We start from the raw sequence: 135,516 nt of genomic DNA, 5'->3' as shown, positions 1-135,516 counted from the left end.
TAAACAGCTTGGTATTTGTATAGGAACAGGCATATAGATCAATGGAATAGAATTAAGATTCCAGAAGCAAAACCTCAATTTCTCAACCAACTCATCTTCGACAAAGCCTCCACCACCTGCCACTGGGGAGAGGAGAACTTATTCAGTAAATGGTGCTGGAAAAACTGAATGATCACATGCAGAAGATTGAAACAGGACCCCTATCTTTCCCCATGCACAAAGGTTAACTCCAAATGGATCAGAGACCTAAATGTAAAACCTCAAACCATAAGAACCTTAGAAAATGAAGGACATACCCTCATGGAAATCGGAACTGGCCTCCAATTCTTGAACAAAACCCGAAACCCGCAGGTCATAAGAGAGAAGATAGACAAGTGGGACCTTATTAAACTGACAAGCTTCTGTAAAGCCAAAGAAATCATCAAGAGAGCAGGGAGACAGCCTACAGACTGGGAAAAAGTATTTGCCAACACTAGGTCAGACAAAGGCTTAACATCTTTGTTCTACAAGGAGCTCAAACATGCTGAAAAGAAAAAAACAAACAACCTCATTATAAAATGGGCAAAAGATATGAACAGACACTTCACAAAGGAAGACATCCAAGCAGCCAACAGACACATGAAGAAATGTTTAACCTCACTAATCATCAGGGAGATGCAAATCAAAACCACACTGAGATACCACCTAACTCCAGTCAGAATGGCAATTATCAACAACTCAAAAAATAACAGCTGCTGGAGAGGTTGTGGCGAAAAGGGAACACTTCTACACTGTTGGTGGGAGTGTAAACTAGTGCAACCTCTGTGGAAAGCATTATGGCAATTCCTAAAAGCTCTAAATATCAACCTCACATATGACCCCACAATCCCCCTACTGGGAATATATCCTGAAAAACTCAAATCACTCTATAAAAAAGGTACGTGCACACTTATGTTTATTGCAGCATTGTTCACAATAGCAAGAACATGAACGCAACCATGCTGCCCATCAAAAGAGGACTGGATTTAAAAAATGTGGTACATATACATGATGGAATACTACGCAGCCATAAAAAAGAACAAAATCATGAATTTCACAACAACCTGGATGGAACTAGAGTGTATAATACTGAGTGACCTCTCACAGAAACAAAGATCTGAGTATCACATGTCCTCATTCATATAATGGACCTTGAACATCCAATGTAATACTATAAGAAAATAACTGATGGTACTGGGAAACTATGGGGCGGGGAGGGAGATGGGATTAACAGTAGCAAATATATGTCTGGGGACGGGAAAACACCTCTTATCAATAGGGTGCCTGAATGAATCGTATTTGTATACCTAACCCTTAACTGTACCTCACAACATCATAATAAAAAATATTGATTAAAAAAAATAAAAAGTCATCATACTGCCAAGGTTCCTTTTAACATGTTTGTGCTAGTGATACAAGCTGATTCATTGACCCAGGCTTATTTTATCATAACAATAATAATATCAATAAAAAATACTTACAAAGAGCTTTTAAAAAAAAAGAAAATACAGGAGATATTCTTATGGAAATTGGAACTGGCAACCAATTCTTGATCAAAATCCCAAGTGCCCACGCCATAAGAGAAAAGATATATAAGTGGGACCTTATCAAACTGACAAGCTTCTGCAAAGTCAAAGAAACCATCCAGAGAGTAGGGAGACAGCCCACAGAGTGGGAAAAAATATTTGCCAACTCTATATCTAGCAAAGGCCTAACATCTAGGATCTACAATGAACTAAAAAATGCTGGGGGGAAAAAAAGCAGCCCCATTACAAAGTGGGCAAAAGATATGAATAGACAGTTCTCAAAAGAAGACATATGAGCAGCCAGCAGATACATGAAAAAAAGTTCAGTCTCACTAGTCATCAAAGAAATGCAAATTTAAACTTCACTGAGAGACCACCTAACTCCAGTCGGAATGGCCATCATCAATAACTCAAAAAGTAACAGATGCTGGAGAGGATGTGGTGGAAAGGGAATACTTCTATACTGTTGGTAGGAGTGTAAACTAGTACAGCCTCTGTGGAAAACAGTATGGTGATTCCTAAAAGTTCTAAAAATCCACCTTCCATATGACCCCACTCTCCTCCTACTGGAAATATACCTGGAAGAAATCAAATCACACTATGAAAAAGATTCCTGCACACGTATGTTTATCGCAGCATTGTTCCCAAGAGCAAGAACATGGAACCAACTGTGCTGCCCATCAAAAGAGAACTGGATAAAAACAATGTGGTACATGTGCACAGCCATAAAGAAGAACAAAATCATGAACTTCACAGCAACCTGGATGGACTTAGAGTCTATAATACTGAGTGATCTTTCATAGAACTGAGTATCACATGTTCTCATTCATAAGTGAAACTTGAACAACTATTGTAATACCATAAGAAAAGGAATGGCAGTATTGGGGAACTGTGGCTTGCGGGGGGTGGTGGGGGGGTGGGGGGGAGGCTGGATTGGCAGTAGTGGGAAACTGCCTGGGGAAGCGGGGACACATCATCAACAAGGGTACCTGCACAATGAGTATTATACCTAACCCTGAATTGTACCCCACAATTTTAAAATTAAAAAAATAGAAACAAAATACAACACAAGAGAAAACCAAAAATAACCAAAATACAGGAAAACTGAACACACACACATACACACCCTACACAATATGAAAGAAGAAGTAAAAAAAGGGGGGAATGCAAATCACACCTTCACAAGTACATTCACACACACATTAAAGTACAAAAAGAGAAGAACAGAACAAATAAACAAAAAAAGAAACTGAAAGATGATTATTCAATCATTCATGTAGACATATAAACAGAAAACAAAAAATGAGAGAAGAAAGAAAAATAAGAAGAAAACAAAATAGGAAGAAAAGAGAAAAGGGGAAGAAATTCATTTGAACCCTCACATACCTTTTCATACACACAAATTTTTTTAAAACTATTTTTTAAAAAAAATTTGAGTGCTATACGCCCTTTTGTGGCAGGCTCTATAATTCCTCCTCTCTGCCATTCACAGACAAGCCCCCTGTTGTTTCCTGCAAAGCTGTGGCCTCATTCACAATCTCACCAGTGCCTGGTCCGGGAAGAAGAAAAGGCGATGGGTGGGTGGGGCTTCAATCCTCCCCTTCCTCTCTCCTATGGTCGGGGGATTCCTTCTGGTGAGGTGGTGTGGGATTGTCTTCTCCCCAGGTACCAGGGGATGCACCCCAGCCAGGCTTTTCCTGGAGTAGAGTCCTCCTATCTTGACTACTGTCCTGGCTCCACCTGGATTCATCCCTCTCAGTTGTGCTCCTGCAGTGTGGGTCTGATGTTCAGAGGATTTCTGGAGAGGAGGGAGTTGGGTCAGTCCTAAACTCACAGCTGATGTCTTCGGGGGTCTTCCTCATCCTTTTCTGGTGGCACCCTTTGTCCCATAGCTGAATCAGGGTTGGGGCTTAGGTGCCTGAGACTCAGCACTCATCCTGTTCCTCCGATGTTTGTGTTTTCAGGATATTCCTTCTGAGACATATTGCCCCTGAGTAGTCAGTCTGTCAGTCACAGACATCGGGTCTATGACTCTGTGGTGAGCAGGTTGGAGCACTTCCTTGCCTAATTTTCAAGATGGTGGCATGGTGTCTGTTTTCCAGTGTGTCTCTGCCACTGACTCCTTCGTTGTTCTCCCTCTGCAGCCCTTGCTGTCAAGGACCAGTCAGGCACTGCATTGATGAGGCAGAGCCGGGAGCCTGCAATCACTCCTGGCAGTTTCTTCCCTGGAAAGGTTTTGCTAATTTTAAAAAATGGCACTTGGTTTCTGTGCTCTGGGAAGTGCTAGGGACTAGTCAGAGCAGCTGTGACACTAGCCACTTCATCAGAAGAGCGCTGGCCACTTGCTCCCGAGTCCCCACTCAATCAGCCACTCACATGCCCACTTATGGACACATACGTAAAATTGTCCATAAACTCACTAACTCACACAGAGACTTGCATAGTCCGACTTGCTCCACTGTCATCTTCCCTGAGCCTCTGAAAAATGCACATTTAAATCACATGGTATACCACATTCTACCCACCAGAATGGCTAAGAGGAAAAAAAAATAACTAACGATTCTAAGTGCTGACAAATATAACATGGAACAATATGGAATTCTTCATATACTACCAGTAGAAGTGTAAGTTAGTATAAGTATTTTGAAAAACATTTATCATCACCTATTAAAAGTGAAGACATGTAAGTTCTATGATCTCTTACTTTTACATCTCACTACATCCAAAACAAATATCTACATGTATCTACTAATAGACACTTGCAAGGATGTTCATAACAACATTATTTATTATTTATAAGAACTCTAAGCTGGGGACAACCCAATGTTCATCAAAAATAGAATGAAGAGAGAGGCATGCTCATATAATGAATGATTTTTCATCTGTAAAAATGTATAAATTACAGTTTTGTGTAATAACTTAGATGACTCTCAAAAACAAAATGTTGATATAATCTAAATACAAACAATTTCACAAAAAATACCAGGCAATACCAGGCAAGCTAAACTATGGCATTAAAGAATGAATACATGGGTGGTAAAACTACAAAACAAAGTAAGAAAGTGTACAAGTACAATTAAAAATAGTGGCTAACTTTGCAGTGAAGAGAGAAAAAGAATTGGGAAGGATGGAAGGAGAGCTTCTGAGGTACGGATGCTGCTATATGGCTTTATTTTTATCCTGGGTGACAATTAATTGGTTGTTGCCTTTTTATAAATGTATGTCATGCTTCCCAATTTAAAAAAAAGTATGTGTTTGAATATGTGTGTGACACCCATAAAGAGAGAGAGGGAGACAGGAGAGAGAGGAGGAAAGGGGGGAGGGGGGAGAGGGAGAATGGGATATGAAAAATTGTTTATGAACAGAACTTTATAATGAATTTTAGCTATAAAAAGAAAGAACAGCAATATGGCAGATATAAAGGGAATATGGGCATCAATGAACTATTTTTCCTTTTTTCAGATATGTGATATTAGATTATGTTTTTATGCTAATGGCACCTTAGCAGAAGAGAAAGGAACATCAATGAGGCTGAATCCAGATAAAACTACAAAAATGTTTAATTCTTGAAGATGATGGGAGAGAGCTGTAGGCCATGAATGAAGTGATTGGCCTTTAAAAGAAGGCTCTCCCCAGAGAAAGTATTCTTCAAGGAGGTCCATATGAGTGTAAGTGTGAAAGCGTTTGCAGGTAAGAGTGCTGGAAGCCATCTCTGTCCTCAGTGACGTGTGAATGTCAGCATACTCTTGGGTTCATCTCAGCCTCCAAGGCTTCTTTCTGTTCCTGCAGTGGATCAGAAGCACCTACTGAAGCACCTTTGCACATACTGTCTGCTGCACAACTATTATACTCTCAGGTTTTGTCATTCAGTTAACACCTGAAGATTTTATAAATCTCAATGGAATCACCAGACATGCAGGAAAACATACCTTGACTCCTCAGAACACATTCTCAGCTCCCAAAGCAACTTTCTCTCACAGCATGTACCCATGGTATAATTGCATATTCATTCCATTTAGGCTATCCTCCCACAAAACAGTTTGTGCCTATATATTCTGGAAGTATTTCTTTGAACCAACCTTTGGCATAGTGCCTAGTGTCTTGTAGGTGCCATGTTTTGAATGCATGAATGCATGAATAAATGAAGGCTGTACAGAAGTATTCTTAGAAATATTATTTGAATAAGTCAGAATTTGTTTGCAAAAATGCTTCTGCTCACTGATTAAATGCTCTAATGTATTTAACCCTATAAATCATATATTCATTTTATCAGCCACTCATTAATGAACACATATTTAGTAACAATATTATGCTAGGTACTGAGAAAAGGAGTGCCATGGGTTAGGGCATAGTTGCAGAAGTAATTTCAGGTTTTGTTGTGAGTAGAATAGTTCTTTGAAAAAAGCCTCTGGCTTTGGAGTTATAGTTTAAATTTGAATTCCAATTATTATTTTTTAAACAAATTTGTTGGCACTGGTCAAGTCCACTAAATTATTTGAGCTACTATCTCCTTAAGACGAAAATGAGACTCGTCATCCTTCTGTTAGAATATTTTGTGAAAATTGCATATGGTATCTTATATAGAGGTTTGTATGATGCCTGGTACAAACCCTTGATTAATATCTAAGTGACAAGCAAGGCAGAAATTTTTGGTCCTAAGTATATACAGATTCTGTATATTAATGGAGCTGAGGTCTTGGGTTGATTCTTAGATCATTAGATGAATACAGTGTCACAAGTGGAAAGAATTTAATATTCATGTGGTCAAAATAACTTTTTTATAGGTGAGGGCTCTAGGGCTCTGAGAGGAGAGGATTACTGCTGGTCCAGGGCTTCCTCTCAGAGCAGAGGGCCAACCTGTGTCTGAGAGACAACACATTCCTTCCCTTGCTGGTGGGAACTCTCAGCTGGGATGCTAACAGGCGAGCTATTTTGAGACAGGAGTTGTATAAAGAAAGGTTCACAGCGGTGCCCAGCCTTGGTCTTGCCGTTGTGCTGGCCTCCTGTGATGCCTCCCTCCTTACAAGGCACTGTGTGTCAGCAGGAATGTGAGGCAAGTTGTGAAATTCAATTAATTCTATAGCCAGCCCACATACCTCCCTCCAGGGCTGGCCCAACCAGGAAGAGGCAGCACGACTCTCTCTAAATATGAGACTTCCCGACCCACCCACTTCCCTTCTACCAGCTCTTTCTTAAGTCCTTCCTTGCTCTCCCTCCATGTCTTTATAGAAAAAGCTGTTGTATGGGGATATGTTTCTATATTAAAATGCTGTTGCATACCTAATTTTTATTGGGAATCTCTGAAGGCTTGAAATATAGAATTGCTTTTGTTGAAGTTTGGAGAGAGTGACTAAGATACCCGCTCTTTCTCTCTTGCATTCCAACAGAGTAAAAGCAAAAAGCACAGATAACTGACTAATATGTTACCAGGATGCACTTGTAATCCTGAAATAGAGGAGTTCCAGTTAACCAAAACCCAAACAGGTCCACCAGTTCTTTCTTCAAGGAAGAAGATGATAAAGGACAAAGATTTGCCCAAATTTTAATGTATGAGGTGAGAAAATACCTTAGACTACCCTTGTAATGTTAAAAAGTGAGAAAAGGGGAAATCTGGTTCCAGTTTTGTAGCCAATTAAGTGTTCCTTCAAACCTAGTGTGTGTCCTGGACTCTAAGTATGGAAAAACAAAAAGTAAGAGTACAGAGAGGAGCTGAAATTACTCACTCCAATATTTTATCCTGGGAAGCAAAAATAAAAGTCCCTTTTCTATGGACAAAGTGAACCTAGGGAAATATTGGATCTCCCCCGCCAATCTCCAAAATATATTTAAACTTGTTATGTTGAATTTGAGTATTAAGATCAAACAGGACTGCTGTTGTCTTTTTATAGGCTAAAGATCTATGGCTTTCTGGGACAATCATGCCTTTCTTTTCATGAAACTACTTTTCACTAGAGGTGCGGAGCTCAGATATGAATATTTTGCCCTCAGGAAACTGAAATGAGTTAGAATGGGCCATTAATTAAATTAAATTTTAAGGTCAATTTTCCCCCTTCTCAAATAGTTTACTTATGATTATGTTTCTCATCCCACATCAAGACCATCCATATTGCCCAACAGAGAACACCAGGAAACATGGTACAATGATCATTCTTTGATGCTAGCATACCCAAAGTTGAGCCGTTCATCTTTAAACCTCTTATTTGCCCCAAGTTTGTGAAAAGCCCACAAAACTACAAGAATAATAGTGTTTGTATGACAGCAACAAAACTTAAAGAGCACAAGGAAACCTCTAATTTCTTAATAAAATTTTGTTTCTGGAACACAGTACAGGTATAATCTAGATTCACATTGCTAATATCAATCGAAGAACATAGTGGAGACTTAATGCTATCTGAAGGCTCATAGAAAGAGGATAAACTTAAAAAAAGATAAAATATTCCAGTGTCAGTGTTAATAAAATGTCACTCCATGTAGTGTGTAGTGAGTACATTTAGTTGTACATGGTTTATGAACCATAAACTTTCCTGCAATGGAAGAATATTTCCAATAAGAGTTTAATTGTGGCTTAATTTGTTCTTCTATGTCTGGCTCCTTATAAAGTTAGTTAATTGTTTGAGATTTTCCTATGTTTTTAATGTGTTTATTGCTATAAATTTTCCTTTTAGTACTAATTTTGTTGCATCCCATATGTTTTAATATGCTGTGTTTTATTTCCTCTTGTCTTGAAGTATGAGGGAGGACCCAAACAAACTCAGAATTTATTTATAAAAAATTTTATATTTAGTCTTACATATTTAAACTTCAGTCATCTTCAAAGTTTTCTCCATTTGAGGCAATATACCTATCAAGATGCTTTTTCCACTGTTCAAAACAGTTTTTGAACTCATCAATTTTGATGACTTTTAGTGCTCCTGATGTTTTTCTGACCACAATAGAATGAAACTAGAAATTAATAACAGAAGGGAAACTGCAAAATTCACAAATAAGGAAACATAAACAACACACTCTTTTTTTTTTTTTTTTTGAGTTGGAGTCTCACTCTGTTGCCCAGACTGGGGTGCAGTGGCCGCTCCCGGCCACCGCAGCCTCGACCTGCTGGGCTCCGGCGATCCTTCCGCCTCAGCCTTCCAAGTAGCTGGAATTACAGGCATGTGCCACCACACCTGGCTGATTTTTTGATTTATTGTAGAGATGAGGTCTCGCTGCCCAGGTGGGTCTCAAACCCGCGGGCTCAGGCAATCCACTCACCTCAGCCTCCCAAAGGCATGGGATTACAGGCTGAGCCACTGAGTCCAGCTGACAACACACTCTTGAACAACAATTGAGTCAAAGAAGAAATCGAAAAGAAAGTTAGAAGATACGAGGGAGAACTCCAAAAGACCAGGAATTATTTTTGGAGGGTAGGCTTCTTGCAGTACAGGATTCTCTCCACTAGATAATTCTTCCACATTGGCTAAACTTTTCTTTTTTGAGGACTTTTTTCATCTGGTGAAACTTAAAAAAAGTTGCTTGGGGTGAGATTGTGTGAATAGGGAGGGTGGGGTACAGGGGCCATGCTATTTTTGATCAAAAAGTGCTGAACACTCAGTGCAGTGTGGACAGGTGCACTTGTAAGCCACCCATCATGAAATGGGAAAATGCATTGAGGGAGTCTCCAAAAAAAATTCACTGAAGCTGAACTCAGCCTTCACTACACTAGCTGGTAAACTAATATCAAGGGTTTCTAGAACACTTTTCTAGTGGAGAGAATCCTGTACTGCAAGGAGCCTACCCTCCAAAAATAATTCCTGGTCTTTTGGAGTTCTCCCTCGAATCTTCTAACTTTTCGATTTCTTCTTTGACTCAATTGTTCAAGCGGGTGGTGTTTGTGTTTCCTTATTTGTGAATTTTACAGTTTCCCTTCTGTTATTAATTTCTAGTTTCATTCTATTGTGGTCAGAAAAGATACTGGGTATGATTTAAATCTTCTCAAATTTATTAAGACTTCTTTTTGTGTCCTAACATGTGAACTTCCTAGAGAAAGATTTGTGTGCATCCCAGAAGAATGTGTATTCTGCTGCTACTGGGTAGAATGTTTTGTATATGTCTGTTAGGTCCATTTAGTCTATAGAGTTTTTTAAGTCCTCTATTTTCTTATTGATCTTCTGTCTGGATGGTCTTCCATTATTGAAAGATTTTAAAAATTTAACCTTTCTATCTTTTGATTGGGAGTTTTAACTATTTACATGTAAATCATTACTGATATACAACAATTTCCTTTTGCTATTTAGTGTGTTTTTCATTCTGCATGATAATTCTTTTTTTCAGTTTTGTTGAGGTAAGATTAACAAATAAAAATTGTATAAACATAGGATATACAGCATGATATTTTGATATACATATACATTGTAAAATATTATCACAATCAAGTTAATTAACATATCCATCAATTCACATAGTTATCACTTTTATAATTGTGGTGAGAATTCTTAATATCTATACTCTTAGCAAAGTTTAAGTATATGACATATTATTATTAATTATAGTCACCATGCTATAATTAGGTATCCAGTACTTAACGCATCTTGTAACTGAAAGTTTGTACCCTTTGACCAATATATTGCCTTTTCTCCCTTCCACAGCTCCTGATAACTACCATTCTACTCTGGTTTGGGTTTTGACAGTTTTATATTTTAGACTTTACATATGAATGAGATCATGTAGTACTTTTTCTTTATGCATCTGCTTATTTTACTTAGTATAATGTCATGTTGTTGCAAATGGCAGGATTTCTTTTCTTTTGAGGCTGAATAATGTTGCATTAAATATAGATAGACATATTAAATACTTTTAATCTATTATTTACTAATATTCAATATATATTAAATACTTGTTACCTGTTATTGGTAAGACTAATCCTAACAGGTATGAGATGATATTTCATTGGGGTTTTTATTTAATGTATTAATGATTAGTAATGTTGAATATTTTTCATATACTTGGCCCTTTGGCATGCTTTCTTTGGAAAAAAGGGAAATTCAGGTCCATTGGCCACTTTAAGTCTAATTATATACATATATATGTATGTGTGTGTGTTTTACTACTGAGTTGTGTAAATTTATTTTATTTTATTTTATTTTATTTTTTGAGTTGGAGTATCACTCTGTTGCCCAGACTGGAGTGCAGTGGCACGCTCCCGGCCACTGCAGCCTCGACCAGCTGGGCTCCGGCAATCCTTCAGCCTCAGCCTTCCAAGTAGCTGGAACTACAGGTGTGCGTTACCATGCCCGGCTAATTTTTTTAAAAAATTTATTATAGAGATGAGGTCTTGCCAAGTTGCCCAGGCAGGTCTCGAACCTGCGGGTTCAGGCAATTCACTCACCTCGGCCTCCCAAAGCATGGGATTATAGGCTGAGCCACCGAGCCCGGCCGTAAATTTCTTATATAGTTCCAATATTAACCCTTTATTAAAATATAGGTTACAAATATTTTCTCTTATTCCAATGAATCTTTTTCATTTCATTAATTATTTCATTTGCTGTACAAAAACTTTTTAGTTTGATGTAACCCCACTTGTTTGTTTGTGTTCCTGCTACTTATCTTTTTGGTATCAAATAAAAAATGTTTTGACAATACCCAGGTAAAGAAATTTTCCCATATTTTCTTCTAAGGGTTTTGAACTTTCAAATCTTTCACTTAAGTCTTTAATATGTTTTGAGTTGATTTTTGTGTGTGGTATAAAGTAAGGTCTAATTTTTCATTTTTTGCCTGTGGACATAGAGTTTTCCAACACTATTTATTGAAGAAACTATCTTTTCTCCATTTTGTATGCTTGGTATCTTTGTTGAAAATTAGTTGACTGTACCTAAGGGTCTATTTTTGGTATATCTGTTCTGTTCCATTGATCTATGTGTCTGTTTTTACACCAGAAACATATTGTTTTGACTATTATAGCTTTGTAACATATTTTGAAAATAGGATATGTAATGCCTCCTGCTCTTTTCTTCTTGATCAAGATTGTTTTGGATATTTGAGTTCTTTAGTGGTTACAAAAGACTTTTAGGATTTTTTTTTTATTTCTATGAAAAATGCCATTGGAATTTTGATAGAAATTGCATTGAATTTGTAGATTGCTTTGGGTGGTGTGGACATTTTAACAATATTACTTCTTCTAATCCAAGAACACAGGATACTTTTTCATTAAATTTCTTTCTATAATGTTACATATTTTTCAGTGTATAGCTCTTTCACCTCCAAGGTTATTCTTAAGGGTTTTATTACTGTTGATGCAATTGTTAATGACAATTGTTTTCTTAATTTCTTTTTGGGGGGTTCTTTGTTCTTAGTGTATAATAATGCAATAATTTTTGTTGGTTGACTTGTTACCTTGTAATTTTACTGCATTTATTTATTAGTTTTACAGTAACTTTGTTGTTGTTGGTTTTTTCCAAATATAAAATAATATCATTTGCTAACAGGGACCATTTTACTTCTTCCTTTCTGATTTGGATACCTTTTCTTTCTTTTTCTAGCCTAATTGCTCTAGCTTGAATTTCCAGCAAGAAAACATGTTATATACATACAATGGAATACTATTCAGCCTTAAACAAAGAAGGCAATTCTGCAATATGTGATAGCATGTATGAACCTTGAGGATATTAGGTTAAGTAAGCCAGTCACAGAAAGAGAAATACTGCTTAATTACATTTCTATGAGATATCTAAATTAATCAAATTCATTGAATTAAAGAATGGAATGGTGGCTACAGGTACCAAGAATTACTAATCAATGGGCATAAGGTTCCGATTAAGCATGATAAATAAGCTATAGAAAGCTGCTGCACAATCTTGTACCTATATTCAAAAACAAGGTTCAATTCACTTAAAATATTAATCAGGTGGGTGTCCTGTTAACTGCTCTTATTATGATAATTTTGAAAGTTTAATTTTAAAATAGTAGAAGAGAGTTTTCTTAGCATGAAAAATCAGCATGTTCATACTTTTCTTTAAAAGTATATATTTAAGATATCGTACTTTATGAATTATTTAGAAAATTGTTGTAATAACACTTTAAATTATTAGGTTTAATTCAACACTTATTTCTCCCCCTCACAGTCATTTAAAATTATTTTATTTTTATTTTATCCCTAGCATCTGAATAGGGACTTTGGTGACCCAATTTTTCTGTGTAATTATTTAATCCACTGTTTTTCAGCAAGAAACTTTCTGAATAAATTTCATTTCTTTATATTTCTCATAGTCCCAAACCTCTACTTTTAGCGCTATGATTCCTTATCCCCAATAAGATCTTAAAGAATTTTTTAAAATTCTATGTGAATTAATAAACTCTTGAGTCTTTATCTGTGAAACACAGTTTGAGAAATACTGATTAACCTAGTGAACGGCCATTTTGGTCCATTCCCATTTTGGTCCACAGTGGCTGTCATGTGCGTGGTATGCAGCTGTCAACAAATAAAGCGCAAGGGCACCAGTTAAGCAAATGAGAAAAATTCATTCATTCACAAGTATTTGTTGGGTATATTAGCCTGTTTTGTGTTACTATAATGGAAGACCTGAGGCTGGATACTTTTTAAAGAAAAGAGATTTATTTTGGTTTATAACTCTGCAGACTGTACAGGAAGCATAGTGGCCACATGTGCTTCTGGAGAGGCCTCAGGAAGATTTCAATCACAGCAGAAGACGAAGGAAGAGCAGACATGTCAGGTGGTGAGAAAGGAAGCAAGAAAGAGAGGAGGAGGGGCCAGACTCTTTTAAACATCCAGCTCTGGCATGAAGTAATAGAGCCAGAACTCACTCATTGTCATGAGAAAGGCACCAAGCACCTTTCACTAAGAGGCTCCACCGCTAACTTTGGGGATTAAATTTCAATATGACATTTTGTGGGGAGAACATCCAAACAGTATTATTGGGCAAATATAAAGTGGCAGGTCTGTTCTAGATGCTGGAAGTATATCAGCGATAAGAATGCCAAAATATCTTGCCCTCATTGAGGTTACATTCCAGTGATGGGGAGACGGAAAAATACCAAAAACAATCAAGTAAATGCCTACAATGTGTTAAGCTATAAATGTTACAAGGAAAAATGAATAAAAATAAAGGAGGTTAGAGATTGCTGGGTTGAAGTAAATTATCATTTTAAGTGTAGTCAGAGAAGGTATAACTGAGAAAGCAACATTTGAGAACAACTTTAGATAATATCAGGAGAGAAGGCTGAGAAATATGCACTCAAGCACAGACACTGTAAGCAGGTAGGGAAGGTGAGCAAAGGCCAGAAGCTAAGTTATCACAACTTGACATTGGGCAGTTGCAAAAGTGACCCTAAAGGCTACAATTAGGAGGTAAACATAAATCAAATTGGCAGAATGAGCACAACTACAAAGTAATAATAAATTATGGAGTGAAGAAGGAGGGCTATAGTGAATAAGGAAACTATCACTGAGAATATATTAGATATTTAATATGCTCAGACCTGTGCTACATACTTTACAAAGATATCTCATTTCATGCACTAATAACTTTTGAAGATGAATAGATTTACCCCCGTTTGGCAGTTTAGAAAATGAGACATAGAATGGTTAAGTGACTTGTCCAGTAGTTTCATAATATCCTTTGTGTAGCTGTTTCTCCAGTTTAATAATCTAATATTAAATGCATCTGTGTTTAATTGTCATGAATCTTTAGTCTCCTTTACTATGAAATAGTGCATCAGATTTTCATGCTTCTTGACCTTGATATTTTTTAAGAGTACAATCACAGTATAGAATACCCATCAATTTGTGTTTGTCTGATGTCTACTTATAATTACGTTGTTGTTGTTATTATTTGGCAGTTATGGGATAGGAGCAATGTTGTATCCTTCTCAGTGTATCATACCAAATATCAACTAACTCTAGATATCCCAATATTAGTGATAGTAACTGCAATCACTTAATTAACATAGTATTTATCAGACTTCTCAACTGCAAAATTACTATTTTTACCTTTTGTAAAAAATAATTTGTGGGAAGATACTTTGAGACTATATAGATATTATTTATGAAATGAGTGGATGAAACATGCATCCACTAGTTGTAGTGTCAGTGGAGATTTTCGAACTTTGTTATTTCTTCTGTATTTAGATGGCATGCTAATGGTTTCCCTTCTTATGCATCAGACCAAATCAATTACTTTCCTTGTACCTGTGAGCATGGGTGTGTGCACTCTGCACATATGTGCATGTGTATATGTATGCATGTATGTATGCACAATTGTAGTCAAGATGGTAGCTTGTGTACTTTAGAAGACTGTGCTTTGGTCTGTTTGTTGGGTGGCCGTGGATATCTGTTTATATCTGAGTTTTTGATTGTGTAAGGGGTTTGAAAGTTCTCATTTTATGAACTTATTGATTGAGATCTGATATAAGAAACATTCTCCACTTGGACAAGGATGTGATCAATGACTGAAATCCCATCAGTCCATCGTGTCTCCTAATCATTTTTTAAAAATTCATAACAAACTTGTCTCTCTGAATATGTGGAATGGATAAGATCTGTGTTACCATGGCTCCAGATGGTAGCTTGGAAATTGATTCCTGACTCCAGCAAGGCTCAGCTACCTGTAAGCCTGGTGTGTGTTTTCTACAAACTTATCTTATCAGCTAATGACAAAGACAAAGAATGATCAGACTAGTCAACAGGTAGCCTTTAAATGGAACATAGTCTTTTCTTTTTAAAAAATTTTTGCCTATAGCCTAGAGAGAATAGAAGCTGAGCTTTATAGTGAAACTGGGAGCATAAAGATTACGCCTCATGGGAAGATGTGCAACATGTTGCCTTATCTAGTGGCATCACCAAGCCTCTGATGGCTCATAGTTCATATTGGTGGTAAACAACTCTATCCAAAGCCTTTTGTAAAATTTTAAAACTAGCTAAAACTTCCTGTCTCATATCCCTGCAGCTCTTTATTTTATCAAAAATTGCACACCTCTTCTTAACCCCATGTTGTTTTAGAATACCTCTATTTCCAAAATCCACCTTCATGTTGTTGAACTTCTCTAGCTCTGGAGTGTTTAAGTAACTGCTGTATATTAAATCAGTACATGTTCATCATCAAGGTCCTCACTGAATCTTTCCTCTAGCTAATAAAACAAAGATTCCATATACCCTGCTGATACTAATTTATGGCAGTCTTTTTCAGAAGTTGTTTATTTCAAGGCAGGAATGCCTCAGTACCTCTTCCAAGTTACATCTCTACACCCAAATAAACCAGGACCCTCATTCAAGGCAGTGGTTAAGGGTGCACAACCAGGAATCAGATGGTCTAGATGAAAATGCTGCTTTACCACATACTGAACACTTATTTGATCTGCCTCTGTAGTGTTCATCTATAACTTAGGGAAAACAACAGTGTACACTCATAGTGACATTTTGAAGATTAAATTAATACATGCATCAGTGCCTGGCTCACAGAAAGCACTTTATAAATGTTAGCAGTTATGGTGGTTATTGACACTCATGATATCCAATTATAAAACTTTCTACTTCTCACTTTCTGCCACCTGTTTTGTCACTCACTTGTCACAATTTAAGCATCTTGGGCACCTAGTCTAGTCTTCTCTTCTACCCTATTATCTGATTTTACTCCAGGACACATGCAGAAATATCTCTTTAATCTTTCAACTCCTAGACTTTACTACTCTCTAAATTTAAAGTTCTATGCTTCCAACCATTCTAGATGTGTCATCTAATCCTTTTTTAAAATTAATACAGCAGACCCTCGCTTTTCTATATGTTCTCCTGTCTACCAATGTCTTCTCTGATTCACTTTTTTTCTCCATAAAATATTCTCATCATTCTCTCATCCTCTTCTCTTACTGCCCCTCCATGACACCATGAGTCTGGATAAATACAAATGTCTGCCTTTTTTCTTACATTTGGCCTACTTGATACACCTTCACTGGACAAACTTAAAATTTGGTGCTAATTTAGATTCATAGTCTGCAGCATATATTGAAGCATTAATACTTTCTAGTCTCTCTTTTATTTGCCCTTACCTTATTTCTATTTATCCTTCTACCTTCAGTTAAGAACATAGCATTCAAGAGAAATTTTCTATAATCCCAAGCTAGTTGAGTGTTTCTCCTTCATTCTTTTATAGCACACTAGCTTATCTTTCTCAAATCCCACATCAAACTGGGTGATAATTTATTCCTTAATTATCTCTGTCTACCACTAGACTGTGAACTCCTTAAGAATGACTTACAAGAAGGCCGTATGAAGACAGACACAGAGGGTTATATGACAAGGGAGACAAAGATTAGAGTGATGTATTTATAAGTTAAGGAATGTCAAAGACTGCTAGCAACCACCAGAAGCTAGGGGAGAGGCATGAAACGGGTTCTTCTTCAAAGTTTTCAAAGGAACAAATTCTGCTCACACCTTAATTTTGAATTTCTGACCCCAAAACTGTGAGAGATAAAGTTCCTTTGTTTTAAACAACCCAGTTTGCAATACTTTTTTTTTTTTTTTAAATACAAGCTGAGAAAACGAATACAAACAGAAACTGTGTCTCTTATATCCATGCACTTAGCTTCTAACTCAGAGTATGGCACAATGTGAGTTCTTAAGAAATGATTGTTGAATGTATGGTCAAAGGAAGAGGGAGATATTACATGCAAGCCTGGTACTAGGACAAGGGTTGATTATTAGAGGAAAGGACAGTTTTAGTCTAGTTTTCTGAGTATAGTGCAGATTGAGCCCCAAAGATTAGATTAGAGTACATGGTAGCTTTGCTTATGGCCTAATAAGTGCCTTCTGCTCAGGGAGGACCCTGGAGGATGGGAGAAGAGATTTCCCTGCTTTGATATCATGAAGAAAATGGGGTAGATGCACAAATATGAGACAAAAGAACTTGAGCATCACAGCTGGAAACTGGGAAGAAATGTGGTCAATGCCTATGGTTAGGAAAAGATTACAGAGTCATGGTGTCAAGAAAACAGCAGGATCATCCCCGATAGGGAGTGGGGATCCAGTATAAAGAGCAGAGGAGAAGGATGCCAATTAGCTGTAAGGTGAATATGTAGAACACAGCCAAAACAAGCATGGCAGGAACCTGTGGGAAGAGAGGAAAAACAATTTGTTACTGGATTTCCCATAATTCTGCTGATGGAAGAAAGTCTCTCCTATAATTAAAATGGTACCTTTATAAAATTAAATGCCATTTGTAATTTAATTACTTACATCCAGAGGCCCCTAGTAGTTGGTGTGTGGGTGAGATTTCACTTCTTGGCACCCAGGAAAACTTAAACTCTTTAATTTAGATGAGAATTTGGCTAAAATCACTTAGCCAAATTCTTGCTCAGTGAACCAAGTACAGTCATGCTATCCTGTGTTTGTTTCACTAAGTGTTATTAAAGGGAAATATTTGGTTAAAACTTCTGACCAATCATTATACTACTACTACTTTGGTTTACTTTGTCTTTTTGCAAATGCATCCCTGAGCTAGAAGCCATTCTTGATTCCTTTTTACTGGAATCCTAAATCCAAACATGTAAAGATGTTGTTTAGATAATCACACATGATGCCATCTCAGTAGTTAGTACAACCAGTATATTCAAGCCAAACAAGAGAACCTCTGGACTATAACCTGGGGGAAATGTTGGCAATGACAGCATCCATAAATCTGCTATTTTCTACCTAGGGACCAGTGGCAGTATACCTATCAGAGTTTCCCCTTGAGTCTTTGAAAATCTCATATGAAAATTTTGATTTATCTACATCATCTCCTATCTGTTGATAAACTGCACTTAGAAGTGCCCTTTCTGAGGGAACAGTTTTGGCAAATTGATCAGAGAAAAGACTTGGAATTGAGGTTTATTTGCCAAATAACAGGCTGTAATATGCAAAGATTAAGACAAAGTGTAATGAAAATATGGTAAGTGATACAAAGAAGAAAATGTAGTTAGTGAATTTCAGGCTGCTGGATAGCAGCAGCTATCAAGTTATTCAACACAAAGAACTTAGGGACATCAATGAGAACGGAAGGGAAATTGTAGATAGTAGAGAACACTAGTGAAGTAATATCTAGACCGAAAAGGTAAGATCAACAACACTTATGTTTTTACTGTGTCCCACACTGCTATAAATGTTCTGCATGTATTGACTCATTTGATTGTCATGACAAATTTAGAACTATTATTTTTACTTACAAATGAGAAAATGGAAGCAAGCTCCCATAGCTAGAGAGTAGTGATTCCGGGGTCACAGACCTTGAATGACTCCAGAATTCATTCTCTTAATCTCCAAGTTATATTTTTTTCATACTGTATGCATCTTTGTATTTGTTTAGTGGGTCTTGAAGATAACGTGGTGATCCATTTTTGTCACCTTATGATTGCTAGCTCCAGGTCAGGAATTGAGAGAAGTGATAGCTAGGCTGATCATATAATGTATTGAATTAAAATAAAAAAATATTTATATAATATTGAAATATAAAATATTTTAAAATATTTATATATTGATTAACAAGTTGGATTTATCATAGATGCGTAAAATGATTATTTTTAGACATCTTTTCCATCGTTTTTTCTAAGACAAAATAATCTTTTTTTGTGTATATTTTTATTTTTTTTCAGTAAGATTCTCACTCTGTTGCCCATTCTGAAGTGCACTGGCACAACCACAGCTCACTGCAGCCTCCAACTACTCAAGTGATCCTTCTGCCTCAGCCTCTTACATAGCTGTGACAACAGGCATATGACACCACACTGTGCTGTTTCTTCTTTTTTATGGAGACGATGTCTCCCTATGTTGTCCAGGCTGAGCCCCAAACCCTAAGCTCCAAGAAGCCTTCCGCCTCCGCCCCCCAAAGTGCTGGAAATACAAGCATGAGCCACCGCACCCAGCTCTCTTTTTGTGTATGCTCAAGCAAAATCAAACAAAGTTTATAATGATTACCTCAAATTTTTTTAAAAATTAAGCAAAATAACTTATTCTTGGTATAGACTTATGTGTTCTCATTGATTTTTGTAGCTCTTTTGTGTCACTATTATTTTCCAGAAGATTTTATTTTTAATATATACTTATTGATTATTTTAAAAATAAAATTGCTTGAAAGTTTTCAAAGTTGCATTTTAGGGGTAATAAATTTCAAACCGTTGACATTTTCAATCAATCCTTCTCTGTAGGCCATAATTTTTCTAAATGAAAAAGTACTCTCTTTACAAGTGCTGAGATAGCTTATAATTTCAGAGAAAATACTGCTAGATGGAGGTTACTCACAATTCTATTTTTTGTATAAACATTGGTATCTATTTTCAATCATTTATTTTTACAGGATTGTTATTTTGCCTCAGTCAAGTATATGCTTCTTTGAAAAATATTTTTACAATCAAAATTTCATCAAATGTGTTATCTGTAATTATAATTATTTTGACTGTTTCACCAAATGTAGGTGCTACAAAACTAAAGGCCATCTCAATTTCATTCTCATCTGTTGCTGAATGTCAGTTTATTGAAATAAAAATAGACTATTTATCAAAAAATTCTTCCCACAAGTTGAAATATTTAAGAGTAATTATAGAATTTAAAAATATTGAGCATTATTTAAATTCTTGTTCAATTTGTTCAGTTTCATTCTACTTTTCAAGAATCAAATTTAAATGTCTTTCTCTTTGCAAGGTTTGCTTTCAAGAGTCTCAATTTGCAAAAAGCTTAAAAGCTAATTTTTTTGTATTCCATTTGTTGAATATGTTGATGAAAGATTTACAGCTGGTTTTTAATAAAACACATGTCAAATTTAGAAAACTCATTTAAGCAATGTTCAATACTATTGAGGATATTTAAGTTAATTTACAAAATACTTCAAAGACTCAAACATTTCTGAGATTTGATGCCAAACAACAAAGAGTGAATGTGTGTGCTGCCAAGTCAAATTGTTGTAGTCAGCGTTTTGTTACACCAGTTGTCATTCAGTTTCACTTTTTGTGTATGAAAACATTTATGCATTTTTACTGTAGTTTTCATTTAAATCATTAGCATATTGATGTTTTCTCAAAAGCAACTAGGAATCATATGAATACCAAAAACAGTTCCAATTATATTTTTGTTATATAGGTCCCCTGATTTAGCAAAAAAATTCCTTTTGCTGAATGATATAAGGTTGTGATTTACTAAAATTTGTATTTGTATTTTTACTGCACAAGGAATTAATCTCAAAATTATTATTTGGCTGAATTTAAATTTGCATTGACAATAATATCATGTTTCCCCTATATTAAAATGAACTTCTGACCACTTTATTTAGATTCTCTAAAGGGACTGAAATTTGAACCCTTATTGGAACTATCTTTACTAATTTTCTGTTTGAAGCATGTGATATTATTTAAGTCTCACCTCATTGAAGTATTTGCAAAATCTTCCTTCTGATATTGTAAAAAACCTAGCAACTTTTCTTCACCATTTGTATGTTTATAAGACAATTTGGAAACAAATATAAATAAAATTAATTTAGAAAACTCAGTCATTTGATCTAAGTGAAAAGTCATGCTTTAATGTGTAAATGTAATTTCTGCAATAAATTCATCAAATCATCATCTACGGGTTCATTTTTTTAAATTGGTAACTTTTGAGATTGTTGCTGAAGTTTATTCTCACTTTTATGTGATCAGTGGTACCATTATAGTACCTACTGAATATAAATAAAGGCCAGAAAGCAGGAATCAAACAGAATGAAAACATAGAGACCTGACACACAATTAAAATTTTCAGAGATCCAGTGGTCTGTGGTCTGTTGCATTCTTTTCTTAATATTGAAGAATATGTTGCTCATTTTCACAGTTTGGACCATTTTGGGTTACGGAAGCCATATATATCATATTTGAGTATCTGTTTTTTGCCTTTTACTAACTAACCCATAAATCCACTGGTGTTTATAGGAACACAGAAAAAAATAAGTTTTGTAGCAGAGGTGGGCTCCTGTTTTTCCTTTTGTGTCTTACAATGTAGCAAATTAGATGAAACTTGAAATATTTTTGTTCCTTAAAGATGCTGTATAAAGATCTTGACAGACCATGTTAGGAAAATTATAGCACAAAATCATTAGGATTTCGGAGTAAAGACTTCTGTCTTCTATCGACAACAATTCTGAGGTAAAATTCACCATTTTAAAGTAAGTAATTCAGTGACATTTTGTACTTTCACAATTTTGTGAAACCACCACCTTTCTTAAGTCCAAAACATTTCCTTCATTCTAAAACAAAATCATTTACCCATTAAGTCATTTTTTCCCCTCATTCTTCTCCCCACAGTCATTGACAACCAGCTATTTACATTCTGCCTCTATGACTTTATTTATTAAAGAAATTTCATGTAAGTACAACCATACAATTTTCCAGAACTTTGGTGTCTGGCTTCTTCGCTTAGCATTACATTGTCAAGGTTCATCTATGTTGTAGCATGTATCATTATTTCATTACGTTTTTTTAATAGTGAAAAGATAAATATTTAGAATTAGTCAGCTGGAATCAGTTTAGATAATCCCAATTTTGTTGACAGTATATCCAAAGCATCATAATCAGAAACCAGTCAAACATATACCTTCTTCTCTTCATCAGGCCTAATCAGGGTGTTGACCTTGGCAGCATCAATGTCATGAAGCATCTTCCCAGACTGTTTGATCTGGTGCTTGTTACAGGCTTTAACATCCACAATGAACACAAATGTGTTGTTGTCTTCTATTTTCCTTCATGGCAAACTCAGTGGTCAGGGGAAACTTGATGATGGCATAGTGGTCAAACTTGTTTCTCTTGGTGAGAAATATCTTGAAGATATTTGGGCTGCCTCTGAAGTTGCAGAGTCTTGGGCCTCCAGAAAGTGGGTGATGTGCGGATCTTCTTCTTCTTCTTCTTCTTCTTCTTCTTTTTTTTGGTGGCTGTGGAAGCCTTTCAGCACTGCCTTCTTGACCTTTAGTGCCTTTGCTTTGGCTTTGGCTTTGACTTTAGGAGGGATAGGAGCAGGACGTGTGACAGGAGATTCCTTCTTGGCCTTTGGCACAGTCTTGTGAGAAGCTATTTCATGACTTTTTGCGATCAAATGATAGTCCACTGTAAGAACACATGATAATTTTTAAATTCCATTTATTCATTGAGGGACACATGAGCTGATTTCACCTTTGAGTGCTGCTATAAATATGCATGTACTTGTTTGAGTCCCTGTTTTTGATTCTTTGGGGAATATAACCAAGAGTAGAATTGGGAGTCATATAGTCATTCTATGTTTAACTTTTTATGTTTAACTGCCAAACTATTTTTATTTATATTTATTTATTTTTTATATATATTATTTATTTATGTATTTACATATTTTATGTATATTATATATAATTATTATATTTATCTATTTATATATTATATTATATTCATTTTATGTTTAACTGCCAAGTTATTTCCAACAGTGACTGAATCATTTTATATTTCCACCAACAACGTATGATGATTCTAGTATCTCTCACATTCTTGTCAAAACTTACTATTTTTTGTTTTTAAATTTTAGACAACCTAGTGGGTATGAAGTATTACTCCTTAAAGTTTTAGACTGCAGTTGCCTAAAGGATGGTGAGCATTCTTCCATGTGCTTATTTTGGCCATTTGTTTATCTTCTTTGGAGAAATAGCTATGTAAGTCCTCTGCCTTTTAAAAATTGGGTTGTCTTTTCATTTGTTGGGTGGTAGGATTTACTTATATATTCAGGATATTAAATTTTTATCAGATATATAATTGCAAATATTTACTGCTGTTCTGTAGGTTGCCTTTTTAAATTATGAATAATATATTTGATAAACAAAAATTTTAATTTTGATGAAGTAAAATTTATGCATTTTTCTATTGTTTCTCATGGTTCTGGTGTCATATGTAAGAATCTATTGCCAAATTCAAAGTAGTGAAGATTTATACATATACTTTCTTCTAAGAAGCTTATGGTTTTGGTTCTTACATTTAGGCTGTTAATCCTTTGCAAGTTAATTTTTGTAAATGGGGCAATGTTCTTTTTCATGTGGCAATTCAGTTTTCTCAGCACTATTCTTTGTAGACTTTCTTTCTCCTATTAAATGGTCTTAGGATCTGCATCAAAAATCAACTGGCCATAAATATGTGGTCTAAATTATGAATCATCATTCTATTCTGTTTTTCTGTTTGTGTATCCTGATGCTAATATCACACTGATTGATTTCTATAGCTTTGTAGTAAGTTTTTATATAAAGAAACATGAATCTTCCAACTTGGTTTTTTTCTTTTTTCAAAATTGTTTTGGCTGTTTGGAATCCTTTAAAATTTCATATGAATTTGAGAATTGGATTTCTCATTTCTGCAAAAATTGCTGTTGAAATTTTGATAGCGATTGCACTGAATCTGTAGGTCACTTTTGGTAATATTGAGATCATAGCAGTATTAACTCTTCTAATCTATAAAATAATATTTTTCACATATTCAGTTCTTCTTAATTTAAATAAAGTCATGCAGTTTTAAGTGGACAAGTCTTCTACTTTTTTGGTTAAATTTATTGATAAGTATTTTATGTTTTGAATGCTACTGCTGGTAGAATTTTCTTAATTTTTTTCTGCATTATTCATTGCTGATGTATAAAAATGTAAAAAGCTTTTTTTGTGTTGATCTTGTTCCCTCAATTTGTTTGATTATTATTTTTTTTGAGTCGGAGTCTCACTCTGTCACCCAGACTGGAGTGCAGTGGCCGCTCCTGGCCACCGCAGCCTCGACCTGTTGGGCTCCGGCGATCCTTCTGCCTCAACCTTCCGAGTAGCCTGAATTACAGGCACGCGCTACCACGCCCGGCTAATTTTTTGATTTTTTATTGTAGAGATGAGGTCTCGCCTGCCCAGGCGGGTCTTGAACCCACGGGCACAGGCAATCCACTCACCTCAGCCTCCCAGAGGTGCAGGATTACAGGCTGAGCCACCGAGCCCGGCTGATTATTTTTTAAAATTTGCATTAGTACTTTTTTGTGGTTTCTTTGAGATTTTCTGTATAAATAGGATTATGTCATCTGGAAGTAAAGATAACTTTATTTATTCCTTTACTTGTATATCATTAATTAATTATTTTATTTATTGCCTAATTCTTCTGCCTTGAGCTTCCAATACAATATTAAATAGCAGTAGTAAAAGTAAACACCTTTGACCTTTTTCCTAATCTTTGGGGGAAAGCTTTTTTGTCTTTCATCATTGAATACGTTAGTTGTATGTTTGCCATGAATGTCCTTTACCATATTATATTATAATTTTCTTCTACTCCTATTTTTCTGAGATTTTTTAAAAAGGATATTAGATCTCGTCAATTTTTTAAAGTTGAGATAACTATGTTTTATCTTTTTTCATTCTGTTAATGTGAGTATGACATTGATTAATTGTCTTATGTTCAACCATCATTGCATTCCTGGGATAACTTCCACTTGGTCATGCTGTGTAAAATCTTTTTGCTTGCTCTTCTATTTGGTTTGCTAGTATTTTAAAGAGGGCCTTTGCATCTATGTTTATGAGGAATGTTGGTCTCTTACTTCTTGTATTTTTTTTTTTAATTGAGTCGTGGTCTCATTCTGTTACCCAGGCTGAAATGCAATTGGCATGTCCATGGCTTGTTGTAACTTCAAACTTCTGGGCTCTAGCCATCCTCCCTCATCTGCCTCCCAAGTAGCTCTGATTACAGGTGCACACCACCATGCTTGCTTAATTTTTTGACTTTTTGTAGAGACAAAGTCTCGTTATGTTGTCCAGACTGGTTTTGAACTCCTTGGCCTTCTCAAGAGCCAGAATTATAGGCATGAGCCACCACTCCTAGCCCCTTATGCTGTTTTTAAACTGTCTTTGGTATCAGGGTGATGTTGAACTAGTTGAATGAGTTAGAAAGTGTTCCTTTCTCCTTAATTTTTTGAGATAATTTTTAAAAGATTGGTGCTAATTCTTTATAAATATTGGTAGAATTCCTCAATGAAGCCATCTACTCCTAAATTTTTCTTTGTTGAATTTTTCTTTGTTGAATCAAATCACTGATACAGTATCTTTAATTGTTATAGGTTTGTTTCTGTTTGGATTTTCTATTTCTTCTTGGAGTAGTGTTGGTAATTTTCATGTTTCTAGGAATTTTTCTATTTCATCTAGGTTATTTAATTTGTTGGATACAAGAATTTATAAAATTATCTTGAGTCCTTTTTTATTCCTACAAGATCTGTAGTAAAGTTGATTTTCATTTCTAATGTTGTGTATTGTCCCCTTTTTCTCTGTCAACACAGTTAAAGATATGTCAATTTCCTTGAGCTTTTAAAATAATAAACTTTAAAACCATTCAAAGTATCTTCTCCAAATGTGATAGAATGAAACTAGATATCAGTGAAAGAAGGAAAACTTTAAAAATCACAAATATGTGGAAATTAAACAGCACACTCTTAGACAAGCAATTACAGTTCACTAATTCTTTATACTGCTTTTATTTCTCTATTTCATCCATCTAATATTTTTCATTTTCTTTCTCTTTCTAGCTTTAGGTTTAGTTTTTGATTTTTTTTAGTTCTATCAAGTGTTAATTTAGTTGGTTAAATTGTAATCTTTATAAAATTTTCTCTGAGCACTGCCTTTGCTGCATCCCAGAAGTTTTGATATGTTGTTTTTCATTATCATTTATTTATATTTTCTGATTATCTTTATGATTTCTTCTGTGACTCATTGCTTGTTTAAGGGTATGTTGGCCAGGTATGGTGGCTCACACCTGAAATCCTAGCTCTTTGGGAGTTCAAGGCAAGAGGATAGCTTGAGCCCAGGAGTGAGACCAGCCTATGCAACATAGCAGACCTCAAATCTATTTTTTTTTTTTAAATAGCCAAGTGTGCTGACACATGCCTGTAGTCCTAGCTACTCCAGGATAAGGTAGAAGGCTCACCTGAGCCCAGGAATTGAGACTGTAATGAGTTGTGATTGTGCCACTGCACTCCAGCCTGAGTGATGGCATGAGACCCCAACTCAAAAAAGAGGGGATGTGTTTTTTTAGTTTCCACATATTTGTGATTTTTCAAGTGGTCTAACATATGGTCTATACTGTGCTCAATCTGTCCCTTAGAATGTATATTTTGTTGTTAAGTTGATTGTTCTATTTTTCTCTTGTATCTATTACATTTAGTTGGTTTAAAGTATTGTTAAAATCCTCTATTATCCTTGTTGATCTTCAGTCTAGATGTTCTATTCATTTTTGGAAGTGAGATAAGAAATTCTTCAACTATTACTGCAGTGCAATCTACTCTTGTCTTCATATTGTCAATATTTACTTCATATTTGTTGGGGATATTTTGTTTGGTATGTATATTTTGCAACTGTTATACCTTCTTGATGAATTTACCTTTTAAAAAGTATGTGTTGATCTTCATTGTGTCTTGTAAACTCTTTAACTTAAAGTTAACTTTTTATTATATTAGGATAGGCACTCTATCTCTCATTTGATTACCACTCATGTTAAATCTTTTTCTGTGATTTTACTTTCAACATGTTTATGTCTTAAATTAAAAAGTCATCTTTAAAACAATATAGCATTCAGTAATTTAAAAAAATCAATTCTGCCAAACTCTACACTCTGAGTGCAGAATTTAATCTATTTACATATAAGTTGTTAAGGAAAGACTTCTCATATTTTCCTATTTGCTTTCTGTATGTCGGATACTTTTTTGTTCCTAATTTCTTCCATTTATATCTTCTTTTGTGTTTTCTTGATCTTTGGTAGTGTACCAATTTGATTATCTCCTTATTTATTTTGTGTATACATTTGAGATACATTCCTAGTGGTTACCATGAATTGCAAACTGTAGTTTATATTAGCAGGTTACAACTAACATTCTAAATTTCTACAATGCATTTTGAATTAATATTAACTTAGCCTGAATAACATGTAAAATATCTCTCTCATCTAGCTCTGTCTCAGTTGAATCTCTTTGAGTTTATTCTACGTATATATTTTGTATTTAAATTTTATTGAGCTCAGATTTGTAGATTCATATCTTTCATTAAATATGTAAAGTTTTTGGCCATAATTTCTTCAAATTTTATTTCCTTTCCTTTCCCTCTCACTTCTATTTCTAGGATTCTCCTAACACATATCTTGGTCTTACTGAATGGTTTCCTACAGGTCCCTTCAGCAGCCTCTGTTAACTTTTCTTCACTCTTTTTGTGTTTATGCTCTTGAGACTGGTTAATGTCAATTCTACTATATTTGAGTTCATTGATTGTTTTTCTGGCTGTGGACTTCTACTAATAAACACTCCTAGTAAAATTTTTATTAGTTATTGTACGCTTTAGCTTTGGAATTATTTCCTTTGATTTTGTAATCTCTATCTCTTCACCGATATTCTTATTTTGTTCATTTATCATCTACATACAAAGAAATTTCATTTCTTTCATTTCTTTGTTTGTGGTTTCCTTCAGTTTTTGAATTTATTTAAGACAGATGTTTTAAAGTTTTGTCTAGTAAGTCCAATGTCTGGGCTTCCTCAGTGATGGTTTTTGTCAATCTTTCTTTCTTTCATTCCCTTTGAATGGGGGGGTATCCTTTACTAATTTTTTTTAATCCCTGTGATTTTGTTGTCATTGAAAACAAAATATTTAAGTATTAGAATGTGGCAATTCTGGAAATCAGTTTATCTTCCTTCTCTATTTTTGGTTCTATAAGGCTACAATTATCTATTTATTTAGTGACTTTTCCAAACTATTTTTGCACAGACTATGTTTTTTCTTGTATGTCATCCCTAAAGTATCTGATCATCCAGCTTATGTTCATGTGGTATCTTAACAGAGATCTCCTTGAATTCTGAAGCTAAATTAAAACAGCAGCAATAAAAACACACTACCAGTGTTGCTGTGAACACTTGAGACTAGATAATTTATTAAAAAACTAACTTTTTGTTCAGGTTTGCAGACTATATAAGAAGCATTGCATCAACAGCTGCTTCTGGAGAAAGCCTCAGACTCTTTTCATTTGTGCAAAATGAAGAGGAGCTTATGTGTGTAAAAATTACATGACAAGAAAGCAAGCAAGAAAGTGGAGGGCAATGACACAACTCTTTTTTTTTAACAGTCAGCTCTTGCAGGAAGTAACAAAACAATAACTCACTCACTCCCTCCACTCTCCTATTCATAGAGGATCTGTCCCCATGATCAAATCACCCCACATCCAACACTGGGAACCAAATTTTAACATGAGATTTTTGGGAAACAAACATCCAAACTGTAGCATTCTGACCCTGGCTCCCCAAATCTAATGTCCTTCTCACATCGCAAAATACAATCATTCCTTTTCAATAGTCCCCCAAAATCTTAATTTGTTTTAGCATTAACTGAAAAGTCCAAAGTCCAAAGGATCATCTGAGATTCAAAGTATGTTCTTTTCAGCTGTGAGCTTGTAAAATCAAAAACATTTACTTTTTTTTTTTTTTTTAAGTTGGAGTCTTACTCTGTCACCCATACTGGAGTGCAGTGGTCGCTCCTGGCCAACGCAGCCTCGACCTACTGGACTCTGGCGATCCTTTCGCCTCAACCTTCCGAGTAGCTGGAACTACAGGCGCGTGCTACCACACCTGGCTCATTTTGATTTATTGTTTCAAGATAAAATAATTGCCCAGGCATTGGGCAAACATTTCCATTCCAAAAGGAAAAAAAAAATGCAAAACAAAACAAAACAAAAACAAAAAACAGGCCTCACACAATCTCAAAAAACCAGCAGAGTAGATACTAAATTCTAAAGCCTCAAAATGACACCCTTTGATTTTTATGTCTTGCACCCTGGGCACACTGATGTGAGGGGCAGGTTCTCAATGCCTTGGATAGTCTTGTTCCTATGGTTTTGCTGGGTGAAGTTTACTTGGCTGCTCTCATGGAATGGAGTTGAATACCTATGGCTGTTCTAAGTTGAGGATGCATGCTGCCTGAGGTTCTACAATTCCGAATCTGGAGGGTGGCAGCCCTGCTTCCATGGCTCTACCAGGCACTATCCTAGTAGAAGCTTTCTATGGTGGCTCTGCCCCTGTGCCAGGCTGGTACTTGGGCACCAAGGCTTTTAAATACATCCTCTGAACTCTCATCAAAAATCACCAAGTCCTCCACTTTTGCATTCTGGGCACATGTAAGCTTAGTAGTATGTGGATGTTGCCAAGGCTTACTGCTTGAGCTCTCTAGAGAGGAAGGTTGAGCAGCACCTGGAATTATTTGAGTCTCAGCTGGAGCTAGAGTGCCAGGATTGGGGAGCGGGAGCAGCATTTCAAGGTAATGAAGGGCCATGGTGTCTTGGGACTGTTTCCCCAAGCCATTCTGTCCTCCTTGACCTTTATGCCTGTGATGTGAGGGTGGCCTCAAAGATTTCTGAATGCCATTGGGGCTTTCTTTCTTTTCTTTTCTTTTCTTTTTTTTCATTGTCTTGACTATTAGCACCTGGTCCCACTTATCCATGCTAATCTCTTTAGCAAATGGTTGCTCCACTGCACTTTTGAATTTTTCTCCTGAAAATGCTCTGTCCTTCTCTTCATCTGGCCAAACTGTAAATTTTTCACATTTTTACACTTTTTTCCTTTTAATTGTAAATTTTACCTTTAGGTAGTTTCTTTGCTGCTGTTTCTGATTGTACAAGCTATAAAAAGTAGCCGTACCACTACTTGAATGCTTTGCTGCTTAGAAATTTCTTCTGCCAGATACCTCAGGTTATCATTTTTAAGTTTCGTCTTCCATAAAGACCTAGGGCATGGACACAATGCAGCCAAGTTTTAGCTACAGTGTTGCATTGGTAACCTTAGTCTCAATTCCCAATAAGTTCTTCATTTCCATCTGAGACCTCATCAGCTGGGCCTTTACCATCTATATTACTATCAGATTTGTGCTCACAACCACTTAACCAATCTCTAAGAAGTTACAAACTTTCCTTTATCTTCTTTCTTATTTTGAGTCCTCCAAACAGTCAACTTCTGTCCATTACCCAGTTGCAAGTCTGTGTCCACATTTTCAGGTGTCGTTATAGCAATACCTTACTCCTCAGTACCAATTTTCTGTCCTAATCTATTTTGTGTTGCTATTGTAAACCAACCAACAAACAAAAATCACAAAAATCTTAACCCTCCTTAAACATCTAAATGGACCCCCTATGGGCTAAGGGAAACCTGAAAAACTAAATCCCAGGCCATGACAGAAAAGGTGGTTGAATATGCCTTCCTAGACTCCCTCCTTTCTGGAGTTTTAGGGAAAATTGACTACTAGTATCAACATTAAAATAGAGATATAAGACTGACAAAATAGACTGTGGCAATAATATTCTCTCTGAAGCCTTCCTCTTTAAAGCCTTCAACCACTTATCAAGAGTCTTGGTTTTCTTAAGCCCCCATTAGCTTTTCTTTTCTTTTTTTTTGTCCCATTATCTTAACTCAAGCATTTATTTTACTGATTTTAAATTCTTTAGACAGAGCAACAGAACTTAGTTCTTTCTACAACCTGCTAAATCAGAAAATCTTTGAACACACCTGTTACCTGCAAGTCCCCTCTTGGAGATGTCCTGCCTTTCCAGGACCAACCAATGTAAACCTCACATATATTGGTTTATGTCTTGTCTATAACTTCTGTCTCCTTAAAAATGTATAAACCAAGCTACAATTCTACTATTTGGGACATATGTTCTCAGTACATCTTGGGACTGTGCCATGGGCCTAGGTCACTCACATTTGGCTTAGAATAAACTTCTTCAAACATATTTTGGCAGAATCTGGATTTTTTTTCCACCATCACTATAAATGCACACTTAAAACTGAGTAACTTATAAATAAAAGTGATTTATTTGACCAAGCTGCAGACTGTACAAAAAGCATAGCACCAACACCTGCATCTGGTGAGGACTATAGCCTGCTTCTACTCATGATGGAAGATGAAGGGTATCTCACACATTCAGAGATCACATGGCAGGAAACAAAGTAAGAAAGAGCAAAGGAGGTACCAGGCTCTCTTGAACAACCAGCTCAAGGGCAAAAACTCATTTATTCCTTTCCCAGGAAGGGCATTAATCTATCCATGAGAGATCAAGCCTCATGACCCAAACACCTCCCCATTAAGCCCCACCTTCAACATTGGGGATCAAATTTCAACATAAAAGTTGGAGGAGCCAAACATCCAAGCTGTAGCATCACCTCTTTCAGTCTTTTCTTTGAACTTTTTTAACAATTTCTGTTTATTCATTTATTTGGAGATATAACCTTACTATGTTGCACAGGTTAGCCTTGAACTTCTAGGCTGAAGTGATCCTCCCATCTCAATCTCCCGAGTAGCCAGAAATACAGGCATGCATCACAACTTCCATTTCTCCTGGTTTTTTCGACTGACTTTGTTCTGGGAAACTCCTTTAGCACTATGTCAGTCTTCTTTATTTGAATCCAGAGATAAGTCAGTGGTGAAAGCTTTGGGTTTTCTCAGATGTTTTCTGAGCATGCACTCTACCCTGGGCATGTACATGGTGCTTTTGAATGTTCTAATTCCCTCTGTCCCCTCAAAATTCTCCCTCCCCAGCTTTCCCCTGAGTCATCTGTGTGTCTCAGTTTTAATCTTTTGTCCCAGATGACTGCAGATCTTTCATTCATCTTAGAAAATTTTCTAGCACTGCCTGCTGTTTTTCTACCCTGTATGAGTTCTGAGTTAGGCCAAACAGAAATAAGTGACTTGCTTACGCTCTTCAGGCACCAAATCTTTAAATGTTTTAGAATATACAAACACAGTAATTTGTGAAAAAATTTTCCTTGTTCACTCTGGAAGCAGGGATCAGGGTCCAATACTCACAATGCAGGCTGTTATCTTCAAGAACACCTCTATTCTGGGAGTGTGTAAAACAAATGTAAATAAAAATGCTATCATGTTTACCTACTATTTTGAAATTATCTTTTTTTAAAATTCAGCAATGTTTGATTATTTTTAGATTTTGCCTATTTTTCAGAGGTCTGACAAATTTAGATCTTACAGTTTCTGCTTGGTTCTCAATGTTTCTTTGGAAGTAAAGGAGGTTGCAGTTACCAGCTACCATTTTGCTCATATCACTCATCAATTATTTTCATTTGGAGAAATAGTTTCTGGTTTCTTATTAAAGCCTGGCAGCAATTGTAGATATGATAATGGGATTCTGTTGCTATATAATCCATCCCATTGTAATGCCTGTGATGTTCTGAAGTACTTCATTAGAACCTGCAAGTGGTTTTGTGAGTTCAGACTTAAGCAGATTCTAAAAAATATCCATTTGTGTTGCATTTGACACCTCTCTTTCCATTCACATTTTTCAAACTAATAAGGATTCCCTGTGACCAAATATTTTAGTCTTGATTTATAGATGGTTACAGAAATATGCTTATGTAAGCCAGTTTCATAGCCCCAATCAGGGTTAGCCAACAAGTGCAGTGGAGAAAGTATTTTTTAAGCATTGGGCAAGATTTTAGTCATTAAATGTGTTTGCCCACTTTGATCAAAAGAGGAAATAGTCAGAAGTATTGGTGTATAATGAATCATGGGCAATGACTAATGGTTATGTCTAATGGTCAGTAACTTAGAATGACAAGATTTGAGAATTAGTGACTAGGAGTTTTGAAAAAGAGATGTGTATGGGTGACTCTCTTAAAATGGGCCTTAATTTGAAGATGGTTGCTTCTTTGTGTAAATGCATACTACAGTAAACACACTATAGAGGAGTTTTTTAATAATTAGGTTAACAAAAAATAAAATTGTGACTGTAATCAATATCTTTTTCAGTTACTAAAGCAACTGTTTATAGAACTCAAGAGTTAAAGTGGTGACCAAAGCAGAAGAGATGAACAATATATATTGCGGGGGGCCAGCCCCTGCAAGTTTTGGGGAGTCTCTTGGAAGATGTGGTGGCGTCAGCGAATCTGTAGGGACAGATATTAAAAGAAAGAAAGAGAAAAAGGGGGAGAAAGAAAGAGACTAGACTCTGTCTATTGCAGAAGCCGATTCTGTAGTAGGGATAGATATTAAAAGAAAGAAAGAGAAAGAAAGAAAGTGGACAACTGTTCAGTGAAATGAGCAGAAGCCGTTTATTGAAAGTTACAGCAGGTATTTATCCCCAAATTTTACACAGACAGTGTCACAAGTCTTTCACGTGAACACAAAACCAGGTGCAGGAGGGGCATCCCTCACCCACCAGATACTTAGGTGTGAGGAGGGACAAATCCCAAGATTATCTTATTGTTCCCTTTGCTAGTTAATTCTCTTCAAAAGCAGTGCAACAATCCTTACTAGCTTAATGATGCTCTGATAATCAATAACTTCCAGAGCTCACACAAAACCCATGATGATTAACTTAAACTTTATTACCTTTCTATTCTATGTTAATACTACTTACACAATGCTACGGAAGCTCTTAGTTATAGCTTAAGTCAATTCCTAAAGAATGTGGCCCAGTCCAAAGATCACACTGGGCTCTACAGGATGTGGCCCAGTCCAAGGTTCAGGGTGGGCCACCTTTTGGAACAATAGACTACAATCTCTTAACAAAATGGCTATTCTAAAGTCCTATATATCTATCCTAATTTCTATGAAAGTTTCCAATTCCTAATTCTAATATATAAAGCTGATTAGCAGCAGCAAATCTTCTAAAAATAAAACCAAAATATAAACTGTAAATGTACTAAGGCCAAAACCACGATAGTAGAAAATGGAGACAATGAAATTTCTAAAGTTAACTATATTCTTATTAAACCTAAAAATATCATGATTGATTATGCTTGAACTAGCATGATTCCTTGACGTAGCATGACCTATTCTACAATACCTTCTATGAATAAAATAAATTCAATTTCTATAATAGGTAGAAAAAAGACCTTACACTAACTGTAGCTAAAGCCGGCCTAAAAGAATGCAGCCCAGTCCAAAGTACATGCTGGGCTCTCAGGAATGTGGCCCAGCCCAAACTCTGTGCTGGGCCACTCTTGATAATCATCTATACCATTGAAAAGCTGAGAACAGCTCTCCATAAGTGTATACTAATTCTACAAATATTCTTTTAAATCTTATAAAGAAGCTTGTACCATATAAAAGGCTCCCAAATGTGACCTGAATTTGAATTATATCTAATACCTAAGCCGAAACCACAGTTTATGGGAAACAAGAACAATGAGTTTCTAGAGTGAGCTATGCCTGTCACAGTCACAGAGCCTTCAGCTTAGACCAGCAGAGTTCCTTTAGGTTGTTTGTGCTACATGGCAAAAGGGGGAGGAAAATGGGGTCAACGACTCCCAAACACGTCCTAGCGGTCTCGGGGTCCATGGCCCTCCCTGATCCCTAATGCTCAGTAGGCCTCCATGGCCGGCTCCCAACAATATATAGGCTAAAAAAACAGGTTCTCCCTGGCCAACACCAACCTGGACATCTTTATTTGTGTGTGTCTACCTGTCAATGACAGAGACCAATGTTGAACCCCCAATACAGCAACAATCTACAGAGTAATGAGCCAGGTAGTTATTGGCAGGCTAATTACAAATGACTTCTTCCATCATGTGCCATGGATGTTTGTACTCAAGGAAAGCCTTTTGCCTTGGGTATGGATTTGCCTTAGTATCTTAATGCTTCTGCCAGCATCACCAGCCACAGATTTATGAAATGCATTATTCATTATCCTTTTGTCCCAAACAACATTGTTTCTGAATATGGGACTCATTTACACACTCTTTTCCAAAGTGGTTTTATCAATAAAACTCCCATTGCACGTAGGAAGATGAGAGTCTTCATGGCTTCACATCCTCACCAATACTGATTATTGTAATTCTGCTTATGGATAAACTGTCATTTTCTAGTGAAACTGAAAATGAGAATATCTTACAAGTTACCAATTTATTTCATCACCATATACCCTAAAATAATCTTGAGAAAGTTCACGATAAGATACTTACATAAATGTTCATAGCAGTATTATTCATGTAGTAAACAAATGGAAACAACCTATATGTACATAAACAGTAGAGCGGATAAATAAGTATTTATTTATTCATAAAATGCATCATTGAAAATAAATGAATTAAAGTTACACATTTCAGTGTGAATAAATCTCAAAAACATAATATTGGGCCAAGGAAGCAGCCATGGAAAAATATGTACACTGTTATTCTGTTTATATAAAGTTCAGTAACAGAAAATCTATACATATTTAAATATATATATATAGGCAAGCATTAGAATCTATAACAAAAAGAGGAAGGGAATAGTTAACATAAAATTTAATATAAAATTTTCCTATGAATGTGCAATGAAATGGATAAGGCACATATGGGCTTCTCTGATACTGTAGAAATCCATTTATCAAACTGAGTGGTAGGTATATGTATGTTAATTTTATTATTTTATTTAAGCAATGTTTCTTATAAAATATACCCTGTGCTTACCAAAACTTTTTTTTTCTTGCAGGATACATAGAATTCCACATTTCCTGGCCCCCTTGCTTTTAGGGGAACCAACAACATCAATTCTAGTCAATGAAATGTGAAGTGATGTGATGTGCTTCACTTCCAAACTGTGAAAGGAAAAACTGCCCCGTGACTTCTCTGTCATGTTTGCTGAGCCAGAATATGGAGCCAACCCAGACCCCTTGAGTCACTGCTGAAAGGGAATATGCTGGAGAACCTCTGGACCTGCAGGAAACATTGTGTGAGTAAAAACTATAATTTGTGTGCTAAGCAGTTGAGATGTAGGCATTTGTTATTGCAACATAAACTAGCTTTTCTTGTCTAATGCAATGAAATTAAATTATTTACTTACTCTTATGTACAAGGTAAATTTTCCAATGTAAAAAAGAGGACAAGGGCAGTGGCTCACGCCTGTAAATCCAGCACTTTGGAAGACTGAAGTGGGAGGATTGCATGAGCCCAAGAGTTCTATACCAGCCTGGGCAACACAGCAAGACCTCAACTCTACAAAAATTAAAAAAAAATTAGCTGGGTGTGGTGGCACATGCCTGTAGTTCCCAGTTACTCAGGAGGCTGAGGCAGAACAATTACTTGAGACCAGGAGGTTGAGGCTGTGGTGAACTGTGATTGTGACACTGCACTCCCGCCTGAGTAACAGAGTGAGATCTCAAATAAAAAGGAAGGAAGGAAGGAAGGAAGGAAGGAAGGAAGGAAGGAAGGAAGGAAGGAAAGAAAATTCATGCTTAGGAGATACACTGGTTCCAATTCCACTCCAAATGAGATTCTTTTTTAAGTATTAATTTGATGAATAAGTTTGTAGTGTTTGTTTTTATAATGGCAACACTGCAGTGTTGGGAGTTTGTTAATCATTTATCATTTGGAGTGACAATGTTGTGCTTCTGAATACACCTTGCATTTTGCAGATTTGAAAAAAGCTAGTTTTACTTGTGGACTAAAGATGGAGTGTCAGGTAGACACAAATGAACACTTCCAACATATTCTTCTGTTTGAGTTTAACAAAGAAGTAGAGGCAGTGGAGACAACTTGAAACATTTGTGCTGTGTATGGGGAGAATGCCACTGGGGAAAGCATGGCAAGAAAATGGTTTTGTTGTTTCAAAGAGGGCCACTTTGATGTGAGTGGCTCTCCATGTTCAGAAAGACCATCAGGCTTTAATGAAGATGAATTAAACACTTTAATCCATGATTATCCACATCAGTCAACCCAAGAATTGGCAAATGTGAGAACTTTGACCAGTTAACCATCATGCAACATTTGCATTCTGTGGGCAAGTGAAAAATGCTATGAACTTAAGCATCAACCCAACTCCACTTTGTGGAGCCTCAGTTACTTCATTTAAAAATAATTAAATAATAATGCCTGCCTTACCGTATTATCTGGGCATTACATGGAATAATGTGTGCCATTAGCTTAGTAAAGTGCCAAGTATATAGTGTATATATTAAATTCATGTTAATATGTTTTCTTCTTCTGAAAAAGTAAGAGTATAAGTAGAACAGGTAAAAGAATAGACGAAGTTACTTTAGTGTCTTGACTGAGATAAGACCAAAAGAACTATAGGGAGAAAGAACTTTAAAAAAAAAATTGTCAAAGGGAAAATCTAAGTAAGCCTCAGAGATGAGGTGGTCAGGATTTTTCACCTTCTATCACCTGGTTAATGCACTACTGGGAACATGAGGGGTATCACAAAGGATGATACTGTGATGACCCTTATGAGGGGGATCATGATTCACCTCCTCCCTCAAACTAGGACCACCTGAATGTCAAGAAATTCATGGTGATTTAGAAACAGGCTATCAGAGTGAACTCCTTTCTGGGGTCTTTCTGGGTAGACCTGTAACTAGTGAGCTTCAGGGTAAGGTCAGTTGGTTCTCAATCACTAATGACAATTATAATTCTTCACTAAATATCCTTCCTTCCTTAACTTTTCTCTTTGTTCATAGCAGGCATCTCCCAGAGTCCTGGTGGCTTTGCAAATAGCTAGGATTTCTAAACCAGTGGTTCTGAGTATACATAAATATCACTTGGAAGGCTTGCTGAAAACATGGATGGCTTCCTTCTCCTTTAGAACTTTGTATCCAGTAGGTTAGACTGGAACCCAAGAATGTGTATTTCTATCAAGTTCTCCACAGATTCTGATGTTATTTGTCTGAAAATCCCAATTTGAGAACCATCTTTGATTTTTTTCCAGTGCTCAGGAAGGTGGGAGAAAGCAGGGGTTCCCACTGTATTCGAGGGTAGGATTATTCAGGGGCATTAGCCACTTGGGCATGCATGTTGTTGGGTTCTGTGTTCTGGGGATGGTTGTCTGCTCTCACAACTCAGAAACGATCCTGGCACCTTTTTTAGGTGTTTCAAGTAAGTAACAGAAAGCAACATAATAAACCAGGGAAAGAGTCTGAAATTGGACTCCTTAAAATGGACTTTTTCTTTTTCTTTTTTTTGAGTTGGAGTCTTACTCTGTTGCCCAGACTGGAGTGCAGTGGCCACTCTCGGCCACCGCAGCCTCAACCTGCTGGGCTCTTGTGATCCTTCTGCCTCAGCCTTCCAAGTAGCTGGAAATACAGGCAGCGCTACCACGCCCGGCTGATTTTTTTGATTTATTGTAGAGATGAGGTCTTACCAAGTTGCCCAGGCGGGTCTTGAACCCGCGGGCTCAGGCAATCCACTCACCTCAGCCTCCCAAAGGCGTGGGATTACAGGCTGAGCCACCAAGCCTGGCAAAATGGACTTTTTCATGAAAAAAATCTGTTATTCACGAAGAAGCTGTTGCTGTAGGCTTGTTTTGGGAGCGACCCTTTTCAAGAAAGGAAAGGAAGCAGCTCTAGGCACCCTGTGGGACCTTCCCAGCTCTAATTTCTCTCATTGTGATGAAGACTGATGGATAATGGGATCAGCTTTTAGCCCAAGGGTCTGCATGTTTCTGTAGAAACACTTTCCCACTGTAACACATTTGGTCTGTGGGGAGGGAATGGATGCTGGAGGCAGCCTTGCTGACAGGAAGCCAAAGCCAGATTGGCCTCATATCATCTGATTCCTTGTGTACTTGGCTGGCCCACGGGAGCCTCACGTCTTCCTTTCTACTCAAGGTCACAAGGAACAGTGAAGGCTCATGGCTGTCCCCAGTTACAGTCCCTTGGGGCAGGCTCTGTGGGGGAATGTGATTCCATTAAAACAGAGCCATCCCCCTGGGGCAGCTGGAGACAATAATAATCTTTAGATCTAACCCTGAAGTTTTAAAGAAATTACTGAGAATGAAAACAGGTTAGCACACTTTGCAAAAACACTACACTGGGTTCCAAGCCAGTTAGGGAAGCTGGGATGAAGGAAAAAGCTGAGGCTTCTTGAATACTTTCTCAGCACCTGGTGATTTAAATACCTTCTCTAATTTGCACATTTAGGGCAATGCTGGAAACTAGAATTTATCTTAATTGTATGAGAATGCAAACTAGGACTGGAGAGGGTAATTGATTTACTGCAGTTTGGTAAGTGGCAGAGTGTGACTATGAAGTCCAAATTGGCCTGGGTTCTGAACTATGTCCTCTACCATAGGACCCTGCTTTCAGGAAATGTCAGACCCCATTTGCACCAGAATGAAGTAGGTAATTACGGAGCAAAATGTCTACATACACTGTCTTATGTCTTCCATTTTTTTATGAAGGGCCACACATTTGCCAAAGTCCACAATGCTGCAAGTGCCAGCTGGTTAGGTAGACCGGAGTCGCGGTTTGGTCAGAATTTACTAAAACAGGTATTAATTAGGAAAGGTGAATTTATTAAAGGGAAGATACATTGTGAAGGGCATAAATAGCCAAACAGCTGAGAATGTCTGCTGTCTGCAAAGAGGCAGGCGCTAGAAGGGTGTATTTATAAAACGGGTGTCAGGGTTTAGGTTTAGTGTGACAGGAATTATCTTTGAGGGTGGGGAGGAGTCTGCAAACAGAAATTTCCAGAAGCTTTTGAAGTGTCTAGTTGATGGTGGTGTTTTATTTCTTTAAGATAAGGTTAGTTAAAAGCAATAGCTAACTAGCAACAAATGGCTAACTATTTTTTTACTTTCAATGTTTTATAGTTGGCTGACCAGCTTTTACAGCTTTTGTTGTTATCAATACATTTCTTTGCAACATTTGTAAAATCTCATCCTGAGATTTTCTTCCTCAATATACCCAGTTAACCTAATTGCAACTGGCCTGAGTGGGCCTCCTATTCCTTCACACAGACTTTTTTTTTTTGGTGTAAATGAGATATTTATTCCTAATCTCACTTGGAGAATTCACCCAAATGCCAACTTATTCCTAATGGTTCCCCCTCTCCAACCCATGTTTCCTGGACTCTTGCCCTCTCAGCATTCCTGTATTATTACTGTATTTTACAACTCATTCATGAATGCATTCAATAGATAATTATTAAGAAGCATATTTTCTATGCCAGAATATATATATATATTTTGCTTTTGCTTTAGGGACACAGAAATGTACAAGATAAATCAAGTCTCTGCCTTCCTGGAAATTTATATTACAAAAAAAAAAAAAGACATTGTTTGAATTCAGCTAGTGAAAAGTGTTACAATGAAAGATTCACTAGAGTTAGGGATGCAAGAGTGTTTTGGGAGGAAGGAGCTAGTTTAGAAAGAGTGACTACCAAAAGGCTTACTGGAAAGATGACATATGATCAGACACTTAAAGCTATGGAGAAAGTGATGTGACATTATGGAGAGAAGAATATTCCAGGCAAAGCAAGCAGAAAAATATGAAGGTGCTATGATGGAAATGAGTGATGTGTTTGCAAGGCAGCATGCTGTCTAGTGTGGCTGGGCTGGAGTAAAATGTAGGAGATGATGGTTGATAACATGATGGTAAAAGCCAGATGATGAATGAGTCCTGGAAAGGTGCTATTTGAATTGCTTTCTAGATTACTATAAGTAGGACAAAATATACGCCTTGTGATAGGCAAAATTATGCTCCTTCCCCCCAAAAAATCTGCATTCTAATCCTAAGATCTTGTGAATATGTTACCTTACATAGCAAATGAGACTTAGCAGATGTGATTAAGTTAATGATATTGAGGTGGGGTGATAATCCTGGATCATCCAGTTAGGCTTAATAAAATCACAAGCATTCTTATTTGTGAAAGAAGGCGGCAAAAGTTTCAGAATCCGAAAGAGAACTAAAGATATTTGTCTGCTGACTTTGAAGATGGAGGGAAGGCGTCATGAGCCAAGGTAAGCCGGCAGCCCTTGCAGACTGGAAAAGCAAGGGAATGGATTATCCAGCAGAGCCTCCAGAGGGCCCCAACACTCATTTTAAATTTCTGAATTTCTGAAATTTTTCTGAAAGAAACTTATATTGTTTGGAGTCACTAAGTTTGTGGTAACATGTTACAGTAGCCATTGGAAACTAATAGATCCCAATAGAGGAAACCAGAGTTGGATGTAGAGAGGTGGGTCGACTCCAAACTGGAAAAGAGCTGACCCTCCAAGCACTTTATCCTGTAACTGGTACACACTCATTTATCTCTGCTTTTATCTCAGTGTTTTTCAACACTTTGCAAGTGATTCTGCTGAAACCCTGGTTACCTAGTTCTGAGCCCTCTCACCCCTGTAACACTCCTCCCTCTTTCCCCATCAACATGCATAATTGTATTCATCAGACAATCTGTAGAACCATTCCCAAACCAGAGCTGCTTTATATCAGACTTGACTCTAACTTCCTTGCCTCAATTTTCACCCTTTAAAAAAATTTCAGCCGGGTTTGGTGGCTCAACCTGTAATCCCGTGCCTTGGGAGGCCAAGGTGAGTGAATTGCCTGAGCCCGCGGGTTTGAGACCCACTTAGGCAACTTGGCGATACCTCGTCTCTACAATAAATAAAAAAAAATTAGTCGGGCATGGTAGTGCGTGCCTGTAGTTCCAGCTACTTAGAAGGCTGAGGCGGAAGTATCGCCTAAACCCAGCAGGTCGAGGCTGCGGTAGCCGGGAGTGTGCCACTGCACTCCAGTCTGGGCGATAGAGTGAGACTCCAGCTCAAAAAAACCCAAAAAACAAAAGAAACAACCCCCCCCAAAAAAACAAAAAAACCCTCATCATCTTATTGAAGTGTCCCACATTAGATCCATGCTCCCAGCTACCAAGTTTAGCATTTCAACTTGGGTATCCTATGGTAACTTACTTCTACAACTGAATTATCTCCCCATTTCATACCAAAAAATTATGATGAGTGGCATAAATAACTTCACAGAAAGATAGTCCAGAAATTTCAGAAACACAGTTCCTCACTCTGTCATTCAGACTGGAGGTACGGTGGCATGATTGGAGTTCACTGCAGCCTCGAACACCTGAGCTCCAGTTAACCTTCAGCCTCAGCTTCTTGAGTGGCTAGGACTCAGGCACATACCACCAGGCCTGGTTAATTTTTTTTTGGTAGAGATAGGTTTATACTATATGACCCTGGCTGGTCTCAAACTCCTGGTTTCAAGCAAATCCTCCTGCCCCAGCTTCCCAAAATGCTGTTATTACAGGTGTGAGTCACCGTACTCAGCCCCAAAACAAGTTTTATAGTTCTCCCTCTCCCATTGTCCATAGTCATTTTCCCTCTTTACTATTTGTCTCTTGACTAACATTTTTTTATATTTGACCTCAATGTCCTCCAATCTGCCTCACATTTGAGTTTCCTGGTGTGTTGATCCACAGCACATCTTGGAATGAACAAGTCACTCCCTGATCAAACAAAGTTTACCTTTCTTTGTCTGTCATTCCAAAATCTTCTCAATTTCTCACCAGTCTACTTTCTCATACAACTTTAATCACATTTCTCTCCCAGTGTATTGTGTGTGTGTGTGTGTGTGTGTGTGTGTGTGTGTTACACTGTTCCTGGCAATTCACCAATCCTTGAATATACCTTTGTTCTTCTGATTTCACATCTTTATTCAAACTATGTCTTATATGCTGTGGTCATTTTTAATTGAAGTGCTTCATCTTTCTTCCAGACTCAAAAAAAAAAAAAAAAAATTAATGCCATTCTGAACCCTTATGAGAGCTCTTGTTTATCTTCTTAATTAAGATGCATGTCTCCTGTTTTCTAACATTAAATATGGGAGTAGAACTCATAATACAATGAGAGTTTGAAGTCACGTCTCTTTCATTTGAAAGGGTATTAGGGTCGCTGAGTTGAGCAGCCATTTTTTTAGAGTCATTAGATTTTTTTTTATTGGCCACCTCACTCCATCCTCCCATCTGGCATTAGATGCCCTCCTCAAGGTTCCCTCCCTCTCAAATGTAGTTTTGGTCTTTGAGAAATGTGTTGGACAGCTTCCATTTGCTTCTCTAACTCTGTTCCTCATCCTCCTCAACCCTGCTTCATGTCCTGGAAGACTGAACTATATGGATGGCATTGATGGGTGCTTTTGCTGCCTGGCTTTGGTTTGTGTTTGACCAATGGAGAGCCCAAATAGGAGATTAGAGAGGAGAGAGTCATAGTTTCTGGCCTTTTTCTCTGGTGGCATCGTTGCAGGCTGGCTGCAACCTTTATCAAAACCTACCTCTTCTTTCAGACCCTCACCATCTCCTATCCACACCATCTTCACTGCATCATGACTATGGAAGCTAAAGGCTCATCCTACAGTTACTAACCAAGCAGTATACTGCACTGTCTTTTGTTTGGCTTTACCTAAGCTTTACCTATATCTTTGCAAGTGATTCTGTTATTAAGTTCTCCTAAAAGAGTTTTATTTGAGTGTGCCATCTCTTCTTTACCAGAATGCTGACAGATAGTGTCATGTTCTGTTATTCTGTGAGCTCCTGTTATTTCCTCTCCAGATCCCTACCACCTAGAGCAGAACCTGGCATATAGATTCCAACAAACATTTGTGATGAAAAGGGTAGGTGGGTTATGTGCAAGCACTTTCTGTTGCCATGGAGTCCTGCAGCAGTGATCATGTAAGGAATCATTTTTGTCATTCTTGTGAACTTCTGGGGCAACAGTTACTAGGTATCTCTGGGGTGCCACAGTTCTCAGACCACGGGAATTGCTCAGTAAAGGATGGTAGAATCAAGCTGAATCAAATCCACGGTTGAGTCTCTATTTTTCTATAGCTATTGAAATTCAGAAATGTCTACTACTAGTGACAGAATAATATACTTGGGTCATATAATCTAATTCTTGCCCAAACTTCACTGCTTTCCTATATGTGATAAAATTCCCTAAAGGCTATTCTGATTCTTTCTTGGATTGCAAGAGCATGGAGATATTTGATTGGCAGTTTAGAAAAGGCAGCTTCTCTGGGAAATAGGTCTAGAGGTTTTCGAGTGAGTAAAACAGATAGATCTCTGGGGATGTAGAACCCCAGCTCTTGGCTGAGACAGAATTGTGGATAAGCAACTCCCCAGGAAGAGCCCCTACTAATCTGGCACATAAAGCTACCCACTCCATTCCAGCTTCCCAGCCTTGCGGTATTTATAAGGAAGAAATAATCCATTGGGAGAGGTCCCAGGACGTGGCACTAGGGCAAGTAAGGAGCATTTCTGAAGAACTGGTACAATGGAAGGCCAATGTCTTTAGAAAGGAGCACAACAGAGCAAGTCTGAAATGGAGACAGATTAGCCCTGGGATGACTTTTATATCCAAAGTCTCATCCTGTAGCTACTGACCCAACAGGATACTGCACTATCCTTTTTTTTTTCTTTATCTAAGTTTTGCTTGCATCTTTGCAAATAGTCCTGTTATTACATTCTCTTAAAAAGTATCTGATTTGAGTGTAATCTCTTTTCTACCAGAACAATGACAGACAGTGCAATGTTCCGCGATTCTGTGAGCTCCTGTTCTTTCCTCTCCAGATTCCCAGTGCTTATTGCAGTGTGATGCTATCTGGAAGTGAGCTCCAACAGTGGTTTTCAAAGTGTGAACATGGACCAGCAGCATCAGGGTGACCTGCGAAACTTTAAGAGTTGCAAATTCTCAGGCCCAACCCTTATCTACGGAATTAGACTCTCTGAGGAAGGAGTCCAGCAATCTGGGTTTGAACAGGCCCACTCTTGATTCTGAGGTTTACTAATGTTTTAGAGCAACTGAGTTAGAAGAATCTGTTGGTATAGCTCCTACCGGTACCCAGAGTCTACTCGTGGGTGTTGCAGACCAGTGTGGAAGTCATGTAGTCCTCCACTGCCTCTTCAGGAAGGTAGTACAACACAAGGAGACTTGGCTTGATGTGGGAAATGGGGAAAGCATATATATAGCTCTGCCTTCTCTCTTTGAATTACAGTCTGGGACGGCTGGAGGGCTAGAGCTTCTTAGCAAGGATGGATAATAGTCCTGCAAGGACTCTAGGCCTGCATATGATATTAGCCCCCAAAGTTCTACCAGCCCCTTGACCCAAAGTTATACAGAGGACTCTAAGTCATACTTCATTTCTGAAACTGAAGATCTGAGAAACGCGCTATAGTTTTGATCTCCAGCTATTGCTGAGCAGAACAGAGTCGGGGGAGAAGCTCAGGCAAAGATAATCTCAATGCGTGAGTTGAGACACTGGCATCAAGAAGTGTCTCACAGCCCAGGAGCCATGACTAAGGGAAAGTAAATAAAAGACAAGAGGCCCAAGCACACATCATCAGTCAAATATTTCTGGCTCATGGGTCTCATTAGGTGGATGTGGCTCTGTTTCTATCGACTGATGTCTGACATGGTACAGATGACAATTATAGCAGAGACCAGGCAAAGTTCAATTCTACCTCCTTAGAATCCTCAGCTTGGTAGGTGGCCCTTTTATTGGGGATTTTGAATAGATGCGAAATGTTGATTATGTTATAGCTGGAACTATGCTGACTGTCAGGGTATTTGGAGATATCCAGCTGATATTCTGGTGATATTTGACAAGCGAATCCAGGAACAATCAAAATTTTCTGTAGATGCCATTGACAAGTCACCTTTCCTTGCAAGGGCCTCCAGGGAAATACATGTGCAAAGAACAAAACCAGGCAAAGCAGCACTTTATTTCCAACCCAGCTCTGATCAACCATAGTAAACAAGTACAGAATGCTTGCCTGGATCTATGAAGATCCTTGATGTCTGGCAGGTTACCTGCTTTAACTGCCTCTACCTGAAAACCTAACTTCCTGTCTTGTAACTTCATTCTATGGTCCTAGGAAGGTCATACATATAGGAAGGAGCATTGAGGAATATCAGAGGTGAGAAGCATTTGTCACAGGAGATAAATGCTAGCTAGGGAAAGGAGTTGGGAGGAAGAAGGAGAAGTACACTCTCCCATGGGACCCTCAAGAGGTTAAGAAATATCCATAATGCTTCCATTTTTGAGGCTCCTGATATATTAAAAACGCAAATAAATTAAAAATAGGGTCATATAAATTATAGCTATTACATGTTTATTTAAAGAAAATTAGTATTTTCAACAAAAATAGCACAGATACAATTGTACAATGTAATCCCAGAATTAAAACATAAAACAAAATCCTCATGTAGTAAATATTACAGGATGGTGATCCAGGAAAATAATCACATTTAGAGTTGTATGATGAGTGTCCTCTTCCTTCAAGCAGCAAAATTAGCCTTTCGATTATGTGTGTAATTGTGTAGAATATACATTCATGAGTCAAAAAGTGTGCATTGGCCCTTTTATTTGGGATTTTGAATAGATGCAAAATGTTGATCATGCTATGGCTGGCACTGTGCTGGCTGTCAGGGTATTTGGAGGTATCCAGCTGATATTCTGGTGATATTTGACAAGGGGATCCAGGAACAATCAAATTCACTGTAGCATCATTGACATGCACTAACTGAATGATGTTCCTGTTTTGCAAACTTCATTTGTGCACAGCGCTGTTCTAGTCATGTCCCTCCTTGCCGCATGGCAGAGAAATGGTATCTAACACAAAGACACACTTGTTTGTTATCCCTGAACTCAGCACATGACTGTACATACCAAGAAGACCTGGTCTACTAGCAGGTAGTAAATAATTCCCACCCGCACCCACCCAAGGGGGAAGAATGGAAAGCCAGAAGAGAAGCCTCCATTTTCTCCCCTAGAAGCAACAGAAGCCTCCCCTGAAAGCAACCTCACCTCATCCTCATTATCAGGGAAGTGAAGAGATGTGGCATTTTGTTCAAGGTCACAAAAGGAAAAGTAACGTGGCTGAAGTAGGGCTCCTTTGGCTTGTGGTTGTTCTGAGCAAGGATTAAATCACTGACATCCCTCTAAATAACACATTTCATTCCAACATCTTGACTTTACCTGGTGTTCAATGCACAGGCAACTTTTTGTTGGTTTGTTTCATGCAAGAATCCATTTACTGTGCCCCAGGTTCCTTTCTGCCTCCTTCAACAGCTCCATTCACTGTGGGCGTCACCTGAGAGGCAGAGAACCTGGCTGTTCCCTCCTTTCTTATCTGCCCAGTGCTCCTGGAGCCCGCTGAAACATCTGACTGCTTCCCAGAGCGTCTGAAGCTTTGCTGGCAGCCTCTTGGGAAGATATCTCCAAGAGAGGTGGGAGACAGGCGGGGTGAGCCTTCCTTGCTTCTGTGCATTTCAGCTCAGGTACTGGTCCATTTATCCACTGCAGTGAAGCTCTGCTAATGCAAAAGGAATAGATTCAGCACAGAGCGCCCTGGAGAGCGGTGGGGATAATAATGCCACTATTCATTATTTTAAAACAAACACAATTTGCAGTGTGGATCTATCTGGAAGTGTGAAATTGGTTCCTCTTAAAGAGCAACTGGCAAGGGAAGAGCACGTGACTAGCCCAAGGACAGAAGATTCCACCTGGGGCCAGCAGCACAGTGTCTCTGACTCCAGGCTGGCCTTGCTGCCTCAGATGCAATCACAGTGGATGCTGGAATATCGCAAGAGATCCCTATCATGCATTGAGAGCCCACTGGGTGCTTTATATGCTCATTCTTATTGAATCCTCACAATTATCTTGTGCAATGGATAGTGTTTTTCCCATTTTCTGAAGGAAGAAAATGAAGATCAGAGAAGTTAAGTTATTTATCCAAGGTCACATACTCAGCCCTGGCAGAGAAGAATTCATACCACAGTGATCTGACTTCAAAGCCAGGCTCTTTCCACAATACTTCACTATAGGTATTAGAATCACATCTGAACTATGAGGCAAGGCACTCTAAACTTGATCCAGAACCAAGAAACTATGAGAATGTAAGCCATGCAAAAGCAAAGAAACCCTCCTCACTGGCAAGTCAAACTAGACCTGGCTCCCAGCATGGCCCAGTGCAGGCACCAAAAATTGGCATAACCTTGGGTAGGTTTTTAGTCAGTTCTGCCCCAATTCTTTCATCTGTGAAATGGAGATTTGAGTGGAATAAAAGATATTCTCTTCAAGCTTCCTTTGCAAAATCTTATGCCAGCAAGAATATTATTCATTGATTCAGCCAGGCACTTATGGGTTCCTGAAGGGCCTCAAACAAGTGGGAACCCAATCTAGTGCCTCAGGGTTGGAGGAGAGCTTTAAGGAGAACACTGTCTGTTAAGACCCCTTCTCACTGTGGGGTTTCAATCACAGAAGCTTCAAAAGAAAATCTGCACAAAAATCAAAACAAATTCTTTGTTTCCTGGGAGACCTTTTCTTTCACTCCTTTGGAATTTTCTGCCCCTGCTTGAAGGAAGGGGTTGAATTGAATTTACAATGCAGTTCTTAGAAAGTTGTTTCAAACTTTATATGACTGCATGGGGGTGGCCTGCTCGGACCTTAGGGATTGATGTGATCCTACCCTGAGGTCCCACACCACTGTGATGGTGATCACTGTTATGAGGTAGAAAAAAACACAGCTTGCAATAACTCTGGGCTCAAATTTATCCCACCATATGTGTCTATCCTGGGCAACCTGTTCAACTCCTTGGAGCTTTGGTTCCTTTGTCTGTAAACTGGGGAAACTAAAGCAGTCTTGCAGCTTAATGGAGGAAACTGCATTAGACACTGTGTATGTAGTAACTGACATGGTGCCAGGCCCAGGGACAGTGTTCTTTCCTTTCTTCACTTCATGTCTCTTCAGTGGAAAGATTCCTCTCCTGAAAGGTGGTTCAGGAGTCTGGGTGACATCTGGCACACAATGAGGCTGTAAGAACTCTCCCTGTTAAAGCTATTTGGAGCCATAGGTCCTTTTGAGAACAAAATAAAATTTGTTAACGCTTTCCCCAGAAAAGAATCACACTGAGCCATAAACGCTGGTGCACACTTTTAGAAATCTTCTCTCTGGAATCCCAGTCAGGCAACTCAGAGACATCCCTCCTCTCAGAGCTGCCTGTGATTCAGTCCACAGGAGACAGGAAAACCTCTCCCAGACCCTGGGAAGGCACTTAGAGAAGAGCTTGAAGGTCAGATGGATTGCCTGCTGGCCTTTCCTAATTGCTTTTCTTGTTCGTGTGTGTGGATGTGCCCTTGTTAACCTGTGCTTCCTGAGCCCCATGGCCCTGGCACCTCCTCTATGATCTGTGACACCAGCAAGGTCACAATTAGGAAGAACAAAAGCTATGAGGTGCGTAGACTTGGCTCTGATCTCACTATGCCCAGATGTTTGGGACTGGTCGTTTTCATGTTGCTTCCCGGAACACCCTGGAAACTGCTGGTTGTTTCTCTCCAAGGCAGTCCCTGGTCCCCTGAGGTGGCTGCGCTCCTCTGTGTTCAGTTATCCCATGCAGTTACAATCATCTGTCCTCAGGCACTTCACTCACACCAAAGCCAGAGATGCCCATTTTATGAGATCAATGCTCCTTTATTTATGACATGAAAGGAGAACAGAATAGACGCTGCACTTTAATGTGAGAAGGGCCTTTTGGTTCCTGGTTAGTGCCATGCATGTGAAACCTGGCAACTCAGACAGTAGCATCTGTGAATGTAGGGGACGGCTGCAGTCGGCAGCTTGCCCAAAGGGCACCCCCTCCAAGAAGAGGTACCTCCAATTTGGCCAATCATCTGGCTCTTTTTTTCCCTTGTGTCCAGAACCTCTATACCTGGGTCACCCTTGATGACACCCAGAAGATTCTAACATAATACCCATCAATTGTTGAGCTCCTTCTTGGTGCCAGGACACATCGCTTTGTCCTTCCCCCACACTATCCTGCTTGTGTGTCCTTGTCACATGTACACAAGATATGAATTACAAGCATTTTTATCTCTCCACTAGCCACATGCCCCCCACCTTCTGAGTGATCCTCTTTCTCTAACCTTCTCTATCTCACTATCCTATAATATTTTATCTGTAGATCTTACCATTCTCCAAAGCTCTATTACTTATTTATACCTTTACCTGTTTATTATCTATCTGTCTTGCTAAAGGATAAGATTGTGAGAGCAGGGCCCTTGTCTATCTGGTTCATGTTCTATCCCTAGGGTAAGCAGTAAGCGCACAAAATCAGTTCTGTTGAATCAAGAGTTTGTGGGAAATGCAGTGATATATTATTATATGGATTCAAAACTTTCCCCTGAGTCTTGTTTTACCAGGAAATTTATTCATCCTAGAGAAAAGGATTCAGAAAGCTTTGCAGACTGAGGGACTGAGATTAGTTGTATCTCTAAGATAACATGTGATGCCACAAGAGTGGACTACAATTACAGACACTGGAGGTTTGCAAAATTGTCTTGGTTTCCCTGTGTCTGAGCACCCAGATCTACTTGCTGATACCTGCTTGCTCCTCTCACTTCTTAAATTCACCTTCCCTCATGGACATGGGATTTCTGAATCCCTAGGTATTACTCTCTGTGCATTATTGTGCAATCAAATGACCCACCATTGCTACGTAGCTATGCTCATGTCTAACACTGTGGTCACAGTCTTGTGGGCAGTTGCTTGGAGCATGAACACTTCCTTTATAGAGGTGTGGTACATGAAGCCATGGAGGTTAATGCTGTTCTCTGACCAGTTGCTAGGAGAATCTGGGCCAATTCTGACCATAGTCTGCAATGGTAATGATGAACAAGATGATGATGCTGATTGATAAAATGCATAGAACACTTGCTCTTTGGCAGGCTCTCTGCTAAATGCTCTACATATCATCACATTTAGCAATCACAACAACTGAATGAGGTAGGACTAGTGATTATCCTTACTTTGCTGTTAGGAAAACCCAAAGAATGAAATACCTAGGACTTGGGTGACTGTGAAGCCTATACCTTTAACCATTGTGTGTCCTAGGGCTTTGGTTCTCATTGAGTTATGGAGAATAGAGGGAGCATGCCTGCATATGGAGAGGCTGGTTAAGAGGTTCACACCCATTCAAGTGGGAGTTTCTTAGAGCTGTGGCTGAGCAAGAGCATTGTGTGGTTTCCCTAGAGTATTACTCTTCACCCAAGGAGCAGAAGCAAGGAGAAAAAGTTACAGTGAGAGAGCAAAATATGCAGAAAAGAATGGAAAAATGTCCTACATGTGAGGCCAAGGAAATGAAGGTGATTCAGGCCAAGAGAGCTTGTGTACTCCAGCATAATGGCGGTGAGAGAACCAAGCCCTGAGTCTAGGAGGGGCTAGACCATTCCACAGAAACCAGAAAAAAGCAGTGGGCTGTGGTGGTGCTGCATATTGGGCAGGAGAGGCAGGGTCACAGGGCTGAGCAGACCCAGTGACAGCTGGGAAATGATTCCGAGTAGCTTCTGCCTCATGCCACTGTGAAAGATGCCAATTGGAGACACCTGTTGTGGGATTCAGAGAAGGTAAGATGATTTCCAGATGGTTGGTTGGAGATACCAAGATTGGAAACCAGTTTCCAAGCTGTTACCAAGTGTGCCTTCAGAAGATTTTTCAGAAAAGGATTTTTCTCTTTACTTGTGCTCTTGTGGCACTTCCTTAACATAGATATTTCTTAATCTTCTGAGGGGTTGTGAACACAAAGGAGAATACTTAGTTTTGTTCACTTCTTATACAAATACATATGACCTTTCATCAATTAATTATCAGAGCAAATTGTTTTATAGAAAGTAGAGGCAAAAGTTATCCCAAAACATGTATTCAGGACACTGTTCTGGTATGCTTACAACATATGACCATAATCTGTTGACTCCAACAGTTCACCTTTTCCTAAACAAACAGGAGAGGAGCCATTTAGATATGGCTCTGCTTTTTCTTGAGTACTAAAAGGAAAACATTCTCTAGTGCCCTTGCAATTAGGTGGAATCCAATGACTACTTATAGCCAATAGAATAAGAATGGAAATAATCTGTGTCACATCTGAGCTGAGTTATTAATGGGCATTTTTTCTCTTCCTGCAGACCTGTCTGGTGACACTGGAGGCCATCCATTCAGCCAAGGTCCCTTAGTCACTTTGTGGAGCAAAATCTATGCTCCCAACCCCATCCCAGACTGTCATTGGAGATATAAGTAAACTGATATACATTTTTGTTTTGTTAAGACCCTGACATTTTAGAGTTACAATTACTAATACATAAGCTATCCACTTGCATGCTCTTTCCTTTGTCTCCCTTTTCTTTTCTGCATGGCAAACAGCTATAATTTTAAAATACCAAGCTTTCATATCACCACCTTGTGGGAAATTTCCTTTACATTTAGGTACACTTATTTGCTCTTTTTACACCCTGCAGCACTATGCAAATACCTTCTTGTTACTTTGTGTTGCAATTATCTTCCTTTTATGAGGCCGTGAACTCCACCATAAGCTCTTTGGAGAGTAGGACCAAGTGTTATTATCCATCTTTTTACCCCTAGCACCTGCACAGGCCTAACTTTGGGAAGGAAGTCACACAACAATATTTGGATGATTGAACTTGGACAACCTCTGGCATGTCTCTAAGAAAATTCATTTAAACTTTTCCTTAAGTTACTCTCAGTTGTATTTATTTATATTCTTGCTCTCAGAGTTATCACGGCCAGTCACTCACACAGTCATATTAGAGTCTCTGGATATTTTGGAAACGACTCCTGAGGGTGGGTTGTTCCTTTCTTCTTTGTGATTAGCATCCTCATTTTATTATTACATGGTCGAGTCTTAGAACATGTACAGGTCTAGTTTTGACTAAACCACACTGGATTATTAAAGCACAAGTTTTGGGACTAGATTTGGCTCCTGACTTTACTTCCTATCATTATCGACTTGCTCGAGTCATATCTTCTCTCAGTCTCCAAGATCCATCGTCTGAACAAAATGATAACAACATCCCTCAGGGTTGCTGTGAGGGATAAATATTATAGTCACTGAAATAAGACAGTTGTACTGCATTTTCCCCAATTGACAAACTGCCAAAAAAGCAAAAGAAAGAACATGTGAAACTCTTTGGGCACCCTCCCTACACTCCTACCCCAAAGCAGAATGCTTCATCTCAGCCTGTCTGATGCAGAATCAGCAGTCACCCTGCTAAGCCCAACACTGTGGGGTGAGGACCTATAATTCCACTGTGGGATATCGATGGGGCAGATACCAGCTGATGTACACATTGCTGCTATGGAAGCATGCATTTTGATGTAAAACATTAACTATGAAGGATGCAAGAACTAGATTTGTTTGACACCCACCTCTTTCCAGATGCAGGCCCATAACTGAGGTTTAAAGACTGGTTCCACATGTGGTGTCTGTGATACTGAGATTGCATGCACATAGTAATGAGTTGCTTTTATATTTATTTTCTTCCTGAGGTAAGGATCTAAAACATTTACTGGTTTTTCAAGGAATTATGTGATCCAGAGAAAAGTGAAAGGATGACAAATTCTAGATGGCAATCTATGACACAGAGGTAACTTGGTTTCTGGTGCACTGTGGGACCAATAAACATGGGGCATAAAAGAAGAGGAGCCAGAAGATGAGATGTGTGGTAACCTCCTTAGGCTCTTGTGTTTCTTCTTTTTCAAAATGTGCTGGTATAGTTGTCAAAGACATTCTAGGAGCAGGAACGTCCTAAGTCAGAATGGGTTAATCTGTGCTGCACACTCTGAGTCAGGCCTTTGCACTACAGTCCCAATGAAGCTTGTGGCTTACCTCTAAGGGTGGTGTCATTAGCCATATTTTACAGGTGGGAAGAATGACCCCAGAGATGCTAGAAAACTTTCCCAGGGAAACCGAGATAATAAGTGAAAGATAAAGGATTCTGAACTGAAGTATGCCTAATTCCCAAACCAGAACTTTTGAAAAGGGAATTGAGAATATAGAAGAATAGTCATCATCAGTAGAAGCAGCTCAGAAACACTTGAAGAAAAGAAAGGAAAAACATGGAAGAAAGAGAGGAAGAAAATGAGAAAATCTTAACAAATATAAAAGTTATGATAAACTCAGAGACTAATGTCACCATCCTGGATAATATAGAAAAAAGTCTATTTTTTCTAAAAGAATAGAAACACATTTTCATCCTTTCTTCCTTCTTTTCAACTTGACTTTTTCTTTCTCTTTTTTCCTCCTTCCCTCCCTCCTTCCTTCTTTCCTTTCCTCGTCTCCCCTTGCCTTCTTCCTTCCTTTTCTTCCTTCCTTTTTTCCACCCTTTTCCCCATCTTTTCTTCTTTCTTCTCTTCAACAAATGTTTCCCTAGCCCTTCTGATTGAAATATAGAGTACAGGGCATTATGAATGATACAGATGTGTAAACATGTTGAATACTTCCATGCTATCAAGAAAATCTTAAACTGTAGGACACATATCTAAAGCCAAATGCCAATGGATAAAAACCGTCTGAAAAATGAAAGTTCCAAGTGACAATTTATGAGAAAAATTGTACAATTTTTTGAATGAGGGCATTTTAGAGAAGAAAGTTAAGACTATAATAAAAAGTATTATATATAGTAGACTATATGCTGCACCAGGCCTCTGCAGATGAAGCAATACAAGTAAAACTAGTTTAAGTTAAAAAGAAAATTTAGAGGCATTCATAAGTAGCTAAAAATCAAAATTGCATATGGCACAAATGGTCAATTTTCTGAATATATCAAGGGTTTCCACATCTTAATATGTTGTCTAGCTGAATAGTATGTGAATTAATTAATATATAAGATACACATTGTTGACAGTGTAAGTTGCTATAACTTTTTAAGAAAATAATATCAGTATAAAGAGTGCAATTGAAAATATTTTTATGTGTTGACCTTTTGAAAGTTGATAGTACAAACATAGGAGTATAATGTTTATCACAGTAATGTTTGCAGTACTCAAAACAATAAAATATAAATATAAAACAATCTAAATAGCTACCAGAAGGAGAATGGGTGATTAAGCCACAGAACATTCTTACTATAAAATTTTATGCTACAGTTAAAATAGAAAAACGAGGTAGGTGCATGTGTGTGGATCATTGGGACAGAGTGAGTGGACAATGAGTAAAACAAATCAAGGTGCAAAGTCATGAGAATAGTTTCTGTAAAACAAAACAATAAAACAAACAATTTTTGTACATATATATAAATATACAAGTATATGTATACAGGAGGTGCCAAAATATATATTCATTTTAAGAGATGTTATCTATGTATTACTTTTCAAAGTTGAATTAAGTTACAGTAGCAATGTGTAGTATGTCATTCATTCAACCGTGCTTCTGCCATTTTCTCTGACTGTCCTGTTTGTCTCATGGTGATGCTAGCATTCATTTCATTAAGGCTATATTTTGAGCAAACGTCATACTTAAAATGTGTACACATTTTTGGCACCCCTGTATGTGTATACACACACACACACACACACACACACAATCTGTATAATCAGAGAGAAAGACAAGGATGAGTACACAAGGCATACAGACCCACCTGCTAATGTGGAGTAACTCAGTGAAATTAGGAGGTGGGGAGAAGATACAATACTATTTTTATAAACCTGTATTTTAAAATGTGTTTAAACTATCATATATCATTTAAAAAAATAAAATGAAAAAGAAAGAAAATCAAATAGGGAAGTAAAATTGAGCACAGTTGTCTTCATTAAGAATAGCAAGTGAATAACTGAGGCCAAAGAAAATTCAGAGTTGGTATTTGACAGAATTCAGTTGGAGTTTTTATTCTCAATTTTAGGGTGACTGCATTGACTGGGGACCTATCTCACAGACAGGAAAAAAAACTGACAAGAGCAGGGAGATATATAAGAAGACTGCAAACTTCACAGTATCTTCAAAGAGGAAATAAGAAAATTGATGATATGCTACTTGTAGTATGACTGTAAAGCACCCAGTTTAATTGTGATTGGTGAAAAAACTGGTAATTTTTATCTTTCTTATAAAGCAGCATTTGTAATTTACCTGTGTTGTCCATTGCCATCCATTCTGTGTAGTACTATTTATTGACGTTCTTCAATTTCAGCAAGCCCTAGCTCACCTACAACAACTGAAACAAGTTGAGTCATGATGTACTTCATTTTTAAAAACCATGAGACATTTGCTGAAGTGAGAAGACTTGGGGAAGTTTTGTCAAAGTGTAAATTACCTGGAGGACATGGACCCTAGATGACTGTGTTGGTGCCAAAGAATGAGTTCGTTTTCTTGGATGTTCTGAGCAGCATCATAAAGGTGGTTTCACAAGCTTGTAGCTCACATGAGCTGTTTGATTTCAAACCCCGCCTGTCTTATAAGCAACTGGATCATTAACCTTAAAAATATCAACTTGCTCATATTAATGTAAAGTGAGTTATAAGTCAAGGGACCTTGCAGAGTCAGCATGTATTATAGACTGCATTTGCACATATTTCTTTGTTCCCACACTTTTTCAGACCAAAAGTAGAGAGAAGCACAAAGAACAAGGAGTGGCACACAGGAGTCTTCTTGCCAGATCTGCAAATGTTTGGTGGAAGGAGAGAGGGAAGGCAGATTTTATAGGAGCAGGATGCCACAGTATAAAATCCAGGTGATGGGCAGAGGCCAACTGACTATGGGCAGAGATTGTGGAGGGGGATCCCAGAAACTTGGGTTCAGCCTGGAATGGGGTGGTAGTGCCAGGAGGACTCTGTGTGCACTAGTAGCTCAACCTTTTCCCCCAGTTCTAGGGACCAAACTCTCTAACCCTTTCTTCAAGATTCTGTATTTCTGTAGAAATGATGAATGCTCATGGTAATGGATTTTCTAAATAACCTGACTTGATGTTACACATTCTATGCATGTAGCAAACTATCACATGTACCTTAGTTATATATATGCACAATAATTATGTATCAGTTTTTAAAATAGAATCCACAGTTCTTCTGATCTGGGGAAAACAGGCTGAATCTGGAGCACTAGATTCTTATACTGATTTGATATAAAGACAAAGGTCAATTACTGACTGCATTAGTCTGCCATAACAAAGTACCACAGATTGGATAACTTAAACAACAGGGATTTATTTTCTCACAGTTCTAGAATCTGGGAGTTCAACTGAGATCAGGGTATCAGCCCAGCTGCTTTCTCTTGAAGCCTCTCTCCTCAGCTTGCAGATATAGTCTCCTGCTTGTGTCTTCACATGGCCTTTCCTGTGCATGTGTCTGTGTCCTAATTGCCTCTTCTTACAAGGATGCCATTCATATTGGATTAGGGTCCTTTCATATGACTTCATTTTACTATAACTACCTCTTAATCTTCGGCCATATCTCCAAATACAGCCACATTCTGAGATATTGGGGGTTAGGTCTTCAACATATGAATTATGGAAAGACACAGTTCTACTCATAACACTGACTTCTTCAAATACCACTGACTACCCAGTTAGAAATGTGTGTATGAGTATATGCGTACGTGTGTGTATGTATGAATGTGAAATGACTGGTTTTCTGCCTGAAACTTTTATTTCCTCTACTTTTCAAGAACTACACGTAAGCAGCTTCCTGAGCTATGTATCTTCAAAAGCATGACAATTATATCTCTGTAGAAGCAAAATATCTCCAAACACGTTCATACAAAATGGGTTTAAAACTTGCCTCCGTCACTATCCTCCGAGTTGAGCAGGAGCTCTGACTCCTCACACAGGGCCTGAAGTCAGGGTGTGTCTCTTGATCAGATTTTAACTGTCAGACCCCTCAGCCCCTAATTATGTATTTGGAATTTATGAAGTACTCACTCTGTACTTGGCCCTTCACTTGACCCTCTATAAGACTTAGCACACAGACCTTGTATGACCTTTTCTAACTCCATGACACTGTTGTTGTACATGAATATTTGCAGGTTGATTATTATATACTGCTAGGTGCCAGGTATCCTAAGTGCTCTGCAGGAGTTAACTCATTTAATCCTCACAACAATCCCCTGGGACAAGGACCCTTGTTATGCCTATTCTACAGATGAGACAACCAAGGCACAAGGAAGCAGATTACCTGCCTGAGGCCAAACACCCAGCCAGTGGCAGACCCTGCATCTGAAACCAGGTAGTCCAGAGCATGCTTATTATTTACACAACCTCGTGAAGAAGGGTCTGCTATCATCATCCTGCAGATGAAGAAAGAGATTTATAGCTGTTTAGACCCAGGAATGTCTAACTCCAAAGCCATTTTTCTTTCTATTCTGCCAATGTGTTTGCCCAGACACTGCCTATTCCCCAGAGCCTTGGCTAATCCTCCCTCCTGTCACACATCCCTTGTGAACACCCAAAGGCAAGCATGCTTGCTTCCTCACATCAATACTGAACAGTACAGAAAGCTGTCAGGCCTATTTGATGAAATGGAAAAGGAACAGGATTGTTTCAGATCTCAACTCTCCTATTTTTCAGCTTTTTGGTCTTGGTCAAATTACTTCTCTGAGTTTTAGTTTCCTCATCATAAGAGTGGGGATAATAATAAGTAACAGTCTTAAATGTTCAACAAATGTTAGTTAAGGCCTCATCCCATTGCTGTTAAGCAATGTAGAAAATTGATTGCCATGTGAGGGCAGTTCCTCCAGTCAGGAAATGAAATTTACATCTCTACTCCTAGAATTTGGACTTGGCTGGTGCCTTGTTTTGGGAAAGTGACAGAAGCGGCAGTGTGTTAGTTCCAAGCCTCAAAGGCCTCATGAGCTTCCACTTTTCCTCTTGAACTCGTACTGCTACCATGAGACTAAGCCTGGAGTGACCTGCTAGAAAATGAAAAACCACACGGAGCAGAACAGAGTCATCCCAGCCAAGGTCACTGTAAACCAGCAAGCTCTAGCCGACTGGTCAGTGGACCACAGATGCATGAGCTGGGATCAGCCGACCACCCAGTCATCTTGTTGACTCCTGAGAAAATAATACATTGTTGCTATTTACATTGCTAATTTTGTTGTACTTTGTTATGCAGCAATAGCTAACTGATACAGTCCAAATATTAATATTATAGATACTGCTCAGAAAAACTCAAAAACATGATCAACTTTATCCAGAGTACCCTGTTTCCTCTCTTATATGCACTCTCAGAGGTACGTTTATATTCTCCCTTTGTATTCATGAAAGAAAGTCCACACACACTACTGCTGGATAAGTCTAGCAACAAATGGGAGTGGGAAGCATTTGTTCCCATGGGCTCAAATAAACTCTTTTTGCATACACTTCTCATTGTCCTTATGTCAATATTGGCTTATGTAACTGGGGTCTTTTTATGAAAGCTTTAGAATTTGATTTTAGCAAAGAAATTGACACTTCCTTTGGCAAAGAGAGCATGATTTAAATGACATTAAAGTGTTAGGAAAGGGGTCAATTTCTCCCAATCTGGTCAGTTCAACAGGACCAGAGGCTGTGCTAGAATCAGTCATGATTCTGGGTTCTTACCCTTCTGTTCCTTAGCCACAGCCAAAACACTATGGGCACCTGTCTGGAAGGCAAAGATATACCTCAAGTTCTTGTAACTAGCGGTGGACTCAGATTAGTCTGTATTTCTTGTAACATTAATTACTGTGTGTTTTATATGTGCACGTGCATCCTTTTCCACATTATATTATACAGAGTGAGATTTAAAATGACTGTCCTGAATGAAGAGCTGAGTGTTTATGATGGATGTTTCCTATCCCAGTTGAAAGGCAGGTCAGGAATTACCACTAAAGCTGCTTCACTCAGTCACAGCAATAGTAAAGCACAGGTATCTTTGTGTTGTTTGATTTCAACACAGCATTAACAAAGTCTTCTGGTAAATGTCTATGTCATAAGACGATTGAGTGAACCTAAACCCTGAATCCCTTTCATCATCCTCACTCAACTTAAAAAAATTTCCCATTTCTTAGAGTTCAGTGTAATTGTTAGAAGTCTAGTTTGGGTTAAGAGGTCAGCTCCAGCCCTTTCTGCCTGGCTAATTCTATATATGTTATTTAACAGTGATGAGCCTCAGAATACGCATATGTAAAACACCCAATACTATTTCCTGCCTCATAGTGTTGGAGTGAGGAAGTACACGTAGGGAGTTAAACAAATTAGCACTTGTCAGCTGCTTAGAATACTGTCTGGCATACGGTGGTGGTGGTGATCAAATAAATGTCACCTACTCTTCATTTACACATCTGTTTATATCCACTGTCAAAGCAGTAATTATTTGTCAGCTGCAATGACAGAGATAGAGGAATGGAAAAGACCTGGCCCTGGCTGGAAAGTTTTCTCCTTGGGGAGGGAAAGATGCCAGTAGATATCTACGAGATTTTTTGTGATGCACAGGGTCAATTGTTCCTGCCATAAATACAATGGTCTGAGAAAGCTCAGGGACAGCAGCGTCTAATTCCTCCTCATTCCAGAGAATTGTGGAGGAAGTCTCAGAGAAGACAATGTTTGAGTTGAGTTTAGAAGGATAAGGGGGAATTTGACAGATGAAAAAGTCAAGTATTCCAGGCAGTGGAAGAGGCCTGAGGGAAGGAGCCAGGCCATCTAAGGTTGACTTTTTGTTCTGGGGAGTGTGGGGAAGCTGAGCAGGGGGACAGGCATGAGAGACTTGTCAGAGGACAGAGCTGGAATGGAGATTAGGGACAGAAAGAGGTCCCTGAGCTCTTGAAGACGGCCTTGTTTCTTTCAGTTGCCTGCCTAAGGAGGAGGGAAATCATGTTATTTAGGAGCCGAATTCCACTCAGGAAGAGAATTGTGCTTGTTTAAAAACAAGCCTTGGCCGGGCTCGGTGGCTCAGCCTGTAATCCCAGCACTTTGGGAGGCTGAGGTGAGTGGATTGCCTGAGCCCGCGGGTTCGAGACCCGCCTGGGCAGCGAGACCTCATCTCTACAATAAATCAAAAAATCAGCCGGGTGTGGTAGTGCATGCCTGTAATTCCGGCTACTTGGAAGGCTGAGGCGGAAGGATCGCTGGAGCCCAGCAGGTCGAGGCTGCGGTGGCCGGGAGCGGCCACTGCACTCCAGTCTGGGCGACAGAGACTCCAACTCAAAAAAACCCCCCAAAAACCAAGCCTTAATGGGTCTTTTTGAATATGATTGGAGGCCCCCGTGGAGATTGTCTGAGGGGGCTGCGGGTTTATCAAGGAGAGCAAAATGTCTTTGTGCCTAGAGGAATGAAGAGAAAGTGTGGGTGGGAGAGAAGGAAATGCAGGTAAGAGCAGAATCAGGTTTTGGGGGGGGGGCGCATGTAGGCAGGGAGCAATAGGAAATATTTCCCCAGTGAGGCAGTGTGGTTCTCTGGGGGCTATGGGAGGCGTTCTGAGGCTGCTGAGAAGAGGATGAGCTATTTGTCGCTCAATTGTTTGCTGTGTGATGCTGTTCTATCTCTTCAGGAATAGTGACTGAAAAACCAAGAGGCCTGCACAAATGATGTTTGTGAAAAAGAAGGGGCAGGGACTGAGTTACAGGGCTGGGTTTCAATCATCAAAGAGAAGGGCATTGATAAAGGCAGAGAGCAGAAACTAGGTGACATAAACATGAAAGACCTGGCAAGTCACAAAAATATGGCAACATATTAAACTTCAGAACAGAAAAGCATATACTTTTGAACCAATTTTATTTACATACTAAAGCACAGAGAGATGCCAGCTGTCACCCTTGGCTACTTGTGTTTGTCATACATCACCCATGACATTTGACTGCATGATTTCTCTTTTGAATATAACGTGCAGATATTGAGTCTTCAGGAGAAACAAGGATAGCTGATTTTGAAGATTGTTTGAATTTGGGAGCCTAAGTGTATGAGGGTGGATCCAAAAAAGCTGGAATTTTTTTTATAAACATTGTCTATTTATTCTTCAGTCACCTCCAAAGTACTCTCCATTTGATGCAATACACCTACTGAGATGATTTTTCCATTGCTCAAAATAGTTTTTAATGCCTTTTAGTACTTCTGCCATTTTTTGTTTCACTTCTTTCACATCGTTACAACGTTTCACTTTGAGGACTTTTTTCATCTGGGGGAAAAAAGTCATTCTGGGCAAAATTGTATGAAAGGGAGGGTGGAGCACGAGGATCATGCTGTTTTGGGGGGAATAAAAACCAAAAAAACTGCTGACCTCTCAGTTCGATGTAAGCAGGTGCACTCGTAGATCACCTATCATAAAAATGGGCAGCTGGCTGTTATGGCTTATGCCTATAATCCCAGCACTTTAGGAGGCCGAGGTGAGAGGATTGCCTGAGCCCACGGGTTCGAGACCAGCCTGGGCACCTTGGCAAGATCTCATCTCTAAAATATGTTAAAGTGCAAATGTGTTAAAAGAATCTCAAAAAAAAAAAAAATTCACTGAAGCCAAAGGCAGCCTCTCACAACAATACTAGCTGGTACACTTAAATACTGATGATTTCCTAGAGCACTTACCTAGCGGGAGAAGCCTGTAAATAAGGGGTCCACCTTCCAAGGATAATTCTGGATTTTTGGGGGCCACTCATACATAATAAATGTTTATGGCTATATTTCTTGCTTGGTGATATTGGAATATCCTCAACTGAGTTTCTCTAGAGCCTCTTTTTCACTAAGACCAGATAATAGAGAGGCCAGAATTGATGTATCTTCACCAACAATAGAAGAGTGTACTAGGAATGTTTTAGAACTTTCTATGCCTTAGAAACAGCTGAGCATGTTTTATTCAGGCATCACTGAGTAGAGACCCACCAACAATATCATGAGCAAAAGGGATGCTCTTTTGGAAGGACATGACAGTTACTCAAGGAACCCAAGGTAAGAAGTTATAGCCAGGTCAGGGAAGGAATGAACACAGACAAGAAAAGTCAAGAATCAAGAAAAATCAAGAACCAAGGTCATTTCTTGTCCTCTAGGGGCCTCGTAGTCTTGATTCTGTTTTCTACAGCTGCATTTTTTGTTTTCCTTCACAAACAACTTCTTCCACACCAGCCTGCCAGCAACGCCTGAGAGCTGCTCTAGCTGGCCTCTTCATTCCAATGGGCCACAGAGGCTGATAGGACACCTTCCACCTCAGTTCAGATTTCTGGAATCCAAATATCTAGTCTCCCCTCCCTCTAGTCAAGTGTCTCTGGGAGTGGAGGCTGGTCACATGAGAATATGGTTGTAGAGGCCTCACCTCCTGCATGTAGGCACTTTTCAGAGAGGGAGATGCAGGCTGGAGGTAGACTCGTGTGAAAAATGTACCAGTTTCACAGATTAATAGTAAAATATCTACCTGCCTGTTGGGCAGCATTGCTGTAGTTTACTTTGTCTCTGCAGCTAGGAGAGAACACTGACTTTTAGAGCATTATATCTGTATGGCCTTATGCCAGACACTTTTATCTTATCTGGCTTTCTTCTAACAGCTACTGTGGGCAGGAGACATGGCAGTCCCCATTTTATGATTAGCAACTTGCTCAGAACGTTGTAATAACATTCAACTGGAAGGTGCCTACTTTCTTCATGAACTGGAAGAAGCTGACAGGCCTACCTGTGGCCAGAGTTCACTCCTTGGTACCCCAGGTCCTCCTAAGCCCCTTGACTCTGTAGGCTCCTGGAATGTGCTAGATAAATTGACAAAGTGACTGGTCCCACATCTGGCTATTGCTTTTGCTGTTGCAGTAGTGGCTCTTGAAAAGAACCAAGGGGCCACAGATAGACACATATTCTATGAAGAGTGCTTGGTGAAGGATGGACTTTTAGGAAAAGCGATGGATTGATTCAGGAGGTAGCTTAAATTACAAGTGCATATAGGTGATTCTTGTGCACAAAGACCTCCTTTCATATACATATATATACGTACCCCACACCCACCCACCCACAACTGCACAATGTGTGTGTGTGTGTGTGTGTGTGTGTGTGTGTGTGTGTGTTAGGAGCACTGGATCTATCTACACACACATTGCGAGCACTGGGTCTGTCTACAGTGTGTCAGATCAGCAATTTAATCCTGACTGACTTCTGCTACCTGTATATTCTCGAGCAAACCATTCCATATCTCTGATGCTCACTTTCTGTACCAGTAAAATGAAAGTAATGATACATTTTCAAAGGTGATATGAGAATAAACTAAGAAATATCTGTAAAAAGCAGTGCCTGCCACATATTTAGCCATAAATTCAAACTAAATGTAAAGTGTTTTTAAACTACATGTACATAGACATACACACATATTCATTCATATGCGTGCGTACATGCATACATGCATTCCTATACACACATACATTCTTGCATATATATGCAAGCACATACACAGCCATAAATACCAATATACACAATGCTTTTATATGCATCCATGGGTATCATTTACATTTATGCTCATTCACATATGTAACATAAATTCATTTAAATATATGCATACATGAACATACATCAACTTACTCTCAGACACTCCATCATGTTAGACACATATATACACACATATTTATTTATTTATTTATTTTGAATTGGAGTCTCACTCTGTCACCCAGAATGGAGTACAGTGGCCGCTCCCGGCCACTGCAGTCTCAACCTGCTGGGCTCCCGCGATCCTTCCGCCTCAGCCTTCCAAGTAACCGGAATTACAGGCGTGCTACCACGCCCAGCTGATCTTTTTGACTTATTGTAAAGATGAGGTCTCACTGCCCAGACAGGTCTCGAACCCGCAAGCTCAGGCGATCCACTCACCTCAGCCTCCCAAAGGCGTGGGATTACAGGCTGAGCCACCAAGCCCGGCTATATACACATATTTATACACATATTATGTACGTGTGTGTGTATGCATGTTTATAAAACAGACATTTTACATAGTAAGAATTCATCTCTAATACTGAGGCAAGTCAAAATAATTTACTTTATAGTGCTGAAAATAACTCTCTGGTATGCCAACTTTACTGCCTCATATATGGAAAACTATTCTTGTTACTTCTTTTGAGGAACATGCACTTGTTATCTTCATTAGCTTTATTGGTGATGGAGAATGTCATTGTTTCATGTCAGGCATAGAGAAGAGATCCTGCTTCCTTGTCTGGGGAAAGGAAGAGGGTCTTTTCTTTTTCAGCTTGGCATGAAGATGCAGCCTGCATTCAGGGCATCACTGGGCAACTGTGAGATGGGCTTTTCTTACACAGTAGCTCAGTCTGTCACAAAGGCCAAGTTTATTCATACAGGTGTTTTTCCTCTCTCAGTGATATGCTATCAGGTGAGCTGCTGGAGAGCTGCAATTTTTTATTCCTGAGTCTGTATGGGCAGTGGGAGGGTCAGGAGGGCTGTGTACAAGACTCCAGAGTCCTTTCACAGAGCCCCAGAGTACTTGAGAAATTGAATTCATGTTCATTGGCTCTGAGGCTGGAACACAAGCCTGTAATCAGCACTGCATATTGCTGCCTGGGCAACTTGGACCTCTACACTTAGGCTCCTGTGCCATGGACACCAGAGTCTGTAGGGGGTCTGTGGGTGTGTGCACTCACTCTGGGGATCCAAACATAAAGGAACAAAGCAACAGAGAGAGCTGGTGAAAGGCAGACCTTTTCTGGGGAACAGTTGTGCTCCATGAGGAAGGGCAGCAGGCCACCTCCTTTATATAGTCTCACTTCCATTTTTAAATTATAAAAAGGATGAAGAAAGAAGACTTTGATCCATTAAATTTATGGATTCAATAACTATTGCCATTTCAGAGAGCAGGGTCCCTGGGGATTATTTCCCCATGTATACTTAGGTAGCAGAGAGGGAGAGACAAATGCTAAATATTCTGCTGTATTTATGAAATGTCAAATGTGCTTTCTGGGGTAATTGCATGAATATTGAATAACCTCACTGAAATTTACAACACTGCAACTGAGTGTTTGGGGATGCTTCTTGCCAGCAACCCCTCTGTATAAAAGGCAACAGTGCTAGCCCAAAATACCAAAATGGAAGGGAATCCAGCCTGGCCCTGCCTGGCCAGTTATTGCCAATGCAGGTGGACTACTTGGCCTGACTTCATAAATATTACCCATGCAAGAAGTCCATGCCAGGACCAGTGAACCTATTCAGCATAACGAGGAGTCTTGATTGATGTTAAATATCCCATGACTATTCTTTTAAAAAAAAAAAAAGTTTTATTGTAACTTTCCCCAAATCTGGTAGAATAGCATATAGTACATCAGAAATCAGGACAAATCTATGGGGACATTAATCATTCCTCCACTGTTTTTTCCAAAATCCTGGCATCTTAGACCAAGCAGAACATTTAAACTCTGGCAGGCAAATAACCCCAGTATTAACTGAAGCAAAATTGTGTAGATTTTCTCAGCCACAGACCTTGAGGAGTATTAAAACATGGGGAGCACAGTGCAGTTGGTGTTCTCTTTTTTTGTTAAATTTTAGTTACATCCGCTTAATAGTCTCACGCAGCGGCATTCTCAATTTCTCTTTCTTTCACCACTGCTAATCATCCCATTATACATTTGGCTGGTTTAACCTGAGATGTCTTTTATAGCCCTAGCTTGCTTTGCTTCCAGAGTGAGTTATCTCTATGATGTCATAACTTTTCTTTATGATATTATAATTATACAGGTGTTTCACCCATTATTTCCTCATAAACACTTAGCACCACTCAATACTTCCTCAATCCCCCATACCCTCACTGTACCTGTGCGCCTTTGTACATGCTGCTTCCTCTGCTCGGTGGCCCTTTTTCCTCTCCTCCACACCGACACAACCCTACTTACCCATTAAAGTGCAATTCAAATGCTGAAGACACCAGCTCTTCTCAGCAAATTTGACCACCAAATATAAAATGTCTATCTAGGCCCACTGGTTGTGGACAAAACTTAAGAATTGTATGAGAACTTCAGTTATTATTCAGTGCTACCGGGAGGTTTAGGCAGAGAGAATAGACAAGAGGAACAATCCAAAGGGTGATGATCAAATGATGAATTGAAGAGGGATTGACTGACCCCAGAGGTGTAAGAATGATTCTGGAACTACTCATACTGCAATGGGAGAGCCAGGAGCATGGAAGGGAAAGGTGGTATGAAAACAAGGGTGAGGTGAAACTGGGGAAATTGAGGAAAGACAACTATACCCTCAGAGGGTATGGGCCACCTGAGGTCACCAGAAGTGAATTGGAGGAAACAGTAATACCAGCTAAACCGCTCACTTTTATAGTTTTTAAGACCAGGCAACTTGAAATATGCTTTTGCTTTTATTGGGTAATCTGTTCTAGCACTCATGTATAGGTATCACTCTCTCTACCTATAAATGGCACCTCTTTCAAGGCTCAATTATAGGACCCCTTAGTGGTTACATTCTTCCGCCTCATCCCATTGCATTTTATTCATGCTGAGAGAGTTCCAGTTAGATGTAGGGAACTTCTGCTGTCTCTGTGCTGAAACTCTGGGTGCCTGGCATGCACCTACCTTTGATTAGGCTGTGTCATAGGCCTGCATTATTCTTCATTTGCCTATCCACAAAAGAATGCCACCTGTGATCATCAAAGCACCTCATCGCAAAAGGTTTTGCCTACATCTCTCTGTGCCTAGGAACAGGAACTGTTTTGGATTTTTATCCTTCTCTCATTTACTGATACTCAATTTGAGTGAAGTACTGTACTTAAACCCCAAAAAGCAGAGACCCCCTCTTCAACTGAAAAAATATTGGATTTCTTTTGGTCATATGCTGCATTTCAGAAATACACAAAGCCCTTGAGATGGGCAATTAAATTCTAGATAAGGCTTCTGAGTACAGACATCACATCAAGTGGTGGGATAAAATTTGTTTCAGGCTCACCTCTCTCACCAATTCGCATGATGCCCCAGTGACCCATGATGGGATGTGGGTATTAAAATAAAGGCAGGAGTCTCAATCAGCAGGGACTGTATAATATGGAAGGGGATATACATACACACAGACATATATATGTATATTCTTCTATTATTTTAATACCTACATCTCACGATTTGTGTGTGTGTGTATATATGTTTTACGTATACATATTCATATATATGTGCGCATATACATATACACATATATATCACAGACTGGATATATATACACATATATATGTATCTGTGTATCTATGTATATTTATATATACAAATAGGCACAAACAAGATACATACAATATACAAACTATACATATATAAATATACATACACACATATATAAATGCATACACACATGTATTTTGCCATAATTTACTACTGTGAGCTAAACTTGAGCCATGACTCAGTCTTCTCCCATTATGGCAGTGAGCATCACAAAGTTAAAACAAAGAGAATGGAACAAAAATAAAATTCCCCAAAGATGGAAAGACAAACTGGTCTGTATCATTTATACATGACCAAAGATTCTCTGGGTCCCTGGCCACCGATATGTGGGACTGAGAACAGAAGGCTTCTGGTGCCAGTGACAACAACTCTTGAACCTCCGTGACAGTACAGTGCACATGTGAGAATGGATATGTTCCATTGTAATCTTCCCCATGGTGTTCCATCCCCTCCAGATGGGGGTGCGACTTTTTCACCCTTGCATTCTTAATGCTAAGCATAGAACCTGGCATGAAGGCACCCGATATTTTTTTGTTTTTTAACTGAAAGAATGTCCTCGACTGTCATCAATTTTCATGAATCTTGCTAAATTGTACATGCACAGATTGTGTTGGGTCTTAAAAAGAAAATTACAACATTGCTTCTTCTTCCTGAATTTGGAGGAAGGGCAAAGAAATCTTCACCATGTTAAAACAGCAACTGAAAAATGGAAACATTATTGGGTCTTTTAATGGACTTTCAACTTGGAGATCTAGCAATTCATTTTAAAAGTCTTCTCTGTTTATGAGTTTCTGTTACATAATACAGACCCATTATGAAGTCGTGTGTGTGTGTGTGTGTGTGTGTGTGTGTGTGTGTGTGTGTGTATGGGGAATCCCCCAAAACTGGAATTTATTTATAAAAAATGTGTATTCATCACACTAATATAATAAAAGACAAAAACACACAGTCATCTCAGTAGACACAGAAATGTATGTGACAAAATCCAATACCCTTTCATCATAAAAATACAAAACAGTCCAGAAAGCAAAGGAAACTTCTTCAAATAATAAAGAGCATCTATGAAAACAGCACAATTAGCATTATACTAATGGTGAAAGACTAAACACTTTCTCCAAAGATCAAGAATAAAACAAGGATGTCGGTGAAAGAATTGCCTGAGTCCACAAGTTCCAGATCAGCCTGGGCAACTTGGCAAGATCTCATCTCTACAATAAATCAAAAAATTAGCCAGGCATGGTAGCACACGCCTGTAATTTAAAAAAAATGTGTATTTATTCTTACATGTTTAACTTCAGTCACCTTCAAAGTACTCCTCATTTGATGCAATACACCTATTGAGACACTTTTTCCACTGCTCAAAACAGCTTTGAACTCATCAATTTTGATGCCTTTTAATGCTTCTGCCATTTTTGGTTTCATCTCTTCCACATCAGCAAAACGTTTCCCTTTGAGGAATTTTTTTCATCTGGGGAAACAAATAAAAGTTGCCCGGGGCAAGATGAGGTGAATAGGAAGGGTGGGGCATGAGGTCATGCCATTTTTGGTCAAAAAATGCTGAACACTCAGCACAATGTGGCAGATATGCTTGTAAATCACCCATCATAAAATGGGCAAACGCATTGAAAGAATTTCGCCCCCCCAAAAATTACTGAAGCTGAACACAGCCTCTCACAACAACACTAACTGGTACACTGATGCTGAAGGGTTCCTAGAATACCTATCTAGCGAGAGAAGCCTGTTCTACCAGGGGTCCACCCTCAAAAAAATAATTGGTTTTTTTTTGCCCCACATATGTATATATATGTACCTATGTACACATATATCTATATACAAAATATATAAAATTAGATTTACATGTAAAATCATAGCTCACTGTGCATATTGATCCTGTGTGTGTATAGGCAGATTACTATAGAGAACAGGCAAGAGTATGTGTACTAATACCATGAGACGATCATAGGTTTGTTATTATCTTATTCTAAAAAAAAAAAGTACTGCTTCCATTTTTTTTTTTTTTGGTTTGGAGACAAAGTTTCACTCTGTTACTAAGGCTGGAGTGCAGTGGGACAATAACAGATCACCATAGTCTCAAAATCCTAGATTGGGGTAATTCTCCTGAGTAGCTGGGACTGCAAGTGTGCACTACCATACCCAGCTAATTTTTTCTTTCCTTTTTTTTTTTTTTTTTTTTTTTTTTTTGTGGAGAGATGGAGTCTTGCTTTACTGCCCAGGTCTCAAGTGATCCTCATGCCGGGGACTCTCAAAAGTGCTTGTAGTACAGGCATGAGGCACCACACCTGGCCACTTTTCCACTTATTTGCAGTGAAAACATACTTAACCCAGAAGGGAAGACAAATCAATCTTGACTGAAAGGTGCAGGAAGTTTACTGTATCCAATGCCATGCAAGGTAAGTATTGTGTCTGTATACATGAGTAGAAAACTCATGGCTCCTGGTTTCTCTTTCTCTCTGCCTTTAATATCTAAGGGGCAAAGAACTTCATGGACCTTCCCTTGAAAAGCTATTGCCTCCTTCTCTGAATCTTTTAATATTCTCTTCTCTTTCTGTATCCCTCTTCCTGTCTGGTGATTCTGCCTCCTGGTGTTGTAGGATACCCTATTCCTCCCCTTTCATGACAAGAGTTGGGTCCAGTTCTCAGGTCCTCTTATGTCTTATGTGTTTCATAGCCTCAGAGTTTTTTTTTTTTTTCCCTCTACTCAGTTTCTGCTGGTGGCCAGAAGAAAATGGGCTTTGGTCTTAGCTCTGTTGTATCCAAATTGGTGGCAGTGGTGGGGGGAGGCTTCCAACATGAGCAGTGCCTGAAAATATTCATTTTACGTGAATTTGTTGCATTCTGAAGACTACCTAGTCTAGTCTTTGTCTCTAATTATTTTGAATTGATAACACTGGCCTTATGTTGTTAAGGGCACAATTTCCCCCTCCTTATTCTAGGTTTTGTTTTGAAAACATTCTCAGATTAATAGATGGTGAATATATCATGCTTAAACCATTTCTGTCAAATTACTGGTAGCAAAAAGGGAATAACCCTGATTTTTCACACCTAAGTCCTCTTCTGTAATCTTTTTCTAAAGCAACACATGATGGATTAAGCCATCTTCATTGTGAATAACACAGTCATTCACCTTCAGGTTATTGGTCAGCCCTTATTGTACATGTCAAGCAAAGCAACAGAGAGATTGAAAGTCAAGATCCCCTTCCCATGCAGTGGCAGGTTACTATGCTGATGATTCTATGCAGATTCAGTGAGTCCAGGTTATGTTCTCAGAAACGTATGGACTACAAACATCGACTGAGGTCAGAGAAAAGCAGAGACACGTCTGTGTCCAGCAACTGAGAGGTATGCTGGGCATCATGGAAAGTGGAATTGCAAAATGGGCTTCCAGTTGGTAACCTAGGTTCTGCACATCCCATATGTCTGGTGCCCTGCACGATGAACTTCCCCAGCAAAGATTAAGGAATAAATGAATGGATGAGCCAGCTGATTAAAACTCAATGTCCTACTTGCTCTATCCCAGGGGGTTACCTTTTAGAAAAATATTATGGCAACCAAAGGGAGTTAAAAAAAATATGATCTTTTCACAAAAATTCAGTGAAAAAATCTGATTCAATCATAAAAATCTGACTGAAACAATGTGATTCAGTTCATAACAGTTTGCTAGTAATCTTACTGTCAGGAACTGAATTTGTCCTGGAAAAATCTGTGAGGAACAACTGTGACCACAAGATTCCATGGAACCCCACTTCTCAAACTTGAATGTCATCATGAATCACCTCAGAGGTCTTGTTAAAATGTAAATTCTGATTCAATAGGACTGAGAAGAGGTATGAGATTCTGCATTTTTCACAAATTCTGGGGTGATGCTGATGCTGAAGCTGCTGGTCCCTGAACCACACTTTGAGTAGAAAAGCTTCAAAGGTGGCTTGCTGTAGGGCAGTGGTTCTCAACAGAGGGTGGGAGGCAGGAGGATGGGAGATATAACCTCATGTCATAACTAGAGGGGTGCTAGTGGTATCTAATGAGTAGAGGCTAGGTATGCTGACAAACATCCTACAATGCACAGGACAGGCCCTACCACAGTATCTGGCTCACAAGATCAATAGTGCCAAAGTTGAGAAATCCTGCTATAGGGGAAGGAACAAAAATTTACAGTCCAGTGAACCTAGGGTCAAACCAGGATCATTCCATTTAATTTCTGTAACCCTTACAAGATTTTATGAATTCATTTTATCAAATGAAGACCAGCACAGTGCCTGGATGCACAGTTAATGTTCAATAGTACTTGTTATCGATTGAATGTAGAAAAAGAACTACTTTCCTTGGAGAACTACAGAAAAGTAGTTGCCGTTATTGGGTGCCTATTATTATCTATTCATATAAATATTTTGAATATTTTAGAGATTCTTCATACATATAGGCAGAACCAGGAGGATAGACAAGATATTCTCTTGAATCTGTAATATTAGAAAAAATGATTAACTGGTTCTCATTGTTAAGCAAATATTGGTAGCAGATATGCTCACAGTGTGACAGATTATAGTGGACAGTTGATTGTGCGAGTCTTGAGCCCCCCCCCCCTTTGACCATAGTGCTCTCATCAGTAGAGAATCAAATGACTTGCAAAGGCATGGGTGTAGGCATCTTATTGCTGGTGGTGTCATGAGTTACCCTTGATTTGCTCTCAGAACAAGAGCAGAGCTAGCCCAATAGAGAAGTTCGAGCAGAGGTTGTAGGGTAGGAGGAGGCTGAGATTGACTGGTTCTTGGAACTGGTGCATCTGCACCTTGGGGAACATCTGAGTGTTACCAGTATTGGGTATGATCAGAGTTGGGATCTTGTGCTCTTGTTTAGAAAAGATTTACAAACCAACAAGTAAGATAAGCAGGTGATTTATGATGAAAGTGAAAGTACACTTTCAGGAAGGGAGAGTGGGCAAGACAGCTCAGAAAGAGCTGCTGCCCCTAGCTGATGCTTAGTTATAGCTTTTATAGAGTACAGTAGGATTGGTGGAGTTATTTTAGAGAATTTGAGGGGATTTCTGGGTGGTCTTACGTAAATTTTCTTAGCATATATATATTGATTTCTAATGTTAGAGAGGTTGCCCGTACTTGCCTCTGCCATCTGCTTTTTGTGCTTTTTGGTTTTGTGCATGCTCTGCTGGCTGCAATTGCCTTTTCTTGACTAGCACCCTAGTGGAGAGGTTATCTTAGGTAAACTTGGCTATGGTGTGCATGCTCCATGGGGTTCCCCAGATAAGCTACTGCTTGGTGTCAGCTCTCAACCACAAGCATCCAGAGAAAGGAAATGTAGGCTGCTGTAGATGCTATTTTGTAAAAGTTTTTAATAGTTTTGAGATTTTCCTATAGACCTTGAAATCTCCCTACTCTAGCTTGCCTACTCTGTCACGAAGTTTAATCCTTTCCATGTGTCTCAGAATGTTTTTCCCATGTGTTCTCCACCACACCTACCCTGAGACTCCTCTGCCCAATGCATAAAAAAATGAATGCATGTGCACACATGCACGTGGACACATACACGCAGTTCCATCTATGTCTCAATAGATGAGTCTTTCTGCTGACTGTCTGTAAAAAGAAAAACAACCAGAAGGCACAGCTGGAAAAAAATGTCTGTGTTTTAGAGGGTCTATAAAACTCTTTATCATCCCAGCAGGAATGGGCAAGGACCTGGCAGGACACCGGGCTGCTTAAGAAGAATGTTGAGCATCTGTTTGACATGTTGATGAAGCTTTCAAGAATCATTTCCAGGCATCTCTCTTGCCAAAGACGTCTGCATGATAGTCTCGGGATCTGGAAGTTGCCTTTTCCTGGTTCCTCTATTTTTACCACGCTGGTCTCCAACTTGTCTGCCTGTAGAATTTCATAGAGACAATTGTTGAAAGGTTGCATTTGCCTGGGTAGAGACAATTAGAACATTCTGTGTGCTATAGTAGTTGAATAGAAAGAGCAAGAATTTTGGATGGCATTCACTAGGAATACTGACAGGACTCAATACTGTATATAGTGTTACAACTATAATTTATTACAACAAAAAGATATCAAACACAATCAACAAAGGGAAGGAACACATGGGAAGAAATCTGGAGAAGACCACCCTCAAACTTCCAGAATCTTTCCCTGTTGGAATCAAACAGGATGTGTTCAATCTCTCCAGCAACAGGTGAATGATGTTGACAACCAAGAAAACTCATTAGAGACTGAGCACTCAAGGGTTTTATTGGAGGCTGATGATGTAGGCAGTCTCTGCCTAGAATATACCAAAATTTCAGACTTCAGAAGGAAAGCAGGTGTTCAGTATAAACCACATTGTTTGAAAAAACAGCTTAGGCATTGTGAGTCGCACAGCAGGGCATGGTGAGAACCCTCTGAAATAGACACTTAACCAAGGACCCACCTTGCAAGCAGCCCTTTCCAAGGATAAATGTGTAGACCTGTGATGTTAACTCTTTTTTGAACAACTATGGATCCTGTGCTCTATTGGACAGTTGGTGGCTCAGTGGGAACTCAGATCTCTAGAGGTATGACAAGATGGCTTGGGATCCAAGTTCCCCACAGAGGTAGAAACAGCTGGTTCGAAGCCGTACTGGTTGGAGCCTTTGAAGACACTGTTGTATGGGGGAGTTGTGCTCCTCCCTGTGATAATAGGTTATGCCAAAACAGATTATCTCTTCTTAAGACCTTCCCTGTCTGTAACACTAGCTGCTCCATTTTCTTCTACTTTGAATCGGGAGCACTCACAGTTCTATTCTTGTAAGTCAAAGAATCTTTTTGAAGAATAGCATGTAAGATTTTTTTTTCTTTTTGGATTTTTGGCTTGAAAACTTAAAGGGATCTTTATCTTTGAAATGGAAAGCTCTTCCTCATCCCTCTAGGATGTGCCTTGGCACATTTTCTTATGATTAATTTTGTTGAATATGTGATGATCTCTCTTAATTTCTTATCTCAGATATCTTTTATATTTTCTTTTCAGTTCTTCTAAGTTTACCTCTATTATATCTGCAATTACTGATATCCATCCTTGGGTATATTAACTATCTGTGGCTGATATCTATATTACATCTTGTCATTCATTTCTGAATCCACTCATTTATTTACTCAGGAATTTGTTCATTCACTCAATAAATAGTTCCCAAACATCCCTACCCACTAGAGGCACTACCAGGTACTGGAGATTCAAAGATAACTAAGGGATAATGTTGACCATTGAGAATCTCAGTACTGAAAAGTCAAACACAGATCCCCAGAACAAAAGTCTTGCATGATGAGTACAAAATATGGGAGTCTTGTGGTGATGGGGGGACTGTGTGTGGACAATTTTTAAGTTTATCTTCCATGACATCAGTTTGGTTATCTGCAGAGTCATATTTTACTTATTCCAACATCACTTTAACTTGGTTGGTTGTGGTGTCTGTGCTTTCCCATTTTGTTCATAAGCAGTATAATTTTATATTCGGTGTGATGTGTTTATCTTAATTGTCCCCTAGTTCTCTTAAGAAGGTGCTTTTAATGCTTGTTTTCTGCTGATATGGATCTAGTCCTAAAGGAGAAATCAGTGGAAGAAATCACATTTCCCTCATTTCTTCTACACCTTGAGCTGGGACCCTACACTGACACAGAAACCAAAAGTAGAACAGGTAGAGGCTTAGGTCCTTTTGTTCATCTAAGTGTAGAGTACTTCCTGGGATGGGGGCTGCAGAGCAAGGCTCTGGAAGCCTTGAGGAGAAAGACACCAAGATATCATCACTATTTAACTGCACCAAAGAGAATTCCACTTGAATCCCAGATGGATGGGAGAGGGGGGAGCTGCTCCTGATACCAGCCCCAGGGGCCCAAGTGCTTTTAGAGGATCCTGGATCCTCAGCTGTAGCATATGTCCGGTGTGAAAGCAGATAGCTGTCACCAAAGCAAAGGCATGGCTGAATAAAGAGACAGATCTCTGTTACTGTGGGAGTGGCGTGGCTGAAACAAAAAAAATAATGTGCCTTCCATTGCTAGGAGCCCTTGCTACTCCCTGTAATTGCAGTGACTGCGGCTGCTGCTGTTAAAAACTCCTCTAGTTAGATGATTTAATAGTAATAATGATAAGCATTGGGGGAACAGATTTCTTGCTATTCATCTTATTCTGTCATCTCTTCGGAATTCTCTTCACTAGTTTATCTTCAAATAGAGGCAATTGAAAATTAATTTTGTCATAAAAAATAGAAACCCTCTTAATATAATTGGAGCCACCAGAGGTTCTGCCTAGTCTATTATCCCAAACACTGTTTCTAATGGTGTTTGGGGGGTTATTTCAGGATAACTAGGTTGAGAATGAGGTGAACTGCCCCTCGTGAATATTTAGCACCATTAGGTACTAGAACCAAGCCTCTACTATGTTATTTATTTATTTGGTTCAAAAAACAAACCAACAAATAAAGTAGCAGTACCCTCAACTAACAGGTGAAAAAACTGAAGTAGAAGTGAAATTAGGTTATCTATGCTTGAAAAAAGGTTAGCGGTTTCATTGGTTTTTGATTCACTATCACTGGAAACATACTCATCAATTTACCTCTCACCTGCAGAGGTAATAGAACGTCCTCCCAGAGTTTCTCTCCATTTCCTTTGTCTAGTTTTGGGGTCAACGCCCTTCTTCATTAAGATTTGATGAGTTATTTGGGGGTACTGCAAGAGCTTTCACCTGTAAACCAAAGTTCTTTCCTCAGCTATTCCATCCTCAACTCGACACTGAGCTGTAAAGAGTGAGACCAGGGTTAGGATGTGGCTCTTTATCATGAAGACTCCATGCCAGCTGCCAGTTTTCATTAACTTCCATTTTAATGACTTATTCAGAACTGTTTTTTACTAGAATGCTTCCAAATTTATTAACATTGTGAAATATATCATTTTAAGACATTAGTTTGTAATTTCAGGGAAGCAAATATCTTTGCTGAGGTCAGCTCTGAAGACTGAACCAATCGTCTTTTATCCTTGTGTCCCCAAGCCACAGTGGGCAAGACACCCTGTGAATGAGAAAATTTTCATAGGCCATCAACAAATGCCAAAATAACATCCCTGTCTCCAGGTTTATTTATTTGCCATTTTACTTTCTTTCCCCTTTTTCATTAGTGATTGTATTAGACTGCCTGATAGGAAGTAGCAGGGGTGAGACTGTACATGAGGAAAAACTGGGGAGGACTAGTTAAGACTTAGTCACACAGTTTTAGTTATTGATTCATCCAACAGTTGATAAATGGGCATCACTTGGTTGCTCTAGATGTCATAATATAGCATGTTATTCATCTTATTTTTAAAAAAATGTTATGGATCTATGTTAGCTCCTGATGTCAGCAACAGGCATCATCCTACTTTTCAAAGTGTTTATGATTACCTTGGCACTAATATATGGACCCTAAATTAAGAAACCACAAGCTAGATAAATTCTAATATCCCTTCTAGTTCTTAGCTCCTATGATTCCTTTTTAATTTTAATTATGCAGATATAAGCAATGAGATTTCTAAGGAGAGAGGTTTTTGTTTTTTTTTAAACTGCTCTTCTCTCCATCCCTGCTATTTCATTCAACTCTAAAAATTCAATCTCTTCAGCTGGACTCTATTATTGCACTAAAGTGGCCAGCTTCAATATATGAATTCTAAAATGTGGGTTTAATAAGGTAAAAAAGGCACAAACCAGCCAAGGTCTCCCTTGGGAAAGGCCTAAGGGGAAGTAAAGATCACACCTGTGCAGCTGCCTGAAGCTGAGGGATGTGGGGGCGGGAGCCTCTCTGTGGAAAGCTGTTCTCTCTGCAATCACAGTCCCTTCCACTCAGAGCCAAGTACCCCTCATTAGGTGCGTAGGCGTCAAAAAGCAATGAAGCCCTAATTAAGGAGCCGCTCACTTTTTCAAGTACAGTCATATGGGTTTAACCTGCTGCTATTTCAGACCTAATTCAGACCATTCATCTGGAGGGGTGCACATCTCGGACGTTTTAATTCTCAGCCAAAATATGCCCTGATTAGACCCTTTCTTCACTCCTACTTGGGCTTCCTGAGAGAAATCTGCCAGTTACTTGGGAAAGTACTGGAGACCTATGGAGGTGAGGCAGAGTGGGTGGCTGAGGGTGTCCCTCAAGCACAGGACTGAGCACCCCAGACCTGTTAATTGAGGAACCCGAATGCATGTTCCCTCCAAGGAACCAGTTTGATGAATAATGTACAGAAGAGAAAAACCTTCCCTTCAAACCAATTGATTCTTCAACAACAACATGAAAATTGAAGCTGAAATGTCCGTGGAGTTCCAGTTCATGAAAGACCCCAGTGAGAGCTCTGGAGGAGATAGGAGACACCTGCTAATGAGAAGAGTTTTAAAGCCATTGCAAGCCTGAGTTTTTGGTATTTAAAAAAATTGACAATTTCCAAAACTGGAGGGGGAGACTGAAAAGGTTGGGCTTTTTTAAAGACGAAATTTCTTGCTGAGACAAACTGTCAAATTTTTCATTATATCCATTTCAAGGCAGGCATTTATTACCTTTCCAGTGACTATATATCTCCTATAATGTTCTTACTGTGGTTTGCCTCTTAATTACCTGCAGAATTTGCATTTAAACCTAGTTAAAGGATTCCATCTACTCTTTGGTTTCTCACAATTGTTTCCATGGTAACCAAAGGGGTCTCCTGGTGACTGGCTGGGCTGGAATGTCTGCTTCAGCAGGCCTGGAAGCATCTCCCTGCCCACTGTTGATCCATCTCCTTCATTTCACTGAGGAAGGTGAAGGGGAAGCATCAAATGATCCGCTGACCTCTGTCTGATTTCTCTGGAAACTACTCTCGGCAGGCAAAATTTCCTTTCTTTCTTGAGCTCTTCAGGATGGGAGTTTGGGGTTGATTCTTTCCCATGCACACCCACTCAGACTGCTCCCCTCAGCAATGGGTATATAAACTGAGTAGGTCTGGTTCCATTTCCTTCTCTTGAACCAAAGTTGCCAGCATAGGTCCCAAGCCTTGAGTGCCTTCTTGCCTTGAGAACATGAGTGGACACTTCCCAGTGGGAAAGCTGTATGTTTCCCTTCTGATGTGAAGAAACACATAAACATGATTATTAAAGATAGTTATAGCAGGAGATCATGGTAGCAAAGTGCAAATTGCACTGAGCTAATTTCACAAAGCACCTGGACTCCAGTCCCAGCTCTTCAGCTTTGAACAAAGCTGATTCAGCCCTTCAAAACCGAACAAAAGTGAAAAAGGAAATTGCATCTGTACCAGGCGATTTTTTCTAGATTCCTTTGGCACTGTAAGTCCATGTTTCTAAGGTCACTTTTTCTCAAAGAGAAATAGGTTTAAAACAAAGGAATAGCTTGATAATTCTGGAAAAACAAAGGTTGTTTGGTCTTATACATACTACAAAGGGAAGACACACAGACCTCTGGTCCATGACACCGTGTGATGTGGGACCCCTGAAACTCCCAATCCCTTAATATTCCTCTTATGCCTGACCTTAATGGCTTTCCATTTTGATTATGCTTTAAGGGGATTCAAAACAATACAACCTTATTGAAGACTGGCAGACACAGCCAGAGGCGAGCGTCTTGCAGCCTGTTTACGTTTTCCTCACAGAGTCACTTACTGCTTTAGCCTCTATAGGTGCATAGCCTGAGTCCCAGGATATAAGTGAACTTGTGTGATTCATGTCTGTATGATATGAAAGGACACGCAGCCAGTAATAAAGGGGGTCCTATGGTTTTTCAGTAATAGTCAATTCCATATTAGGGCTTGTAATTTTTAACAGCTTGCACCTGAGTTTAATTACTTTGATAATAGTCCCTTCTTTTGTGGAAATTAAAAGAAATACAACTTAGTATCTTTTAAAAAAAGATGGTATGTCAATAAATGGTTCATGTAGCTAAAAATACCTGACTCTTAGAATGACTCAAATGAGGTTATTTGAAACAAATGCCTCCTTATATCCCAGGTCTGCTTCCCTGACTGCTCCTATTCCCTCCATATCAGGCAGGCTCTTCAGCTGAGGTGATGAGATGGTAGCTGCAGTTTCAAGTTTGTGGAATGTCTTCCTCCCAGAAACAATTGAGAGAAGAAAGAAGGGTCACTTTATCATTGAATGTGGATTGTCCTATTCATAGGGTCAAGTTAGATTATATGTCCATACTTGATACATTTGTCATGACGAAAGACATGAAGAGCAGTGACTGGCTGAGGCTTGGTCTCTCTAATCATTTCCTATGCATAGCCTGGGAAAAGTTCCATTTAAACTCCATGGACCAGAATAATCAAAGTGCACAACAAGATATATGACTACCACTTTATTTTTTGCTTCATCATTATGAGAAAATTACAATTTTCTTTACACAAATGAAACAATTGATGCTAAATATATTAATATCACAATACTACACGCTAGTAGTTTGTGATTTGAACTTTTATTTGGCTCCAAAGTCCATGTTTCTGATGACTAAATTCTTCTGCTCAGTTTCCTCCTGGCTACATTGTGGAGATTGGACTCAGAAATCACCAAGGTTTTTTGTTGTTGTTGTTTTTTTTAATCAAAGTATACTAACTTTAATATTCTGAAGGTTGCATAATAATGATGATAATAATTCTTTTTGTTGGCGTTATGCCATATATATTTCTAGTTATGCTCTGCTCCTTTTCATTATTTTTTCACTTTTTGATGATTTAAGTAAAGCAAGTATTGATGTCCCCATTTTTTTGAAGTTAAGAGATATGAAGATAATTTCTACTGTGTTACTGACTAAATGTTTGTATCATCCCGCATTCATATGTTGAAACCTTAACCCCTAGTGTGATAATATTTGAAAACAGGGCCTCTAAGGTAGTGATTATCATTAAATGAGGTCAGAAAGGTGAGGCTTTGATCTGATAGCATTAGTGTTCTCATAAGAAGAAAAGATACCAAAGATCTCTCTCTCTTTTTCTCCCCATACCTCCACAGACCTCCTGATATGTGAGAACACAGAGAGCAGACAGGTCAGAAAGAAAACCCTCACCAGAAACCAACCTTGCTGGACCTTGATCTGGGATGTTTAACCTACGTAACTCTGAGAAATACATTTTTATTTTTAAGCCAATTAGTCTGTATTATTTTGTTATAGCAGACCGAGCTAAGTAATATACATAGTCCCCTTTCTTTTTTGTCCGAGTCCTTTCAACCTCTTCCAAGTTTGTTTTCTTGTTTTTTTATTTTATTTTTTGCCAAACACAGACTACCTGAGGAACAGAGTGAAACCCTAAGTATCCATATAGCAGAATCCTTTATTGGTCCTGATGGAAATAAATCATATGAAATTGTGTGGAAGTAAATAGATAAACACTTATCAAGATTTGGAAACTACTATATTAACTGAGAAACCACACTTGCCATCATGACATGAACTTCCAGTCCCACCAGGCATTCCTGTTGGCCTTAATTTGTTTTTGTTATTCAGAAGGAATTTTGTTTATCAGAAGGAGTTGTTAACCACATCCCCCTCACTTGGTTCAAGGATACCTCTCTTTTTGCAGCATCCTCATTGTCCATGCCTGGGGATAGAGAAGTCAATCTGATTGGTATGACCCTAAGACAGTGATTAACTATGTTTACTGGTGTGTAAGGTCACCAATGTCCAGGTGTAGAGCAGTATATCAAGGGTTGGGCAGTGGGGAAATCTTCTTTGGATACACACCATGGGGGGGGGTGCACTGTTGACAGATTATTTAAAAACAATACTTACATCAAGAAAACATTGGTCTGTTATTTATTCCCATGATGCTCTGGCAGTTTTACATCCAAAGTCAATGACAAAACCCTTCTCTCCATAGAGGTGGCTCCTCCTGTTGTCCCATACTTTATATGCCACTGCAGGCAGATTATAATAGATGGGGCAGCCAGGGGGAGTTGGATAGAAATTCCTAGTGTGTAGCACCCACTGAAGCTAAAATGTGCTCTCTTCCTACTGGCCGGCCCTGCATCAACTTGCCCACAGGAGTTCTGAAGGAGCACACTCAGCAGGGAGATTTCTACTGATCTATAATTGAAAACTGTCTAAACTTCCTTTGGGGTGTTTGCCTTTCTCAAGCAACTTCCAGCAAGCATGAGCTGAGCAGTGGGATTCCCAGGGACAGCGTAATGACCCAGACTATAAATGCAATTATTACCACTGCAGCATGGGTAATAGAGAAAGTAAATGTGACAGTAAGAGAAGGGCTCTGAGTTGGGTACAGGGGTGGAGAGTGAGCAGTGAGTGGGAATGTGGATGGCTACATCATTGAGGAAAGGAAAGGAGATAGTCAAGAAAGATATGAGCCCCCCTAAGGTCCAACTAGCACCTACTGAATAGACCTTGCCTTTACCTCTTTGTCTTTGCTTTTCTCACCACTCAGTTCTCACTTGAGTTAGGACATATAATTCATAATCCTATTCAGTTTTAGAGAAGTGTTGATATCTTAGGAAAAAGAAAATAATAGAGAAGTCACAGAGAAAATGTGTGTGGCCCTTTCAACCTTAGTGTGTTTTCTGGGCTTTATATGTCCTCTGCAAATTTTTTTTTTTTTTTTTTTGAGTTGGAGTCTCACTCTGTCGCCCAGACTGTAGTGTAGTGGCCGCTCCTGGCCACCGCAGCCTCGACCTGCTGGGCTCCAGCGATCCTTCCGCCTCAGTCTTCCAAGTAGCCGTAACTACAGGTGCATGCTACCACACCTGGCTGATTTTTTAATTTATTGTAGAGATGAGGTCTCGCTGCCCAGGCGGGTCTCAAACCCGTGGGCTCAGGCAATCCACTCACCTCAGCCTCCCAAAGGCGCGGGATTACAGACTGAGCCACCGAGCCCGGTCTCTGCAAATTTTATTCCTTATGAAATATCTCAGCTCTACATCCTGTGACAATGGCCTCCCTTCTTCTGACTTAAGCCCAGGGGCAGAAGGACAGCATCCTCAAACAGACTCAGAAATTGTGTCTGCACTCTGAGGACCAATCCCTTGGCAAAGAGATAAGGAGCTGGGCACTAAGCTAAAAGAGGAGATAGAGGGACAGATATCTGGAAGGAGATTTTACAGACACTGCTATCTGGGGCCTTCCTGCTCCTATCTCTGACCTTGGGTTGTCATTGCCATGAGCGCTGGGGATCATCTTTGTAGGGCAACTTCAGTAAACCATTTGGTTGGGCCTCTTTTATCTCCATGCCAGAGTGCATTTTCTGAAATTCTCATTGGTTTCTGAAGATCACTAGTGTCATGGCTGGCCCCTGTTGCAGAGTTGGATCTGAAATCAATCCCTCAGCGAGCATGTGATCCCAGAAAGGGGCTTTTTCTCTGCACTGCCTGTCAATACCTCTAAAGCTGGATGTACAGAACATCGCTGTAGACAATTATTTCTTTGCTTCTGTGACCTCCTGCATGGAAGCAGGTGTGAGAAGCATCTTGTCTGTGTCCCTGGTTCCCTGCAATGGACATTTCCCATGAAACAGCCTCCTGAGCCACTGCTATCCCTGAACTGGTATCTCCTGGGGTATGTCTCTGCCTTTGTGGTGGTGGTGCACTTCTTCCATGGAACATCTGTATGTTCCATTTCCCTTTTAAGATTTATTAGGGAATCATTGTGTCCTTGTAGTAAGAGGTCTGGCATTGCCCAGCACTAGAACTGTCAGTTTAGGCTGGAGGACCCCTGGGCATCCCGCAGAGAGCAGAGGGATTAGCAGCATCTGATGGGGGAAACAGAAGGCAGAGTTCACCCCAGGCTGCATTGTCTGTAGAGAATTTTAAAAAAATATATTGCAGTGTTCTGAAAATCAATCTCTTTTATATTTGTATCAGTTTGCTCAGGCTGCCATTGCAAAATACCACAGACTGGGTGACTTAAACAACAGAAATGTGTTTTCTCACAATTCTGAAGCCTAGGAGTCCAAGACCAAGGTGTGGGCAGGTTGACTTCCTCTGAGGCTTCTCTCCTTGGCTTGCAGATGGCTGTCTTCTTACTGTGTCTTCACCTGGTTTTGCCTCTATGATCACACATCCCTGGTGTCTTTTTGTCGGTTAAAATTTCCTCTTCTTATAAGAACGCCAGTCATACTTGATTATTGCCCACCTTAATAACCTTTTTTAAACCTAAATTACCTATTTTAAAACTCTATCTCTAGATGTCTCTAGATGTAGTCACTCTCTAGGGTACTAGGGTTTAGGGTTTCAACATATGAATTAGGGGGAGACACAATTCAGCCCATAACTATATGATCCCCATGCTCTACCAGTTCTAAACAATTTCAGTGATAAAATTTTCTCTCCCCTCCCAAATCTTTTTGTGGTCTAAGTTCTAAACAATTACTCTAGTCATTGTTGAGTTTTTCTACTTATCCTCTAATACACATTACATTTAACAACAGTGACATTCATTTAGAGAAATGACTATTACATTTGGCCTCCAGTACCTATAGACTCAGCTACATGTCATCATTTTGAGCGCAAGTTTTTAAAAGTTCAGAGTTATTTGAGCTGGTTTCTGGTGCAATGTCTCCCAGCCTTGTGCCACTCCACATGCTTGAGTTTAAATGGCAGGTTAGAAATTAGCAGTAATTTTGGAGACAAGAAAATATAATTTGAGTTACAACTATTGAAGTTTGTATTTAAATATCAAAACGGTGAAACAAACAATTGTTTTATACTTGTCTCTAAAAGTTTGGAATTAATTGAAATTCAAAACTATATTTTCAGAATATTTTCTATTCTTTTATTTCTGGTCATTAATCTAGTAATAATACTAAAATGATTTTGTTATATGGAAGTTTTTTTACTGGCCCAACATTCTCATAGAATGAAGGGTTACAGTTTTAATGTTTTGGTTTTTTTTTAATTTTTAATTTTGAAGATGTGAGAATGTTAAAAAAAAAAAAGTCACTGCCTGATAATTGTTAGCTTCAGGGGAATTGTTAACACTGGAGATCTAGAGTGACAAGGTGAGGGGAGAACCCACAGGTAGATCCAGGTTAAAAAACAGACAGCCAACAACCAGAGTGTAGGCATGAAACCTGGGATTCAGCAGTAAAGTAGCACCCTTTACACATACACATACACACACACACACACACACACACACACACACACACACACACATGCACACATGTACACACACACACACACACACACACACACACACACAGTGTGATGGATGGCATCCTACAGCTGGTACCAAGACAGAAGTCCACTTCTATGGGGCCAGATATGAGGACCTAAAGACTGTATATCAATGGGCTCCGTTCTCTACACTGTCAAAAGAATGAGATGAAGCCTGCTCTCTTCCCTCCAGGGAATGCTGAGTCCAAGGACTCAGAGTCAACCTCTGTGTTGTAGGGAGGACCAGTTAGGGATCATGAGTTCCCTTTAAATCCTTCATGTACCATATCCTCCCTAGCCTTTTTTTCCAGCTGCAGAGTGCTCTGCCAAACAAGAGTCACACACAGAGTATGCGGGGGGAGTCAGAAATGTAAACAGACACAATTTGCCTGCTTCCAACTTCTCCTTTGGCACAGGGGAAGATAATATGTATAGCTTTGACAGAGAGTATATGTTATTTAGAGTGTAATTACAAACTCCTGAGAGCAAATGTTACTGGGTGTCTAGTTGGAAGCTGTATGCATCAAATTCAACATGCCCCCAAGTCTGATGGGCCCAAGTTTATGCTGGAAATGGGATGCCCAGATATTGGGCAAAGAGTGGAGAGTTAGGAAGTGGAGTGCCAGAAGGAAGACAAAGGAGCTGTGCATGGAAGAACAATCTTGTGCAATGCCAGAAGTGTGTGCTCTTTCCCCAGTAATTGGCAGCTGGTTTGTATGTGCAAATGCTGGTGTGGTTTGTAAGAAAACAGCTGCCTCCACTGGTCTAGGACAAAGTGAGTTACTTTCGTTGGGCATGCAAAAATGACAAGGAGAACACAGAAAAGAGTGCCCAGCAAGCTTCCCAGGAGGATTATTGGGAAGAGCAGTTAAAGATGAATAGAATTCAAAAAAGTAACATGGTCACATGAGGTAACCTGAGCTAGCCTGCAGAGAACTTCGAACATACCTGTGTAATTAAGGTAGAGTAAGTGCCCATGGATGAAAATGGAAACAAAGTCTGGGGCCACCCCTGCAGTGGCATTCCATGTTTCCCCAGAAAGAGAGATAGTCAGGCCTTCAGTGTCAGTCAGCATTCTAACTCCCTGTTCTAGGTCAGTTTTCAGGGAGGGTGACTCAGCCACCTGACTGCCCTGGGAATTGGGGCAGGACAGCTCCTGCAGGTGAAAAGATGAGAAGCTCAGTAGGGAGAAGGCAAGGCAGGGAGGCAGGCTTCCGTAATCGCCTCTGTGGGGTGTATCCTGTGAAACCAGAAGGCAGCTTGTTAAAATGCAGGTTGAATTAAACTCAAAGCATTATCTCCTTTCTGTCCTCTAATCCAGGGTTAACGTTCTTCAATTATTGCGAGAGATAAGAAAAAACTCAAATGAGAGAGAAGCAGGAGGGGCTCAGGGACTCTTCACCTTACTAAGAAAAAAATGTGGGGGTTGGAAGTCCGACCTGGGGAAGTAGATTCACTCCTGAGCAAATTAAAATCAACAAATTGGTCAAACTCAAGGAAGTGCTCATTATGTCTGTTTGAGACAGAGATTTTCAGGAACCAGAGCATTTACCAATGACCTCTAGAGATTGGCCAGGTCACCCCTGTCTACTGAAAACTTTCACTTAAAATTGGTGTGTTTTAAAAAGTAACTTTTTTTTCTTACTGCCCAAGGCATATGCTTTTTAGAATCTTTGGGAAATAGAAAAAAACAAAACAAAAATAAAACAAACAAACAAACAAAAAACCTGATAAGCATCCATAAGTAATATCACATTCATTGATTATCAATGTTAACATTTTGGTTTTAATTTTTCCAATATTTTTATATGCACACATGAAATCCTCTATACTTCTTGTTTTACCAATGTAATGGGATGATCCTGTTTAGAAACCTCATTTTTAGCATTTATTAACTATCTATTCATTTGTAAAGCAAGTATTAATGCCTCCTTTATTCAAGCCCTCTCCAGGCCTGGGGATGCAGTGGTGATTAACAGGTCCCCTCTTCTCTTGGAGCTGACAGTACACAGCAGTCAGGTAATATGAAAGTAGATCTTGAAATAATGTATTCTTACAGGAACAAGGAGTAGGAAGGGTGCGTAATGGGGCTGGAATGAAGCCTGAGATTTGAAAGTTTGAGAAAAGTGATCTAGGAGAAGAATCCCCTCTATTCCGGGCAAAGGGGACACGAACCCCGAAGGCCTTGCTATGGGAAGGAACTTGGTATGCATAAGGGTCTGAAGGGAGTGGTGCAGTGGAGACAGAAGAAATTCAGAAGTTAAGCTGGGTGGGGAAGACAGGGTCTTGTAAGCCAAGGAGGATTTTTACTTTAAATAAAGCAAGAACTCATGAATAGATTTTAAGCAAGAGTGTATGTTACTAAATCTTATACATTTTTAAAAACATTCCTGTGAATGATGTGTGGAGAACATATTGTAAGGGGACAATTCAGAAGCAGAGAAGCCAATTAGGAAGCTGTTGCCATAGTCCAGGCAGTGCACAATGGTAGCTAGGCCTGGGTTGACAGCATCAGACATGGAGAAAAATGCAAACCTCTGAGATATACTTTGGAAATAGACCAAATCTCTATGCTAATGGTTGAATGTGGGTGGTCAGTTATGTCCTCAGATTTTCTAAAAAGGTGGCGATATTTACTGGTATGGATTTGGCTAGGGAGAGACTAACTTTGAGTTGCTTTCTTTTGAGGAGAGGTAGGAAATTAAGAGCTTCATAATAGTAGGAATGAATAAATGTTTATGGAAACTTATCAATGTATATCACACATTAATAAACATAATAGCTATAATATAATAGCAATAATTTCTTCAATGTTCCATGCTCTGTGTTATTCAGTTTACATACATAAATACAAAGCCTAGGGTCAACAATAATATAAATAATATCTTCATTTTAAGGTAAGCAAAGCCAATCCTGCATTAAAAAAATCATTTCTATTTTGCATGAGAAAAGTTAGGAGAGATGATGTATATTATCTAAGGTATCACTGGCTATCTAGGGACAAAATTTGACTCAATTCTGCTTGACTTTGAAATGTGCTTTATTATCAAACAACCTTGCTTACATGAATGTAGAAAAAAACAACTTATAGACTTACCATAAAATTGTTAGAATTGAAAGACATCTTGAAAATTTTAATTAATACAATCTCATTGCACATCCTCCAAAGACTAGAATATTTCCCTATGAGTATGTGCAGTGAAATGTCTCAATGTCTACCACCGTATGAGAGAGAGAGAGAGAGAGAGAGAGAGAGAGAGAGAGAGAGAGACCACTCCAAATTAATGGTTTATAAATGAATGGCTGCAGCCAAAATGAAGCTATCACCTCAGGGGGTTTCTGGCCATTTCTTCCCAAAATAACCTTTCTCTTTCACATAACTGCCACAGTGCCCAGGCTCTACTCTTTCTTTTAGGGACTTAGAATCCTGGGGTACTTCTGAAGAGAAATGAGCAACCTCTTACAGGACCAATGGACTTGACTACTGCATGAAGGTCAATAGGAAACTTGCTTGGCTACTGGCCATAAAAGGTCCTAATGGACTGCAATGGGGAAGAAATCAAAACCAGGGCCTCCATATAGGTGAAGTGCAGCACTTCCCCAAAAAGGAAACTGAGGCCAAGTGGACTCAAGTTGTGCTTTTGTGGTATTCATTCAGATGGAGGCTAAGCTGTTTCTAGATGTTGACTGGGATTAATGTCAGTATTGTTCATAGATAGCCACTTCTGTCCTCTTTCCAGGCATGTGTAGGATGATCCCTCTCAACCCCTGAGGTGACCAGCTATGTCTAGAGAGTTTTGTCAGGTGGAGTATGTATCATCTTTGCTAGGGCACTCATTTCTTGGTTTGATAACAGTGATTTCTCTTTCTCTGATGTAGCAACTTGGCATCATTTAATACGGTAGCTGCTTTGTCAATTCGGTTCTCTCAGTACCTCTAACAAGCAGATCCCTGCCAAGGACCCTTGTGGACATGTACAAGAAATGACATAAATTTGGTATTTGAAGGCTCTGAGATTTGGAGGTTATTTGTTAGTGCAGCATGTCCCACTTTGTTCTGACTGACTCATTGTTTCCTCTTCTGTCTCTTGGTCTTCTTGAGGTCTCATCACCTCAACCCTGATTTTGTCAACCTCTGTTTCATGTCGTGTCCCTCTTAGGCATTTTCATCTCCCTAACCTGGAGGACACTGGGGGCATGTGACTGGAGGTGGGGACCATGTTGTGTACCAACATGCTTCCTTTTTATATGTCCTCTGTTCTCTAAGAATTAGACTTTGCAAACTTTAAAAGGCTCTAATGACCTTTCTCTGAGGCTTAGCTGGGTAAGGGCAAGAATAAAAATTAGTATTAGGAAAACAGCAACACACGTTTAATGTATTAAAATATTTTTCTGGCTCAACTACATCGTCCTGAGCCCCTATAAACCACTTTATTAAACTGTGCTTTTGTGTGGTACCATTTGATTAAATTGAAGGGCACAAGAAGAAATAACCCTGTGAAACTTATTATTGTAAGTACTGTCAGAATGTTGCTGAGGACACCATTTATTTGATAACATGTGGTCCTCTGTATGACAATACCCAGGAAAAACTCTGAATACTAAGAAGAGTCATAATTTTGGCAATTATTTTGTTTTTAAATTATGCACACTTAGTTATGCATGTAATTAAGTATTAATCCATTTATCCATCCACCATTCACCTATCATTAATCATTAAAGTCATCCTCAGTGTACATATAGTAAAGTAAAATCTCATGGTAAGATTGGACTTGGCTATTCCTGTTCTCCAATGTTTAGAATACTGAATTATCTCCTGAGCAAGGTTAGCAGGCCATCAACTCTTCTTTGGGAGACTGTGCCCTGTCAAACTTGTCTGTGATCTTGCTTCTCTGCAGCTTGAATACATTAATAGAGGCTATTACAGCTAAAGCCCAAGATTTGAGAATCATTTATTAGAGTTGCAGAAGGATCACAGAATTAACAAATAATGTGTTCATGAGATTATCACACACAAAAAAATCCATATTTTTGATACATTAGGTATCCTGCTCTAGTAAGAGTAATCAAACATCAGGACATCCAAAATTGCCTTCTTTAACTTCAGCATCTGCACAGTTGGGCGTGGTGACTTTGTCAACTTGGCTATTTTCAACCACACTTCCCAAAATTTTCTTTTCTGTGTTTCCAGTTAGGATAGGCCACAGGAAGATTCTTGGGGAATTTGGCGGCAGAAAGGAAGCAGCCATCTTGGAGCTCAGACACTACTTGTAATCAGCTGACTTACCTGTATGAATGAGCCTAAAGCTGGGTCTGCACCTGTTCTACCTTCCTCTGTATCCTTCTTCAGCTTCTCTGACTCCCGGCTCAGGTGTATGTTTAATTCTACAACAAGGGGCCTAGGCTTCTATTACCATGGAGGTTCTTTTCTGATTGAGTCCTAACTGGTACACAGGATAAGGAATCTATTTAGAATGATTGCAATAAGCGCCTCTTCTAAGTCTTGCTCGGTCAGCTCATCTCTATGATGTTCTATTTCTGCCAAATATGTTCCAAATGTGATGTTTTATTTCTCCCTGATTGCCTTGTGTACCAATGAATAGATTTGCTTGCATCCAATCCTTCAGCAACTAGGTATGGAACACCTAACATCTAACATTCTAACATCTAAGATTCTGAGAATAAGAGATGAATGATGTGGGTGGAGATTGTCTACAGACAATTGTTAAAATGTGGTGGGAGGTAACAAAGAGATTCAAGTTTTTGCAATAGGAAATGGAGGGAATCACTGCTACTTCTTTAAAGAGACCTGAGATCTCAGGAAGGATGTCACAGGGAGATAAGCAATTTGGGGCTTTGAATGACAAGTTTATCAGACATGAATATTTTTTGAAACAAAAGAAAAATCAAGCAGTGTTGTTGGGGGCAAGGTGATAGAATATGCTAATTCTCTTTTGTAGTGTATACATTGCCAGCAGGACACCTAAATGAAGATATCCAAGATAATGCTATTTTAATTCAAGTCTTCAGGGAGAGTTCTGGGCCAGAAGTGTAGATTTGGAAGCTTTTTAACATGAAGGTGAGAGATGGAGTCTAGGCACGGACCTCAGTCCAAGGGCATACAAATTCTCTCAGCCTGTGTCTCTACTCACTGAAGCGGGACTCACAGAGTATGCAGCTCTTTCTTCATGGCTCAAAGAATCCATGATCTTCCTGTTTGACTCCCTAGTTCCAGACTCCATTAGCTTTGTGTCACGGGTCATGCGTCTCCTCATATACTTTCTGGATATAGCTCCTTAGATACAGCTTGCCTGCCTGTGTATTCCATCTGGAGATCACATGGAATCATTTATCAGTGTTGTTCCCTAGACTCCATGTTCTGCACCTACAATGAAATAGCAGGAAGTACAGCCCACACTCCTAGGAACTGGCCTTGTCTAATCTGCTTTGTGCCCCTGTTTTGAATCCATTTTGTGTCCTGCTGAAGGTTCCTCCAAACATGCTCTGCTGCTCTGGCTGCCATTGCTGTCTGCCACCCTGGCCTAAGCAACCATTATATTTCATTAGGACACTACTGTAATTTTCATACTGTTCTCCCTGTTTCCAAACTTGGCCCCTATAATTCATTCATCGCCTACACAGTAGCAACAGTGATCCCTTTAAAAACAAATCTGGTCATTTCCTTCCTCTGTTTAAGTCTACTTAGTGGTTTTCAGTCCATTTAGTATAAATCCAGTTCTTTACTGTGGCAGGGGAAGTTTTGTGTGATGTGACTCCTGGATCCTTCTAGCATGTCATGCTATGTGTCTCTCGTACCCTGGAGTGGCACATTCTTTGGCCACAAAATTGCCTTTTTATCTTCCTAGAACTTCCCAAGCCCATCTTTACCTCAGTTCACTACATTTTTTGATGACTCTACATAAAATATCTTATCCTAGCTCTTTGGAAGTCTTCTTTTTATTATTCAGATCTCAGTTTAAATATCTCTCCCTGAGACAAACTGTTTTCTTGAGACAAACCCAAAGAAACCTGTCTTAGCTAGAGCTGCTATTGCAAAATACCATAGATAGGGTAGCTTAAACAACAGAAATGTCTGCAGTCTTTTCCTCTTCTTATCAAAACATCAATCCTATTATGAAAGACTCTCCTCCTGACTTTATCCAAACCCGATTTCCTTCTCAAAACCCCACTTCCTAGTACCAACACGTTGAAAGGTAAGGCTTCAACATGGGAGGACACAGATATTTAGTCCATAACAGAATCCCACCACATTCACCCAGTTACACACTTCCTACCACCATACTTCTTGCCACCAAACTCATCACAACCAGTGAAATCTTTGTTCATTCATGTGATATCTTTCTGATCTGTTGTGCTTCATTCTCCATTGTGAATTTATGAAGACACATATTGATCTTTATTTCTCCATTTTGTCTTCATTGCTTACCTCAGTGCCTGGCTTGAATTGCTGCTGCTGTGTCTGTTGTTAGAAGGTTGTTTGGTGTGTGTGTGTGTGTGTGTGTGTGTGTGTGTGTGTGTGTGTGTGTGTGTGTTTATAGGAGAGTAGCCTCCTACATCTGTGGAAGATGATTTTATTTGATAATTTATGAGCACACAAAGAGAGTCTAATGTACTAGGGAATAGTATGTTCTTATCTTCTGTGTTCTATTATTTTCATTTAGCTTTATTTCATGTTTGTTCCAAGCTCGACATAGTTCCAATATTTTTTATAATTTGGAGAGGCAACATAGTACTTCTTTATGTTGATTTTTCATCCTCCTCATTTGCTTAGTAATTGGGTTATTTTCCAGGTTTTGTTGAGGTTTTTGTTGTTGTTGTTTGTTTCCAATTGAATTTCTATGAGTACTTACAATTTTATTTTTTCTTATTCAGGAGAATTTCTTTGGGACATAATCACAGAAGTTGAATTTCTGTGTCAAAACTATGGACGATTTTAGAAGTCTTATAACATAGCCTTGTAATTTTCCTAAGGAAGATTGAACCAATTTGCTTGCCAAAACAGTGTGTGTGTTCATGTTTCCCCACAATATTGTCAGTATTGACTTTAAACATTTTTTATCACTCATACATTATTTTACTAATTTAGATATGTTGGAAGGCACCCCTGGAAAACTGTTCATGGGAGAATCACACAGTAAAGTCACTCCATTCTGAAGTTAGACACTTATTTCCACACTTCTAGAAACCTGATTTTACATAAGTCGAAATGTTGTAAGTCAGAGGAGACCGAAAACTCAATTCAAACTAGCTAAAACCATGAAGCTGATGTACTGAGTCAGGTAACTGCTCTGTTCATCAGCTCCAGGCTCTGTGTTTCTACCATCCTTTTGACTGCTCTCCTCGTGGTTTCCACTTCATCTTGATGCTAGGAGGCATCTTAATTTTGAGTGGCTCTATTTTAAGACTGAGAAGACTTCTCAAAAATAACTGTGGCCCCCTTTCAGATGTCTCCTTGTGTCTCTTTGGTCTAAAGTGTGTCTCTTGCTCATTTCTGAAGTAATTACTATATTCTGGTGGGTGTTACCTTAAGTCTGTGTTCATTTGCCAGTCCCAGACAATGCCTGCAAAGGGGGTGTATCTATGGTAAGTTAACAATTAAGCCACTTCCCTGAAGCAGGGGCTAGAGTGAGTCAAACATAAGAAACAAAATAAAATAAAACAAACAAAAACGAGTACTATTAGGAAGAGGAAATAGGTGCTGAATAAAAAAGCAATAATTTCCAACTAAACATCAAAATATGGTCATACTCACATCAACCAAACTCACAGAGGCTGAGCTGCCAATAAATGTAAAGATTTGCAATAAGAAATAGGACCATAAAATGGAAAAATAATGTTATAGTAAATTACTAAGATATTTTTCCCCTTATGTAAACAACATATAATCAATTTGGGCAGAATTGCCATGTGGAAAATATTGAGTCATCCAATCCATTAACATGTAATGGCTCTCAGTTTATTTATATCTTTATGTTCCTTCAGCAATGTTTGTGGTTTCCTGTGCACAGGAAATATTTTTTTCCTTCTCTTTTTATTCTTTTTGATGTTGCTGTGAATAAGTTACATTCTTAATTCCATATTCAGATTGCTCGTTACTCATGTATTTAAATACACTTCATTTTTGTGTATTGATTCTGAACCCAGTGATCTTGCTGATCTCCATTTTTAGTTTTAATAATGTAGTTATATGTGTGTGTATGCACAAGTGCATGTGTGTGAATTTCTTAGGACTTTCTACATATGAAATAATGCCTACAAATAAAGACATTCTTACTTCTCCTTTCTGATCTAAATATTTTTTACTTCAATGTGATTGTGCTGGATATAACTTCAAGTAGAATGTAGACTAAAAGTGTCAAGAGCAGGCATCTGTACATTGTTATGGATCTTAGGGAGACAACATTCAGTATTTAACCATTGTGTATGATGTTAGCTATAAGTTTTTCATAGATGCCCTTTATTATGTTGAGGACATTTCCATCTATTCTTAGTTTGTTGAGAGATTTTTATCATAAGGAGGTGTTGGATTTTGTCAAATGTTTTTCCTGTATCTATTAAGATAATAATTTTTTGTTCTCTATTAATGTGGTGTATTACTTTACTTTTTGGATGTTAAATGAATATTGCATTTCTAGTATAAACTCAATTTGATTATGATGTGTTATTCTTTTTATATGCTGTTGGATTTAGTTTGCTAATATGTGGTTGAATATTTTTGCATCTATTTGTCACATTCTTTTATTCTTATGTGTTTATCTTTGGTGTCTAAGTAGTGTTGTTCTGATGGAATGAAATTAGAACTGTTCCCTACATCTCTTTTTTCAGGAATATTTTGCGAAAGGTTTGTATTATTCTTAAAATAATATTTTAAAAATATCTGACAGATTTCAAAAGTGAAGTTCTCTGGGCCTGGACTTTTTTTTTGTGAGAATATTTTAAGTTATGAGTAATATACATACTTGTTATATGCCTATTCATATTTTATATTTCTTCTTGAATCATCTTTGATAATTTGTGCCTAAAAATTTATATTTCATCTAATTTTTTGTCTAATTTGTTGATATAGTTATCTATAGTTTTTTCTTAAAAAACTTGATTTCCATAGGATTGATAGTGATATTCACTCTTTCAGTTCTGATTTTGATAATTTATGTCTTCTCTCTTATTAGTTTGGCAGTTTAGGAAAAGATGTATCCATTATAATTATATTTTCAAAGAAAATACTTTTGATTTCACTGCCATTTTGTTGTTGCTGATTTGTATTTCATTTTGTTAATTTCCATTATAATATTTATTTCTTTCCTTCTGCTTTCTTTGTGTTTACTTTTATCCTCTTTCTCTAGGTTCACAAGGCCAAGGGTTAGTTCATTTATTTGAGACCTTTCTTCTCTTCTAATATAGGCCTTTAAAGTCATACATGTTCTTCTAAGCACTGACTTAATTATATTTCACTAATTTCAATATGTGTTTTTATTGTCATTCAGTTAGAAATATTTTCTAATGTCTCTTTTGTTTGTTTTATTGTTTTTCTTATATTGTTTTGATCAATGGGTTATTTAGAAATGCAATGTTTAATTTTCCCCCATACTGAATTTTTCTATATTCTAAACAACATCTTTTGGGCAGCAGATTTTTTTTTTTTTTTTTGAGTTGGAGTCTCACTTGGTCGCCCAGACTGGAGTGCAGTGGCCGCTTCTGGCCACCGCAGCCTCGACCTGCTGGGCTCCGGCGATCCTTCTGCCTCAGCTTTCCAAGTAGCCGGAATTACAGGCATACGCTACCATGCCCAGCTGATTTTTTGATTTATTGTAGAGATGAGGTCTCGCTGCCCAGGCGGGTCTCGAACCCGCGGGCTCAGGCAATCCACTCACCTCAGCCTCCCAAAGGCGCGGGATTACAGGCTGAGCCACCAAGCCCGGCTGGCAGCAGATTTTTTAAAAATGACATTAAAGTTTAATTTATCAATTTTTCTTTTAGGGTTTTTTCTCTCTGTGATCTCTTTAAGAATATTCTTAAATCCCAAATATGAATGCCTACGTTTTCCATTAACATTTCTTTAACTTTAACTTTTATTTTAGATTTAGACCTAACATATTATGTGTATAGTATGAGGTAGGGGATTTAGGTGCATTTTTTTTCTTTATTAAAGGAATATCTGGTTTTTAAAGCACCATTTGTTGAAAAAAAATTTTATTTCCCAACGAGTACTTTTGAGAACTTTGTTAAAAAATAACAAAAAAAAACCCACCAAAAACAAGTGACTGTGGGTGTATTTCTGGGTACTCTAGTATTTTCATTCATCTACTTGTCAATTCTTATGTCAGTACTACTGTGTCATGAATATTTTAACTTAGGTACACCCAACGTTTACACACTTGACATTTTGGACTGGATACTTATTTGTTCTCAGGGATTGTCTTATGCTTTGTAGGATATTTAGCAGTATCTCTGTATACAAAACACTGATTATTGATATCACTGTCCTCCAAGTTATGGCCATGCTTGGGTTCAAGAAGTGGATTTTTCTAATTTATTTTTAAATAAAAATACATGTGACTGGGCACCGTGGCTTATACCTATAATCCCAGGACTTTCTTTGACAGGCTGAGGTGAGAAGATTGCTTGAGCCCAGGCATTTGAGACCAGCCTGGGCAACATAGCAAGATATCCTCCCTACAAAAAAAATTAGCTGTGTACCACCATACACACTATAAGCACATGCTTATAGTCCCAGCTGCTCCAGAGGCTGAGATGGAAGAATTGCCTAAACTCAGGAAGTCAAAGCTGCAGTGAGCTCTGTTCCTGTCACTGTACTTGAGCTTGGGTGACAATGTGAAACCCCAACTCAATATACATACATACATACATACATGCATAAATTTATTTCATCCTTACTCTTACAGATATAAAACTCTGGATTGAGATTTTTTTTTTTCTCTCAATTCAAAGATGTGCTTGCTCCAGTGTCTTCTAAACTCCATAGTTTGTGATAAAAAGAGAATGATCGTTCGAATCAATATACCTCTGTATGCAGTGTATTGGTTTTCTCTTGTTGCCTTTAAGATTGTCTCTCTCTCTCTTTGTTTCAATATCAGTATGTTCATTGGTGTTCCTAGGAGTGAGAAAGAGAGAGAGCAAGAGAACGAGAGAGAGAGAGAGAGAGAGAGAGAGAGAGAGAGAGAGAGAGAGGAGAGTGTGTGGAGTGTGTGTAGCCTGCTTGGGGTTATATGAGCTTCTTAAATGTGTAAATTGTGTGTTTTGGCACACAACAGAAATAGGGTGAAGTCCCTCCCTTCCTCTGAAAGAAAAAAATGATACAAATGTGAATTCTGATAATGACATACCCACAAAAAAAGAATAGGAAGATATCTATTACTCACATAACAAAACTTTCTGGGGAAACTTTAGCAGACATTCCAAGCAGATCCAAAATGGTATGAGAGACCAAGGAAAGGAGATTAGTTTGGAGCTTTTAGGTGGGTAAGGTAGGGATTAGGGCCAGAATAAGTATTCCTGCAAGCAAGCTAGGCTGCATGGTTTGAACTTCCCACTGTTACAAAGGGAGGGCACATTTGAACTTCTTATTTACTTGCCCTGATGTTGGCAGAAAGAGATGGAAGCAGTCTAGGGCTTAAAAGCAGTCAGCAATCAAACATTAAAAATGGAGTAAGTCTTTATTACGTGTCATCAAAATTAGAAACATTTGAGAAATTGTAATTTTAAGTATTTTTTCTGTTCTAGTTTCTCGCTATCTTAGTATGTCTTTGTGTATGTCTATCTTTGTTTTGTTTTTCTTCAAATCTGTTCCCCATCTCTGGTCTATAATTAATCATTTCTATTGTTCTGTCTTCAAATTCACTACTACCTCCTCTGTCATCTCTATTCTGATATTAAACCTGTACAGTATGTTCTTAACTTTAAATATTATATTTTTCAGTATTGAAATTTCCACTTAAATCTTTTTTGTCGGTTCTACAATTCTGATTAGATTTCCTAACTTTTTATTTGTCTGAGTATATTTACTGATAAAATATAGTTATATCACTTATTTGGGATCTTTGTTTACTAACTTCATAATCTTAGAACTGGTTTCAATTGATTATGTTCCCTTTTGAGTCTAGGTCACAGTGCATAGTTCTTTGTAGGTTGCATATTTTAAAAACTGTATCCTGTGCACTGCCAGTGTACTCATGTGGAGACTTTGGATTTCTATATTCCTCTAAAGAATGTTAACTTGGTTGGACTCAACCTGATAACTCTATTCCTTTGTTTGACAGTTGCAACATAAGTTTAGATTTTAAAAATCTCTAACTGTAAGCCCTATATCAATGTGATGGACGAGTTAGCCAGAGATTTGGGCTGTTTAAACTGCCCTTTGATAGCTTTTGTTATTTTTCCCCTCTGCAACTGCTCTCATGTCTGATTTTCTTTTGTAATTTTTTTTTAATCAGCTTTTAGTTGCTATAGTTGCTTCAGACTCTGTCCTGGGCTTTTCGTATCAGATAAACTGTTTTTTTGTTTGCTTGTTTGTTTTGTTTTGTTTCTATTAGAGTTTTAGCTGCCTCATAAAAATTTGACCTTTTCTCTCATTACATTGTTCTATTCCCCAAAGTTTTAAGTCCCCTCCAAATGAATCATGCTTTTTTGTTTACTTTCCAGTGCCTTTGTACTGGCATGATTTATTATTGTATTTTTCTTGTAAATAACAAGAATTACATACTTCTTATTGCCAGGATGTTTAGATTAAGCAGGAGCTTAATTGGCTCTTCCAGGATCCGTAAAATTAGTTTTTGCCACTATTTTTATTGGATTTTTAATTTTTTTCCTGATAATTGGAGAGATTGTGTATTTTGGATACATGTGTTTTTGTTAGATATATGTTTTATAGATGTCTTCTTACACTCTAAGGCTTACCTTTTCACTGCCTTAACTCTGTCTTGCAGATTAGTGCTTTTTGCATTTTCCTAAAAATATCTTTGCATACTGCCAGGTCATAAATATATTTTTCTATTTTTTTCTAGTTTTATAATATTTATTACAGCTTTCTTTGAGGTTTAATTGATGTATGATAAACTGTATCTATTTGAAGTGCACAATTTGATAAGTTTTGACATACATAACACTTGTGGAACCATTACCACAATCAAGATTATGAACAAATTAATCATCTCCAAAAGTTTTCTCAGAACTGTTGGTAACACATCTTTCTTAATCCTCCTAGATCCACTCACCTTCTTAGACTTTCTGATACCATTTATTTCTATCAGTGATTTGCTTTCTGTCATGAATTTTACCTTATTTATTTAATATTTATTATATTTTATGTAAATGAAATGTATACCATGTGGGAATTTTTTTGGTGGTGGCATCTGACACCTCAGCATAATTATTTTAAAATTCACCCATGCATGGATATACAAAAATTTGTTTATCTATTAATTTGTTAATAGACACTTGGTTTGTTTGAATTTCAAAACTATTATAAATAAAGCTTCTATGAATGTTTGTGTAAAAATATGCTTTTATCTCTTTTGGGTAAATGTTTAGGATGAGAATCACTGGTTTATGTGATGGGTGTGTATATAACATTTTAAGAAACCATTAAACTTTATTCTGTTAATTTGAAGCTTTATTTCCTCTTCCTTTTCTAGTTTCCTAAAGTGGAAGCTAAGGTTATTGATTTGAGACCGTTCTTTTATTCTAATATATGTTTAGTGTATAAATTTCCCACTAAACACTGCTTTGGTAGTATCCCACAAATTTTGATATGTTGAATTTTTGTTCTCATTAACTTCAAAATGGCTTCTAATTTCTCTTTTGATTTACACTTTGACTCATTCATTATTTAGAATTATTTTACTGAATTTCCAAATATTTGAGGGTTTTCAAAATAGTTTTTTGTTAAAATTTTTTTTCAAATTTAATTCTGCTGTGGCCAGAGCATGTACTTTGCTTTATTTGAGTCATTTTCAGTTTATTGAGAACAGTTTTATGGCCCAGAATATGGTGTACCTTGGTCAATGTTCCATGTGCACTTGAAACGAATGCATATTTTACTATTGTGGGGTGGAGTGTCACATAAATGTCAATTAGGTCAAATTTTGCTAGAATTGCCCAAGTTTTTTTATATCTTTACAGAATTTTTGTATAGTTGTTCTATCAATTATTGAAATAATGATATTGAAGTATCTGGCTATAATTGTAGATTTGTTTATTTTTGCAGTTAGATTACTTTTCGCTTCATGTATTTTGAAGCTCTTTTATTAGGTGCATAAACATTTAAAATTGTAATTTTTTCTTAATGAATTGACTCCTTTATTATGATGACATAAACTTATTTATCCCTGGTAATAATCTTTGTCCTTGTCTAATATTAATACAGCTCTTCTAGCTTTCTTTCTTTAGTCTTAGCATGGTATAGTTTTTTCTATCTTTACTTTTAACCTATTTGTGTCATTTTTAAATTAAGTTTTTTGTAGGCAGCATATATTTTTATCTTGCTTTTTCATCCAGTCTAAAAATGCTGCTTTGCGTTTGTGGGAAAAAGAAGTTAGTTTAGACTATTTACATTGAATGTGTTTATTGTTATGTTCCAGCTTAAATCTGCCATCTTATTTGTTTTCTGTTTGACCCATCTATTTTGTCTACTCCATTTCCTCTTTCTTCTTTTGAATAAATTGAATATTATTTATGATTCTGTTTATCTCCTTGTTGACTTACTAATCATAATTTTTTGTTGTTATTTTACTAGTTTCTCTAAAGTTAGAGTATACGTCTCTCCTTTATTGCTGGCTGCCTTTAAGTGACATGCCATTTCATGAGGGCTATGAGAACTTAACAGCAGTATTCTTTCATTTTCTCACTCTCTGCTCTTTTCCTAATTTTGCCATTCACTTTGCTTCTATATGTTATAAACTCCACATTACCTTGTTATTATATTTGTTCAAATAGTCAATTATCCTATAAAACATAAAATAACAAGACAGAATTATTCTATATTTTTCTTCCTAGTAACCATTTTCAGTTTTCTTTTTTTAAAATGTAAATTGTTATTTTCATCTGGCATTTTGTACCTTTTATCTGAAGGATTTCTTTAACAATTTTTGTAGTAAATGTCTGCCGGTGATTCATTCACTTTTAAAATGTGTGAATAAAGATTCTATCCATTATTTAAAAGGATATTTTAAAATTCCTTGTCCAATGAATTTTTTCTTTTTGTGTTTTAAAGATATTTAAAGGTGTTGAGAAACCTGCTGTCATCTTTGTCTTTGTAGCTCTGTAGTTTAGGTACAGCTCTGTATAGCTGCTTAGCCTGCCCTCACCTCCACACACACTTTTTTCTGGCTACTTTTATGATTTTTTCTTTGTCACTAGTTTTGAGCAGTCTTAATCATCTCTAATCATTTATCTAAATCTATCTATCTATCTATCTATCTATCTATCTATCTATCTATCTATCTATCCGTCATCTCTCTGATAATCTTTGACTACTGTTTCTATAACTTTCTGTCTCATTTTTACTTCTTTATTTCATTTTTCTGCTCTGAATATTTTCATACTTTTTTTTTTTTTTGAGTTGGAGTGTCACTCTGTCGCCCAGACTGGAATGCAGTGGCACGCTCCCGGCCACTGCAGCCTCGACCTGCTGGGCTCCAGCGATCCTTCCGCCTCAGCCTTCCAAGTAGCTGGAACTACAGGCGTGCGTTACCACACCTGGCTAATTTTTTGATATATTGTAAAGATGAGATCTCACTAAGTTGCCCAGGGGAGGTCTCGAACCTGTGGACTCAGGCAATACCCTCACCTCAGTCTCCCAAAGCGTGGGATTACAGGCTGAGTAACCGAGTTCATACATTTTTAAATGTTTCCCTTGTATAAATTCACTCTCCTTTGGGCATGATGTAATTTAGTCTTCATGGCTAAATTAACACCTCTTTATAACATCTTTTTTGTTTCCTGAATTCAATCAGCCTTTTGTTAATAATTTCTATTATTTTGAATGTGTCTAATTTGAGTTTGATATCAACAAATTGTTTTATATCTTTTTTATACTTTTAAATAATTTTCTACCATTATATATTACTTACACATAATTTAAAAAATATATATTTATCTATGAGTAAATTAAATTATTTCTGATATTCTGCATTTGTAGCAAGTAGAAACTCTCAATAAGTAGAAAAGAGTATATATAAAAAATATATATGTTGAGTAATATATACAATAAATACATTTATACATTTGTTTTGTTTTATTTTTTACTCCAGATCTCACTCTGTCACCTAGTAAAATGGCATGAACATGGCTTTGATCTCACCATAACCTTGATCTCCTGGGTTTAGATAATCCATTTATCTTAGCCTTCTGAGTAGCTGGACCTACAGGTGCACACCACCATGCCTGGCTAATTTTTAAAATAAACTTTTGTGGGGATATACGTATTCATTATATATATTATTCAAATATATATATATAGTATATATATGCTTTTCTAGCTATTGAGAGACAAAGTTTCTGCTTACTAAAAATGTAGAAATAATTTAATTGACTCAGTGTTAAATATACATTTTTAAAATTATGTGCAAGTAATATATAATGGTAGAAAATGATTTAAAAGTATAAACAAAATGATATAAAACAATTTGTTGATATCAAACTCAAATTAGACACATTCAAAAGAATTGTTATTTGCCCAAGCTGGTCTTAAACTCCTGGGCTCAAGCAATCCTCTCTTCTAGACCTCCCAGACTGCTGAGATTACAGGTATGAGCCACCATGCCTGACCAAAAATTATTTATATTTAGTGTAATTTAAGTATCTGACATACTTGTATCTATATACTATGAACATTTTATCCAAATCACATCAATATTCAATTAATCTAATAAAATGTATCCAGTACCTCTTCTGCTCTTGTTGCATCTCTTCTGATATGTCGTTTCTAAAATTTTAAAATTATTTAAAATAATTTCTAAAATTATATTTATATCTTATTTCTAACTATAGCTTATATCTAAAATTGTTTTAAATTCTGTAATGTTTAATTATTTTAATGTTTTTGTTTAAAATATAATGTGGCATAGCTTGTTTTCAACACAAACAAATTTGCATATTATAATAGTCTGGTAAACAAAGGCATTCATTTTTAATATTTACAGTTTTGTTGTTTTAGTTACTGTTAATAAAAGCTGTTAGTACCTGTAGTGTAGGATTTACTCTTTTATTTTTCTTATATATTCATTTTAATCTTCCTAATATTTCATGTTTGAACACTCATAAATGAACCAAAATACTAAATACTAGTTACTAATTGTCAAAGAGGAAACCAAGGGCACAAATACAATCTCTTTCCTTTCAGTGTAGTTTAGGTGAAAATATAATAATATAGGCTAGAGAATTTTTCAGAATAATAAATAGACACCTTTAATTCATTTTAAAATTATAGTTTATATTTAAACAAATGTTACATATATATATCAGCTTATTATTAGAAATTACATTGATTAGCCGGGCTTGGTGACTCAACCTGTAATCCCGCACTTTGGGAGGCTGAGGTGAATGGATTGCCTGAGCTCGCGGGCTCGAGACCTGCCTAGGCAACTTGGCGAGACCTCCTCTCTACAATAAAATTAAAAAATCAGCCGGGCATGGTAGTGCGTGCCTGTAATTCCAGTTACTTGGAAGGCTAAGGCGGAAGGATCGCCAGAGTCCAGCAGGTTAAGGCTGCAGTGGCTGGGAGCGGCCACTGTACTCCAGTATGGGCGACAGAGTGAGACTCCAACTCAAAAAAAAAAAAAAGAAATTACATTGATTATATATAAATTTCATTTCTTTGGATTCTCTGCTTTCTTGTATTGAATTGTTAGTCATATAAATTAAAACTATATGTGTAAGACATTATAGCATTTTTATAATTTTATATCATTATTATATAATGTTTTTATGTTTTCAAGATCAACAATTTTTATTCCTCATTAAAAAATATATTATATATTTTTACACTATTTCTCCTCTAAATATACTTTAGAACCAAACTATTAGATCTTCCAAAGAAAACATTCTATTGGGACTTTGATTATGATTCAAATGACCTTGACAAATAGTAAGTAACAGACTGACATTGAAAAAATACTGAGCTTAATTGTACTATACAATGTAAGGTATTAACAGTAAGGAAAGGACCTGGGGTACATGGGAACTGTCTGTACTATTTTATAATTTTCTTTGAACATCTAAAACTATTCAAAAATATATAATTCACTTAAAAGTGCTAAGTCTTTTGATGAGGAAATATTCTATGTCTGTTACATTTCTGGCAATTTTAAAAAATACATTTTGATAAGTTTAATAATTTCTATACTTTTAAAGTTGAAAATTTTTCCTAAGTCTTTTGTTGGCATTATATATTTGTTCTCATGTTTTAAAAAATTGGCTACTTCCACAATAAGAGAAAATCTCAAATTTATGTCAATTGAACTTCTGCCTATCCCTTTTTAGGATCTTATACAGTGGTTATATTAATTTTTCAATTGATTATCTTGGATTTACTTGTTATGCAATTGCATTATCTGCAAATAGTGACATTTGCAGTATTGTTTTCTAATATTCATGCCTTCTCTTTGTATTTTATTTTTATTGAATTAGAAATAATTTCACGTACAATTGTAGAAAATAGCTATTGCATTTTTGTCTTATTCCTGATATTAGTGGAAGTATGTGTAGGCATCTCAATTGAATGGATGCATGTATATTTCCTTTATTCCTATCTATCTTAATGAATACAAAATTTGATCCACTTCCATACTGTAGTGAGAATATCCTTTGGTCTTTCTTTTTTGATTTCTTACAAAAGTGAAGCCCCATGGTAGATTTCTTCCTGTGGAATAAATCTTTGCATTCCTGTAAAACCCAATTCGCTATATTCTATTATTCTTTAAGTACTGATTGTCTGGAGGATTCTATTTGATGGTGTTTGTGCTAAGAATTTATCATTTAAGCTAGCGGTGACTCATGCATGTCATCCAGCTCTTTAGGAGGCTAAGGCTAAAGGATTGCTTGAGCCCAGGAGTTTGAGACCAGCCTGGGCAACATTGTGAGACCAAATCTCTACAAAAGATTAGCTGGGTGTGGTGGTGCACATCTGTAGTCTCAGCTACTCAGGAGGTTGAGCAAGAAAGATCACCTGAGCCCAGAAAGTTGAGGCTGTGGTGTCATGATTATGCCACTGCACTACCATCTGGCAACAGAGTGAGAAGCACAGATTAAAAAAAAAAAATTATTATTTGATCACGGGTTTGCCTTTTATTTTTGTGTATGTGCGGTTTTGCACATTTGTCTAATTTATATTTGGGTTTCATCTTCTAAAAAGGGCTTTATCTTTGTATAATTTAATAAAATACATCAATTTTAATTATATAAATGGGCAAAAATAGGTTTGTAGTCATCATTAATGTCAAGATATTAAACATTTCCATTACTCCTCAAGTTTTTCTCGTGCTTCTTCGCAATCAATATCCTCACCCCATCTCAGACCTACTTAATCTGTCTGCCTTTTGTCACCGTAAGTTTGACCCCTCTAAAATTTAATGTAAATGGAGTCATGCAGAATGTAAATTTTGGTGTCTGATTTCTTTCATTTATTTTTGTTTTTTCTTAGTTGACAAATAACATTGTATGTTTTTATCAAGTGCAGTGCTTTGAGAGTTCATCATGTGGTTCATGTGTCATTAGTTCATTTTTTTATTGTATAAATATACTGTGAGTGATTTACTTATTCAGCAACTGTAGAAAAAATTTAGTTGGTTGATGAGACTTGTATAAACTTTTACACTCAAGCTTCTGTATGGATGTATTTTTATTTCCTTAGGATCAATACCTGGAAGTAGGATTCCTGGGTCTAATACTGCAAGTACATATTTAACTTTATAAGAAACTATCAAATTACATTCCCATTAATAACATCATAGTTATTCCAGATCATTACCAATGTGTGGTTTTGAGTCTTTTCAATTATAGCCTTTCTAGTAGCAGCCTCCATTATAGTCATATTTTGCATTTCCCTAATGTTGAATGATGTTGTTAATCTTTTCTGTTGCTTATTTGCTATTTATATATCTTCATTGGTGATATTTCTATTTAAATATTTTGCCTGATTTACTTTGTTGCTTTTTTGTTACCAGTTTATATTTAGATTTAAATGTTCTTTATATATTTGGATAAGTATTATTGTGTTACTCATATTGCTCCTAATCTGTGGCTTGTCTTTTCATTTTTCTGACTTGTAATGACTAAAAAGCAAAGAAAACTCAGGTCACAAGAGTTTCTCCTGTGTTTTCTTTCTGGAAGCTTTATAAGCTTAGTTTTACATTTAGATCTTAGTGACCTGGATTAGGCAAAAGTTTCTTAGATAATGCACACAAGCATGAACAAAAAAAAAAAAATAAAAAAAAAGGAAAGAAAATATGTATTAGACTTTTCCTTAAAGCAATATAATGAAGGACACAATGGAGAAGTATCTTTAAAGTATGGAAAGAAACAAAAGAAAACTAGCAATTTATTTATTTATTATTAGCAATGCCTAATAAGATATTTGCAATAATAAAGGTAAACTTTTTTTCAGGCATACAGAAGCTGAATTTATCATTAACAGAGCTGCTGTATAAAACATGTTAAAGACTTATGACAGAAGAAAAAAATATATGAAATAGAAATTAAGTCTTTATAAAATAATGGAAATCACTGGAAATGGTTAAATATGAGGGTCGATATAAAATACATTTTTCTCATTTTATTAAATATTTTAATTAGGTAATTTACTATTTAAAGCTAAAATAGTGAACTGTGTAGTTTATAACATGTGTATCCATAAAGTTCCTAGCAATAGCAGAAAGTCCAGGAGAGAAGAAATGGAAGCATATGGTTGTAACGTTCTTATACAATATGTAAAGTACCATATTACTCAAAGGTAGACTGTGCTAAGTTAATAAGTATTATATAACCTATAAGTAACCGCTGAAATCACAAAATAAATAAGTGTATTTAATATACTAATTAAATAAATACAATAAAAATCATAAAATATGTCTGCACACAAACTTACACCTATAAGCACAAAACATGGAACTGGAATTTCTATGTGTTTAGACATTTCAAAAATATAGAATTTCAATGGGTGTTGAATCAATTTGTTAAAATATCAAAATAAAATATCTTCTCATTAGTGTGTAGGAACTGCTGATTGACTTCAGGAATCATGGAAATATACAAGTCCAATTTTTGCAAATACCACTGCATAATATGAACGAAAAATTATATTGTGATTAATTACCCACAGCCAATGAGGACCTTTCTCATTTGAATTCATGAATCTTTGTAAGTCATCTTTTTTAGGTAGTATAGGCATTAAACCAAGGATCAAAATAAGCTGAAATTGAATTTTTGTTATTGTCAAGAAAAGACATTATAAAAAATAACAGTGTATATTCAAACATATTATTCTTATTAAAATTGTATTATTAATAAGTATATTTACATTCTGAAATAGTTTGCTGTATACGTGATATGTAAAATGAACTTTAAAATATAAACATTGAGTGTTTCGTCTTCATGTTATTATTTTAACTTTTTATTTTTATATAGCCTATAATGTTACAAAGTATAATATCTACTTTATACTTTCACAGATATGTTTTATTTTGTTACTTGTAGTAATTACATTTTACATAGTAACTTACATGCATATATAATATAAAGATATATACTTTATACTGTTACATATTGCTATTTGTAGGAATTAGTATTATGTAATATTAGTTACTTAGAGAGCAAAACAAATAAACACAGTGAAGTTTTAATGATTAAGAGGCTTAGTTTTAAATGCATGGTCCCTTCTGCTCTGAAAGTCAATATAACTGAATGTTCATGCAAGAACCTCCAAAGAGAGATTTTCACGAATTCAGATTCAGTTTTAATTTCTAGCTATGTGAGCTTAGAAAAATTGTCTTTTAGCCTTAATTTTCCTATTATAAAAAAGATAATGTATTAGTACTTAACTCAGTGCATTGTTGAATTTATTAAACAAATTAAAATATGCAAAATAATTAGAATAATATATGAGACACATTAGTGCTTAAGACTATTACTACTGTTACTACTACCAGTAGTGATTGCTACCACTTATTAGCATTTAATAAGTACCATGCACTATTTTACAAGATTCTACATATATTAACTCACTCAATCCTCACAAACCAAAGGTGAGTATTCATGAGATAGATTCTCACTATGGAGATAAATAAACTGACACACAGGGAAATAAATTTTATTATGACATTATGCCTGTGTTAAGTATGCCTTCTATTTTAAACAACAGGTCATTTTGGTCATGGTAGATGAATAGGGTGGTAGATTGGTTAAGATAAGCTTGAAAAAATAGTTTTGTATCATCTTAGAGTTAGACTATCATGATTGTGTGTGTGTGTGTGTGTGTGTGTGTGTGTGTGTGCTCTTAACATCATATTTGACTATCAAGTCATATTTCCTTCATAAAATGATGTGAGTAAATTAGCTATAATATTTTTATCTACTTTGAAATGGTTTGTGTAGTATAAGAGTTATTTGGTTTTCATATTAAATACCAGAATAACTTAGAGTCAACTCTGGGTATGTTTATTAGCACAAACTAGTTATGACATGCTCTGAACCACATTTATTTGATTTCAAATGATAATGGAAAACTTATAACCAGACCATTCGTAAAAGCACTATACAACAAAATATTTTCAAGGCACCTTTGGGCATGCTGTATGACTGATTATTTTCATTTCTATTAGGTTTTAGTAACTGTAGCCAATGACTTATTGAAAGCAAAGATCCACTAGATCAATTTATTTTTTAGAAGTAAGCCAACAGAAGCCACATATTCTCTTCAATCAGCATTTATTGAGCATCTACTTTTGTGCCTAGCACTGCCATAAACATTGGGCAGCCAGTAATGTGAGAAATCAAAATTTTTAATCTAAAGTAATTCACAGTGAGTGAGACAGCATAATGGCAATACATAATTGTAGGTTCTATTATATCTAGTGATATGGGAATACAGTTATGGATTTGAGGAGGCCTCCATAAAGGGGATGACATTTAGCTGTATCCTCAGGAAGAGAGATTTTTGTTTGTTTGTTTTCAGATGAACTGGGCATTCAACTTAGCAGGTGTTAAAAGATGCTGGATTGTGAAAAAACAGAGCACATGAAGGAAATAGTCCGTTCGGGGTGATTTGAGGGGAAGATGGATAGGCAAGCTGAGGTTCATTCATGAGTGGTTTAACTTTTATCCTACTAAAAACACAATCAATTAAGGTAATTTCCATAATCAAATGTGTTTTTTGGGTCAAGGAAAAAATATTTTGGACCCCACCCAGTGTCAGGCACTCTGTAGATCCTGGAGGTGAAAAACATAAAAATATTTCCTCCTCTTGAGAAACTTACAGGGTAGTGAGGACATGCCAAGGTGCTGTTGTCCCATGTTCTGACAATAGATGTTGAGAACCACTGAGATATTTTGGAGGTAAACTAAGGAATATAGCAGATAATTTAAGGTTGTAGATAAAGGAAGGGGAGGAATGGAGGATTTCTGGTTGGAAGGTGAATTGGACAGTGACAATATTGAGACTTACAGGAAGAGAATTTAAAGTAGAGAGGAAGATGCTTCCCAGTTGAGTTTTGAAAATGAATGTCAAACTATTTTGTCATCATTGAACATACAGTGGAGCTAGTTAAAGTGATAATCCTCATAAATAAGGTTCAGTTCAAATGTTACCTCATCAAAGAGGTTTCTTTGGCCATCTCACCCAAAAGAAACACTCTCTGTAGTCATTTTCTATCCCATTACCCTATTTATTTATTTATTTAACACTTTTGCTATCTGGAATTATTTTATTTATCTATTTCCTCCAATTTTTTCTGTTTCCTTCAACTAGAATGCCAACTGCATGGGTGCAGAGATATGGTATGTTCTGTTTCTGTTCACACTTTTGTCCCAAGAATAGAAGCACAATAATCTCTTAACATATTTTTGTTCAGTGTTGTGTTGATGGATCTAAGAGAGGGCTCAGGTTAAGTTGGCAATTATTGATGTTTAAGCACCAGGTGAGTGTGCTGCTGAGTGTGAAGTCAGTCCTTTTGTAGTATATCTTTAGTCTCTCTCTCTCTCTCTCTCTCTCTCTCTCTCTCTCTCTCTCTCTCTCTCTCTCTCTCTCTCTTATCTTTCTTTCTGAGATGGTCTCTCAATCTGTCACCCAGGTTACAGTACAGTGGCATAATCATGGCTCACCACAGCCTCGATGCCCTGGGCTCAGGCTGTCCTTCGTAAGTAGCTCTCAAGTAGCTGGGCTTATAGGTGTTTGTCACCACACCCAGCTAATTTATTATATTTGTAGAGATGAAATCTCCCTATGTTGCCCAGGCTGGTCTCCAACCTGAGCTCTAGCAACCCTCTTGCCTTGGCCTCTCAGAGTGCTGGGATTACAGACGTGCCATTGTGTCTGACCTATCCTCAGAATTTCTGATGTTTTTCACCATCTCTCTCTCTTCTTCAAAGGGCAATTGGAGGTTATAGAGAAAGGAGCATCCAAGGCACCTTGGAAGTGGGATACAGGAACTATGATGCTGGTCATGTGTTACTCCTGGTTTCTGTTACTCTGTCTTCAATATCTGCCTTCTCATCTCTCCAGGACACATTGCAGAAAACATGGCCACTGACGTTGGCATTTAATAGCTTTATTCATCAGAAAGGCATTCTGTAAGAATGTACAGTGCAATGGTGAAGAACATAGAAATGCTTCATGCCCTTGGGGAACTTTCAGGGTACTGAGGACATACCTAAGCCTTGATCCAATCCACTTTGATCGGTGCAGGAAGCATCATATCATGAGCAGAGTGTTTATGCATCCTGTTCTGCCTAAAATTTTCCTATTTACATTAATAGCACCCCTGTCACTCTCAAAAGTGCTCTAGTTTAGGTAAGAAGTTATACAGTCCTTCCATATGAATAAAATGCTCCCCCTGTGGTCACCATGTATGTAGTTAGCTCCTAGAAGTATACTTGGAGTGAGTAGAAGTAAAGGGTGACTGGAAACATATGATGACCAAAAGGTGGGAGAAACTTTCAGGAAGGACAATTGCCTGCATTTGTTCCTCTGTCTAGCCATCCCCCAGTATAACTTTTTTTATTTTTGAGTTGGAATCTCACTTTGTCACCAATGCTGGAGTGCAGTGGAATGCTCACAGCCTCTCCAGCATCAACCTTCTGGGCTCTGGCGATCTTTCCATCTCAGCCTTCCAAGTAGCTGGAAATAGAGGCATATGCGCTACCACACCTGGCTAATTTTTTATTTATTATAGAGACGAGGGCCTGTCAAGTTGCCCAGGCTGGTCTTGAACCTGCGGGCTCAGGAAATCCACTCACCTCGGCCTCCCAACGTGCTGGGATTACAGGCTGAGCTACTAAGCCCAGTCCCCAGTATGTCTTTTTCAGACATGACACCTGAAGTTAGGTAGCAGAGCCCTGGCGTACTTCGGAATTCATCTGTAAGTTTGTTGGTCTCTTGAAAAGCCTCACTCTTCTCCTGATACCACAAGGATGGGTTTGGATTGATGATAAATTATAGAATGAGTATTCACCTGACATATGCTATTAATTGTCTCCTCCAATTTAAAAATGTTCCTCCCTTGAATGAATTCTGCACTGAATCCCTCATAAGTGAAATGCCTGGTCAAGATTTCTCTGACAAGTCTCTTTTCAGCCTCAAAATAGGAAAGAACTGAGAAGTAAATTTAGGATATCATCTCAGTCATCTCTTATACTTTAATCTAGTCCTTTATCCCAAGTCTGTGGCCCTGATGGCAACTGAGAAGTGTGAGTAAATTTCCAAACTTTCCCAGAAAATAACAAAAAGAAGGTGCCCATGGGTAGAACCCATCCACCAGCCACAGGAGTAAGACAAAAATCCTGAGACAATTGTAACTATCCCCATTCAGATGTATTGTTTTCTTAAACACTTTTCTACCTCCATTTTAAATTTTATATTCTCTGGTTTTGTTTTTTTCCTTTCTCTCATTTTATTCTCTTTGTCCTTTTTTCCCCCCTCTGCTTCTTTGGTGTCACATCTTCACTCCCTGCTTTTTCCTTTCTTTCTTCTCTTCCTCCCTCCTTATTTTCTCTCTGTTCTTTATTCTTAAAGTAGATTACCCCGGACATAACTGCTGATTATGAGAAGACACACTCCTGGTTCTGAGGACACTCTGATACAATACTTAAGAACCATAACTTCAGCACTGGCATAAGTAGGATGGTTGCTTCCAAAGGAGTACTATCCTCCCAAGTTACATTAGTAAGAACTCTGATTAATGGTGTAGTACTAGGTTCTCTCCATATAGCTGTGCTTGAAGGGCCAGAACTAATTGCCAGTGTGTCTTTGGGGCATGCATTTCCTGCTGCCTATATCTTTCCAAAAAGCTTGCTCCCTGAGTTAAATACAATGTATAACTGCTTGGTATTTGATAGTATGATTTGCCCACTCCCCAGATGAATATAGACTTGAACAAGTCCAAGGCAGTGCTGAGGTTGCCACTCCATAGTTTCAAAATAAGTACAGAGAAGCAAGCAGAGAAGGGAGCACAGAAACCCATAAACATCTGTGGGAATCAGCAAAAAGATTCATTTGGAAAATGAAAAAGAAACTATAAAGAGATGTTTACATTATCCTGTGGAAAAAAGGCTATATTCACAGACTTTATTGTTAAGTTTAAAATATGATTCATAATATATTTCTCTCTGGTGTTACAGTGAAATTTTATATTGAAGACTTTGGATATATGCCTTGTGTTTGAGCTTCTGGCCACAGTAAATGCCATATTGTGAATTTTTGCTTATTTATTCAACAAATATGTCTTGAGGCACTTGTAATGTGTTGGCCACTAGAGAATATATGTGCTATACAGAGTCGACAAGACAGCCAGGTTCTGGCCTTCAAGGAACTTTTATTCTATTTATTGTAGATTAAAAAAAATTGAATCAAGGAGTGATTTAAGATTACTGAGTTTTGACATAGCGTGAAGACTAGAAGTATGGTGAACAGAGTTTGAATGGTATAAAATGGTGCTGGAGGAATAGACAGAGACAGGGTCATGATGAAGAATATACATGTTATTCTTTTTGTTTTGTTTTGTTTTGTTTTGAGTTGGAGTCTCACTCTGTCGCCCAGACTGGAGTGCAGTGGCCGCTCCCGGCCACCGCAGCCTCGACCTGCTGGGCTCTGGCGATCCTTCTGCCTCAGCCTTCTAAGTAGCCGGAATTACAGGCATGTGCTACCAAGCCCAACTGATTTTTTTGATTTATTGTAGAGATGAGGTCTCGCTGCCCAGGCGGGTCTTGAACCCGCGGGTTTAGGCAATCCACTCATCTCAGCCTCCCAAAGGCGCGGGATTACAGACTGAGCCACCGAGCCCGGCTTATACATGTTATTCTAAGTGTAAAGAATGCTTGCAATCATGGCTTTCTCATTAAGACAAAAGCTAAAGACCAGAAATTTCTCATGTCTGAATAGACTTCAGGTACTCTTTGTTCCATACTCCCAGTCATTCTCTAAAATTCTTCCCTGTGGGAATTATTAATGCTACCTTTAACATAATGTGACTAAAAACATGGAATTAGGAGAACCTTTCAGCACCTTTAATCTCAATTGTCCCTCAATCCTTAACTGCCTATCACAGATCTCAGCTCCTTTCTTGAATGTCCACTTTCAACATCTGCTGGTTGAGGTCTGGTCATCTTCTCCTGATTCCTGTGAAAGAGCCTCACTCTCTGCCTCTATGATTATGGGAAAAATTTGTCACACATATCTTTTGACTCTTTATCTAGTACTTGAGTCACAAAATATGAATTAAAATATAAGCCATTTTCATTATTGTACCGATCTTTATGACTATTTGGGGTATATGCATGGCAAGCACATCGCTTATTATAGACCTCTTAGCAACCTGAAACTTCTGCAGTTCTTCACACTGCTCAGGATTAGCAAGAACAGGATGGCAGTGAAAGGTGGATTAAGAATTTTTTATGCCTCTTCTATCCAGACTGACCCCTTGGCCAAACTCTGAGGTTGTTTAAAATTTGCACAATATTTTACAATGAAGCTTGAATTTGGCTATGATTTCTCAGTAGTCATCATTCAGTTTAGTACATTTTGTTTCCTTTTTAGTCTCCCCTGTTTAGTTTCTTGTAACATTCTTATATTTAGTATTTTTTTATTTAAAGGAAACCTGTGATTTCAATTCTGTGTATTCAGTTATTCTGAGCAGACAGAAATTTGGATACAAATCTTTGCATTTTAAGAAACTCCCTAATGGAGTCCTGTTTCCAGTAAGATCAAAAGTTGTAGATCAGAGTAAATTGTAACTGAACTCATGCTTTTTATGTGACTGGGTTACCAAGAGCCATGCATTGTTCCTATTGTTCTGTAGCTCTTTGCTGGAATATTGTTTACTTTCACTGATTTCTCAAGGCAAGTGCTGAAGCTCAGTGAAATTCCTTTTTAAAAAAAAGTGTGCAACAGGAACTCAGATATCCTTACACTCCCTTCTTTCCACCTCTGACTTCTACCTACCTCCAAGAAAGGATAATTATGTGAGGAACAGAAAATCTGGAAGGTGAGTGTGGAGGCCAAAACAATTCCACCTAGGACGCTAATCTGCTATGTTGACTTCTGATTAACCTCAGTTTGGGAAAGACCTCTAAGATTTCCAATTTGTCTACTGTTTCATGTGTAAGAGCAGGCACTTACCATATATCCTGCCCTAAGTTCAAACAACTTTTCTTAAACATTCCTTCTTTTTTTATTTTTAATGTATTTTTATTTTAAGAACTTTAGGAATACAAGTGGTTTTTAGTTACTTGGATGTAATGCATAGTGGTGAAGAAATCTAGGCTTATAACTGTACCTGTCACCCACACAGCAGCACATTGTACCCAATAGATAAATTTTTCGTTTTCACACCCTTCCTACCTTCTTCCTTCTGAGTCTCCATTCTGTATGCCTTTGCAGACCCATAGCTTAGTTCCTACTTATAAATGAGAACATGCAATGTTTGATTTTCCATTTCTGCATTATTTCTTTTTCTTTTTTTTTTTAATTTCAATGATTTTATTTTAAAATTGTGGGGTACAGTTCGGGATTAGGTATACAAATATTCATTGTGCAGATACCCTAGCTGATGAAGCGTGTTCCCCCTTGCCCAGGCAGATATCAACTACTGTAAATCCCACCTATCTGCCCCCCCAGCCACCTGCAGTTTCCAGCTACTGTCAATCCTTTTCTTATAGTATTTCGATAGATATTCAGGTTCACTTATGAGTGAGAACATCTGATATGCAGACCTTCATTTCTGTGAAAGATCATTCAGTATTATAAACTCTAATTTATAATAGAGTTGCTGCAAAGTTTATGATTTTATTCTTCTTTATGGCTGCGTAATATTCCATCGTGTATATGTACCACATTTTTTAATCCAGTCCTCTTTTGATGGTCAGCATGTTTGGTTCCATGTTCTTGCTATTGTGAACAATGCTGCAATAACATACGTGTGTATCTTTTTATAGAGTGATTTGAGTTCTTTCGGGTATATTCCCAGTAGGGAGATGGCAGGGTCATATGGAAGGTCGATTTTTAGAGCTTTTAGGAATTGCCACACTGATTTCCATAGAGGCTGCACTAGTTTACACTCCCACCAACAGTGTAGAAATGTTCCCTTTTTGCCACATCCTCTCCAGCATCTGTTATTTTTTGTTTTATCTTTTTGTCTTATTGATGATGGCTATTCTGACTGGAGTTAGGTGGTATCTCATTGTAGTTTTAATTTGCATCTCCTTGATGACTAGGGAGGCTGAACATTTTTTCATGTATCTGCTGGCTGCTCGTATGTCTTCATTTGAGAAATATCTATTCATATCTTCTGCCCGCTTTGTAATGGGGCTGTTTGAGTTCCCTGTAGATCCTTAATGTTAGGCCTTTGTCAGACATAGAGTTGGCAAATATCTTTTCCCAGTCTGTAGGCTGTCTCCCTGCTCTCTTGATGGTATCTTTGGCTTTGAGGAAACTTGTCAGTTTAATGATGTCCCATTTGTCTATCTTATTTCTTATGGGATGGGCACTTGGGGTTTTGATCAGGAATTGGTTGCCAGTTTCAACATCCATAAGAATATCTCCTGAATTTTCTAAGGTCTTATAGTTTGAGGTTTTGCATTTAGGTCTCTGATCTATTTAGAGTTAATTTTTGTGTATGGGCATAGGTAGGGGTCCTTTTTCAATTTTCTGCATGTGATCAGTCAGTTTTCCCAGCATTGTTTACTGAAAAGGTTCTCCCTTCTCCGGTAGTGGGTAGTAGAGGTTTTGTCGAAGATGAGTTGTTTGAGAAAATGGGGTTTTGCTTCTGGAATCTCAATTCTATTCCATTGTTCTATATGCCTGTTTTTGTACCAATAACAGGCTGTTTTGATTATTGTAGCTTTATGTAAAGTTTAAAATCTGGGAGTGTGATACCTTCCTGCTTTGTTTTCTTTGCTGAGGGTTGTTTTGGCTATTCTTGGTCATTTATGTCTCCATATGAATTCCTGTATAGTTTTTATTAGGTATGAGTAGAATGTTGCTGGTAATTTGATGGGTATTGTGTTAAATCTGTAGATTACCTTAGGTAAAATGGATATCTTCACAATGTTGATTCTTCCAATCCATGAGCATGGAATATTTTTCTACTTGTTTGTGTAATATTTGGTTTCTTTGAGCAGTGTTTTGTAGTTTTCATTGTAGAGGTATTTCACATCTCTGATTAGGAAGATGCCAAGGTATTTCATTTATTTGTGGCCATTGTGAATGGAATTGAACTTTTTATTTGGGTTTCTGTTTTTTTATTATTAGTGTATAGAAATGTCACTATCTTTTGCACATTTATTTTATACCCTGAGACTTTGCCTAAGTCCTTTATCAGTGCAAGGAGGTTTTTGACAGATTCTCTTGGGGTTTCAAGATATATAATCATGTCGTCTGCAAAGAGAGATGACTTAATTTCCTTTTTTCCTATTTGGATACCCCTGATTGCCTTCTCTTCTCTGATTGCTCTAGCAAGGACTTCCAAAACTATATTGAACAGGTGGGGTGAGAGTGGGCATCCTTGTCTTGTTCCAGTTTTCAGGGGAAAAGTTTCCAATTTTTGTCTTTTTAGAGGTATGCAGGCTGTGGGTTTTTCATAGATGTCATTTACTATTTTGAGGTATTTTCCACCTAGACCTAGATGTTTGAGGGTTTTTATCAAGAAGGGGTGCTGGATTTATCAAAAGCCTTTTCTGCATCTAATGATATAATCATGTGGTTTTTGTTTTTATGTCTGATGCCATATTTAATTACATTTAAGGTCTTATGAATGTTGAACCAGCCTTGCATCCTGGGGATGAAGCCTACTTGATGATTTGTGAGATGTGTTTTTGAATCCAGTTTGCTAGGATCTTGTTGAGAATGTTAGCGTCTATGTTCACCAAAATATTGACCTGTAGTTCTCTTTCTTTGTTGAGTCTTTACCTGGCTTGGGAGTCAATGTGATGTTCGCTTTATAAAATGTTTTGGGAAGAGTTCCATCTTTCTCAATTGCCTGGAGTATTTTCAGTGGGATTGATATCAGTTCCTCCTTGTATGTCTTGTAGAATTCTACTGGAAAGTCATCTGGCCCAGGGCTTTTTTTTTTTTTTAATCAATACTTTTTATTATGATGCTGTGGGGTACAGTTAGGGGTTAGGTATACAATTACATTTCATTCAGGCATCCTGTTGATAAGAGGTGTTTCCCCATCTCCAGAAAGATATTTGCTACTGTTAATCCCATCTCCCTCCCCCCACCATAGTTTCCCAGTACCGTCAGTCATTTTCTTATAGTATTACATTGGATGTTCAAGGTCCATTATATGAGTGAGAACATGTGATACTTGGATATTTGTATCTGTGAGAGGTCACTCAGTATTATAGACTCTAGTTCCATCCAGGTTGCTGTGAAATTCATGATTTTGTTCTTTTTTATGGCTGCGGAGTATTTCATCATGTATATGACCACATTTTTTAAATCCAGTCCTCTTTTGATGGGCAGCATGGTTGCTTCCAGGTTCTTGCTATTGTGAACAATGCTGTGATAAACAAATGTGTGCAGGTATCTTTTTTATAGAGTGATTTGAGTTCTTCAGGATATATTCCCAGTAGGGGGATTACGGGGTCATATGGGAGGTTGATATTTAGAGCTTTTAGGAATCACCACACTGCTTTCCACAGAGGTTGCACTAGTTTACACTCCCACCAACAGTGTAGGAGTGTTCCCTTTTCACCACACCCTCTCCAGCAGCTGTTATTTTTTGAGTCATTGATAATTGCCATTCTGACTGGAGTTAGGTGGTATCTCAGTGTGATTTTGATTTGCATCTCCCTGATGATTAGTGAGGTTGAACATTTCTTCATGTGTCTGTTGGCTGCTCAGATGTCTTCCTTTGTGAAGTGTCTGTTCATATCTTTTGCCCATTTTATAATGGGATTGTTTGTTTTTTTCTTTTCAGCACATTAGAGTTCCTTGTAGATCCAGGATGTTAAGCCTTTGTCAGACCTGGTGTTGGCAAATACTTTTTCCCAGTCTATAGGCTGTCTCCCTGCTCTCTTGATGGCTCCTTTGGCTTTGCAGAAGCTTGTCAGTCTAATAAGGTCCCACTTGTCTATCTTCTTTCTTATGACCTGTTGGTTTCGGATTTTATTCAGGTATTGGATGCCAGTTCTGATTTCCATGAGGGTATTTCCTTCATTTTCTAAGGTTCTTATGGTTTGAGGTTTTGCATTTAGGTCTTTGATCCATTTGGAGTTAACCTTTGTGCATGGGGATAGATAGGGGTCCTGTTTCAATCTTCTGCATGTGGTCAGCCAGTTTTCCCAGCACCATTTACTGAATAGGTTCTCCTCTCTCCAGTGATAGGTGGTAGAGGCTTTGTTGAAGATGAGTTGGTTAAGAAATTGAGGTTTTGCTTCTGGAATCTTAATTCTATTCCATTGATCTATATGCCTGTTCTTGTACCAATACCAAGCTGTTTTGATGATTGTAGCTTTATAGTAAAGTTTGAAGTCTGGTAATGTGATACCACCTGCTTTTTTTTTTTTTTTTTTTTCCCTGAGGATTGTTCTGGCTATTCTTGGACGTTTGTGTTTCCATATGAATTCCTGTGTTGTTTTTTCTAGGTCTGAGAAGAATGTTGCTGGTAATTTGATGGGTATTGCATTGAATTTGTAGATTGCCTTAGGTAAGATGGACATCTTCACAATGTTGATTCTTCCAATTCATGAGCATGGGATATTTTTCCACTTGTTTGTGTCATTTTTGATTTCTTTGAGCAGTGTTTTGTAGTTTTCATTGTAAAGGACTTTCATGTCTCTGGTTAGGAAGATGCCAAGGTATTTCATTTTTTTTGTGGCTATTGTGAATGGAATTGTGTTTTTTATTTGGGTTTCTGTTTGTTTATTATTGGTGTAGAGAAATACGATTGTCTTTTGTACATTTATTTTGTATCCTGAGACTTTGCCAAAGGCCTTTATCAGTGTAAGGAGGTTTTTGACAGATTCTCTTGTTTTCAAGGTACACAATCATATCACCTGCAAAGACAGATAACTTGACTTCCTCTTTTCCTATTTGGATACCCCGAATCACCTTCTCTTTTCTGTTTGCTCTAGCCAGGATTTCCAATACTTTATTGAACAGGAGGGGTGAGAGTGGGTCCACCTAGATTTCGAAGAATAGAGCCTCAATGCCCAGAATGAGAGGTGCCATCTTTTTCAATCGCCTGGAATACCTTCAGTAGGATTGGTATCAGCTCCTCCTTAAATGTCTTGTAGAATTCTGCTGGAAAGCCATCTGGACCAGGGCTTTTTTTGTAGGTAGTTTTCTTATTATGTAGTTGATTTCCTTGATTGTTATTGGTCTATTTAGGGTCTCAATTTCTTCTTGTTCCAACCTAGGTAGGTTGTGTGATGTCAGAAAGTCCTCTATTTCCTTAAGGTTTTCAAGTTTGTTTCCATACAAGTGTATGTAGTAGTATCTAATGATCTTTTGTATTTCTTCAGGGTCAAATGTGACTTCATCTTTTGTGTTTCTGATTGTGCTTATTTGGTTTTTTTCTCATTTTTTCTTGGTCAGTCTAGCTAGGGGACCATGAATCTTTTTTTTGTCAGTAGTTTTCTTATGATATAGTCAATTTCCTTGATTGTTATTGGTCTATTTAGTGTCTCAATTTCTTCTTATTTCAACCTAGGCAGGTTGTGTGATGTCAGAAAGTCCTCCATTTCCTTTAGGTTTTCAAATTTGTTTCCATACAAGTGTACATAGTAGTTTCTGATAATCTTTTGTATTTCTTCAGGGTTAGATGTGACTTCATCTTTTGTGCTTCTGATTGTGTTTATTTGGGCTTTTTCTTTCTTTTTCTTGGTCAGTCTAGCTTGGGGACTATCAATCTTGTTTATCCTTTCAAAGAACCAGCTTTTTACTTCACTGATTTTTTCATATTATCTTTTTGTCTTCGGTGTTGCAGATTTGGGCTTTTACTTTGGTTATCTGGTTTCTTCTGCTGAAGTTAGGGTTTTGATGGTCTTGCTTTTCCAGCTCCCTTAGGAGACTTTTTAGGCTGTTAACTTGTGATCTTTCCATGTTCTTCATGTGCTTTTGTAGAGATATGTACTCCCCTCTTACTACTGATTTCATGGCACATCAGGGATTTTGATAAGATGTTTCTTCATTTTCATTTGCTTCCAGGTATCTTTTAATCTGTTTTGAAATCTGTGTTGACCCAGAAGTTGCTTAGCATCATGTTGTTTAGTGTCCATGTCTTTGTGGTTTTAGGGGACACCTTGTTGGTGGTGATATTTATTTTTATTCCACTGTGGTCTGAGACGATGCATGGCAAAATTTCAATCTTATGAAATTTGTTTATGCTTGATTTATTACCAAGGATGTGGTTGATCACAGAGTACGTTCCATGCGGTGATGAGTATAATGTGTATTCTGTGGCTGTTGTGTGGAATGTTCTGTAGGTATCAATTAAGTACATTTGGTCAAGAGTCACATTGAGGTTGTGGATCTCCTTGCTGATTTTTGTCCTGATGATTTGTATAGGGTTGGAGTGGGGTATTAAAGTCCCCAGCTATGATAGTGTTCAAGTCAATATCTTTTTAAAGTTTGCCTGGAAGCTGCTTTATGAAAGTTAGTGCTCCTATTTTGGGTGCATATATGTTTAGGATGGAAATTTCTTGTTCATGGATTGAACCTTTTATCATTATGTAGTGACCTTCTGTATCCTTTTAGATTTTTGATAGATTAAACAGTTATTTTTTTCCAGAAATTAAGATTGTAACTCCTGCTTTCTTTTGTGGTCCATTCACCTGATATTTTGCTTCCCATCCTCTTACTTTGAGTTGGTGGATATGCTTTCTTGTGAGATGAGTCTCTTGGAGACAGTATATTGTTGCCTCATGATACTTTATCCATTTTGCCATTCTATGTCTTTTCAGTGATACATTTAATCCATTCATATACATGCTAATTATTGAAATGGGAGGGTTTATCCCTGTCATGAGGTTCTTATAGAGTTGTTGTTGTTCCTGTTTGTTGTCTTTCTTTTGGTTTTTGGGTTGATTCATGTGTGTTTTCCAACTTTTTCCTGTACTCTTGTTAAGAACATTGTCATTCTTTTTCCTTTTCTTCTGTGTTTAATACTTTCTTAAGTGTTTCTTGTAGAGGTGGTCTGGAGGCAGCATAAATTCTTAGGGATTAGATGTCTGGGAAAGATTTTAATTCTCCCTCACCAATGAAGTTTAGGTTGGCTGGTAGGTTATTCTTGGTTGAAATTGTTTATCTTTGCAAACTTTGCAGATTGTGCTCCAAGCTCTCCTAGCCTGAAGGGTTTCTGTAGATAAATCTGCTGCTATCCTAATTAGTCTTCCCTGGAGGTAGTCTGACCTTTTTCTCTTGCTGCCCTTACGATCTTTTTCTTTTATACCTACTTTGTTTAGGCAAATTATTATGTGTCTGGGAGTTGGTCTTCTCATTTGTTGTCTTGCAGGGGTTCTCTGAATCTCTTGTGCTTGAATTTTTGCATCACTGATGAGATGAGGGAAGTTTTCTTGAATAATTTCATGGAATATTTATTCCAGGGTGGTCTCTGTCTCTCTTTCTGACTCAGGAAGTCCAATTACTCTTAGGTTCAGTCTCTTGAAGTAACTGCTCATCTCTTGAAGGTTTTGTTCTTTCTTTTTAAGCTTCTTTTCTATGTTTTTGACAATTTGGATTAGTTCTATATTTTGGTCTTCAAGTGCTGAGATTCTTCTGCTTGGTTAATTCTGCTTTCCATGCTTATTAGTTTGTTATTTATTTCAATCACAGTAATCTTTACTGCTATTATTTCAGTTATCAACTCCTTCCTATTTTTCTCTTGTCTTGCCTCAATTTTTTAATTCTCTCTATTAATGTCTTGATGTCTGGGTTTGTCAAATGTGACCAGTCATTCTGGGGGCTCTTCATTGTTTTTGCATTCCAAAGTCTGTTTTCTCAGTATCTGACCTCCCTGACATCTGTGTGAGACCTATATTTTTCTTTTGGGTTTTCTTCATTTGTGCAAATTTTCCTCCTTTCTTTTTCCTTTTCCCCCTGTCTTCTTTAATTCTGTTGTTCGGGGTGGAGGGGTTGCTTTTACTTTTGTTTGTTCAATCTGCTATTCTTTCTTATGTATACCCTCTGACTTTGTTTGATTCTGAAGCTGGACTGTAGGTTGGGGGCAATCCTTTTTGCAGTTTTTATATTTAATTGAGGGGGGAACTGTGATTCAAAATCTATCTGCAGATCCCAGTATCCACTACAGGTATATGGTTAATCTAGAACCCACTTCCCACTGCCTTGCAATCTGTCCATGCAGTGGGGTTATCATTTTACTCCCTGAAAGCAAAATGAGGTAAGAAAAAGGAAAAGAATGGAACAGGGAGTGGGGGAAGAGGAAGGTGGAGAGAGAGAATAGTAAGGAGGAAAACAGACAATAACAAATGAAAAGAGACACAAAGACAGATGCAAGTAAACAAACAAACAAACAAACTAGCAAACACACACAAAAAACTAAAACATATAATCATACAGACATACAAGCTAACCAACCACCTTATTGATGTACTATTCCCCTATACAAACATGAGGTCTAAAGAGAAAAAAAATAAAATAGAATAAAGTCAGTAAACTAACAGAACCAAAGAAAATATGAAAACATTACTGATAACAGAAGAGAGAGAAAAGGGAAAAAAGATGGGTAAGACAAACAGACAAAGAATAAAAATTAAAAAAAAAAATTAAAACAAATGAACCAAGCACAGTCTGAGCCTTTTACTTGAAATTCAATGTCCTTTGAGTCTGATTTCTAGCTCTCATTGCAGGCTGGTAGGGTTGCTCACAGTTAGGGTCTGTTGCCCCTGGCCTGCTGTGGAGGATGGATTAGATCTGGGCTGCCTTTCAAATCTGCCACCGAGATCTGACCTGTGTCTATCTAGCATGGGGGAGGGGCTTCTGTCCCTCTCATTTTGATGTTGTTACCTTGGATCCCAAGCTGGGGGATGGGCAGAGCTGGGTGGAGTTGCTCTCAAAGTTCTAGCTAATCTCTTTTTCCACTGCAGCCCACCAAACTGGGGAAAGTAGAATGCAAGTTTGCCAGGCAATGAAGGCCAGTGTAGCACTGGGCGGCTGTGGCCAGACTGGGTGAAGCAGTGCAGCAGGCGGGGGAGCCAGAACTCCACAGGGGCAGGAGCCAAGGGCCACCCAGTGTCGGAGGAAGCAGGCAATGGTGGTGGAAGTGGTAGCTGCCGCTTCACCAGTGCCGTGCATGGGAGGAGCTCCACAACCCAGGCGCCGGGTGAGGGGTGGATCACAGCAGCATAGCCAGCAGCTGCTTCAGTAGTGCAGTGCTTTGGGGTGGGCTTCATGGGTCTGGGAGCCATGGGTCACCTTCAGGCGGGGGCAGTGATGATGGCGGTGGTGGAACAGCCACAGCTGGGGCAGTGGCTGAACAGCATGTGAAGAGCAGGCTGGCAGCAGTGAGAGCTGCAGCTCCCCAGGGGAGAGCAAGAGTCTTTATGGGTGTTCTCTTTCATGGAGGGTTTCACGGGCCAAACTGCTCCATCATCATCTTGCCAGAAGTCCCTGCATTATTTCACTTAAGGTAATTGTTCCATATTCCATCCAAGTTGCTGCAAGAGACATTATTTTATTCTTTTTTATGTCTTAGCAGTATTCCATGGTGTGTGTGTGTGTGTGTAACATATCACACACACACACACACATACATACATACATACAGGAGTGTCATAAAAATATATACATATTTTAAGAGATGTTATCCATGTATTACTTTTTGAAGTTGAATTAAATTACAGTAGCAGCATTATTTTCTTTATCTAATAATCAGTTGCTGGTCATTTAGGCTGATTTCAGGTATTTGCAATTGTGAATTGTTTTGCTATAAGCATACAAGTGCAGGTGTCTTCTTTGTATAATGACCTCTTTTCTTTACAAGGAATGGGATTGCTGGATGATATGGTAGATATACTTTTATGTTCTTTGAGAAGTCTCCAAACTATTTTCCCTAGAGGTTCTAATTTGTATTTCCATCAACAGTATATAAGCATTCCCTTTTCTTCACATCCATACCCTTACACATCTCTTCTGAGTCACACTTACCTATGGTATATAAGCCATGAATCTTAGCAGCAATGTCGTGGTGATCCAACATCTTGTCTTACCAATGCTTGAAATACAAAGATTAATTCTGTTTGTAAGTCTCTATTAAATGTTTCTTTCTTAAAAATTGGATATGTCTGCCTTTTTCTTCAACCTCTCAGCTTCCTGAAACTTTGGGTGTAGGTTTGCATAACTACTCACTGTGGAACAGTTGGTTAAAAAAATAGCAATAGGTAAAAGGAGAAAAGAGGAACAGGGAATAATCCAATGGAGAGGTAAAAAATGGGGAAGAAAAGAGATAAAAGGGGGAGTTGGAGAGGGAAGACAATAGGATCACTTTCAAAATAGATGTTGATTCAGGAAAGAGCTTAAGGAGGTAAAAGATGAATTAAGACAGGGGACTACAAACTTAATGGGAAGTGGGATGCAATTTTTATCCTAGAAGTTACTCCACCCTTGTATTAATCTTCCATGGCTGCTGCAACAAATTACTATAAATTTCATGGCTTAAACAACCCAAATAATTTTGAAGTAAGTGATCTAAAATGGTCTCTCTAGGCTAAAGTCAAAGTGTAGGTGGGACTATGCTCCTTTCTGGAACCTTTATTTATTTTATTTTTTATTTTTTTTGAGTTGGAGTCTCACTCTGTCACCCAGACTGGAGTGCAGTGGCCACTCCCGGCCACCGTAGCCTCGACCTGCTGGGCTCTGGCGATCCTTCCGCCTTAGCCTTCCAAGTAACCGGAATTACAGGCATGTGCTACCAAGCCCAACTGATTTTTTTATTTATTGTAGAGATGAGGTCTCACTGGCCAGGCTGGTCTCGAACCCGCAGGCTCAGGCAATCCACTCACCTCAGCCTCCCAAAGGTGCAGGATTACAGGCTGAGCCACCGAGCCTGGCTCTGGAACCTTTAAGGGAGAATTCATTTCCTTGCGTTTCAACTTTATAGAGGTGGCCTACAATTTTAGGTTCATTACCCCCTTCCTACTTCACTAAAATCAGCAAAAGTAGATTGACTCTTTCATATCAAATGACTGATTTCTACTTCCATTGTCATATAGCCCCCTTTTCTGCTTCCCCCTTCCACTTATAAAGAAAATTGTAATAACATTGAGCCTATCTGGACAATCCAGGATATTTTTCTTATTTCAAGGGCAGCTGATGGGTAAATTTAATCTATCTGTATACTTAATTCTTTTCAGCCATGTAATCTAAAATATTCACAGACTCCAGGAATTAGCATGTAAACATTTTTGAGGAGACGTTATTTTTTTCTACAGCAATTCTGGTAGTATGATAAGGATTTGCCTGATACCTAGACTACTCAGACTGCAAACTCCACTATCACTCTATTATTATTATCTTTTTGTCATATCTTCTTATGAAGAATAAGACTTGATGAGAGGTCTGGACATCAACTGCTTTCTACAAGGGCCATAAGGAATAATTCTTCTCCTCCATCTAGTATCAAGAACTCACTTAAAAAATACTACCTCAGCTTCCACCCACTGTGATTCATTTTTTTAAGCAAGACCAGGTTGATTAGCAAACAAATCCTGGAAAGTATGATAAGTAAAGGATATGTAAGTGTCTAAAAAATCTTACTCTCTCTCAGATTGGCCACCATGGTTTATAGAAAAAACGTCTTGTTCTTTATTCTATGTGAGCAATGCCAGATGAAGGAAGAGTGGGTTCATGAGATTGAGAGCCTGGGGCTAGGGTTGGAGGTGGGGCTCTGGGAAGGACCCTAGGAAAAGAAATCATATTAGAGAAAGAGTTATATAACTTCTTTGCATTTTTGTATTTCTTGCCTTCCTGGAAGAATTATTTCTTGCTCATAGACAGTTTTTGTGATTGATTAAACTATATAGTGACTCAAAATAGATGGCTTAGCTTTTAATTGTACAAAATGAATCATTATATGTATTACAGTTAATATTATATTTTAGATAGATGGAATAGACAATTAACTATGTACATGACCTGTGCAATAAAAGAGGATTTGTGATTTGTGTTTATTTAAATACATATGCAGCTTTGGAGAAGCCCAAATCCCAAGGGCTAACAACACTTTCCAAGACACTGTGGCCACTTGGGATGCCATCAGCCAGTACAGGTACATAGCACAGGGCTGCCACATTTGACAATGAAGAAACTTACCACACCAAAGCTATATATAGCCAAAGGAACTCTACAGTGCCTATGTCAGCCCCTGCAACCTCAAATAAGAAGAAATTATCTACCAAAAAAAGAAGGAACTAGAAAACTAATTCTGACAAAATGAGAAACCAGAGTTCTCCAATACCCCCAAAAGATCACACCAACTCTTCAGCAATGAACTCTAACCAAAATGAAATTGTTGTAATTTCAGACATAGAATTCAAAAGGTTGATAATAAAATTGGCCAATGAACTTCAGGAGAAAGTTGAAAACCAACATAAAATTTAAAAAACTATTTAGGACAAGGATGAACAATTCTCAAAAGACATAGACAAGCTTAAAAAAAAAGTTGAAATTCTGGAAATGAAAGAAGCCATTTAGGGAAATACAAAATACAGTGGAAAGTTTTAACAATAGACTAGAAAAAGCTGAAGAAAATGTCTCAGAACTTAAAGATAAGGCACTTAAATTAAGCAACAATTAAGAGAAAAGAGAACAGAACAAAGTCTCAAAAAAAAAAAAAAAACCACACACACACACACAAAAACTAAGAATCATTGTGTTACTGGGGAAGGAGAAAGCAAAAGTCTGGAAAACCTATTTGAGGGAATAATGGAGGATAGCTCCCCCCACCACCTTTCCAGAGACCTAAACATCCAGATCCAAGAAGCCCAAAGAACCACCAGAGGATTCACTGCAAAAAGGTCATCCCAAGACATATAATCATCCAGCTATGAAGAGTTAATATGAAAGAAAGAATTTCAAGAGAAGTGAGACAAAAGCACCAAATAACTTGCAAAGGTAAACCTATCATGAAAACCATAGACTTTTCAGAAGAAACCCTACAAACCAGAAGAAAGTGGAGTCCCATCTTCAATCTCCTTGAACAAAATAACTCAGCCAAAGATTTTATATCTTGTAAAACTAAATTTCATAAATGAAGGAGAAATGAAGTCCTTCACAAGTGAGAAAACACTGAGGGGATTTGTCACCACTAGACTGGCTGTACAAGAAATATTCAAAGGAATCCTGATTACTGAAACAAAAAGTTGACTTACACCAATAGACAAACACTGGAAATCATAAAGTGCACAGACTTTATGGAATACCATCACAACAGAGAAAATAAAATTTTAAAAAAGCAACCAGATAACAGCCAGTATGATGAATACAGCACATTGCATATCATTATTAATTCTATGATAATGATCTCAATTCCCTACTAAAAAGATATACACTGGCAGAATGGATTTTAAAAAAGCACTCAAGCCGGGCTCAGTGGCTCAGCCTGTAATCCCGCACCTTTGGGAGGCTGAGGTGAGTGGATTGCTTGAGCCCGCGGGTTCGAGACCCGCCTGGGCAGCGAGACCTCATCTCTACAATAAATCAAAAAATTAGCTGGGTGTGGTAGCGCATGCCTGTAATTTCGGCTACTCGGGAGGCTGAAGTGGAAGGATCGCCAGAGCCCAGCAGGTCGAGGCTGCAGTGGCTGGAAGCAGCCACTGCACTGCACTCCAGTCTGGGCGACAGAGTGAGACTCCAACTCAAAAAACACAGCAAAACAAAACAAAAAACCACTCAAATATCAGCTTCCTTCAGAAGAACCACTTAACTCACAAAGACTCCTATAGACTCAAAGTAAAAGGGTGGGGAAAAATATTACATGCAAATGAAAATCAAAAACAAGCAAGAGTAGCCATTCTCAGAGTAAACTCTAAATTAACAACAGTAAAAAAGACAAAGATGACTATTATATAAAGATAAAGGAATCAATCCAATGAGAATACATAACAATTTTAAATATATACATGCCTAACACCAGAGCCCCCAGCTTTATAAAAGAAAATCTAATAGACCGAAATAAAGAGATAGAAATAAAATAATAACGGGAGACTTCACTCCACTGACAGCAATAGATAATCAAGGCAGAAAGTCAATAAAGAAACATTGAAGTTAAACAGGACTCTAGAGGAAATGAAACTAAAAGACATCCATGGAACATTCCATCCCCAAACTGCAGAATACACATTTTTCTCATCAGCACATGGATCACTCTCCAAAATAGACCATACAATAGGCCACAAATTAAGTCTCAATAAGTTCAAAAAATATTGAAATTATATCAAGCATCATCTTAGACCACAGTAGAATATTAACTCCAAGCAGAACTCACAAAGCCAAACAAAGATATGGAAATAAAACAATTTGTTCCTGAATGATCCTTGGTCAACAATGTAATCAAGATGCAGATTAAAAAATGTTCTTGAAATGAATGACAGCAATGAAACTAGTTATCCAAACCTCTGGGATGTGGCCAAAGATGTGCTCAGAGGAAAATTTATAGCACTTAAGGCCTATATTAATAAGACTGAAAGATCACATATTGACAACCTAGCATCACACCTAAAGGAACTAGAATAACATGTACAAACAAAACCCAAAGTTAGCAGAAGAAAAGAAATAAAAAGATTGGAACAGAATTAAAGAAATTGAAATTTAAAAAAAAACAGATTAATGAAACAAAAAGTGGTTCTCTGAAAAGATAAACAAAATTGATAGACTGCTAACTAGATTAATTAATAAATGAAGAGTGAAGACTAAAATAAGCTCAATCAGAAATGAAAAGAGAGATTACAAGCAATAAAAATGTAAAAGATTATCCAAGACTATTATACAAACAAACTAGACAATCTAGAGGAAATGGATAAATTCTTGGAAACTTACAATCCTCCAACCTTGAATCAGGAAGAAACAGAAACCCTGAACAGACCAATAATAACCAATGAGATTGAAACAGTAATTAGAGGTCTCCCAACAACAAAAATGTTCAGGTCCTAATAGACTCACAGTTTAATTGTACCAGACCTTCAAAGAAGAACTGGTACCAATTGTACTGAAGCTATTCCACAAGATTGAAAAAGAGAGACTCCTCCCTAAGTCATTCTACAAGGCCAGTATCACTCTGATACCAAAGACAGGAAAAGATACAATGAAAAAAGAAAGCCACAGACCAATATCCCTTATGAACATAGACACAAAACTTCTCAACAAAATATTAGCAAACTGAATTAAACAGCACACACCAAAAATACACCTTGACCAAGTGGATTTTATTCCAGGAATGCTAAAGCAGTTCAACATATGCAAATCAATAAATGAGATCCACTATGTACACAGAATTAAAAACAAAAATTATATGATCTTTTCAATAGACACAGAAAAAGCATTTAATGAAATTCAGCATCCCTTCATGATTAAAAGACCCTCAGCAAAATAGGCATAGAGGGGAAATTCCTAAAATAATAAAAACTATATATGATAAATCCATAACCAATGTTATTCTGAATGGAGAAAAGATGAACACAATTTCTCCCCAAACTGGAACAAGGCAAGGAAGGATGCCCACTTTTCCCACTCCTATTCAACATAGTACTGAAAACTTTAGCCGGAGAAATCAGTCAAGAGAAAGAAATAAAGGATATCCAAACTAGAAAAGAAGAAATCAAACTGTCTCTGTATACTGATGATATGATCATATACCTAGAGAATCCTAAAGAGAATTCCTTCAAAAGACTCCTCAACTTGATAATTAGATTCTGTAAATTTTCAGGATAAAAAACTAACACACACAAATCAGTAGCATTGCTATACACCAACAGTAACCAAGTTGAGAATCAAATCAACTACTCAATTCCATTTATAATAGCAGGCAAAAAGTTAAAATACTTAGGGATATACTTAACCAAGAAGGTGAAAGATCTCTACAAGGAGAACTACAAAAATCTGATGAAAAAAATTACAGAGGATGCAAACAGATAAAGAAACTTCCCAAGCTCATAGATTGGAAGAATCAACATTATTAAAATGACCATATTACACAGAGTAATCTACAGATTCAATGTAATTGCTACCAAACTATCAATGTCATTTTTCACAGAATTAGAAAAAACAATCCAAACATTCATGTGGAACCAAAAAGGAGCCAGAATAGCCAAAGCAATCCTAAGCAAAAAGAACAAACTTGGAGGCATCACATTACCTGACTTCAACTTATACTACAATGCTGTAGTAACCAAAACAGCATGGTACTGATACAAGAGTAGACACATGGACCAATAGAATAGAATAAAGAAACCAGAATTAAACTCAGATACCTATAACCAACTAATATTTGACAAAGTAGACCAAAAAGTGCACTGGGAGAAAAGGATACCCTATATAATGAAAGGTGCTGGGAAAACTGGATCGTTACATGCAGAAAAAGAAAAATTGATCCCTATCTCTCCCCATAAAAAAATTAATCAAGATGTATTAAAGACTTAAACATCAGACCTGAAACCATGAAAATCATAGAAGAAAACCTAGGAAAAATTCTTATGGATATCAGTCTAGGCAAAGAATTTATGGATAAAACCCCCAAAACAAACACAGCTGAAATAAAATAAATAAGTGGGGCTTATTTAAACTAAAAAGCTTCTGCACAGCAAAAGAAATAATCAACAGAGTAAACAGACAACCTACAAAATGGGAGAAGATATTTGCAAACTATGCATCTGGCAAAGGACTAATATCTGCAAAAAACTCAAATAAATCAGCAATAAAAAAGCAAATAAACCCCTTAAAAGGTGGGCAAATGATATGAATAGACATCTCTCAAAAGAAGATATACAAATGACCTACACACATATGAAAAATGCTCAGCAGCACTCATGATCAGGGAAAGGCAAGCTAAAACCAAAATGAGATACCACCTTACACTCGTCAGAATGGCCATTATTAAAAAATCAAAAAACAAGAGATGCTCATGTGTATCTGAAGAAAAGAGATCACTTATACATTGCTAATGGGAGTGTAAATTAGTTTGACCTCTATGGAAAGCTGTATGAAGATTACTCAAAGAACTAAAAGTATATCTACCATGTGATCCAGCTATTCCACTACTAAGTAACTACCATAAGGAACAGAGTTTATTAAATTAAAAAAAAAACTGCACCTGCATATTAATCGCAGCACAATTCTCAATTGCAAAGATGTGAAGTCAACCTAAATGCACATCAACTGATCAGTGGATAATGAAAATATGGTGTATATATACACCATGGAATACTACACAGCCAAAAAAGAATGAAATCATGTCTTTTGCAGCAACGTGGAGGGAGCTGGAGATCATCATCCTAAGTGAACTGACTCAGAAACAGAAAATCACACACCATAAATTCTCACTCATATGTGGGAGCTAAATGATCACAGATATGGAAACAATAGACACTGGGGACACCAATAGGAGGGGAGTGGCAAGGGGAGTTAGAGTTCAGAAGTGTTCCTGCCTGGGGAATGAGCCACCTGAGATCCAATTCCCACCACTACAGAATATGTCCATGTAATGAATATGTATGTGTACCCCCTAAAAATAAAATAAAAATTAAAAAATATTCATTTTAAACTAATTTGTTCAAATATCAGTCAATAATATATACGTGAAATTATAATGAACATACAGTAACATTATATAGTAAATACATTTTTAATGTAGTGCCACATAATATTCATGTAAAGGAATTGTTTCTAATATATACTCATAGGAAGATGAGAAATAAAAAATTGGTAAGAGTTATTTAGTAAACAAAATTTTTATATGTAATTAAATGCAAGCAAAAAACTGGCAATTTTTTAGTGTAACAAAGTGCAACATTATATAGGCAAGTATGATATAAATTTATTCTGTGGAGCCATTAAGGGGATATGAAAGTGTGAGATATTTGACTTTTTAGACTATGTAATGTCCAAAAGAAGAAAAAGCAAAAGGGGATATTTAAAAGATGGCCAGCTTAAAAAAAAAAAAAAAAAACCTGAATCCCTCAACATCCCCTCTCCATGTCTGGAAGAGTACAACAACAAACGGATATGTTTGTGTGGTTTGAAAGGTACAATTTTTACAATTTTAGAATGCAATGTAAAAAGCAAAATAATTTCCACAGAAAAATTTATTAGCTTTCTGATTTGAAAGATCAAACGAATCAGATATAATTCAATTTTCAATAAAATGAAGTTCACAGAACAAAAAGAAATATGAAGGATAGATTTTAAGAAAAACTGATGTAGAAATAATCAGATTTACAAAAAATTGAATGGAAAAGATAGATTGAAATAAGTAGGCAACATCAATAGACAAAATTTTCTATGCAAATTTCAAGGCAGGACAAACAGATTTTATACAACAGAATATTCACAATAGCAAAAATATGGAACCAAGCCTATTGTCCATTGAAAGTGGACTGGATAAAGAAAAGGTGGTACATATACATGGTGGGGTGTTATGAAGCCATAAAGAAGAATAAAATCATGGACTTCACAGCACATTGGATGGAGTTGGAGACCATCATACTAAGTAAACTACCACAGAAACAAAGATCTGATTACTACATGTTCTCATTCATAAGTGAACCTTGGACATTAGTCACATTCGCATAAGGGAAAGATTGACAGTAACTGAACACTGCTAGAGGAGGGAGGGAGGAAGGTGGGTAGTACATGACAGCACAAAGGGTACTTGGTTCATTATCAAGGGGAGTGAGGACCAGTTAGAACCCTAAACTTTACCTGTATGCAGTCTATTTATATAGTTTATCCACACTTGTACCCCACATTCCTATAATAAAATAGAAATTTATTTTATTTTTTGTGAGTTGGAGTGTCACTCCGTTGCCCAGGCTGGAGTGCTGTAGCATGCTCACGGTCACCCCCAGCATCGACCTTCCGGAATTTGGTGGTTCTTCCGCCTCAGCCTTCCAAATAGCCAGAACTACAGGCGCGTACTACCACACCCAGCTAATTTTTTGATTTATTGTAGAGATGAAGTCTCTCCATGTTGCCCAGGCAGGTCTCGAACCAGCGGGCTCAGGTAATCCTCTTGCCTCAGGACCCCACAATGCTGGGATTACAGGCTTGAGCCCCTGCACCTGACCAATAAAATAAAATTTTTAAAAAGAAAATTGAATTACTGAGATGAACATGTGTAGATTATAGAGAAAAACGACAAGTGAAATAAAAATCTTATACCCAGACAAAACAAAATTATTATTCATCTGTTAGGGTAAGGAAATGTTTGTGTGTGTGTGTGTGTGTGTGTGTGTGTGTGTGTGTGTGTGTGTGTATTTTAAGAATTCACAGAACATTAGTTTTCTTATATGAAGAAAAATATAGGACATATATTCTCTTATCAAGTAGTAATTTAATTAAAACAAGTAAATAAAAGATGACAAAGAAAAAATAATAAGCAAATATCTTAAAATACACACATTTAAATTTATACACACATATTTATAAATATGTACTTATAGGATCAACAATGATAATATGACTGATAATTTTTACTCTAAAACTTAACTAAAATTAAATAAGACCAAAAATTAGATAAAACCCTTAATATCCTTTAATAAATTATTTCAATTTATTTAAGAAGAAATTTAAATTTTATGGTTAGAAACAAGATTTAAGATGCTTTGAATGATTTTATTTTTATAAAGTTGGGAAAGTAAGAATGAGTGGTCAAAATATTTATTAGAGATACATAATTGTTATTTAATCTTAATATATTGACTGATAAAATTAGATTAGTTAATATTTGAGGCAATTTAAAATTATCAAAGAATTTCAAAATTAATAGTGGATGCTGAAGAGAATATAGTCTAAGCTAGTAAAAATGGGATTAGAAAAGAAGCAAACAACATCAATAAAATATTTGGTTTAATAAATAGCAAAGTAAATTTGGATGGAAATAACAAAACTAAATATTTTGGTAACACAATAAACATAAATAAATTAAAATTTATTCTCATAATATTGATTTTTCAGAGTACTATACACAAAGACACATGCACATATGCATTTTGATATTTTCTAGTCATACACCCAATGAAAACTACCAAAGAAAATTTTGAAATAGTCTAACAAAGACAAATCAAGCAAAAGTAATAAAGTGTGTTGGGAGCCAGCCATGGAGGCCCACTGAGCATTAGGGATCAAGAAGGGCTGTTGACCCCGAGACCACTAGGATGTGTTTGGGAGCTATTTGACCCCCTTTCCTCCCCCTTTCTACTCAGCACTAACCAGATTAAGCCCCTGTGAGCTCAAAACATAAAAACTCTGAGACTGGGATGAACACAAGCTAACTTTAGAACTCATTGCTCCCATTCTTC

At 37.7% G+C, this 135,516-nt stretch overlaps 1 pseudogene; it reads right to left on the bottom strand.

The window, feature by feature from the left end:
* Positions 1-22,029: 22,029 nt before the first annotated feature.
* LOC103277345 lies at positions 22,030-124,416 on the bottom strand (annotated as a pseudogene).
* Positions 124,417-135,516: the final 11,100 nt, after the last annotated feature.

This window comes from Carlito syrichta, unplaced genomic scaffold (assembly GCF_000164805.1).
Source record: "Carlito syrichta isolate Samal-C Ts95f unplaced genomic scaffold, Tarsius_syrichta-2.0.1 Scaffold317398, whole genome shotgun sequence".
NCBI classification, from domain to species: Eukaryota; Metazoa; Chordata; class Mammalia; order Primates; family Tarsiidae; genus Carlito; species Carlito syrichta.
This window is presented reverse-complemented; position numbering and strand designations above follow the sequence as displayed.